At 51.8% G+C, this 141,711-nt stretch overlaps 2 protein-coding genes, 2 long non-coding RNA genes and 1 other non-coding gene across 28 annotated transcripts in view; 2 read left to right on the top strand and 3 right to left on the bottom strand.

Annotated features, from left to right (window-relative positions):
- Nucleotides 1-10,217: 10,217 nt before the first annotated feature.
- SYNE3 (spectrin repeat containing nuclear envelope family member 3) lies at nt 10,218-119,865 on the bottom strand. 21 transcript variants are annotated; one of them, XM_084970127.1, is made up of 20 exons: nt 119,802-119,865; nt 93,233-93,344; nt 92,578-92,670; nt 79,258-79,415; nt 73,584-73,756; nt 71,563-71,872; nt 60,748-60,909; nt 58,643-58,990; nt 54,720-54,856; nt 52,108-52,282; nt 47,770-47,952; nt 46,430-46,573; nt 45,065-45,199; nt 41,516-41,677; nt 41,198-41,370; nt 40,594-40,723; nt 38,893-39,057; nt 33,944-34,093; nt 32,597-32,635; nt 12,757-12,825 (listed from the first exon to the last, which is right to left on the bottom strand). In XM_084970127.1, the coding sequence occupies exons 2-20, from the start codon at nt 93,312-93,314 to the stop codon at nt 12,772-12,774; spliced, it is 2,973 nt and encodes a 990-aa protein (XP_084826253.1). In that variant the 5' UTR covers nt 93,315-93,344; nt 119,802-119,865; the 3' UTR covers nt 12,757-12,771. The 21 variants fall into 21 exon arrangements, 10 of the variants coding, with proteins under 10 accessions (XP_084826260.1, XP_084826259.1, XP_084826253.1 ...); XR_014811331.1 differs by lacking the exons at nt 12,757-12,825; nt 92,578-92,670 and adding exons at nt 14,188-18,432; nt 20,003-21,567 and having other exon boundaries at nt 93,237-93,344; XR_014811324.1 differs by lacking the exons at nt 12,757-12,825; nt 92,578-92,670 and adding exons at nt 14,188-18,432; nt 20,023-21,567.
- Nucleotides 98,756-106,415, top strand: LOC146401905 (uncharacterized). The gene is made up of 2 exons (XR_014811341.1): nt 98,756-103,587; nt 103,887-106,415. It is a non-coding gene; the product is annotated as an uncharacterized LOC146401905 (long non-coding RNA).
- Nucleotides 119,866-134,507: 14,642 nt separating the features above from the next.
- On the bottom strand, nt 134,508-136,761 carry LOC100525590 (uncharacterized). 3 transcript variants are annotated; one of them, XR_014811335.1, is made up of 3 exons: nt 136,687-136,761; nt 136,066-136,278; nt 134,508-134,715 (listed from the first exon to the last, which is right to left on the bottom strand). It is a non-coding gene; the product is annotated as an uncharacterized LOC100525590 (long non-coding RNA). The 3 variants fall into 3 exon arrangements; XR_116071.4 differs by lacking the exon at nt 136,687-136,761 and adding an exon at nt 136,560-136,616; XR_014811336.1 differs by lacking the exon at nt 136,687-136,761 and adding an exon at nt 136,556-136,616.
- LOC146401906 (small Cajal body-specific RNA 13) lies at nt 135,539-135,814 on the bottom strand. Its single transcript, XR_014811720.1, has one exon.
- A 224-nt stretch (nt 136,762-136,985) lies between the features above and the next one.
- GLRX5 (glutaredoxin 5) overlaps nt 136,986-141,711 on the top strand; it is a 10,082-nt gene continuing 5,356 nt past the window's right edge. The window contains exon 1 of one of the 2 annotated variants that reach the window (XR_014811334.1): nt 136,986-139,157. Coding sequence is in view for 1 of the 2 variants with exons in the window: in XM_001928993.7 (XP_001929028.1) it covers nt 137,060-137,345 (286 nt within the window). In the remaining variant the exon portion in view is untranslated. The remainder of the gene's footprint in view (nt 139,158-141,711) is intronic. The other variant, XM_001928993.7, reaches the window with a different exon arrangement.

Raw genomic sequence — 141,711 nt, forward strand, 5'->3', positions numbered from 1 at the left:
CTGCATCATCTCATGGCCGTCTTTTTGTGTGTCCTCAAATTGTCACTTTATAAGGACGCCAGGCACAGTGGATTAAGAGCCCATCCTACCCCAGCGTCAATTTATCCTACTGTCTTCAATGACTCTATTTCCAAAAAAGTCACATTCTGAGGCCCTGAGGGTTAGGACTCCAACACATATTGGGGGGTGTGTGCGTGTGTGCACAATTTAACCCCTAAAAACTCCAACATATATCAGGGTGTGTGTGCATGCGCAGTTTAACCCCCCAAAACCGTTGAGCAGTGAGGCCAGCCTCAAACCCAGGTCTGACCGCAGAGTTCAAGGTTTTTCTGCCCAAGCTGCTGATCACGACAGCTGGCATTTTCGGGTATTGTCTTCAGGCGATGCCTTACTTTTCGCCATTTTAAAATCCCAACAGCTCCACCAGGTGGGCATCGGGTCCATTTCTCAGTGAGGAAGCGAGGGTGGCGAGGTTACATGCTCCGGGTTCCCCGTCTACTTAGGAGCAGAGCTGTGATTTGAGCTGGTTGGCCTGGTGGCCTGGCTCCACTCGGCTGAGATGAAAGGGCACAGTCTAAAGACTGATGGAGTGCCCTGGGGAGCCTGGGTGGATAAAGACCTGGGCTGCCTGCCAATGGTTGGGGAGGGGCTGGCACAGGGGAAAAAAGAAATCTCGAAAGTCTTCCTGGAGGAAGTGACATTTTAACAGAGCCAGAGAATGGATCCGATTCAGCTGCACAGAGATGGCAGGGCAGGGTGTTTTGGACAAGGCAATGGACAGACGTGAGCCCTAAAGGCAAGGAAGTACGTGGGGAGGACAGAGGGGTAGATCGGTCCGGCGGGTCCGGAGCCCCAGGACTCCCAGGGGTATAAAGGGAAGCGGGATGCAAATGGAGCGTCCATGTTGACTCTCCAGGTCCTCCTTGTTAATGGACAGCCACGTCCAAAGCTGCTTTCCACCCAAAGCGGGGAACGGAGTTCCCCTTGGGGATCTGTGGGTTGAGGACCAGATGCTGTCTCTGTGAGGATGTGGGTTTGATCCCTGACCTGGCTCAGTGGGTTAAGGATCCAGCATTGCCACAAGATGTCAGTTGGAAATGTGGCTCGGATCCCATGTTGCTGTGGCAGTGGTGTAGGCCTCAGCTGCAGCTCTGATTCCACCCCTAGTCTGGGACCTTCCATATGCTGCGGGTGTGGCCAAAAAAAAAAAAAAAAAAAAGAAAAGAAAAAGAAAAAGAGCAAAGAAAAGCAGGGAAGATCCCAAGAAGGCAGTGGAATCCCCAACAAACAGAACCAGCCAAGGGGGCCCCTGGGCCGATCCTCCCCAGTACCCACAGCAACCCCACCCAAGCCCAGAAACCAGAGAGCTGTGGTGACACCCACTCGGGCTCCATCGGCAGAAGGCCCAGCCGAGATCCGCTCTAATCCACCCAAGAGAAGAGATTTCCAGTGTGTTTATCCGGTTGCCATGGGTTTGCTTTCTGCGTCAGGCGCTCTGCCTGTCAGACATGACAATTGAATAATATTTTTATTTTTAGGCATGGGTCTTTTCATTGCACTGCCGGGTTCGCCCCCGCACCAGAACTCTGGGGAACTGGGCTCTGGCTGTCTGGGAAGTGAATGGCTGCAGCAGCAAGGGGGGCGGGTGCTGTTCTGTCCGAGCTGGACACTGTGTCCCGGAGGGAGAAGATGTCACCCTGGGGGCCGGCGGCGGGGGTGGTGGTGGGCGGACATCTATTTTGTGCAGAGCCTGGTGACTGCAGCTGGTCTTAGCCAAGATCTGGGAGCAGTGGAGCCAATGTGGCAAGCTTGGCACTGGGTGAGGGGGGAGGGCAGGAGGGCGGGGGGACCCACAGAGTCTGTGGCATGTGATGAGGGTGACAGGGAGCAGGGAGCCATGGGGGCAAGTAGTCAGGATCCGCAGAGAACCATGGGATGCCCAAGGATGCAGGCATTGAGTGAAACCAGAAGGAGCTCTCAGGGGCCTACGTGAAGCGAGGATTCAGAAGTCAGTCCCAGAGTTCCCTGGTGGCTCAGTGGGTTAAGGATCCAGTGTTGTCACTGCTATGGTGAGGGTTCAGTCCCTGGCCTGCAAACTTCCCTTTTTTTTTCTTTTCACAGCTGCACCCACAGCATATGGAAATTCCTGGGCTAGGTGTCTAATCAGAGCTGTAGCCACTGGCCTACGTCTCAGCCACAGAAGCACTAGATCCAAGGCACATCCGTCACCTACACCACAGCTTGCGTCAACACCCGATCCTTAACCCACTGAATGAGGCCAGAGATTGGACCCAAATCCTCACAGACACCACGTCAGGTTCTTTTTCAGCTGCCCTGAGGCATATGGAGTTCCCGGGCCAGGGATCAGACGCCAGCCACAACTGTGACCTTCACTGCAGCTGTGGCAATGTCAGATCCTCTAACCCACAGTGCTGGGCTCGAGCTGGAACCTGCAGAGATGCCACCGATCCCGTGGCACCATAATGGGAACTCCCTATGTTGGGTTCTTAACTGCTAAACGAACACGGGAACTCCTGGCCTGCAAATTTCTGCAAGCTGTGGGCATGCCCCGCCCCTGCCCAAAAAAAGTAGTCAGTTCCTCTTATTAGAGACCAGATATAAGTCAAGCAGAAAGGAGCAGAATTCCTTGACCTGGGCACGGTCAACATTCAGGGCTGGATCCTTCTTCATTGCAGGGGCTGTGCCGTGCACCCCAGGGTGTTTAGCTGCACCCCTGCCCTCCGACCCACTAGATGCCGGTAATACTCATTTTCCGGTTGTGACAACAAAAAATATCTCCAGATAGATATTGTCACATGCTCCCAGGGCAGGGGGGTGGGGCAAAATCGTCTGGGGTTGAGGCTTAGAGGGACCTGGAGACTGAATAGTTGGGGATCAGGGGCCAAAGCCAGATGCTTTATTCCCTGAAACTTGCTGTCTGGGGAGCGATGAGGAGCAGCCAATGGAGTGAAGAAGCCATGCCACCAGCCCTTCTCGCCGTAGATGGTGGGCGCTGTTTTCTCGAAGGGTCTTTCATAGCTAAGAGGTGAGAGTTTTAACATCAGAGCCATTAGTGGTGTCAGGAGATTATGGACAGTTACCCAGCCCATCTCCGTACCTGGAAGGGCTGAGGTTGATGACACAACAGTAAAAGGCTTCCTCTCCTTGGTGCGGGGACAATGGGAAGCTGGTCTTGGGGTGAGGGCACAGCCTCCTTCAGTCTGCAAGGCCGGGGCCTCCGACCCAGCTGCTGTGTTTCTGTTAAGCCAGCTTTGCATTGAATCTGGACTCCAAAATTTTATGCAGAGTAGACACTGTAGATAGTTAAATATTTATGCCTTTATTTAATACCAATTTCCATTTCCGTTAAGAAAGCTGATATCCTCAATCCTCTGACGCTGCTCACCTCTGCCAGGAGCAGGCCCAGCTTCATGTCCAGGGCAGCATCTCTTACTGGTCCCCAGGGGGGACCCCCAGAATGGCCTGGGGCTGTGGGGAGCCAGCCCTTGACCGCAGGGCCGTGTGTGGTGACGGACTGAGAGCCTGTCTTTGATGGTCATGACACTTGGGTTCAAGTTCTGTCTCCACCTCCAACTCACAAGCTTAATTTCTCTGAGCCTCAGGTCCCTTGTCTGTAAAATGGGCGTAAGGATCTCTGCCTTGTGGGGAGGCTATGAAGCTGAAATGAGATAAGGAGGGTTAATGTCTCCCAGATGGCAGGGTGCACAAGAATCCGGGGAGCGAGGGTTAATATGCCGGTTCTCAGGGGCTGAGAAGTAAAACGAAGTTTGGGCTCTGGGGCATTTTTTTTTTTCTTCTTTTTAGGGCCAGACCTGTGGCATATGGAAGTTCGAAGGCTAGGGGTCAAATCAGAGCTGCAGTTGCTGGCCTACCCCACAGTCACTGCCACGATAGATCTGAGCCTCATCTGTGACCTTGCAGCAATGCCAGATCCTTAACCCACTGAGTGAGGCCAGGGATCGAACCTACATCCTCATGGACACTGTGTCAGGTTCTTAACCCACTGAACCACAAACAGGAACTCCACCCTGGGACATTCTGACAAACTTCTAGGTGCTTCTCACCCAAGTGCATCAGTGAAAAACATTGATGTTTAAAAAGGACTTTGTACTGAGTCCAGCACATAATAAGTCCTCAGTAGGTACCACCGGTAGCTGTTGTAATGATTCCTCTGTATCAGTTATCTGTCACAATGAAGGAATGTGATAAACTATTCCCCAAATCTGACTGATCAAAGTGACAAACATTTATATAGTCGGTGAGTATATGGGTCAGCGATTTAGACTGGGTTCAGCTGGGCGATTTCTCTGCTTTTTTTTCTGTCTTTTGTCTTTTTAGGGCCGCACCCTGGCCTTATGGAGGTTCCCTACACCACAGCCACAGCAACACCAGATCTGAGCCACGTCACAGGTCCAAGGTCAGCTGACTGTTAACTGGAACCACGCAGAACCCTGACGATACTGGCTAGCCTGGAGGGTCCCCACGGAGGTGGCAGATGTTCAGGCACCTCCAGACCTCTGCTATGGTCGTGTCTGCTGCCACCCAGTCACCTGGCCAAGTGGAGAACAAAGCATGGGCAGCAGTTCCTAACCTGGGAACCATAGGAGCTGCAGCCACCGGCCTACACCACAGCTCAGAGCAACACCAGATCCTTAACCCACTGAACGAGGCCAGGGATCAAACCTGAGTCCTCATGGATACAGGTTAGGTTTGTTACTGCTGAGCCATGATGGGAACTCCATGCATTGCATTTTTTTTTTTTCTTTTTAGGGCCACACCCACGGCATATGGAGATTCCCAGGCTAGGGGTCTAATTGGAGCTGTAGCGGTGAGCTGTGGTGTAGGTGGAAGACGTGGCTCAGATCTGGTGTCGCCCAGTTACCTGTATCAATCCTTGTCCAATAGGGGTCTTAGGGGTGGGAATGGCCCCTAAGCGTTATGATGTCTTGTCTTTCTCTTTCCTTAGACACTAAGTCACCCTCCCTCTCATCTCTTTTCTCTCAATTGAGGAGAGGGTTAGAGATTAAGGTCCATGGGGGGGAAGGCATATTTCCCATAGTAAACAAGGCCTGTGGGGAAGGCACACTTCCTATAATAAAACAAGCCTGTGGGGAATCACGCTCTGCAGCTCTTGAACCACAATTGTGAATAACAGCCACAGCGAAGGATGCAGGGAAGCCCATGCTCCTACCCTGATGACCCGAGCGAGCTAGTGTTCTGTCTCACTCTGACACTGCGATTCAGTTTCCTATCGCTGCAAGCATCACCAACTACCAGGTACTTGGTGCCCTAAAATAAGACTGATTTACTGTCTTAATAGTTAGCATAATAATCTTACTAAAATTAATAAAAAGTCTGAAAACAGGGCTAAAGTCAAGATGTCAGCAGGGCTGTGTTCCTCCTGGGGGCTGTAGGAGAGAATTGATTCCTTGTTTTTTCTAGTTTCTAGAGGCCATGTGTATTCCTTGGCTTGTGGTCCCCTTCCAGCAACGGGGATAAAGGATGGAGAGATGGATGAATAGGTGGATGGACGGATGGATGGATGGATGGATGGCTGGCTGAATGGGAAAATGGCATCTAGAAAGTCTTTTATCTCCTCTAGGTCCATCTCCAAGGCTGAAACCGTTGCAAAGCCTCTCCTCCCCACCCCCATCCTTAGCGATGCCATTTATTTCTACTGTGTCAGCCTCAGTAGGCTTCCCACTCAGCTTTGTGAGCACCTATTCTCCTTCCAAACCCTCTCAAGAACCAGCCCTCTCCTGTTATGGGAAAATAAGATGCTGTTTAATCACCAGCTATGTCAGTCAAGGAACCTTAAACAAAAAGATTAGTTCTGCTTTTATTTGTCGGTACAATGGAGAGCATGAAATATTTAACAGCATCGTAATGCGGACCAGATGGGAAAGATACTGCCTTTCAGGGCCTCCGCGTCTCTCCCACCTTCCACCAGCAGCCAAAACTAGGCGGCCATTTAGGACAATTTATGGGCTGGAAGGCAGCCAAGGGACTGCTTGCCCAGGGGCCTCTGGTCCCCACCCTGCTCTGATATCCCTGCAGGGATATTCGCTGAAGAGGATCAAGTTACAATCCTCTGAGCACTAGAAACGCACAGTGGATCCGGATGGGAAGCCAGGTTCAAGTCCTCACTGGCTTGAGGCAGTTGTCAGCGTTCAGAGAGTGTTTTTCAGAGAGTGATTATGTCAGGGAGCTTCCACCCCTACACCCCAAAGCTTTCAAATCACTTGAAAAATCAGAGTAGATTTTAACTTCGTTCTGTGCTGTGCAACCTTGGGCAAGTCGATAACCTCTCTGAGCCTGTGTCTTCTGTCACAAAAATGAGAGAGAAGCCAGCTGGAAGAGAAACTTGAGTGAAATAATGTATGTAAAGGCCTGCTGATAGGCACATAGTAGGTGCTCAAATGGGTCTCAAGCCTAGTGGGTAGATGGCCGGGTTTAGAATGGTGGATCCATTGAGAAACGTGTCACACACACATGGTCTGTGGATCTGCATCCCTCAGAGAATTTTGGAAGTGTTTTTTGTGTTTTTTTAACAGCAGAAATTTATTCTCTTCCAGTTCTGGATACTTAAAGTTCAAAATTAAGGTGTGAGCAGGGCCAGGCTCCTTCTGAGGTGCTGGGCAGAATCTTCCTTGCCTTCTTCTAGCTTCTCATGGTAGTGGTTAATCCTTGGCATTTGTTGTAGAAGTTTTATTTATTTTATTTTTGCCTTTGGGGGCCCCACCGGGGGCATGTGGAGGTTCCCAGGTTAGGGGTTGAATCAGAGCCACAGCTGCTGGCCTACACCACAGCCACAGCAACGTGGGATCCGAGCTGTGTCTGCGACCTACACCACAGCTCATGGCAACGCCAGATCCTTAACCCACTGAGCGAGGCCAGGGATCAAACCAGAAACTTCCTGGTTCCTAGTCAGATTCGTCTCTGCTGTGCCACATGGGAACTCCTGTTGTAGAGGTTTTGAACTAAAAGGAATCTTTGGGGCTGTTTCAAACAAAGGATGCAAAGCAAAGGCCTGGGGCCACATGCAGCCACACACAGATTTCCTGGTGGCCTAGGGATCAAGGATCTGATGTCACTGCTGAGGCTCGGGTCACTGCTGTGTGGTGGGGGTTCCTGGCTCAGGAAGTTCCGCGGGCCTCAGGTGCAGCAGAAAAAACCAAAACAAACCAAAAAACAAACCATCAACCTACACACATACACAGTTTGCCCAGGTATTTTTTAAGTATCCGAATTAGCTGCTACTTAATTGTTCTTTAACTTAATTAAAATCAGAAATCTTAAACTGTCAGAGTCAGGAACCCAAAGCTTGCATATCCATCTGGCAGCAACCCGAGAAGCTGCATGCCCCAAAACTTCCTTTAGCGTACTTTTTACATTGTATTGAGCCTCTGACTTCCCATCTGGATTCTGTTTGCACGTGAGTTTATGAGCTCAGATTGAGGGCCATCTCTTTCCTTTCACAGATAAAGAAACTAAGGCCAGGAGTTCCTGCTGTGGTTCAGTGGGTTAAGACCCCGACATAGTGTCCTGGAGGATGTGGGTTCGATCCCTGGCCTTGCTCCATGGGTTAAGGATTCGGGGTAGCCACAAGCTGTGGCTGTGGCGTAGGCTGGCAGCTGCAGCTCTGATTTGACCCCTAGCCTGGGAACTTCTCTATGCCACAGATGCGGCCGTAAAAAGAAAAGAAAACAAGAAATGAAGGCCATGGAACAGAGTGCAAACATAAGCCCCCTCCAACCCCCCACCCCTACTCCCCCTTGGAGTTCTTGGCTTAATTAAACCCTCAGAGTCCTTCTTAACCCAGGGCTTTGGGCAGTCGTTCAAATAACCCAGAAAGAGGTACCTCTGAGTTAAGAGATTTTGTTCTCCAATTCTGCCTTGTTCGAATCCGACTAGGAACCACGAGGTTGCGGGTTCGGTCCCTGCCCTTGCTCAGTGGGTTAACGATCCGGCGTTGCCGTGAGCTGTGGTGTAGGTTGCAGACACGGCTCGGATCCCGCGTTGCTGTGGCTCTGGTGTAGGCTGGTGGCTACAGCTCCGATTCGACCCCTAGCCTGGGAATCTCCATATGCCGCAGGAGCAGCCCAAGAAATAGCAAAAAGACAAAAAAAAAAAAAAAACAAAAAAAACAATTCTGCCTTGTTCACCTGAAGGCCTCGTTCTTTCTTCCGCACCCAATAAACAGCCTGGGGGGTTCGACGCAGTAACTCCTTTGACGTCTACTGTAAGAAGCAGATGAGATCAGGTGGACAAAGGTACCCAAGCAAACTGCGAGTATCCCGCTCTCGTTTCCTCAAGCCTGGCCTGCGAGACCCGTCAAATAAAGGGCTCCCTTTCCAACTTCCCCCAACCCCTGGATAAATTCAGGTTTGACGCACACGTTAAACCGTCGCTGGTGGGAGGTATTTTGTGTTCGGCCCCCCGGGCCTTTGGTCAGGGTCAGACATGCCTTTCAGCAAAAGCATGGTTGTGAGAAGATGTTTCCTTAATTAAATGCAATCTCCTTCTTTATAGCCTCTGCATGACTGCCCCCCTCCCTGACCCCAACAGGCAGGCTTGCGGGTGTTCGGATGCTGGCTCCGCTGGCTCAGGGCCCCCCTGCTCCTGACCTTGCCCGCCAAAGCGCTCATTAACCCGCACAAGAGTGTTTTTCTTTTCAAGCCCATTTTTAAAAAAAAAAGCGCGAGAGAAAAGTCCATTCTCTTTTCCTTACCCAGAGTAATCCTCAAATTATGCGCAATATCCGGAGCAGAGAAGTGGCCCCAGATTGAATTTTCTGGTTTCTTGAAGAGCTGACTTAATCGGGCTGAGAGTCAAGAAGGGCTCCCCCAGGATGTGGCCCAGAGGTGCGGTGGGGCTCCTGGTTAAACGACCAGGAACACAGTCACGGAGAGCAAAGGCCACATTAACTCGTGTCCATGAGGGTCTGGGCACCGGTGGTGTGGTCTACACCTCTGCGTGTGCTGCAGGTCTGCACGTGTATGTATCTGTTTGTGGCGTGTGCGTGCATTGTGTGTGTGTGTGTATGTGTGCCTCTAGGTGTGTGTTTGGTGGGTACGTGGTATGTGCACGCACTGCCTGCAGGTGTGTGTGGCATGCACGTGCGAGTGTGTGCATAGATCAAGGGTGTGTAGCGTGTGTGTCTGTGGGTGTGCACGCGTGCCTGCCTGGCTCAGCGTCCACGTCCCTGGCGTGAAGGATGAATCATGGGCTCCCTCCCGAGGGTCTGGGGCCCTGCCTGGAGCACGGGCCTCTCCACGTGAGCCGGTCCCACGGCGTGACGGTCATAGCATCCTGGACTTCACCCGGTTCTCGCCACGTGTCCCTTGTGATGATGCCAACGAGGGTCTGAGGAGGGTGGATGCTGCTGTGGCCCATCTCCAGAGCAATCCACACCCACACGCCTTGCTTTGTTTTTCCCAGTGATTTTTCATCTTTTATAAAGGTTTATATGTTTATTAGCGTTTATCTGCCATATTCTGTCAATATCTGCTGTACGGCAAAGTGACCCCGTCATGCATAGCTATATCTATACAGCTTCTTTTTCTCACATTATCCTCCACCATGTTCCATCACAGGTGACTAGATACAGTTCCCTGTGCTGCACAGCAGGCAGGGTTTTTTTTCCTTTTTGAAAGACGTACTGAAGTGTAGTTGATTTACGAGGTCGTGATGATTTCAGCACACGGTGAGTCAGTCACCGTGTACACACATCCGTTCTCTTGCAGATTCTTTTCCCACACAGATGATCACGGAATCGTGGGGGAGGGTTCTCTGTGCTCTAGAGCAGGTCCCCGTGGGCCAGTCGGTCCAAAGACCTCCATGTGCCTGTGCCCGTCTCCCACCCCCACCAAACGCCTTACTTGACAGTGAGGGGATCCGAGAGGCAGAGAGGGAAAGTAATTCACCAAGAGTTACAAAGTGAGTTAGTGGCCATCACTGGGGCGGGAAACAATTTCTCCTGATGCCCAGTCCAATGGGCTTTCTTCCTGGTCCTCTCCGGGTCGATGGGGGGGAGGAGGTCCGGGGCCAGCCTGCCAGGGAGCTGTTCTTACAGAAGGACCAGGCTGGGATGCATGTGTATGTGTGAACAGCTCAGATACAAGGAGTGGCTGGGTACGAAGCTGCACAGGTAACACCACGAGTGGGGTTAATAAATGCCTCCCTCCCAGGCCAAATGGAAAGAAAATATTTTAGAACTTTATAGGCTAAGAGGCAAACTTGAAGATGTTACGTAGGTACATATATAACCATTTAAACATAGAACCATTTAAAGAGTTTAAAATCATCATCCCCCCTTGGGCTAGACAAAAACGGGCGCAGCTGAATTTGAGTCCCAGGCTAGCCCCTGTTTTGGTGGAAATGAGCCTCAAAACAGACAGACAAATCTGAATTTATGGAACCAGAAACTGGAGCAAAGACAACAGGGTCAGATCTTGTGGAAGAGAGATGAGAATAGGGAGCAAAGCACTGGCGGGCGGTGTGTGACAAGGTGCAAAACCGTGGTCATAGGAGTTCCCGTCGTGGCGCAGAGGAAATGAATCTGACCAGCATTCATGAGGATGCACGTTTGATCCCTGGCCTTGCTCAGTGGGTTAAGGATCTGGCATTGCTGTGAGCTGTGGTGTAGGTCACAGATGCAGCTTGAATCCCACATTGCTGTGGCTATGGTGTAGGCTAGCAGCTGCAGCTCTGAGTCAACCCCTAGCCTGGGAACCTCCCTGTGCCGCAGGTATGGCCCCAAAAAGACAAAAAACAAAAAAATTAAAAAATAAAAAATAAAATTTGAATTTGGAATACTTTTAGAAAAGTTGCAAGGAGTTCCGGTGTGGCGCAGCAGACACAACTCTGACTAGTATCCGTGAGGTTGTGGGTTCAATCCCTGACCCCCGCTCAGTGGGTTAAGGATCCAGCGTTGCCCTGAGCTGTGGTGTCGGCTGCAGACACAGCTCAGATCTGGCATTGCTGTGGCTGTGGTGTAGGCCGGCAGCTGCAGCTCTGATTCGACCCGTAGCCTGGGAACCTCTATATGCCCTGGTTCGAGGCCCTAAAAACACTGAATAAATAAATAAATAAAACAGAAAAGTTGCAGATATTGCACAAACTTCCCCATACACCCTTCACCTGATCTCTTCTAATGCTGGCGTCTCCCAGCACCATGGGACATTTGCAAAACCGAGGCATCACCACTGGCACGGTTTTATCAGTGCGACTCCAGACGTCATTTGCATCTCATCCAGTTTCAGGCCGATGTCCGTTGCCTGCACCAGGATGCAATCCAGGATACCACGTTGCACTTAGCTTCCTTTTTACAAACCATTTTGCTTTTCTTTCTGTCATCCCATCACCTCATTCCGAAGCAAAAGAGCCTCAATGACTTGCAGATGCTTGAGGATGGGAAACACAGAGCCTCCAAGGGAGAAGTCTGTGTCGGAGGACAATTTGGAACAATTTCCCTTGGGGTCCGTTGGCAGAGCAGCCCTCCTGTTAGAAACTGGCAGCAGAAACTCACAGGGAAGAGCGGGGGAAGCAGGGACCAGGACACACGCCAGAGGGGCAACGGCGGCCCCCAAATCCCAACACTTGTCTCCTTTTGAGGCATCACTGGGGGAAGCAGGGGACAGAGAGGTCGCCGCAGGAGCGGTTGGAAGCAGCCTTGGTGAGAGACAGTGACAGAAAAGGCCAAGGCCAAGTAGCTGAATGACGTTCTCACCAAGGGGGTTCCACGGAAAATGATGAATCTCTCCAATTAAACATGTCACGGCTGGGCTGGGAAGCCACAGATGAAAACAGAGGTAAGATAATTACTTCCATAGCACGGCAGGTTGGGGAGGGGACAGGGGGAGCACAGAGTCATAAAAATGAGTTAATCACCCAGCCAGGAGTGGGAGAAAGAGCTCTATAAAGATTGAGAATCTGTGTGTGTGTGTTTAATGTAACTTTCACAGTGGGCTGGGTTCCCCCAAAAGGTGCAAAATTAAAACGAGGGAAATTGAACCTACTTTTCCCACTGAAATAGCGTTGCAATGCTGAGGTTTCTGACCCAAGGTTTAATGCCTCTGTTATAGAAATAAATGCACACACCATGCTTCCTAACTATAAATGGTGCCTGGCGCACTATTCCGTTATATGAATTGAGGCTTCTTAAAATCAGCGATGCTAGGACCAGTTCCATATTCACCTAAGGGACAGAGGACCCAGCAGGCAAAGCTCTGTCTTCTTTCACAGGATATGTTTTATTTTATTTGGACAACTAATTAGGAGGAAGGGGCCTCTGTGCTCCTGGCCGCACGATCCCAAATGTTTCATCGAGGGCTTGGAGTCTTACCTGGAGACTCAGGGGGTCCCCAGAGAGCCTGGTGGACTCTACCAGTTTTATGCTCTTTATAGTGAACAAGCGTTGTTCTTGCTGGTGTGTGACAGTACAGTCATCTGTCCTTTGTCACAACGGCTGTTCAGCAAGGCTGACCTGTCGACACCAAAGACCCCCTCCCATCAGAAGAGACATTTCCATCTTTTGATCTTTGTCTGCAGAGCTGCGCCACTGAGTCAAGAATTCAGAGAGAGATTTCCACAGTGTCACACACCAGGGGATGTGCCATGGAACCAGACCGCAGATCTAGAACGTTCCAAGTCGTTCTCACTCACAGTTCTGGATGCTGCTTGGGTTAAGGCTGAGGCTAGAGCCTTGTCCTTTCAGCAGCACTTTAGGAATGAGGGGTTACAGACACGTCACTTCCCGCCCGAGCCAGGCTTCTCTCGCCTCCTGAATGGTGAGGATGTTTCCTTAAGATAACAGATTAGAGGAAGTATTACATGCATTATTTTTTAAAATGGCAGATTTTTTAAAAATTTGGGAATAAATTATGCAAGAGGCAAAGTCTTTCTGGTTTTTTCCCTTGTTGTTGGGAGTTTTTTTGGCTGCATCCATGACATGCAGGCGTTCCCAGTCCAGAGACTTCTCATCATGGCTCAGTGGTAGTGAGCCTGACTAGGAACCATGAGGTTGCAAGTTCCATTCCTGGCCTTGCTCAGCAGGTTAAAGATCCTGCATGACTGTGGCTGTGGCTGTGGCTGTGGCGTAAGCCAGCAGCTGCATGCAGTTCCAATTCGACTCCTGGCCTGGGAACCTCCATGTTTCGGGTTTGGCTCTAAAATGAAAAAAAAAAAAAAAGAAAAGAAAAAAGAAAAAGAAGAAGTTCCCAGTCCAGGGATTGAACCTGCACCACAGCGGTGACAATGTGGATTTTTTAACTGCTAGGCTACCGGGGAGCTCCAAAGCCTTTCCGTTCTGTTTTATTTTATTTTATTTTTTTAATTTATATACTTTTGCTTTTTAGGGCCGCACTTTCAGCACATGGAAGTTGCCAGGCTCGGGGTGGAAAGAGCTGCAGCCACAGCGACGGGGGATCCGAGCCACATCTGTGACCTACGCCACAGCTCACGGCAACACCAGATCCTTAGCCCACTGAGCGACACCAGGGATGGAACCCGAGTCGTCATGGATCCTAGTGGCTTTCAGGGCACTGTGGGTGAGGAAACCAGAGCCCCAAACGGAAGGACTCTTTGTTAAACAGGTGCAGTGGGACTTTGACCCAGGGGCTTGGGAGCAAAGTGTGAGAAGGGTCTCCTGTCACCTCCCTGGTGCCTGGATCTGTTCGGGGCCATCTCTCTCCCCAGAATTCATTTTTTTGGAATTTCCAAAATTTGCTTGGCCTGCCGCACAGACACAGTATCTATCCACAGTATCTGCGCGCGCGCGCACACACACACACACACACACACACACACACACACACACACACACACACGCATGCACGCACACACATGCACACACTCCACCATGTCCTTGCCTGGCTCATCCTGCATTAACCAGACCAGGCACATGAGTATCTGCCCCCACCCCTGAGACTCACCCAGGAGGACTGCGGAGATGCTGGCGACATTTTCGAAGATGCTTTGATCCGATGCTCACATCGGACTGGGAGCTGCTATTGCCTTGAGGTCAACCCTCAAAAAATAAACCTCGTTCTGCCCACGAGTCCAAATTTAGCGACTGGTCAGCCTTGGTCAGCTGGCTCTCTCTCCTTACAACCTCTTCAGACAAACCCCTGCACTTCAGAAAAAGAACGTGCAAACCACACAATGTTTCATAGACCAAAATAGAGATTTTTTTATTTCCAAACATAAAGCAGATAACATCTTGGAAAACATAAAGCGAAGAGCAAACATGTCAAACCATCTCTGAAAACACGGCTGCTTCCAACGTGAACAAGAAGAAGGGGAAGGAAACGTCCCGTGACTTTAAAAGGCAGCGTCGAGAGGGTAGTGGACAGGCTGGAGCTCCTCCCTCCCGAGCAGAGACGGCGGGAAGGATGCGCGCGGCCGGTTTTGGACTTGATATGAACCCAGATAACACACACGTGGTCCAAGACAGCCATTTGGCTCCCACTCCGCTTGCCTTCCCAGAAAGCTTGATTTATGCCACACGCGTGTTTCACAATCACAGACACTATGGCGGGAGTGGGATGGTCCCTGTGCCTACTGTTTACATAAAGAACATTTTACACAATGAGGTTAGTACGCTTTTGACACCAAACCCGCAGACATGGCATCGACACGCACTCACACCCACCCACACCCACACCCTCCTCCATGCCCCCCGCCCCCAGGCTCACCCGTGTGTTAACCAGACCAGACCACCTGTGTGTTGCCCCAGGAACAGTGGGTCATGATGCCCTTAGTGTCGCCAGGGCTTTGAGGGAAAGATGGGGTGACTTGGGCTCTGTGGACCTGACTGAAGGTGAAGCAGGAAGGTGGCTGCTGCCTCCACGTGGGGTCCTGGGGAGGCGAGGGGCCCTCTGGTTCCCAAGCCCACCCCCCCACCCCCCGGGGAGAGGAGATGAGAGAAACTAACAAATCCATCAGGCTGACCTGCTTCGGGATGACAGGGCTTATCTCCTCGACTTGAAATGGAGGAGAAGAGTAGTCATTTCTCCAGCGCTGGTGTCCTAAACTTGCCACTTTTCCTGCTTCGGGCACCTTGGGTGCTGAGCAAATTCACTGAACTGTCACTGGTTCCCCTCCCCTTCCTTCCCCCCTCTCTCCTGCCCTCCCTTCTGGGGCACTGGGCATATATATTTTTTACATTAGCCAATCCACTTATTGGTTAAAAATATATTACGCACATCAAGAAACAAGCTATTTCTACCCTCACAATCCTCGCGCTGCCCATGTACACATTCAGATCTTGCCTTCAACGTTTTCTGGAGGAAAACATGGAATAAATATAAATGGAGAAATGAAACGAATAAAAGCTGACACTTCCTCAACCAAGTCCTACAAAATTCGACACAAAGGAGAATGTAGAGCTGTAATTCCTCACTCACATACATTTAGACCATAAGGAGATAGGGAACCATCAAGACTGTTTTAATAAACAGTGGTCGAGAGCAGGGAAATGGACAGGACCCGAGGTGTATTTAACTGCGAGCTGTTAAATGATCAAACCCTGGGTCTTTAGCATATTTGAACATCATTGATTTCTGAAACACACAGACAGACAGAGAGAGAGAGGGAGAGAAAGGGGCAAACCAGCCCTCCACGAGCAGGTCGAGGTCATACGCTGGCCTGAGAAAGAGAGATGCTGGCCTGAGAAAGAGAGATGCTGGCCTGAGAAAGAGAGATGCTGGCCTGAGAAAGAGAGATGCTGGTCTGAGAAAGAGAGATGCTGGCCTGAGAAAGAGAGCACTTGTTTCTGAACCAGCCTGAGGGAGTTTCCAGTTGGCAGAGATCTCAGGGGTCAACAGACCTTCCCTTTGTGTGGGGAACAGCGGTGAGGGGTGGGGTGCGGAAACCAGTTGCTCCTATGAGAGGCATAAAAGCTGGAATCAGGAAATGTCCTGAGGTTCCCAGAGACCCCAGGCTGGTGGTGTCTGTTGTCCACAAGCCCAGGGATGAGAACAAGGGCTGCGCAGCTGTGCTAGCAGGTGGAGATAAGCATGTAGTGTAGGCACACACAGGCAAGCACACACACGCGTGCACAAGAGTGCACACACACACATGCACATATACCACATTCACACAAAACTTACTCTGTCCATTTTTTCCTCACCCATAGAACTTCTAGAACATGTAAGGCCACTACCTCTGGAGAGACAATGCCTCTTTTTTTCCCTCCAGTGAAGGCATCAGAACTGTTCCAGAGGCAGAAGTGTCACAAAGCCGACCCTGTCCTGCACAAGAGGTGGCGCTGCCTATATACAAGGTGGTCTGTTTCTATTTTTTCCAGGGAAGGCAGGCACCTGCCTCTGTCCCCCAGCATGTCGCCTTGGTGGTGCCAGCTCCCTGGGGGACTGGGCACCAGAAAGAATTCCCGCAGACCCCCCACCCAGCTAACCAGCTAACCAGCTGCCAAAGCAGCGGCAGCCTGGGGCCTGCCAGGGAAAGAAAAGAAGCTGGAGGTGAATTTCCGTGGAGACGTCTGGAGCCCATCACCCCTGGGTTCACATCCCAAACTGACCGCTTGCCCACTAGCTGGCTGCTTATGGGCAGGCTGCTAACCTTCCCCGTACTCTGGTTTCAGGGTCTAAAAACAAGGCTGTGATGCCATGCGCTTTGGGAAGGAATCAGGGCCACCTGGTCCGTTCTCAATGTGTTTCTTCCCTCCCATTTCCATCAGGACAGGGCTGCCAACCTTGCTCTGGTTGCTGAGCTCAGAAGTAAGGATTCCTGAAAGCAAGCCCAGGCCCCTTCGGAGAAGCCGTGGTCCCTCTGTATGATTACTCTCCCCTGTCTGCCCAAGGTGGTTGGGTACCAACCTGTTAGCAGCTGTGACGTTACCATGACAACCACTGGAGGATGCGGAATGGGCTGACTGTTCTTTAAGGCTCTGGGTACTCTGCCTTATGATCTGTTTTTAAACCGTAAGCTTTTGTCTTTTTAATTTCCTTTTAAAAATGAATTCCCCCCTTTTCTAATATGACAGACAAGAAGCCTTTCTCTTGCAATTGAAACCAAGGGAGAAATGATGGTTTAAGTCCTTTGAATCTCATCTTCTGCTGGAGGCGCCATGGGCTCTGCTAGCCTAATGCTTTTGAGGCCTCCACGGTCTGCTGAAAAATGGGAGACCAGCCTGGAAAAGCTCAGAGAGACTCTCTTTCCAGGATTTGCACCCAGGAGTAACTCATGTTCCAGAAGAAATTAAAGCAAATATACATTTCCTGGGCTGAATCCAAACACAAGAGTGTTAAAAAATTTATCCTTGGGTCTACACGGTCAGGATGGGATGGGAGGGGGGGAGATGGGGGTGGGAGGGCTGCCCCCGCATATAGTCTGACCAAGAAAGGAACCTGATTTATTTGAAGTCTTGTAAGAAGGTGGGCCTTGTCTGGCTGTGGCACCTTGGGGAGGGGGAGGGACTCTGGGGAGGCAGTGGTGGAAGATCTTTCTCACGCCTCAATGATAAATGCCTCCAAGTTCAGCTGACGGAACATGAGATCAAGACACAGAGGATCAGGATGGCTGCAGCAGAGACATCTAAGTGCCACCCCAATCCTTCCTTCTTGCTAAAAGATGCTCATTTTGTGGGGGGACAAGTTTCCAGACTCCTGGCAGATGGAGAGGAACCATGTGACACAGGTCTGACCAATGAGAGGTCAACACAAGTATCTGGGCAGAGTTTCTGGGAAAGCTGAAAAGTTGAGCCGGTTCACCCAGCCCATTCTCCTTCTTCCAACCTGGAACTCAGATGAAAAATCTGGAGGTAGAGCAAGCATCTTGGGCCATGAGGTAACCACAAGGAAAAGAAAAGAGAGCTGCAGAACCTTGGTCCTGACATTCTAGAGTTGAGAAAATGATGCTAACAACTGCTTGGCTCTTGACCTCTCAGGATAAGGGAAGAGCAATGCCCTGATTTGTTTAAGTCAAGGTTGCGGGGCGGGGGGGTGGCTTCTGACACTTGTGGCTGAATCTAGGGGTTCTGCACCAGACGGAAGTCCACCATCACCTTCTCCAAATATCTAATATTTCAGGCAGCCCTGAAGATGCTAGGGCTAATATCCCCTTTACCAGTGGCTGGCGGGGAGGGGGCAGGGGGCTCCCCCAAGGTCCCCCATCTCTTCACAGCAGAGCTCCCTCTCCACCCTGGTCAGCCTGAGCAGTGTCACTCTGTCACCCACTGGGTGCAGAGATCTACTCCCGCCTCTGGAAGGAACTCCCTGAATTCACCAAGTGAACAGCAGCTGTCGGCACCTCAATTTCCTCACATGTAAAAGGGGTACGAGGTTGGACCAAGATGGTCTGTAAAAACACCGGTCATCGGGAGTTCCCGTCGTGGCGCAGTGGTTAACGAATCCGACTAGAAACCACGAGGTTGCGGGTTCGATCCCTGGCCTCGCTCAGTGGGTTGAGGATCCAGCATTGCCGTGTGCTCTGGTGTAGGTCACAGACGTGGCTCAGATCTGGCGCTGCTGTGGCTGTGGTGTAGGCCGGTGACTACAGCTCCGATTCAACCCCTAGCCTGGGAACCTCCATATGCCACGGGAGCGACCCAAGAAATGGCAAAAAAGACAAAAAAGATAAAAAAAACACCGGTCATGTAGCATGTGCTGCTCCATTTTGCTTTCCCTAAATGCCCTATGTGGTAATTCAGCCTATTTCCTGCCTTCGGGGGTTAGTTCGTGTCTCCCAGTCCTACACTGAGGGAGATGATTGGGGAACCCTAATTTTAGAGTTTTTTTTTTTAAAGGAAGAGGCCAGAATTTTCTGAGGGGGCTGGGATTGGGTACAAGGATGTCAAAGAGGTTTTTCTCACATGACCAATGTGATCGATTGGCAGTAGCTGCCTGGACCGACTTTGAGCGAGGACTGCGAGGTCCACTGGGGCTGGAGCGGGGGCGGGGAAGGGCTCGCCGCGCTCCTCCGGGTCTGCCGCGGAGGCGGTCACGGGCGCGGATGCTGCCTACTTAATGCTGGGCCTGCGCTTCCAGTTCATGGCCTCACCCGCCTCCTCTGCTGCTGAGCCAGCCGGGTGACAATCCTACTGGGGTGAGGGAAGTTGGGGGGAGCCCCTGCTCCATTCGCTGAGTCCCCTTGAGCGTGGGAATTAGGGCATGATCGGGACCTGGGGACACAGGAGGCTCGCTGGGGGTCACTGGCTGCCACCAGTGAGACACTCGGGTAACAGACTTCAAAGGATGCCACAGGCATCTCAGGATTTGGAGCAGACAGGGACCTCTCTGCACCCCCACAGTGCCCCAGGCACAGCCACTCTCGGGGCTCCCTTAGTGGACTCGGCGAGAGACACAGCGAAGGAGGGGGACCAGCAGCTTTTCCATCAGGCCCAGGGCGTTTCTCTCTCCTCTCTGCCCTCTTCCCATCCCCTCTAACTCTCTCTCTATCTCTCTCTCCCTTCCTCTTTTTCTCTCTCTCTCTTCTGCCCCAACTCTCTTACTCTCTCCCCTCCTCTCTCTTTTCCCTTCCTCTGTCTCCGACACACACACACACACACACACACACACACACACGCATGCATAGACATAGACTGGGACTGGGCAGTAATGGTCACACGTCTCACCACCTTCCCTGCTCTGGGGCCACAGAGGAAAAATATACATAGCAAGGTCCCTCTGTGACCCCTTTCTCAAAAGGCACTTTAAAGCTCTTCCAGTTGGCGCTCGGGAAGCTAGAAAATCATAAAAATCATACCTGCCTGCACCCACGTTAAGCAAAAGAGATTACAGTTGAAAAGCACCGTCAGTGGTTGTTATGTCGCAACAGTATTTGCATGAAAGTATGAAAATATCAATTCTTTTTTTAAAAAAAAAAAGTTATGCCAACAAGCTCTATGGCATCATTGTCAACGTTTAAAAAATATACGTAGACACTCCCACCCGGCAGCGCTACACCCGTTCCTTAATCCACTGAGTGAGGCCAGGGATCGAACCCGCATCCTCAGGGATACTAGTCAGGTTCTTAACCGACTGAGAGCCACAAGGAGAGCTCCAGCATTTTTTAAAAAGGAAAACTAGTGTCGATTTGGGGAAAATAAGATCCAGTTATGAAGCACTTAGGAACTGTTGCTAATTCCCTGGGGGGAGGAAGGCAGTTCCAGCCTCAAAGCGCAAGCGGTCTGTGGGCCTGACTGCCACGCCCCGCTCAACAGGGACCTGGGTCCCTTGTGGGTGCACAGGTGAGACATTCTTGGCCCAGAGGACCCACCTCTCTCCAAAGTCCCTTCTGGAGGAGGAGGGACAGACAGGCTCAGCTCCAGGGCGGACCTCTCCTCTCTGCCTTGGACCCTCGAGCCCTGGTCCCTGATGCGGCAGATGCTCCCCTCTGTCCCTTCAACCTGAGTCTTAGATGATGAAAAAAACTCAGCCAAAGAGCGACGGAGGTGACACATCTTGGCGGGCATGTCAGGTGGGTGGTGCACGGACTGCTTACCCTTGGGGATCAAAATCTTAACCATATGATGTCTCTCTGTCACATTCTCCCTGAACAGGGCAAACAACACACGGAGCTCAAGCTAACCACTTCCTGAAGACTCGGCATCCCGACCTTGGACGTTCATCGCTGGTCCGCGCTGTCCGGGCCCCTTGCACTTGATGTCCCCATGTTCTGCGGTGCTTGCTTAGTGCCGGGTCTTCTCTCTGGGGTTCTTTTCCTCCCTAACCTCGCTCTATCACATGCCATTTTTCACTGCTGTCACTCAGCTTGCCCGGGATCCGCACCCTCTCCGCTCTAATCCACGGCATCTAATTCATTGTCAATTTAAAGACGAGACGAGCATGGCTGTTCTCACTGTGCGTAAAGCAAGAGTTACTGGGCTCTGAGTGAGGGCCAGTGTTGTTCTTGCATGCTGACACCTCGGCGGCCTCTTCCAGAACATCTGGGTGGGGAGCTTGCCTCTTGGATGGGAGGAAGTGGCTGGAAAAGCGACATGTTGTTGCTCCTGCTTTCCAGGGCTGACTGCAGACCAAAGCCAAAAGGCTACAAGATCCCACTGGACAAGTACGCTGCTGGGAATCTTCCCAATGACAAATAGAGGTCATATATGAAATTATACAGACTGAGCATGTGCACACAGAGCGTATAAAAATGCTGTGCCTTACCCCCTCATCACACAGGGTACACATTTGGTATAAACAGACTAAGAGGGTATTGTATAAAAGTAACATTCTTTTGAAGACCACAGATACAGTATTTACATGGATGCAGCTCCGCGGGCTCCGCTTGCCCTGTTTCCAGTTTCCCCCGCACCCTCTGGAGGAGCCCCGGGGCTGATGGAAGTTTGGAGAAGAATGTGGCCCGCGTGGTCCGGGGGGGCTAAGTGGGTGGGGGGCCGTTGTAGCGGAGCATGAACCTGAAGGAGCGGGCGAAGTTGTTGGCCAGCGAGCAGCTGCGGTGCTCCTCCCCGACGGGGAGCAGGAAGAGCAGCAGGAGCAGCAGCAGCAGCAGCAGCTGCAGGGGGAGCGCCACGCAGCACACCTTCCGGCAGAAGGCGCCCAGCCCTCGCCCCCGTGGAGTCTGCAGAACCAGAGAGGAGACGTGAGTGGGCTCAGGGGCTCGGCGTGCGAGGGGCAGAGTGACTCTGGCCGGCTCTCCACGCAAGCCTCAGCTTTCCCATCTGTGAAGTGGGACTGACGTCAATTCTGCCAGAAACAAGGATCTCTAGTTTTCTCAAACCCCTCAGGGTGTGAAAGGAAGGGGAACAAGTTACAGGCTTTGTTATCCCATAAATCTCTTCCTGGGTATAAGAGTCCTGGGTGTGAATCTTTTTTTTTTTTTTTTTTTTTTTGTCTTTTCTGAGGCCGCTTCCCACGGCACATGGAGGTTCCCAGGCTAGGGGTCTAATTGGAGCTGCAGCCACCGGCCTCCGCCAGAGCCACAGCATCGTGGGATCTGAGCTGCGTCTGCGACCTACACCACAGCTCACGGCAACGATGGATCCTTCACCCACTGAGCAAGGCCAGGGATTGAACCCGCAACCTCATGGTTCCTAGTCGGATTTGTTACCCACTGCGCCACAACGGGAACGCCCTGGGTGTGAGTCTTAAGAACGTCACTCAACCTCTCTAAACGTTAGGTGTCTCTTTTATAAACAGGGGGAATAATGGTCCCTGCCTGCAACGTTGTCATGAGGATTCAGTGAGACAGAGCCTGGCACATAATTGATACCAAAAGCTGCTGTCATTATTATTGATATGCATCATTAATGCTGTCATCATCCGTGGTGCCTGTGTTTGGTCGAGGAGCCAATGGGGTGAAGCCACTCTCTATAGGATTATGACTGAAGGTCTCAAAGTCAGAATCCTGCCTGGGCAGAACCATACAGCAGCACTGTGGGGCCATGGTTGGCCTCCGATAGCCAGTCCCCTCATCGGCCCCACCACATGCCCCAGTGCAAAGCACCCCCCTCTTTCCATGAAACAGGGGTGCTGGTGGAAAGGGGGGTGCCCCCTCACCCCTTACATAAGACACATTCTTGTGCTTGGGGAACCTGGTGCTAAACCATTTGAAGATGACCTGCTTTTTTTTTTTTTTTTTTTTTTTTTCCTTTTTAGGGTGGAACCTGTGGCATATGGAAGTTCCCAGGCTAGGGGTCAAATCAGAGCTACAGCTCCATCAGCCACATCAATGCAGATCCGAGCCACATCTGCAACCTACACCACAGCTCACGGCAATGTCAGATCCTTTACCCACTGAGCGAGGTCAGGAACTGAACCCACATTCTCATGGATACTAGTTGGTACTGGTGAGCCAGCATGGGAGCTCCAAAGATGACCTACTTCTGGATCAAGGTTTATAAGCAGGAGGGCAGCTCCCTTGCTGCGATCTATTGAAAGTCAGCCCTCCACAAAAGGGTTTGAAAAAATAATAACAAAAGAAAACAAAAATTATTGTCACCGTCTAAATCATGGTCATCATCACCATCATCACCATGATCAGCATCAGCATCAGCACCACCGTGAGCAGCAGCATCATTATCATCACATGACCTTCATCACCATGATCAGCATCAGCACCACCGTGAGCAGCAGCATCATTATCATCACATGACCTTCATCACCATGATCAGCATCAGCACCACCATGAGCAGCAGCGTCATTATCATCACATGACCTTCATCACCATGATCAGCATCAGCACCACCATGAACAGCAGCATCATTATCATCACATGACCTTCATCACCATGATCAGCATCAGCACCACCATGAGCAGCAGCGTCATTATCATCACATGACCTTCATCACCATGATCAGCATCAGCACCACCATGAGCAGCAGCGTCATTATCATCACATGACCTTCATCACCATGGTCAGCATCAGCATCAGCACCACCATGAGCAGCAGCGTCATTATCATCACATGACCTTCATCACCATGATCAGCATCAGCATCATCACCACTGCGAGCAGCAGCATCACCACCATGATCACTAGCATCACTAGCATCATCATGTCCATGTTCATCATCATGTTCTTCACCATCACTTTCTTAATCTCCACCTCCTCTTCCTTGTCCTCCTCCTCCTTGTTCCTCATGACCATCTTCATCATCAACACCCCCAATATCACCTGAAGGTCAGCCTCACAAGTCCAATTTCCTCATGAGCTTCTTTGCTGCAATGTCCACAAAAGAGGCTAAAGGACATTTCCTAAATTCTAGAGGGACTGGCTGGGTTGCAGCTTCATGAGGTCCAAGATCTAGCCACTTAGTAAGGTAGAGGCTCCGCAGTGAAGATGCAGCATGGTTCAGGACAGGGACCTAGCTCTCAGGAACTTGGTCCACTAGGCACCAATGCAAATTCTTTCACACACTAGCTGTATGACTTTGGGCAAGTCAGAAACCTCTCTGAGCCTCAGTTCCCTTCTCTGCTAAATGGGGATAAAACATCCACCCTCATCTGCCAGGTTGTGGTGTGGACTCTAAGCAAAGTACATTTATTCACAGATTAAAAAGTATATGTGCTCTTATTAGTAGTACTATTATTATAGAATATATCTACCAGCTCCCGGAGGAACCAAAAGTTCACCTTCCAGGGCACTGAGTCAAGTGATGATGATGATGACAACAACGACGATACCAATGATGGTGAGGATGATGATGATGAGAATGATGATGTTGAGGATATGATGAGGAGGAGGAGGATGGCAGTGATGATGATGGTGAGGATGATGATGATGGTGAGGATGATGATGGTGAGGATGATGATGGTGAAGATGATGATGATGGTGAGGATGATGATGCTAGTGATGATGGTGATGGTGAGGATAATGATGATGGTGAGGATGATGTTGAGGATATGATGAGGAGGAGGAGGATGGCAGTGATGATGATGGTGAGGATGATGATGCTAGTGATGATGATGATGGTGAGGATGATGATGATGGTGAGGATGATGATGATGGTGAGGATGATGATGATGGTGAGGATGATGATGATGGTGAGGATGATGATGATAGTGATGATGATGGTGAGGATGACGATGCTAGTGATGATGACGATGGTGAGGATGATGATGATGGTGAGGATGATGATGATGGTGAGGATGATGATGATAGTGATGATGGTGAGGATAGTGAGGATGATGATGATGGTGAGGATAATGATGGGGATGATGATGATGGTGAGGATGATGATGATGGTGAGGATAATGATGATGGTGAGGATGATGTTGAGGATATGATGATGAGGAGGAGGATGGCAGTGATGATGATGATGGTGAGGATGATGATGCTAGTGATGATGATGATGGTGAGGATGATGATGATGGTGAGGATGATGATGATGGTGAGGATGATGATGATGGTGAGGATGATGATGATGGTGAGGATGATGATGATAGTGATGATGGTGAGGATAGTGAGGATGATGATGATGGTGAGGATAATGATGGGGATGATGATGATGGTGAGGATGATGATGATGGTGAGGATAATGATGATGGTGAGGATGATGTTGAGGATATGATGATGAGGAGGAGGATGGCAGTGATGATGATGATGGTGAGGATGATGATGCTAGTGATGATGATGATGGTGAGGATGATGATGATGGCAGTGATGATGATGGGGATGATGATGATGATGGTGAGGATGATGATGCTAGTGATGATGGTGAGGATAATGATGGCAGGGATGATGGTGGCAGTGATGGTGGGGATGATAGTGATAGGAAGTGTGCAGGTGTTCCTGGAAAGTTCTGATCTGATCACTTCAGTCTCTCTGCCTCTCCTTCCTGAATCATCTCACCCACTCTCCTGCCCTCTCCTCTAGGTGGATAACACTTGACCCTATGCCTCTAGCTTCGAATGTTCACACTCATCAAAGTCCTTAGATGTGGACTGTGTAAAAACAGACTTCTTTAACCTACACAGTGGAGAATCACTCCTGCCTGCATTTGTTTCAGCAGTGGCTTTAGGATCGGAGCATGATAAAGCCATTTAAACAGCTGAAAGAGCACGAGAGCACAGAAGAGGCAGATCTTCATGCAGCTGCCGGGCTGAGTCAGAGCTGGCTGGTGCGTGCTCCTGCCCACCCACTCGGCTGCCTCGGTCTGTGGGGCTCTAACTTGACTCTTTGACCATTCATTTGACTTCACTCTATTCCACATCTCTGACCCATCCAGAGAGGGCAGACAGTGAGACACCTTGTAGGCTCATCCTGGCCTAGGTTCATGCCCAGCTGAAAACCTGTCTTTAATGGGCTCCCCCGTGAGATCTGGTTCTAAGGGTCCTACTTCTGTTTGCTTCTCCATCCTCAGAGCCAACACTTTGCTTATTTAAGTTAGGAGTTGGGCCTCAACCACGATCCTCTGGGGACAATGTCTCTGACGGTCCAAAGTGTTGACGGGTGGTCTTTTTCAAGGACACCCGCTGCCTGCCCAGGGTCTGTTCGCTTAGAGCTCACATCCTCATTTGAGCCCTGAATTCTAGAATGCTGTTTAAAAAATAATTTTTTTTCTGTTTCTGGGCTGCACCTGCTGTATATGGAAGTTCTCTTGCTAGGGGTCAAATCGGAGCTGCAGCTGCCATCCTACACCGCAGCCACAGCAATGCAAGATCTAAACTGCATCTGCGACCCACGCTGCAGCCCACGGCAACACCAGATCTTTAACCCACTGAGTGAGGCCAGGGTTCGAATCAACATCTTCATGGATCCTAGTTGGTTTTTTGATCCCTGAGCCACGACAGGAACTCCTAAAATGCTCTTTAAAATAGAAGGTACATTTTACTACAATTCTCAAATGATTAGAAAACACCCACATAAGCACACACACAAACACACCCGCACACACAAATAGGCATGAACTCCCTTCTAAGAAGCCAACAAAGAACTTTACACCTCAGCTCTTCCCACATCTGGGAGTTTCTCTGTGCCTCTGTTTCCCCAGAGAAAGTACTACGTGTGTTCTGCCTGATTAGAACTATCCAAAGAGAGAAGGGGCTGCCTCCGGAAGTGATAAGCTCCCCATCCCTTGGGGGGTGGACCAGAGGGCCCACAGCACATGGTGGGTGGGCGGGGGAGGGAACAGGTAATTAAATACCTGAGAGTCCTTCACTATCCCCCACCCTGGACCTGAGGCTCTAGGGTTTTGAGGAGTTCAGGCAAAGTGAGTTTATTGCAGGAATTGTGACTTCATCTTCTGGGTGAGAAGGGATGTGGGGGAAAGAAAAGGTTTGGAGTTCTGGGTTCTAACCTGGTCCTGTCACTTCCTAGCTGTGTGACCTAGGGCAGGTCACTCAGCCTCTCTGAGCTTCAGTGCTTTCGTCTGTTGGGGAAAAGGGAGACTGACAGTTGCCTTCCAGAGTCCTAAGGATAAATGGTGCAGGCTACGCTCAACATGCACAGCTGGTGCTCGGCAAATACTCATTCCTTTCCTCCTCCAGCTGATGGGTACCAGGGCAGATGGGTAGCTCCTCCCAGTCCCTCGAGCTTCCCCCTGCATCCAGATGCCAGGGATCAGATACCATCAACCTCCTCAGCCCCATCACAGAGGAAAACCCGTGCTCCCTAAATGCCATCTCTTGGCCCCTTAAAGGCCCTGCCACGCTCCTGCCACAGGGCCTTTGCACAGGATATCCTGTCTGCTAGAAGACCCATCTTTCTTCAGCACATCTGGTTCGATCCTACTGATCACTCTAATCTCAGATTATAAGTCACTTCCTCAGGGGGCCCTTCCCTGTCTCTAGACCAAAAAAGCTGTATGACACATTCTCAGTAACCCAATACCTTTCCTTTGGGTTACTGATTTTCTTCTTCTTTTTTTTTTTTTTTGGCTGCCCCAGGGTGGTTTATGGAATTCTGAGGCCTGAGATCAAATCCAGGCTGCACCTGCAAGCTACACTGAGGCTGGGGCCTCACAGGATCCTTTAACCTACCAGGCTGGGCTGGGGCTCAAACCTGCATCCTGGGTACTGCAGGGATGCCACAGATCCTGTTGCACCACAGTGGGAACTCCGGGTTACTGACTAAAGTCTGTGTTCCCCTGGCCTCCTTGGAGGCAGGGTCCACATTGGTTTGGTTCATTGCTGTATCCCAGCAATGCTCAAGAAATATTTGTTGAAAGGATAAAATTATGAATAAAAGGCCCATTTCGCTTCCTGGGTATCTGGCCGCCTGCTCTCCTCTTGGTGCCTGTGGTGATCACACAGACGCTCGCTGACCTGTGAGCTGTCTGCTCGGTCCCCCTGGCTCCCCAGAACATCTGGGCTCCAGGCATTAACAAACACAGCGAGCGATCATGCCCCAGCCCTGTGCTCAGCTCCCCCTACCCCCGCCCCCCTGGCCGCTCACAGGCTGTCTGAGCTCCTGGCCAGCTCTGGGAGGTCCCCTGTGCCCATTTCTCAGAGGAAAAAACTGAACCCACAGGACATAACCAGCCCAAGGTCAGAAGGACAGACTCAAATTGCCAGCACAGCTCCACGACCAGGCTCCTTCCATCATCCCACGTGGCGTGTTTTCCCAGCCACAGTGACAAAAGCCTCTGTTGAAGCTGGTCCCACCCTGACCCAGGGCCCCCAGTGTGGAAGTCACGCTGCAACACCACTGGGGCTTTCAGGGTCTTTCCAGGAACTGACTGGGCCTCATTCTCAGCACAAAGATGCTTTCAGGTCAGTGCCAAGAGCTCAGGGTGATGGCCAGGGGCCAGCTTTTCTCTGGCAATTCACGATGGACCACGCCAATGCCCCCCTCAACTCTCACTTGCAACTCGGACAGATGCTGAGCCAGGTGCTGGCTGGCTCCTTCTCCCAGGGTTTCCTCTAGAACCCCCAGCAGGGGGCGGTGTCTGGGGCCGCTCCACTTCCCGGCCTGCTCTGGGAAGTCTCCTGGGTGGGGCCTGCCCACAATGCCTTGCGCACCTTCTTCACTAAGTTCTTGGTGCCAAAGCCCTGAGTTAGAGCCCGAGACGCTCTTCCCAGGAGCATCAGAGGCTGCGGACGGGCTCCCACCCGGGGACAGGATGGCAGCGCCTGGGGTGGGGTGGGGGCTGGGTTCATTTGATCTCCTCACTGGGGCAGCTCTACTTTTCCAGCCCCCTGGTTGGTTTCGGAGAGGCCAGGGCTGGGAGGATCTGAGCTGGCCTACAGGAGGTGGTGTGGTTTGTTGATGGGAAGAATCTTTGGATGAAACAAACGGAGTGGGGGGTGACCTTGTCATTCCTCTATCAAGGTCGGGGCCCTGCCCAGTAGCAGATGTGTGGGTACCAGGCTGCCGTGCCTTCCTTCCCTCGCCCTCGATCCATCCATGATCATTAAATAAACAAACAAACAACAAAAAAAAAAAAAGAAAGAAAAAGAGGGAGAGAAATCTCAGTGTCCCGGGTGATAGAAGGACGTAAACCCCAATCCTCGCTGGAAGAACTAGACTAATAAGACAACCCCGTTCCAGCGATGGGAAAAACTGAGTTTTAAAACCTGTGAAATATGGGCAAGTGCATAAAATGCCACCCTCGGGTCTCTCAGCATCTCGATCCATCGCTCAGGGGCCACAGCAGGGGACCCACGGGAGGACTTCGTTCTCCACCCCCCACCCCCCGCAACTCCAGCGCCTGGCCCTGCCTAGGTCACCCCGGCAAACGCAAACATGGGCAAATCTGTTCCACTACACGGCTGTCTGACGCGGGACCACTTCTATGCCCCAAGGCAGGAATTTCACAGCCCAATGGCAACTTGAAAAGCAATGATATTTCATGCGTCTGAAGGCTGCAGGCAGACGTATCCGGTGGCACTGAGCTGGCAAGTGTGTGGGCAGCTGCAAATTTAATAAATCTTAATTATCCTGTTTATATAAACAAGCAGGCTGAAGGCACTGACGTAGTTGGAACCTTCAGTGGCTCGGTTCGTGGAGAGGAAAAAAAGCGTGGAGAGCCAACTGCTCATAAATAATTAGCTTTAGGGCAGGGATTTTTTTTTTTTTCCCCTTCCCTTCGGACTAAAAATAATATATGGAATGTTTTTAAGTTGGCAAGATTACAGCCTCGGAAGACAGCACCTACTTTCTACCTGCTGGGCCCGCGTGTGTGTGTGTGCAGGTGGGTATGCGTGTGCAGACCCAACATAACGCATATGCATGCGCACACCCCACCTGGCGGAACGCCAGAACCACACCGTCGGGAGGATCCCCCATCCACCCCCGGAAGTGGCTTTACCCCCCGGCTCTGAGAGAGAGAAGCAGGGGCAGTGTCTGCAGATATCTCCAGGGTCCTTATCTTCGTGGCAATTAAGAGCCTGCTTTGCATTAGTTTACAAGGAGAACTTGACTCTTAGTTTGGGGGACCCATATTGTCTTCACTGGAAAACTGTGGTTAAGTGACTCGCCAATGGATCACACACACTAGTGGTGGATCCTGGATTCAAATCCAGAGCATAAAGCAGCGGTGCTCAAAGTCTGGTCCCCGAGCCAGAAGTGGCCGCATCACCTTGGGAACTTACTGGAAATACAGATCCTAGGGCCACCCCAGACCTAAGGCATCTGAAACTCCGGGGGTGGGGACCAGAAACCTGTGCTTAATCAAACTGTCATATTAAAGAGCCCTGGAAGGCCTCTGCATAGTGGCCTCTGGGTGGCTTGCTTCCTCACAGGGGGCTGAGAGCCATTAGCTCAAAAGCCAGCCCCAAACTCAAACTCTCACACCTCCATTTGTTTTCAATCCGAAGAAGCAGATTCTTTTTTTTTCGCTATTTAGAGCCTGCCTGCTTTGCATACCCCCCGAAGCTGTGCCCGACATCTGCCATAGATAAGATCCACCTTGCAGCTGTAAAGACCACAGGCGCCTGCTGTCCTTGGGCACTCTCTGACCAGAGCAACGCCAGCCCAGCTGGGCGTGTGACCCTCTCTCTCCCATGTCCCCCCACCCCATAGGCTCCATAGGCAGCATGTGCCGCCCACCTGGGCAGACCTTCACTCTTGTGCTACATCTCAAGTAGCTAAACCAGTGCTTGGCACAAAGTCGGCACTCGGTACGTATTTGTGGAATGAATGAATGAGACGATACTGAACACGCGGCTGTGAACACTCCACGTTAACCGGCTCTCAGGCCCCCAGGAGCCTGAGTCGTGCTGCAGGGCTGGTATCAGCCAGTCAGGTGTCCCCCTACTCAAAACCACCAGGGCACCCCCAGACATGACTCCCCGCTGGACTCTGGTCTGGGAGCTACAGGCCAGAGAGGGGCTTAAAGTGCGGGAACTGGAGGCAGCCTGGACACCTGGCCCTGGGCCCCCCAAGTGCCACCAGGAGTCGCAGCCTGGGCAGAGTGGGCCACCCTGCCCTTCCTGAGGTTCTCCCCTATTTCTCAAGAGCCCCTTGTTCTTCTAAATGGGGTGGGGGGCGGTGGACCAGGGCTTTCAGCTCTTCTCTAAAGAATGAATGGTAGGAGTTCCCATCATGGCTCAGCGGAAACGAATCTGACTAGCATCCATGGGGATGAAGGGTCGAACCCTGGCCCCATTCAGTGGGTTAAGAATCTGGCTTTGCTGTGGCTGTTGTGTAGGCCATCAGCTACAGTTCCATTCGACCCCTAGCCTGAGAACCTCCATATGCCCTGGGTGTGGCCTTAAAAAGACAAACAAAAACAAAAACAAAAACATGAACAGTAGGAGTTCCCATTGTGGTTCATTGGAACTGAATCTGACTAGGATCCATGAGGGTGTGGGTTTGATCCCTGGCCTCACTCAGTGGATCAGGGATCTGGCATTGCCATGAGCTGTGGTGTAGGTCACAGATGTGGCTCAGATCTGGCATTGCTGTGGCTGTGGTGTAGGCCGGCAGCTGCAGCTTCAACCGGACCCCTAGCCTGGGAAGTCCACATGCTGCACCTGTGGCTCTAAATTAAAAAAGAAAAGAGAATGAATCGTTCACATGAGCTTCAAAATTTGTTCATGGTATAAAGTCAGCATTGACGGTTCCATTTTACAGATGGGGAAAGTAAGCCGCAGGAGTCAAAGCAACTTGCCCAAGACCTCACGGCTGGTGGCTGCGGGGCTCAGAGCACAGCGCTGGCCTCCTGACTCTGGTTCTCCCCCGCCCCCACTCCAGCCCTGGGACACCACTTGTCCTGTAGATGGAGACACGAATACGAGCTGGAGACCAAGAAGTGCGGGTGTACAGAGGCCTTGGGGACCAGACCACAGCACAAGGGGGCTGGAGGCCCCGGGGCTCTTTGGAACAGAGCCTGCCAGAGGCACACGTCGTCAGGAACCAACACTCGGCAGGACAACCAGCGCTCTCTCAGAAAAGGTGGCACTGGGGATTCAGTTTCCACGGGGCTTTTGCAGAAGTGAAGAGAGCCATCGGGCCCCGGGCATGCTTGTTCCAAGGCACAGTGAGGAAGGTAGGCATGGGCTGAGGACTCAGAGGCCAGGGCCCTCTCAGGAGTCCTGTGCCTTCCCTGAATATGTCCCTCCAATCTGGCCATGTCTGGCTTTCCTCATGTATAACACGGCAGCAGTGACACCTCCTGGGTGTCAATGGAACGCCCTAACCACGATTTGGCAGACTCCTGGCACACAGTGAATGATCAACACACAGCATCTAGAGTAATAATTATTATTCCTAATTATTGCTGTGATTACTGCTGCTAGTGTCATTGCTTTGCCCTGCAAGCCCTGCTTGTCACAGAAGGCCGAAGTGGAAACGCTGGCTGGTGGAACACAACGGGCACAGCCACCCCCTCCTCTGTGTCCCCCCTGAGCCTCCTATGCCGTCTACTACTCAGGTGGCCTGGAACCCTCCAGGGTGCCTGGGACAGTCCTGGTTTAGGCCTGTCATCACAGATAATTATTAACAGGGTCCTGGATATTATCCAGGATGCTCTCATCTCCCAGGCCCTGCCACAGCCAAGTACATTTTGTGTGTCCCCGGGAGTCAGGGCCCTGGAGCCCAGGACAGTGCAACCCAGAGCCAATGCCTCATACACCTTCCTTGGACCTCACGGAACCTTCCAGAAAGCCCAGGGGTCCTGCCCCAGCGACGCAGCCCCCCCCCCCCTCCGCCCGCCCCCAGACGCCCTGCCCTCTAGCCGAGCAGAGCAGATGGCAGACGCGCCGTACCTTTTGGAATCCAGTCGGCTCCCCTGGAGAACTCCCCGTCTGTTATTTTAGGGAAGGAGAGGAAACGGGGAAAAAAACGAAGTTAAGTGAGTGAAACTTAAATCCCAGCAGAGCCTGTAATGGAATATTCATTTTGTCAGGGGAGTGTTTCTTTAAAACTCCTGGTCATCTGGACAGGCTGAACCAGCAGGTGATTCAATTTAATGAGCTTTTTAACGCACTTTGGGCCCAGGTGGGATTCCGTCTGGGAAGGCCTGGGCCAAGGCCACGGGCGCGCCGACCTGGCTGGGGCTGGGCTGACACCTAGTGGCTGACTTGGCTGCTTCGGGGCCAGCAAAGCTGGAGCCCCAGAGCTTGCAGCTCCAGGAGGCCACCCCCCACCCACCCACCCTCTCCTCGGGTGAAACCATGTGCCTCAGTGTCCCTATCAGTTTTCAGGCAATAATAACAGCACCTCCTTTATAAAGCTGTAATGAGGACATAGCATTTAATAAAGGCCGTTATTAATGTGGCTGTTACCATTATTTTGTGTGAGACCCAAGGGCCCAAAGGGAGAAGGTCCTTCCTCAGTGTCACGAAGCAGGTTAGTGGAGGAGGGGCCCTAGATTTTAGGGGTCCCAGCGTCCACTCCAGGGTTCCCACCACCGCGCCTCCAACACCAGGGTGTGTCTGAAGCTGGCTTTGCCCCTTACTAGCCCAGTGAACTTGGCTGAGTTTTTAAATTCCTCAGGGTCTCAGCTCCCATCTGCAGGCTGGAGAGGCAATTACTCTGGTCAAGGGCTGCAGGAAGCACTAAATGGCAGTGCTTCCACCACTGACCCACGCAGGCACCAGCAAGTTTTTTTTCTTTGTCTTTTTACAGCTGCACCTGCAGCATATGGAGGTTCCCAGGCTGGGCATTGAATTGGAGCTGCAACTGCCGGCCTACTTCACAGCCACTGCAATACCAGATCCAAGCTGCATCTGCCACCTACACTGCAGCTTGTGACAACACCAGATCTTAAACTCACTGAGTGAGGAGGCCAGGGATCAAACCCTCAGCCTCACAGAGACTATGCCGGGTCCATGACCCGCTGAACCACAACAGGAGCTCCTGGAAACACTAAATGGGACGATACACATGCAGGTTTCAGGTGGGAAGGTAGCAAACCTGTCCTGATTAGCGCTCCTGTCTCTCTGAGTGGCAGGATGGCCAATGACAAATTGCAAGTCAAGTGCCCAGGACCCATGAGGCTCCATGTGCTCTGAGTGTGTCTCAGCCTGGTCTGCAGAGACACAGGGTGGAGTGGATGTGGGCGGAGCTGTGTCTCCCCCGGGGCCTGTTCCCCGTGCATCCTGGGCACCTACCAGCAGGAGGCTGGAGTCCTTGAGTTTGGACTTGTACAGCATCCACCGGTAGCGCAGATCCTCCAGCTCATCCAAAGACCCCCTCGCTGGTCCAAGACGAAGGAGGTTTTCAAAGAGATGCTGACCTTCTGGGACCCGAGCTTCCAGCTCCTAGAGGGAAAAGACAGGCTCGAGGGTAACTTCCAAATGGCCAAGGTGGCCCCACCTGTTGGTCAGGAGGAGCCAGTCAAATGTCACTTAAGAAGCAGCCCACAGGTCACATAAAGTGAGAATCCCTTCCATGCAAATGGAAGCCAAGGCTAGGCAGCTGCTCTCTGGGATGTTAGAGAGTGGACTCCAGTGTGAAAGGGGAGCTGTGGTGTCCACCGCCACGGTCACTTCCAGCTCTGGCAGTCTAGAACCAAGTCCTCCCGTCAGCATCATTACAAAGTTCCCGTTGTGACTCAGCGGTATTGAACCCACCAAGTATCCATGAAGTTGTGGGTTCGATCCCTGGCCTCCGTCAGTGGGTTAAGGATCCGGCATTGCCATGAGCCGTGGTGTAGGTCACAGACATGGCTTGGATCCTGCGTTGCTGTGGCTGTGGTGTAGGTGGGCAGCTGCAGCTCTGATTGGACCCCTAGCCTGGGAACCTCCATATGCCATAGATGCGGCCCTAAAAAGCAAAACAAAACAAAACAAAACAAAACAAAAAACAAAAAAAAAGAGTTACCATCATTATAAAAGCTACTGTTGTTGACCATGTCTCTCTGTTGGCCTTTTTACTCTGGGCAGAGTGATGTTGCGACTGGATGGATTTTTCTATCAAAATACAGTAACTTGTTCCCTAAGATGGCATCGTGGCATCTTGTGTCCTCAGGACTCTTGGGAGGTAGTGATGTGGGGATGCGGGGATGTGGTCTGGGCTCTAAATCTAAGAGCCTGAGCTTAAGTTCTGGCCTGAGGTCCTGGCTCTCTCCCATCCTGCCAGCTTCATGATTCAGGCACACAGCTTAGCTTCTCAGACCCCCCTAGAATAGGGGGTTCCACCCGAGCAAGGGAGCTTCCCCTGGGGAACTAAGTCACCTCTGATGTGCCTCAAGCCGGGTGGTGGTGGCAGGAGATGAAAGGAATGGCTGCATAGGAGGAAGGACACAGGGAGGAAGGACTTTGGCCAACTAGGTAATGGGAATTAAAGCTCTCGCCGAGGACAAAATATTAGAAACATCTTTAAGGCTTCAAAGAGTGAACAAAAGAGTGAGGCCAAACCAGGGAAAGGTTAAGATCCAGAGAAGTAAGCCTGGTGTCCAGACCCACTTTTGCCCGTAGGGCATTTGCCAGTCTGCACCAAGCAGCTGTGAAACACATCAGCCTCGCGGGGCTCGGGAGACAAGGTCAAAGTCTGGACCCTGCAGAGGTGAAGCCTCTGGAGAAGCATCTCCTCTGGCTGACACACCTCAAGGGGAATCAGAAGTCACCTCAGACCTTGTTTGGGGTTGCAGCCCAGCTCTAAGTCATTTCAGGGGTCTAGGAAGCCTCACATTTTGAAATTGGATTCAGTGGTTCCAGAATGATAAAGTCCTGGCTTGCCTGGCCGTCACAAACAGCCCTCTCTGGAGAACAGATTACCCTAAATCTCCAATTACTCTTATACGTATTTGTCAAGGACAAAGTCCAGCACACACTCAAAGCAGCCACACCCAGATACAAGACACCAAGAACAAGAAGAGGCAGACACAATACTTGACATTCCTAAAATGATGTGAGAGGCAATTATTACACACCCTGTGATAACAACTGTGTCTACTGTGTTCAAAGAAGTAAAAGACAAGCCTAGGAGTTCCCGCTGTGGCACAGTAGGTTAAGGACCTGGCATTGCTGCAGCTGTGGTGTAGGTCACAGCTGAGGCTCAGATTGGATCCCCTGCCCAGGAACTTCCCATATGCCCTGGGTGCAGCCGAAAAAAAAAAAAAAATGATAAACCTAAAAATTTCAGCAAGGACCCAGAAGCTATAAAAAATGGCAGAGAAGATTTTTTTAAAAAACCGAGTAGAATTTCTAGAACAGATAAATACAATATGCAAAGTTAAGAACATAGCACATACAATAGCAAATGAGACACAGCTAAATCAAGTGGAAGATTGGCTAGGAAAAAACTACCTAGAAGACAATATGAAAAGATAAGAGGATGAAAAAACATACAAGGCAGGGTAAAGCATGTATGAGAAGAAATAACGTATGTTTATTTAAAAAAAAAATTTTTTTTTCTTTTTAGGGCTGCACCCATGGCATATGGAGGTTCCCAGGCTAGGGGTCCAATCAGAGATGTAGCTGCTGGCCTACACCACAGCCACAGCAACGCCAGATCCGAGCCGTGTCTGCGACCCACACCACAGCTCACGGCAACGCTGGATCCTTAACCCGTTGATCGAGGCTAGGGATTGAACCTGCAACCTCATGGATACCAGCTGGGTTCCTTAACTGCTGAGCCGTGATGGGAGCTCCAAGAAGAAATAACATATGTTTAAATGGCATCTCAAAAGGTGAGAAGAAAGGGAACAAGGCAGAGGCCGTATTTTGACAGAATTTTCCAGAAAGACCCTAGGCCACAGATGCAAGAATCCAGATGCTTGACTCTCAGGCCAGAAAAATAAAAAGAAATCCAAACCTCTAATGTATCATGGTAAAATCACAGACAAATAAGGAAAAAGGGAGGTAGGCTTGGACTTGATTGAGAAAGGCCGCGTGTGATATAAACTTGGCAGGCTCACCCTGTGCTGAAAGGGTTTCCACTGGGGGGAGGACAAAGTCATATTTAGGATTCTGAAGGACCACTCCGGCTATAGCGTGAGCCATTATTGAGATGGGGAGCCAACAGGTAGGAGGCGGGCCAGTGGGAGGCCATTGCCACAATCAAAGTCAAAATGGATAAAAGCCTAGATTAAGACAGTGGTAGTGGGGGAAACAGCCCACGAATATTCAGGAGGTGGAATCAAGAAAGGTTGGCTAGGAGTTCCCGTTGTGGCACAGTGGTTAACGAATCCGACTAGGAACCATGAGGTTGCGGGTTCGATCCCTGCCCTTGCTCAGTGGGTTAACGATCCGGCGTTGCCATGAGCTGTGGTGTAGGTTGCAGACGCGGCTTGGATCCCGCGTTGCTGTGGCTCTGGCTTAGGCCGGTGGCTACAGCTCTGATTCGACCTGGCCTGGAAACCTCCATATGCCGCGGGTGCGGCCCAAGAAATAGCAACAACAACAACGACAAAAAAATAAAAAATAAATAAATAAATAAAAATAAAAAAAAAAAAAAGAAAGGTTGGCTACTAATTAGGTGTGGGAGTTAGACTGTCCCCTCGTAGTAGCTAGATTATTCCCTCAACCTGCCACATCCCCGCCCTTTGCAATGTGATCTTGCAATACTTCCCATCAAGGGGCAGAGTCTATTTTCTCTCCCCTTGAATCTGGGCTGATCTTGTGACTTTCTTTGTCCACCAGGAGGCAGGGGAAGTGACGCTGTGCCAGTCCCTAGTCTAAGACTGAAAAGCACTTTTTAAAAAAAAAGTTTTTTCATTATAGTTGATTTAGAGTGTTTTGTCAATTTCTGCTGGACAGCAAAGTGACCCAGCTATACATAGATATACATTCTTTTTCTCACATTATCCTCCATCATGCTCCATCACAAGTGACTAGACAGAGTTCCCTGGGCTATACAGCAGGATCTCATTGCTTATCCACTCCAAATGCAGTAGTTTGCATCTACGAACCCCAAACTCCCAGTCCACCCCTCCCCCTCCCCCTCCCTCTTGGCAGCTACAAGTCTGTTCTCCACGTCTATGAGTTTTGGGGTTTTTTTTCTTGTACATAGGTTCATTTGTGCTATATAGATTCCAGATACAAGTGACATTGAAAAGGTTTTTGAGGCATTCTCCCACTCCCTCTCTCTGACCCTTCCTCTGCTCCGAGAAGCCCGGGCTGTCGTGCAGGAGGATAAGAGGTGTGTAGTCCAGCTCATCTCAAATAGCCCACCAGCCCCCGGAAGCACAGCCACCCTGCTCACCTACAAACAAAGGAGCCCAGCTAAGGTCAGAAGCACTGCCTGGCTGACCTCAGCCTCAATTACTGAACTTCAGAATCAGGAGCTAAATAAACAGTTGTTCTTTTAAGCTATAAACAGATGGAATGGCTTGTTACACAGCAAGAGTCAAGTGATAAGTGAGTCATGATTAGCGGTGATATTTTCCAAAGTCGGTGAATATAGCAGTAGGCTGCATGGATGGATCAAGGGTTCTTTGAAAATATTTTGGGCAAGTTCCATCGTGGCACAGAGGAAATGAATCCAACTAGGAACCATGAAGTTGCAGGTTCCATCCCTGGCCTCGCTCAGTGGGTTAAGGATCCGGCATTGCCATGAGCTGTGGTGTAGGTCGCAGACACGGTTCAGATCCCATGTTGCTGTGGCTGTGGTGTAGGCCAGCAAAAATAGCTCCGATTAGACCCGTAGCCTGGGAACCTCCATATGCCGCAGGCGCAGCCCTAAAAAAAGACAAAAGACAAAAAAAAAAAAAAAAAAAAATTGGTATGGAGTTCCCTCTGCAGTGCAGTGGGGTAAGAATACAATTGCAGTGGCTCTGGTTGTTTCAGAAGCATGGATTTGACACCCAGCAGCATGGGTTTGACACCCGGCCTGGTGCAGTGGATTAAAGGATCCAGCGTTGCCATAGCTGCGGCATAGGTCGTGGCTGGGGCTTGGATTCAAACGCTGGCCAGGGGAACTTCCATATGCCACAGGTGCAGCTGTAAATAAATAAATAAATAATGAAATATTTGAGTCAAAATATTTAAAAACTATTATTTATGCACAAACCAGGAGAGCTCACCAGCTATGCTCCCTTTCTGGGAGAGCTCCCTGGCAGCAGTCTATCTTTGGGGGCAAAACCCGGGGAAAAGGGGGTCTTTCCTTAGGAACAAACCTGCAACTTTGTTTCTCTGGTCCTCAAGTCCTCGGCGGTGGCAGCTTTCATGGCGATGATTCTAACCAGCTTGGAATTTTCCACCTGCAACCAGAGCTCAAAGTTCCTCAGGAGCTGGGAGAAATCTTCGTGGCTGCCTTCTCCCTCCCGGAGCAGCGGACGTGCCTGCAGGAGCGCAGAGTGCGACCAAAGACTCAGAGCTTCTGCAAACAGCCCCCTGGGCGGAGTCCAACCCAGCAGATGGGTGGGGATGAGGAGGCCCCAGTGGTGATGAGAGGCAGCTGGGGTGGCGGGGTAGGGTGGGTGGGGGAGAGGTGGTGGTGGGGTTTGAGGACTGCACCTCTACTCAATGTGGCCACGGTTAGGGGCCAGGGATGTCCCTCACTGTCATCTCCCTCCCTGGTCTCCTGGAGGCAGCCAGCATCATCCCCTTACAGGATGTCTATAACAGTGGGCAACTTCTGCCACTTCTGCCCCCTCCAGGCTACGCGGCCAGAATGATCTGTCTCAAATGCAAGCCTAGGAGTTCCTGTTGTGGTTCAGCAGAAAAGAATCCGACTAGTATCCATGAGGATGCGGGTGCGATCCCTGGCCTCGCTCAGTGGGTTAAGGATCCGGCGTTGCCATGAGCTGTCGTGTAGGTTGCAGACACGACTTGGATCTGGCGTTGCTGTGGCTGTGGCGAAGGCTAGTGGCTACAGCTCCCATTTGACCCCTAGCCTGGGAACCTCCATGTGCTGCAGGTGCAGCCCTAAAAAGACTAAATACATAAATAAATAAATAAATAAATAAAATGCAAGCCCACTTAGGTGAGCCTCATTCATACACTGTGGCGTCTCACACTCCTGGATGTGGCTCCAGAGTCTCGGGTTCCGGCTCTGCCTGGCTCCGTAGCCCGTGTCACCCGCCCCATCCTCTGAGCCGGAGCCCACAGCCGCGACCCGGCCCCCGTCCGGGTGCTGTCGCCCCCAGGTCTTTGCACACACCCGTCCTCTCCTCTCCTCGACCCCCGCTCAGCCGTGGGCCTCCCCCTGATGGTTCACCTCTTCTGGGAGGGCCGCGTTACCCCGGGACCAGCTCACAGTGCTCAGCCACAGGCCGCCGTGGCACCTACTGCCACGAACCTCCCGTCCCGTAAACCCTGATTCTATTGCCTGTGGTTCCCGGCTCCTTGGTCCTCAAAATGTGCTCTGAGGCCCAGCAGCGGAGATAATGTGGGGCCCTTAACCCACTGAGCCACAATGGGAACTCCCTGATTCTATTCTTTTAAAGCTAGTCAAGGGAAGGGATATATGATACTAGGTAGTTAGGTTAGTTCTTTTTACAAAATACATCGTAGGGCACAAGCAAGTCCCATCTTGGGTGCTTTCCGTTTGCAGTCTGGGGTGGCAGGAAGCTTCCAACCTTGACACCCTCCTCCCTTCAAGGAGAGCATGCAGGATTTCTGTGGGTGAGGCTGGTCTGTCCAAAGGATGGCTTCCCTGTGTGAACTCTGGGTCTGGGGTCTCCGAGACCCTCTGTCCGGTGGCACAGGGAGCCCCAGTACCACAGCCGGGCAAGCTCCCCTGAGATGGGAGGTGGCCCAGTCCTGAGCTGAGCAAGGGGTCCCAGGCAGGGAGGCGACTTTGCTGGAGACACTTTCCAACCATCAACTGACTCGGGACCTGGTCCCTCCCCCGGAAGCCCCACTGGACGACTCACCCGACGGTGATGTCGGGAAATGAGATCGGTGGGGGTGATGAGAAACCCAGTCTTTGGAATGTTGTTGGTGAAAATCATTTTCTTCCCTGAATCCACTTCCGTCCTCTGCAGCTGCTGGTTTCTGACGAGGCTGAGAAGACAAATCAGCCAAGTTCAACATGATGAAGTGATGGGACTCCCAGGTCACGGGAGACGTCCCCCAGGTCACGGGAGAAGTCACAGCGGGAGCTGACTTCTGCTCGGGACAGTCCGTGCCCGTCCTTCAGCTTTGTCGGAACCTCCCAGGGCACCTGCATTTCCAGTTTCCTCCTCGGGACACACGGGACCACCAGTGAGGTGTATAGACCCACTGACACAGGTGAGGCCCAAGTCCGAAGGCGCTGGAGGCTAACTCCCAAGCTGGGACATGTCCCTGCTCCTAGTGCACCTGCTACAATTGCCTGGAGATGCCCGGAGGCACCTGGCACCATACCTGGCACCACGCCTGGCATGCAGCAGAACCCCAGCCAGCCATCTCTTCTGGAGGCACGACTGAGCTCTCCCTGGATGGGAAGGGCAGGGGGGATTGTCTGGGACCAGGCTCAGAGCCAAGAGGTCGTCTTACCTCTGCAGGCTTTCCTCCAGCAGCCTCAGGGCCCCCCACGACTCCGCCAGCTCCGCCAGCTCCTCCTGGACCATGGCGGCCCCCTCCGGAGAGGACTTCTCCATCACCAGCCGCCCGAGGGCTTCGATCAGGGGCAGCTGGGCCTCCTTCTCTGGGAGCTCGGCCAGCAGTCTCTGAAGGACACACGGACACACAGACACAATACGGTGTTAAGGAAGGGGGCCTCTGGTCCCCAGTAGGAGAGCACCAGCCCCCAGACCTGCTTTTGGGGGTGCAGGGAGGGAATCTGCCCCCTGGGGGTGAGAAGAGCCACCTTACCTCGGCCTCAGCCTCTCGGGACTGAGCATCCCACGGGCCCAGGTACCCCCGGTGGGCCTCCAGCTTCTGAGTGAGCACGGCGAGCCAGTGCCGCAGCTCCAGCAGCTGGTGGCTGAAGGTGCAATGCTCCCGTACGCTCTGCTGGCACCTGTCCACGAGGTCCTGCAGCAAGCACAGCCCCAGGGGCCCAGGCTGAGACCTTGGGCCACCCCACCCTGCAGAGCCCCCAGCTCTGCCCAAGCCCAGAGGCACATGGTCCACCAGGACCTCACCCAGCTGGCCCTCCTTTCTGCACAGTGCCAGGAACTTAACCCTGAAAGACCAACTCGGGTATAAAGCGCCTCTCAGAAAGTACCAAGTCTGCACGAGGATGTGGGCAGTGGGAACTCCCGTCCGCACCCAATGGGGTGTAAACTGGTACCACCACGTGGGAAGACTGAGGTTGGCATCTAATAAAACCGGATACAGGCATCCCTATGAATGAACCATTTCACCCCTGGGTGTAAACCAATAGATGCGAACACACCTTCACCAAAAGGCATGCGTGTGCTGTTGCCCACGAGAACTCCAAACTGGAAACGACCCAAGTGCCAACAGTAGTTGGATAAATGCACTATGATACTTGCACGTGATGGACTATTTCGCCACAGCAAGAATGAGCAATCTACATAGAATCTAGTGTGACGCTACGGAAGGATTTACAACCACACGTGGAGACCTAAGAGCTGGACACAAAGTAAAACATTCTGCCTGATTCCATTGAAGTCACATATACAACAGGCAAATTCAATCGATGCTGTGCCAAGTCGAAGGTCAGGGTTACCTTCAGGAGTGGGCAATAACTAGAAGGGGCACGAAGGGAGGTATTTTTCTGTGTCTCAGTGCTGGTAATGCAGACATGTTGTTTTAAAAAACATATCAAGCTGCATACTTAGGTGTTCACTTTTCTGTCTATGATTATGCAGACGCTGGCTGACAGCACTGGATGCCAGGCCCACTTGGAGCTGGAGACTCTCCTGCACTCTCACTGCCACTGTCCTCTCCTATCCCTTGTGCACCAACATTGGACCCAGTGCTTAAATGGCCACTCCCTTGCTTGGTGGGGTACGTACCCCCTGGGGGTTGGGGGGTAGGAATATCACCTGGGCTGAGCTGAGCCGGAAGTGCTTATTAGAACTTATTAGACCTAGGAGTTCCCGTCGTGGCACAGTGGTTAACGAATCCGACCAGGAACCATGAGGTTGCAGGTTCGGTCCCTGCTCTTGCTCAGTGGGTTAACGATCCGGCGTTGCCGTGAGCTGTGGTGTAGGTTGCAGACGCGGCTCGGATCTCACGTTGCTGTAGCTCTGGCGTAGGCCGGAGGCTACAGCTCCGATCTGACCCCTAGCCTGGGAATCTCCATATGCCACGGGAGTGGCCCAAGAAATAGCAAAAAAAAAGACAAAAAAAAAAAGAACTTATTAGACATAAAAAGCACTGAGCACCAACGTAATAAAAGAGAGGCATACTTCTTTGAAAAAGTATTTCAACAATTAATACAGGAGTTTCCATTGTAGATCAGCAGGTCGTATCCATTAGGATTCCTGACTAGTGTCCATTAGGATGCGGGTTCAATCCCTGGCCTCGCTCAGTGGGTTAAGGATCTGGCGTTGCCACAAGCTGCAGTGCAGGTCACAGCTGCGGCTCAGATCTGGCGTTGCTGTGGCTGTGGCGTGGGCCTGCAACTGCTGCTCTGATTTGATCCCAACCCCAGGAACTTCCACACGCTGCAGGTGTGGGCCTAAGAGGGAGAAAAACCAAACCAAACCAACAAAACCAAAATAAAAAACGCCAAAGCAATAACTAAAGAAGTATGAAAGAATTAGAATAGCACCATTTTGCCACCCTTACGATGCTCAGCTAATGCCGTTTCTAATTATTATAACGATCCCTGAGCTCAGCACTTGCGCGTCCGCATGAAAACTGCTGTCTGCTGCTTCTGCGGGCTCTGTGGCCCCTGAGCAAGGGCAGTGACTCCTATTTCCTGACCTCCCGGGCCTCACCCTTGAGACCCCCTCGCTGCTAATTTATGAAATGGAATGAAATGTATTCATCTAGACCTAGGGCCTCGTTCAAGACCAACGACACGGAACGGCCCCACATCCCAGAAGGTCGTCCCCTGTCCTGCCAACATCTGCAAAGGCAGAAACCTGTTTATTGTGACCAGAGCTTAGACTCTGACTCCAGTAATTTCATCACTAGAGGCATTTGTGGCTACTGAGCCCATTCTGACCACCTCCTAATGTCTCTGGCCTTCTTAGAGCGCTTACTTTATTGAAAGGCATTATTTTATTTTTAAACTGAAGTATAGTTGATTTACAATGTTTCACGTGTTCAGCAAAGCAAATCAGTTATCTATTTATCCATCTGTCTATATTCTTTCTTCAGATTCTTTTCTATTAGAGTTGTAATAACAATGCATTATTTTATTATAATTACTCTTCTTTTACTTCTCTTTTTGATGAGACAGACAGCATTATATTAAATTTTAAATTTATGAATTTCAGGATGGCAAAGAGGATGTCAGGAATACTGGTTATTAAAATAGGGCATACAAAAAAAAAAAAAAAGACATTCCCATTGTGTGGCGCTGTGGAAATGAATCCAACCAGCATCCATGAGGATGTGGGTTCGATCCCTGGCCCCGCTCAGTGGGGTCGGGGATCCGGTGTTGCCATCTGCTGTGGCATAGGTCGCAGACACGACTCAGATCTGGTGTTGCTGCGGCTGTGGTGTGGGCCAGCCAGTGGCTACAGCTCCGATTCAACCCCTAGCCTGGGAATGTCCATGCCCTGGTGGGTGTGGTCCTAAAAAGCAATAAATAATTTTTTAAAATAAAAATAAAATAAAATAGGGCATGCAGGATCCGGAAGGGTGGCAAATTCTGCCTTTGATGAGTTTTCTTGAGGCGTGACTGCCTGAGAGCCAGCTTTGCACACCTGGGCCGCTCATTACAAATCAGACCCAGGACTCCATTTGAGTCAGTATTAGGGTGGGGCCTGGAGTGTACATTTCAGCTTGTCCTCAGGCCAAGTCTGAAGGAACCGTCCCTACCACATCCACATCCCACGACCATAGCGGCATCCATCCCGTGCAGACGCCAGAAAAGATCTAGGCGGCCACTAGAGGGCACTGCAGACACAGCCACCAGGACCCACCTTTCCACCTGGTACAGCAAACATGTGATGGGACTCCTGCATGTACAGCCTGGTGGCTCTTTGGCCTCCTGGCACATGCGGAATTGTGTATTTAACATGCCGCTGATTTGTTGTCCCGCCCACTAGAACTTAAACTCCAGGAAAGCAGGAGCCTTGGCTGTCCTGCTCATGCTGCCTGCATCCTTAGGGCCCAGAGCACTGCCTGGCATACAGGAGGCACTCGATAATTGCTGAATGGATGAGGAAGGGAAGAAAAGAAGGGAGGAAGAAGAAGAAGGGTTGGAAGGAACAAAGGATGCAAAGAGGGAGAGTGTCAGATTCCAGGAGCACAGACCCTCGGCCAGCTCCTCACCTCCAGGGACCTGTGCAGGGCCTGGTAGTCGGCAGAAAGCTGGTCCATTTTGTGCTGGTGGTTGGGGTTGTCCTGGATCAGAGACCGCGTGGCCTCCACCTGCGCCCCCAGGTCCAGCCCCTCCTCCTGCAGCCCCTGCAGTAGAGGAAGGAACGAGTGGGGAAGCTGGTGGGGGGAGGGGTGGGGGAGGGGCTCGGAGTGGGAGAAACTACTTGGGAGGGTCCAGGGGTGGCGGGACCCCTCCGCTCCATCCACTGGACCACACGGCTGTCTGTCTGATGGGCCCACTCTCAGGACTGGCGAGAATCTTTAAAATGAGATGAAAATACTCTTGAGACACCACGGAAATAAGCTGCTTAAACCCAGAAGGCGTCTCTGGGGGACAAATTTGCGTCTGGACTCATACTTGAATGGTTATGAATGATCCTATTCCAGCTGTAGTTTTAAAGCCCCAAATGCACCATTTTAAATGTCTTTCAAAGAACACTCCCAGATTATGTATGAACCATGCCTGGATTTTAAAAAGATAACTGTTTGAGTTCCCGCTGTGGCTCAGCAGGTTAAGAACCTGACTAGTATCCATGAGGATGCGGGTTCGATCCCTGGCCTTGCTCAGTGGGTTAAGAATCTGGCTTTGCTATGAGCTGTGGCCTAAGTCTCAGAGGCAACCTGGATCCAGAGTTGCTGTGGCTGTGGCGTAGGCCGGCAGCTGCAGTTCTGATTCAGTCCCTAGCCTGGGAACCTCCATATGCCACGGGTGCAGCCCTAAAAATAAAAAATAAATATATAAAAAGATAATTGCTGTTTCACATACATTTTAAAAATCAGCAAGCTCCTTATCCAGCCAACAATGACTGGTGATGTATAGTTCCTGTGTTTTAAAACAGCTTTTTTTTTTTTTTTTTTGGCTGCGCCCATGACAACTGGAAGTTCCCAGGCCAGAGATCGACCTCATGCCAACATAACCCGCTACACCTCAAGAAAACTCTTAAAGCAGTTATTTTTAATCCCCAAGTTGTTTATTTAACTGAAGGCTAAATTAGGACTCACTAGGAACACCTAGCAAAGCAATGCCGAAAACAAATATCCACGTTAGACTTTGGAACCATAGAGCAGGAAAAGCAGAGCTTATTATTTTATTAGGCTCCAGGATCAGCTGTTTGGAGGTGCTAAAGACCTCGCAGAAGCCGGGAACCAACAGGTACATCTATCAGCAGCGGTTCAGTTTAGCTAAAAGGTCAGATCTCAAGGAAGGTCTAAATTTCTGGCTGGGGCCGGCTCTGCTGGGTACCGTTACCGCAGGGGGCGGGGGCAGCTTCTAGGTGCACCTGAGCAGAGGTGACTCAGGCCCCACAGACCTCTTACCTGCAACCTCGAAAGCTGGGCCTGTTTTCCAGGAAGATCCCGCTGAAGCCCATTCTCGGCCTGGATCCTGATTCGGAGGTCCAAGAGCTTTTTCTGCAGGGGTTCAAAAGCCGCCCCGAAATCTTTGTGCTGAGCGAGCGAGCTCTGCGGGGACAGAACAGGCAGCAGGCTAATCAGCTTTCCTGCAGGGCTCCCTGTGATCCGGACTGGACTGACCTTCACAGACCTGCGGCTCTTTCGCCAGCCTACCCCTGACCGGCTCAGAATCACTCGGGCATCACCTCCTCCAGGAAGCCTTCCTGGAGCCCTCAAGGGGGAGGGATGCCCCTCTTTAGAGTCACCCTGCTGTCCTTACCTAACAGTTGTTCTGCCTCTAGAACAGGGGCTGGCAAACTACATCTAGTACCACACACCCCAAGACCCAGCAGAGGCCTGTGTTTGTAAATAAAGTTTTATTGGCACATAGCCACACTCATGCACTTACAGCGGCTTTCATGCTGCAAGGGTAGAAGCTGCAACAGAGACCATCTGTCCTACAAACCCTAAGATGTTTGCTAAATATTTGCTACATAGGCTGGTTGAGGCCAAGGATGCGACGCTCTTCGTGGGTGCGGGGCCCCTGGTCAGTGTGTTCACAGATCGCTGCCTTCATCAGCCTTATCACCACCAGATGCTCAGCAAACATTTGTTACATAAAGGAATAAACTGGCCACAGTATCCTATGCGACGTCTTTGATTTCCTGTGGCCATTTAGTAGTGTGTCCCTAATAATACTGGCTTCCAGCTCTCTGGGGTTTAAAGTTTGCAAGTGTTTTTCTCTGTACCACCTCCCCCCCCCCCCGCCTTTTTTTTTTTTTTTTTTTTTTTTTTGGCTACACTCAATGGCATACGGAAGTTCTGGGGCCAGAAATCAAGTGTGAGCCATAGCTGTGACCAGAGCTATAGCCAAACTGGATCCTTTAACTCACTGTGCCGGGCCGGAGATCAAACCCATGCCTCAGCAGCAACCCGAGCCACTGCAGAGACAAGGCCAGATCCTTAACCCCCGGTGCACAGCGGTAACTCCTGGCTGCGTCTTCTTATCTGACAGCCCCCAGCTCTCTGCGGGAGACAGTCCGATTTGATCTGTGTAGAAGGGTGTTGGGGGACAGAGGCAGGAGGCAGACAGGCGAGAAGGCGGGGTGATAATCCTACTCAAATTAGAGGGGAGGGGCCTGGGGTTGTGGGGACCAAGAGCTATGGCCAGGGCTATGGCTGCCGGTGGAGCTGGGGTCAGAAGGCACAGCTGGCCCTCTCTGGAAGGCCAGGCCGAGGGCAGAGGGCCAGCCGGCCGTGCTCACCTGCAGTTTGCTCTTCCTCTGAAGGAGACGGTTGTGCAGCAAGTCCCTGTCTCTCACAGAGGTGGCCACCTGCTCCAGGAGGACCGCGGCTCTCTCTTGGCCAAAGACACCGCCCAGCAGGTCTTTCTTCAGCTGCAGTATCGTCAGCTGCTCCTTCAGGCGGGAGCTTTCTGCCAGGGCCGCCTGCGGGCGACAAGGTCTCCGTCAACTGCAGAATACGGGGAAGGGGGAGGCGGGGCCAGAAGTGCACCTGTTCAGGCTGCACCTGCACAGGAGGCTGGGCCTTGGTGCTGGTTTCCAAGGAAGCAGCAAACATAAGGAGAAACAGGCTGGCAGGAATGCGGTGGGAGGCCCCGAAGGTCAGGGTCATTCCGATTCCTCTTTCATCCCCCACATCCCTCTTATGACCAAAGCCCGAGCAAGAATTCTGCCTCCTACGGGTCTCGGAAATCCGTCCCGTCTCCATCCCACCGCCACTGACTGTGACACACCCCCAGCCTTGCTCACCTGGACCCCAGCTGCTCCTGACCGCCTGCTGGAAAGAGCAAGGCCTCTTGACACCCTGACTTTGGATGCTTAGCTTCCAGAACTTTGGATTTTTTTGCCTGTCTTTTGTTTGTTTGTTTTTCCTTTTTAGGGTGGCATGTGTGACATATGGAGGTTCCCAGGCTAAAGGTCAAATCAGAGCGGCAGCTGCCGGCCTACACCACAGCCACAGCAACACTGGATCCGAGACACATGTGTGACCTCAGCTACAGCTCACGGCAACGCTGGATCCTTAGCCCACTGAGTGAGGCCAGGGATCGAACCTGCATCCTCATGGATACTAGCCAAGTTCTAAACCCGCTGAGCCACAACAGGAACTCCCTAGCTTTGAGAATGTTGAGAGAATGAATGTCTGTTGCCAGGTTTGGGTGCTTTGTTACGGCGGCTCGCAGGAATGGGTACACCAGCAATGCCCAGCTTTTGGCTGGATGTTGCAGACCCAGAGGCCGCTCCGAGATTAGATGCCCGAGCTGAGTCAAGAAATGAGAAGGCTGGCAAGTGGCAGCTCCAGCCCGTGAAATCTGTCCTGCCCGGGTGATGCAAGATGCCCTCCCAACCAGCCAACAGTGTTCACATGGGCACAAAGTCCTGGGCCCACGTGTTCCAACCCACTGCTCCATGATGTTCCCAAACAGAGTCCTGGGTCAAGTCCTAGAAAGACAGGAACTCCATCCTGCCTCAGGGAGGCCCTGGTTTGCCTTCTGCCCCAGAAAGGACAGGACGAAACAGAATGGTGACAAGGTAAGGAAAATCAGACAAGTTTTTTGTTTTTGTTTTTCGGGTTTTTTTTTTTTTTGCTTTTTAGAGCCGCACCTGCGGCATATAGAGGTTCCCAGGCTAGGGGTCTAATCGGAGCTACAACTGCCGGCCCACACCACAGCCACAGCAATGTCAGGATCCAAGCTGAGTCTGCAACATACACCACAGCTCACGGCAATGCCGCATCCCTGACCCCCTGAGCGAGGCTGGGGATCAAACCCGCATCCTCATGGATTCTAGTCAGATTCGTTTCCACTGCACCATGAAGGGAACTCCCCAGACAAGATTTTGACAGGAGGTCAAAGCCAGCCCTGTTACTTAATGGCTGTGTGACCTTGAGCCAGTGGCTTCCCCTCTGGGAGACTCGGTTTCCTCAATGGTCAAATGAGAATAATTATTCTGCTGCCCCCCAAAGCTGTTTCCAGGAGGCAAAGTGAAAATGGAGGAGAGCATTAGGTCTGGCCCTAGCTCTGCCTGCCTTGAGCAGCCTGACCTTGAACAAGCACCTTAACTTCTCTCTGGCTCTTCATCAGTAAAATGAGGAAAAGGTAGAAATGGAAACAAAAATCCGTGAACACAGATTTTCAACATGTTAATTATGACCATGAAAACTGGAAACAATCTAGGAGTTCCCTCTGTGGCTCAGTGGACTTGAACCTGACTGGTATCCATGAGGATGCGGGTTCGATCCCTGACTTCACTCAGTGGGTTAAGGATCCAGTGTTGCAGACACGCTCTGATGTTGCTGTGGCTGTAGTGCAGGCCAGCAGCTGTAGCTCCGATTCCACCCCTAGCCTGGGAACCTTGATATGCCACGGGTGCAGCCCTAAAAAGCAAAGACAGCAAGCAAGAAAAGAAGGAAGGCAGGAAAAGAAAAGAAAATTGGAAATGATCTAAACAATCTAATTGCAGATCTTTTAAAAAAATAATGACATGCCCCCCAAACGGAATATTCTGCCACCATTTGAAGTGACAACTTTACTGACTCATTTTAAAAGATGCCAAGAGTTCCCGTCATGGCTCAGTGGTTAACGGACCTGACTAGCAACCATGAGGACGCGGGTTCAATTCCTGGCCTCGCTCAGTGGGTTAAGGATCTGCCATTGCCATGAGCTGTGGTGCAGGTTGCAGAGCAGCTTGGATCTGGTGTTGCTGTGGCTGTGGTGTAGGCAGGCAGCTACAGTTCTGACTCAACCTCTAGCCTGGGAACCTCCATATGCCTCGGGTTTGGCCCTTACAAAAAACAAAAAACAAAAAAAAAAAAAAAAAGGAAAGAAAGAAAAGAAAATTCTCTAAAAGATGCTGAGAAAAAGTTCCTATGTGTCAACTGAAAATATCAGAACATAGAGCTCTATGTCATGAGCCCAACTGCATAAAAACAGTAAGGAATCCATTAAAGCTTCTGCCCACAGGTGACCCTATGTCATGGGATTTTCATCAAATATAAAGGGTATACTTGGGATTATCTGACCTACAACTGAGGTTTGCGCACACATGAAATCCACTCTGGGGAGCCCTGAGGAATATCTCAAAAAGAGAGACCATCATTCTTGGGAGCACAGGGGAGGTGAGCCCACAGCCCCCCGTGGAGGGAAAGATGAGGCCACGGCCTTTAAGAGCCATGGAGACAGAAACCAAACTCTTGTTCCGACACGAACCCCAAGTGGAAAAGCAAGGTTATCTTGAGCTCTTCCACAAAACGGAACCCCAACAAATGGAAGACATTGATGAAGCCTTCTTCTCCAATGAAGCTCAGACCCTCCGGAATGCAGACACTGCTCTGTGGCTGAGTGCTCGCGGGGGAGGGGGGTCCCCCCGGTTATACTAAGCTGGACAGAAAAAGTGATGGAGAAAGCGCCCCAACATGTTAGCAGTGGGTCCTGTGGCTTGTGGGATGGGAAGTGCCTTTTGTTTCCTTCTTTTTTTTTTTTGTCTTTTTAGGGCTGCATCTGTGGCATATGGAGTCTCCCAGGCTAGGGGTCAAATCGGAGCTACAGCTGCCGGCCTACACCACAGCCACAGCAACGTGGGATCTGAGCTGCGTCTGCGACCTACACTGCAGCTTATGGCAACACCGGGTCTTTAACCCACTGAGTGAAGCCAGGGACTGAACTGCATCCTCATAGATACTATGTCGGAACCCACTGAGCCACAATGGGAACTCCTATTTTTCTCTTTCTTATTGTTTAATTCTTTATTCTATAAAACCGTCCTGCCTTTGGCCCATTTGTCAGTTCTCCAAAAGGACTGTTCACTTCCTAAAGTATGAAATAAATTGTCTTCTCTAATCATTTTTTAACACAAAGTTGTGTCTATAATTGGTACAAGCCAGGGGTGGCAATCCCATCATCCTCAGCCAGGGACTAGTCCAGGGATGGTCACGTGACCTGGTCTGGCCAATAAGGTGTAAGGAGAATCTACTGGGGCTTCCGGGATGGAGGGTGTGCCTCCGTGTTGGAAATGGTGGGTAGAGAAAGCCCCTTTGCCCCCACGCCGTTCCTTCCTCAACAAACTCTTGTTTACGTAAAGACGCATGTTTGCAAAAGCGACAGCCAACTTCAGGCCATAAAGGAGCCTGGGTCCTGGATGATACTGCTGAGCTTTCAAGTCAGCTCTTGGACCACCTGAAAGACTCCGTGTCTTAAGCCACCACAGCTCAGGGTTTCTGTCGCTTGTCACATGCGTCCCAGTTGACACACAATAAAGGTGATGCCTGACATCCTGCTGTCAGCACCACTCACGCCTCCACCAGACGAGTGCCTGCTGCGGGATCCTGAAGAGAAGGGGTGTGTGGGGGGGGGTCAGTGCAGAATCCTGGGGTCACACCTTCTACCAAGAACTGATGGGGTGACTTACTTTCGTCGCCAATAACTACAAGTGCTGACATTTCCTGTGCACTTAGAACTCTCCAGGTGGTTCACTGAGCTCTCCCCTGATGGCTGGAGGACCAGTGACCCGCCTCTCCCTGCAGGGGTGACTGACACATCATGCCTGGCAGGTGCCCTCCAGCCCTCTAGACGGAACCCTGGTTACCTCGATCTGCGGCAGGAAGGTGTGGATGGAGGGCGGGTCTGGCAGGCTGGCGGTGACATCCAGGAGCCTCTGGGCCAGAGCCCTCCACAGCTGCAGGTCCTGCAGGGGCCGCTGGAGACGCTGCCACAGCTGCACATCCGCGGCATTGCATAGCCTGCTGGTCTTCGCCTTCAGCCTGCCAGCGCCAGGGAGGAGGAACCCGAGAGAGGGGAGAGAGGGTCAGTCCAGGGGTGAGGCCTTTGCCTGGAGCCCCAGAGAGCCTGGCTCGGGCTGCTCCCAGGGTGGGCACTCTCCTGGTCCACAGGCTGATGGAGTGTCCGGGTCCCCAGAGGCCTACACTTTCCGGATCTAAGGACACTGAACGTAAGCCAGTCTCCAAACAGACTTGCAGCCCAGCTTCCGGACCAGGAAAGTCAAGCCTTGAAGAGGAATTATGGAGACCCCACACTGCCACTGCCTGGCCCCGGCATCTCGCAGAGGCAAACAAAATCCTTTCTTAAGATACCATCCCTTGGAGTTCCCATTGTGGTGCAGCAGAAGAAACGAATCCAGCTAATATCCATGAAGATGCGGGTTCGATCCCTGGCCTTGCTCAGTGGGCTGGGGACCCAGTCACAGAGGCAACTTGGATCCCAGGTTGCTGTGGCTGTGGCTGTGGCTGTGCCCGGCAGCTATAGCTCTGGTTGGATTTGACCCCTAGCTGGGGAACTTCCATATGCCGCGGGTGCAGCCCTAAAAATCAGAAAAGAAAAAAGAAAGAAAGAAAAAGATACCATCACTCCAGGCCCAAATCAATTCTACAAGTAACTTTGCAAATATAGTGTCCATTGCCCAGCCCCGGGAACCCTACTCAGGAACTTGTCATAACCTGTAATGGAAAAGAATCTGAGAAAGAATATGCAGGTATGACTGAATCACTTTGCTGTGTGTCCCAACTAACTCGATCTTGTAAATCAGCTATACTCCAGTTGTCCCCTGTCACAGATAACCAGCGCCTGGCAGCTTCACAAGGGCAACGGGGGCAAGGGAGAGCTCTACCACCCCATCCCACTGCCCACTTTGTGCACAGGTAATTCATCCCCCACCGAAGCCGGCCACCGCCTCAGCATCCCCTGGGGGACCCAGGCCCCTGCTCTGAATGTACAGATGGGGGATGAGAGACACCCGGCAAGGGGAGAGCTCCCTGGATCAAGCAGCGGGGTGAGAGGTATCACAGAGACATGGACAGCTGGGCTGGGTTCTGAGCACCTCTGAGCCTCGGGCAGTAACAATAGTAGCGATTCAAAGGTACACGGTGCTCAATTCCACACAAGGGCGGATATTTGATCTGCTGGTCTTGGCTGAGCTAAGAAGCTGGAGGCCTGGCCTTCAGGAGCGGAGGCCGAGGGGAGGTGGAGGCTGGCTGAAGTCAGGCCCCGGTGCTGACATCAGCACCAGCAGCCGGCTGGGCAGGTGCCGGCCCATTGAAAAGCCGACCCTTGGACCATGACCTAGTGGGCCAGTGGCCCCTGCAAAGCCGCACGGGGAGACTTAATGGCAGTGAGTGTGAGGGCACTTAGCAAGGAAGAAAAGCAAAGTGCTGGCCTCGTTCTGGGAGCAAAATGCAGGATACTGTGAAAAGGGATCAATTCCATCCCTGTAAATCAACTATACTTCAATACAACTTCAAAAAATGAAAAAATGACACTTTTTTTTTTTTTTTGTCTTTTTGCCTTTTCTAGGGCTGCTCCCGTGGCCTATGGAGGTTCCCAGGCTAAGGGTCAAATCAGAGCTATAGACGCCGGCCTACGCCAGAGCCACAGCAATGCGGGATCCAAGCCGCGTCTGCGACCTACACCACAGCTCACGGCAACGCCAGATCCTTAACCCACTGAGTGAGGCCAGGGATCGAACCCGCAACCTCATGGTTCCTAGTCGGGTTCGTTAACCACTGCGCCACAACGGGAACTCCAAAAAAAAAAAGAAATTTTTGCTCTTGTGCACAGGTACAGATACAAGGGTATTCATCACAAAGCAATTTGTGTGAGTTCCTGATGTGGCTCAGTGGTAGTATCCATGAGGACATAGGTTCGATTCCTGGCCCTGCTTAGTGGGTTAAGAATTGGGAGTTGTAAGCTGCAGTATAGGTCATAGCCTCAGCTCGAATCCAGCCAGCAGCTGCAGCTCTAATTAAATCCCTAGCCTGGGAACTTCCATATGCCTTGGGTGAGGCCCTAAAAAGACCAAAACAGAAAAAATCAATTTGAGCAAGGCTTGGCAATAACCCTCCACCAGAGGGAAATAAATAAAAGATGGGGCTTATCAATGGAATGAGATAATGTGCCAGTGTTCAAACAAATTAACTAGATCTATACCATGGATGAATATTAAAAATATAATATTATATGAATCAAGAAGTTGTAGCATAAAAAAATTAAAAATAAAAAAATGTTTAATGAAAAAAAGAAAAGGGATCAGCGCCTGAGCCCAGTGAGGCCCTGGGACGATCCAGCGTTGAGAGGAGAAGAGTTATTTGTTAGCAGGTAGCAGGAGGCACAAGCCTCCTCTGGGGCTGGTGTCAGATGGGCAGAGGCCCCTGAGAGGGGGGTCTGGGATCGGGGCCCACCCAGTACCTCTGGAACTCCTGGATGGTGGCCACCACGCTGTCCGAGAGTGGCTGTGGGTCCTGGGGGAAAGCGATGAGCTTCTTCAGCTGGGCCTGCAGCCTGTCCACCCTCGGCTCCTCCGCGGCCAGAGCCGCCCGTGTCACCTGCAGCGACAGAGCCCATCCCAGGGGGCCGGTGAGGTTCCGTGCCCAGGCGGGCATGTGAGCTCAGCAGGATGAGCATGGCCCGTGGAGGTGGACCAGCCTGGGAGAAAGCTGTCACCCCAGGCGGGTCTGGGACCCCCTGCGCCCCGCCCCTGCTCTCCCCGCCCCCGCTCCCTGACCCCACACAGGATGTTCACTCCAGATGAGCTGGGTTCCCTCTTTATCGTCACCCGCCCCATAGCGAGGCACTGACGGGTACCGAGTACCAGCTCCTAGTCTCACGAATAACTACTATCTAGGAACGGTGACACCATGCTGAGTGCGCTGGAGTCTCATTAATGTAGCCCCACAGAGATCCTGGAAGGGAAGTCTCTGCGTCCCCGTTTTATACACAAGGAAACTCCGGCTAAGCATTTTCTTAAGGTTCCAGAGCTGGGAAGCGGTCACCCTGACATCAGAGCCAGGCCCTCTGGCTCTTAACTGCCTCTTCAGCACCAAAGGGAACACTAATTTAAAAGTGCTCTGTGGGAGTTCCCTTTGTGGCTCAGCGGGTTAAGAACCTAACTAGGATCCATGAGGATGAAGGTTCAATCCCTGGCCCCGCTAAGCAGGTTAAGGATCTGGCGTTGCCATGATGCCCATCCATGGTGTACGCAGTGGATGTGGTTTGGATCTGGCATTGCTGTGGCTGTGGTATAGGCTGGCAGCTATGGCTCCGACTTGACCCCTTGCCTAGGAACTTCCATATGCCACAGCTGAGGCCCACAAAATAAAAGAAACTAACAAAAGAAAGTAAAACAGTGCTTTGTGGATCCCGTTCTTGTTGACAGGCTGAGAGGCTGTCTGCACCCAGCGCCCTGACCGCATCCAGGCACTTTGGAGGCATCCCTTCCCTGCTCTCCGGGGAGGTGGGGAATTTGATCTTGACTTTGACCCTTCCGGGGCCCACACTCCATAGGAGGCAGAGCGGGGAAGTGGAAATTGCCTGGAAACCCACCTCCAGCCCTTCCCAACAGCGCAGCCGGGGGCCAGTCCCTGGTGGCAAAATGGGGGCCCCCGCATTTAACAAGGCTCTGCGTACCAAGCAGAAGCACTTCTTACTACAGAAATGCTGGTTTAAGAACAAAAGTCTGTCTTGCACAGAAACGGATCACAGACATGGAGAGCAGACGTGTGTGTGGTGGTCGAGGGGGACGAGGGACGGAGCGGGAAGCACGGGGAGTTTGGGGTTGGTCGATGCCAACGATTCCATTTGCACTGGATGGGCATAATGGGAAAAATAAAAATCATTAAAGTGAGAGAAAAATGGCTGGGCAACGGGGTCCTGCTGCACAGCACACGGAACTATATTCGATCACTTGTGATAGAACATGATGGAGGATGATACGGAAAAAGAACGGCTATGTGTGTAAGACAGTCACTTTGCTGTGCGGCGGAAACGGGCACAACACTGTAAATCAGCTATACTTCAATTTAAAAAATAGAAAAGGGGAGTTCCTGTCGTGGCGCAGTGGTTAACGAATCCGACTAGGAACCATGAGGTTGCGGGTTCGGTCCCTGCCCTTGCTCAGTGGGTTAACGATCCGGCGTTGCCGTGAGCTGTGGTGTAGGTTGCAGACGCGGCTTGGATCCCGCGTTGCTGTGGCTCTGGCGTAGGCCGGTGGCCACAGCTCCGATTCGACCCCTAGCCTGGGAACCTCCATATGCCGCGGGAGCGGCCCAAGAAATAGCAACAACAACAACAACAACAACAGAAAAAAAAAAAGACAAAAAAAAAAATAAAAAAAAAAAAATAGAAAAGGGAGTTCCTGTTACGGCCCAGTGATAATGACCCCGATGAGTATCCATGAGGATGCGGGATCGATCCCTGGCCTCACTCAGTGGGTTAAGGATCCGGCGTTGCTGTGAGCTGTGGTGTAGGCTGTCGGCTATAGCTTTGATTCGACCCCTAGCCTGGGAACTTCCATATGCTGCAGATGCAGCCCTAAAAAGACAATCAATCAATCAATCAATCAATACATACATAGAAAGGCTAAGAAAAAAATAAAATGTATTTTCACATTACAGAAAAAAACAACCAACAAAACTGTTCAATAAGATCTGGAATTCCCTTTCACTGATTTCCGGTCAGTCCTATCTTGGTCTCTGGGTCGGAACTAACATCTCATTAGAGTGGACAGACAGCAGGGTTTGTGGTCAGTCTCCTGCCTCAGGAAAGCTTTCCTGGAACACAGCCAGGCCCCGTGCAGGTAGCTGCTGGGACAGGGGAGTGTTGGCAGGGCTCTCCAGACCTTGGCCCTAACCCACCCTGAGTCTACACCCTGTGACGTGTGTCTCTCCTGAATGCCTGGTAAAACCGTATAATGTCTGAGTGCTCTTGGCAGATGCTGTTCTAAGCACTTTTCATTTTGTTTTGTTTCTTGTTTGTCTGTTTAGGGCTGTACCCGCGGCATATGGAGGTTCCCAGGCTAGAGGTCGAATCGGAGCTGTACCTGCCAGCCTACACCACAGCCACAACAACGTGGGATCCGCATCTGTGACCTATACCACAGCTCAGGGTAACACTGGATCCGTGACCCACTGAGCGAGGCCAGGGATCGAACCTGCATCCTCATGGATACGCGTCAGATTCATTTCCTCTGAGCCACGACAGGAACTCATCACGGTTTTCTATTTTTTCTAAGCACATTTTGTTGTCACACGCTCATAAGGAATGTGGGAGGTAGATCCTATTAGCATCTCTGCCCATTTCACATTCAGCCGAGGTTAAATAATTCTCGCAAAGCTGGTCAGGTAGTGCGGAGAGGAGCCAGGATTTGCAGCTAAGCAGCCTGATCCAGGCAACCCCGCCCTTCATCTCTGCACCACGCCACCCCGACCTTTGTCCTAAAGGACAAACAATTCCCTTGTGCCAAGTGGATCGCTGCAGGGGAATCTGAGCTCTTACAAGGCTCAGTGCTAAAGAGAGTGTGAGCTTTATTTCTGCTGACACCCAAATATTTCTGCGTGTGGGTCGGATCAGATCCACAGCCACTGGCCTACGCCGCAGCCACAGCAATGCCAGGTCCAAGCCACATCTTCAACTTACACCTCAGCTTGCAGCAACGCCAGATCATTAAACTCACTGAGTGAGGCCAGGGATCGAACCCACATCCTCATGGATACTAGTTGGGTTCCTAACCTGTTGAGCTGCAACTGGAACTCCCCAATCCAACTCTTTTTTTTTTTTTTTTTTTTTTTTTTTTTGCTTTTTGCTTTTATAGGGCCACATGTGCAGCATTTGGAGGTTCCCAGGCTAGGGGTCGAATCAGAGCTTTGCTGCTGATACACTAGAGCCACAGCAACACGGTATCTGAATCTCATCTGTGACCTACACCACAGCTCACAGCAATGCCAGATCCCTAACCCCCTAACCTACTGAGCAAAGCCAGGGATTGAACTCACTTCCTCATGAATACTAGTTGGGTTCATTACTGCTGAGCCACAATGGGAACTCTCAATCCACCTTTTGATTACCCACCATCTCAAGGTATGGTCCTGGGAGTGTTAGGGAGAAAAAAAAAAAAAAATCTCTCCAGGCCTCAATTTCCCAATCCAGAAGATGGGTACAAACACCCCACTTGTCTACAATACTCAGGGAACCTAGATTATCAAAATCCAGGAAAACCAGATCGAGTGTGCTTGAGACTTAGCGTGGTCCTCCCACTACCCGGAGGAGCTCCAAGCTGGATGCGGAGGCACACGCAGCACCTGGACTGGGTCTCGGCTTCTCCGAGCTCTGCTCACCGAGTAGAGTCTCCAGCGGGCCACCAGCTCGTCCTCAGTGCTGGCCTTGGTCTCGGGCTCCAGGTCCTCCTCCGCCAGCCTCTGAAGGTCCTTCCTGAACTCTGCCAGCTCGGCCTCCAGCTGCCTCCTCTGCTGCTCACAGGCTCCGTTGGACTTGAGCAGACCCTGCAGGCGCCCCTCCTCCTCCTCCTGGAGCACACGCAGCTTCTCCAGAACGTTCCGCATCTCCTCCAGTTCTTTGGTGATCTTCTCCGCGCCCAAAGGAGAGGTGTTCTGGATGACGCCCACAGCCTGCTCCTCCAGCCTCTTCAAAGACTCCTTACCCCTGGGAAAATCGCTGGCGATGTCCTAAAGCGGGCGGGGAGCGTGAGGACAAAGAGAAGAAATTTGCTGCATGTCCAGGGCCCCTGGGACCATCACGCCAAACACCAACTCCTAGATTCCTGGGCTAAAGTCAGGAATCCAGCAGTTTCCAAGGAATGAACAGTCTGCCTCTATAACACTGACTCACAGTGCAAGAGGGAACTCCCCAGGTCTTTCATGAGCCATTTGATGAAGTCAGGGGTGGGGCGGGGGCGGGGGGGGGGGGAGTCCCTGTTGGGTGCTTCTCTGTCTTTAACGCTCTCTGACATCTGTTAATCTTCCTTTTTTACAAAGAAGAGGCAGGCAGCCTCTGGCTTGGAGCCAAAGAGAAGGTGATTTCAGGTTAGGGCTATTCTAAGAAAGGTGGCTGTGAATATTCCATGAACAGATACCCGTGTTTCAGAGTTCACTTCATTCCACTTGGCTTCATTCCATCTATGTGTGTGGTCATCTACTAATTGCAAATGAGACAGGTATTCCATGTAAGACAAACATATAAATGTTCTTTTAAAATAAACGCCCTGGGAGTTCCCATCGTGGCGCAGTGGTTAACAAATCCAACTAGGAACCATGAGGTTGCAGGTTCGGTCCCTGTCCTTGCTCTGTGGTTAACGATCCGGCGTTGCTGTGAGCTGTGGTGTAGGTTGCAGACATGGCTAGGATCCTGTGTTGCTGTGGCTCTGGCATAGGCCGGTGGCTGTAGCTCCGATTTGACCCCTAGCCTGGGAACTCCATATGCCGCGGGAGCGGCCCGAGAAATGGCAATAAATAAATAAATAAATAAATAAATAAAATAAAATAAAATAAACTCCTAGCATCATGAGAGAGTAGTGAGCTGTGTATCACTAGCTTAGGAAAAGATCAGCTCGCTTTGCTTTCAGGAAAGACTCATGTTAATAATACCTTTCCCCACTTACTGAAAGAAATCAAAGAGGATTTTCGCTTTTGCAAGAAAAGGTAATTGCTTCCCCACTTTACACTATTTCAGCTCATAAACGTGTTCATTATAAAAACCTTCTCCTTTCGGACAGGGAGACAAAACTTACAAGTCATATAAGGTAATTTGTGGTCATCGGTCACTGTTTTTTTTTTTTTTAAGATAGTTTAAATACAAATATTACATAAATGGTCCAGGTGCTGTACAGCTGTGGCATACATTATAAAGTGGTCCTTGGATTATGGGAGATAACTGACCCACTCACCTGACAGAGGCAGGCAGAAGCTCGATCAAGGTCACAGCAAGTCAGGAAGGCCAGAGTGGCCCCCGCGTCTCCCCGCTGCAGGTCTGGTGCCTGCAGTGGGTCCCTTATTCTCACATACGGACCCTGGGGCCACACAGCTCTTTGTCATTGTGGGGCTGTCCTGGGCCTTAGAGGATGTAAGGCAGCATCTGTGGCCTCCATCCACCCGATGCCAGGAGCATCCCCACCCCCATCTGAAATGTCTCCAGATGTTGCCAAATGTCCCCCTTTTGAGACCCACTGGTCTAGACCAAGCTGCAGTGGCCTTGGGTTTCCAGATGCCTTGAGGGCTCAGAGATTTCCACAAAGCAGAGGTTTTCCCAGGCATTTGACACCAAATCCCACGCTCCTCCCCACACAGGGTCTGGGCCTCGGGGTCGGGGATGTGGGCCTGTCCCAGGGCCTCCCAGCCCCATCCTTTTAAATAAACCCCAACCGAGACCCACCACATGTGAGCACTCCCTCTGCGGACCCCTCTGGCAGAGGCTTGCGGGGCGTTACCTGCAGCGCCGAGAGACGGTCCTTGGTGCTCAGCTGGCTCTTGTGCCCCACGCAGCTGCTCACCCTCTCCACCACTGCCTTCAGCCACAGCTGGAACTCGTCCACGCTTGCCTGGAAATGCGCGTGCTCCTGGGTCACCCGTTCCAGCAGGTGCACTCTGTCCTGTGGGAGGCGAGGTGCGTCACCAGCCATGAAGGTCCCCAGCCTGGGCTGGCCCTGGCCTCCCAGGCCGGACTGTGTGTGTGTGTGTGTGTGTGTGTGTGTGTGTGTGCGCGCAGTGGGTGGAAGATGCAACCAACCCTCAGCACTTTCAAGGAGACGAAGATCCCAGGTGTCCTTTTCCAACTTATTAGCAATTAACCAAGAGGCTCTTGGCTCTGGAGACCAAAGTGTGTCAGCTCTGGGCCTGTCAAGCATACAGCTGGGGTTTTTTCCTGCCATGTCCTGGAAATGGCACTTAGGACGCGGACCTGGTGACAATTCCGCAATACTATCATTTGACCGCTTACCCAGACGCCGGCACTGCTCCAGGAAGTTCAGGTGCACCATTATCCCACTGAAGCCTCCCGCCCAGCCACCGAGTGGCACCATTATGATCCCAGTTTGATAGACGGGGACACCGAGGTGTAGAGCGGTGAGGTGACTAGTCCGAGGTCAACCGGCTAAGGAAGCACCAAGATTTCAAACCCAGGAGACCAAGCTGGGCCGACACAGCTCCGTTCCATTACAGCTGTGTCCACAGGGTGCCAGGAAACGGCAGGCTGCCCCCATCTCCTGAGTGACACGATTTGCTGCAGGAGCTGGAATTGCCCCTATTTTCAGACAATCCCACTGAAGTTTGAAACACACGGGGGCAAGGAGGTGTCCCGAGGGTGGGTGACATTTGGGGAATTAACAGTGTCCCTGCTACAAGCCCTACTGTGTGCCTGGAGATTCTGACTTTCAAAACACATCTCTGATCACAGCACCAGCTCTTTAAACCCTTGCAGGGCTCCCTACTGCTCACAGGCCCAGGTCCAAGCATTGCAGGCCCAGGTCCAAGCATTGCAGCGGTCAAGGATAGGACCCCACAACACAGCTCTGTGGACCATTGGTCAAGATCCTGGGCTTTCGAGGCCTCTGAATCCTGGCTCCCCTCAAGCATTTAATTACACCTCTGTGCCTGAGTCTCCCCATCTGGATGGTGTGGCTGCAAACAGCACCTGCCTCATGGGATTAAATGAGTCAGAGCTCACAACCCTAAACCATTACTAGTAGGTGCTTCATAACTCATAATTGTCACCTGCTGTCCCCTGTGCTCTTGTCACACCCAGTCAAGTGAGCGCGTGCCCACCTGGCAATGCTCATCCCCAGGCCCCACCTCCTCTGAAGCTTTGTCCACAGCCCATAGTTTCATCTATTGCATTGTCACCTGCAGGGACCAAGTGCTCCCTATGGACAAAGGGGCTGATTTCTCAGGGGCGTGCTTCCTGAACGGCTGAAAGTGAGTGAGGGCCAGCGGAGGGGTCTTTCTGAGGAAAGTCAAGAAAAGGGAAAGAGGGGAGTTCCCATTGTGGCTCAGCAGGTTAAGGATCCGACTAGTATCTCTGAGGGTGTGGATTTTTATTGCTGTGGATGTGGCGTAGGTCAGCAGCTGTGGACCCCCAGCCCGGGAACTTCTGTATCCTGCAGGTTCTGCCATAAAAAGGAAAAAAAAAAAAAAGAAAAGGGAAAGAGGGGAGTTTGCTGTTGGCTCAGCGGGTTAAGGATCTGGCATTGTCACTGCAGCAGTTTGGGTCACGGCTTGTGGCATGCGTTTTATCCCTGGCAGGGGAACTTTCAAATGCTGTGAGCATGGCTGAAATAAAAAAACAAATGAGAGGAGTTCCTATTGTGGCACAGCAGAAACAAATCCAACTAGGATCCATGAGGATGCGGATTCAATCCCTGGCCTTGCTCAGTGCACTGCAGATCCAGTATTGCTGTGAGCTGTGGTGTAGGTCACAGACACAGCTCGGATCCCTCTTTGCCATGGCTATGGCGAAGGCCAGCAGCTGCAGCTCCGATTCAACCCCTAGCCTGGGGACTCCCACATGTGGGGTATGGCCCTAAAAAGCCAAAAAAAAAAAAAAGGAAAGTGGTGATTTCCATTTAACAAGCACCTTCTATGTGCCTGGAAATGCACAAGCATTATCTTATTTAGTATCTACGCAAAGATCCCAAACCTCTCCTATTATGCAAATGTCCAAATCGAAGTTGGGAGGTCACTTAACTCTTGCAGGGCCTTACAGACAAGATCTAAACTTGACAAGTTTCAGATGCTAAAATTACTGCTCAGGCCCAGGGAGTGACAGACTGTTGGTGTCACATGGTAGAGGACCTGGGCTTTGCCTGCTACGTGGTTTCTGTTGCAACTTCTCAATCACTTACGTTTTACTTATGTTGTAGCACGTAAGGATTCTTGGGGGAGTTCCCTGGTGGTCTAGTGGTTAGGACTCAGTGCTTTCATACCCATGGCCTGGTTCAATCCCTGGTCTGGAAACTGAGCTTCCCCCATCAAAACGCTGTACCCTGTGGCCAAGAAGAAGAGTTGTATTCCAATAAAATAAATCATGGATACTGAAATTTGAATTTCCTATTATTTTCACATGTCATGAAATATTCTGCTTTTAATTTTTTTCCCTCAATCATTGAAAAACATAAGAACTATGTCTAGTTCGCAGGTCATAAAAAAGCCAGGAGTTGGGCTGGATTGACCCCCATGGGCCGTGGTTTGCTGACCTCAGCTCTCAGCCACGGAGTCAGTCCATGTCCAGGAGGGCCCTGACCTTCTACGAAGCTAAGTCAACACTTCTCAACTGGAAAGGACAGACAGACAGACTCGGAGATGTGATAAACCTCCCTGGCTATTTATACGTGCCCTCCCCTCCCCAGACAAACGCCTCACCAAGTCTACAAGGACTAATTCATTTAAAGCTTTGCAACAACCATTACAAGGAGGAGACCTTATCTCCATTTTTGAGATGGGGAAACCAAGGCACAGGACCCAGACCTGCAGTGAAGAGCCGAGAATCCTCTCGCTCATGGGAGTGAGGCTCCGAGGGTCAACTGCGGGGCACGGCGGACAGAACACGTGAGGCGGCTCGAATCCAGAAAGTGGGCTGAGCGACAGGGACCATCTCCCTCACGTTCCCCTTGCTGGCTCGCCCTCCCCCCCGCAGGATCATTTGCATCCACCAACATCCTCCCCGGAGCTTCCTCCATCCACGGGAAGATTAGCTGGTGAAACAAAGTGGGTCAAGAATAATAAGCAGAGAACAGAGGCTGGGCCCCTGGTTGACACTGATGGTGATTCGTGTGGGAGCGAAGCAAACTCTCCAATGAAAGCGCCGGCTGGCGGCTCCGCGCGTGTGAAGGATGAGGTGCCAGCACTCGGGGAAATCCAGAGTAAATAACAGCCTCCGAGAGCGTGAGCAGGCGCCGGGAGAGGGACGCCGCCCAGCAGGGCAGGCATCCAGCGCGCTCTGTGCCAGGCATAACGCGATCACAGAACGCAGTGCAGCCAGGGGACCACATCGCAGGAGTATGGGTGACGAGTGGGCCAGGGCTCCACCTCCTCGCCTTAGCACAAACAATTAAACGGTCTGTGCTGGCAGAGTTGTCAGGAATGTCAAAACCCAACCAATTAACAAGGGCGGCGTGGGTTTGTGTCTCCGCAAAGGGCTGTGGGAAGGGCTCTGACTCCTGGCCAAGATGCCCGACAAACAACCACGGGAAGCAGGGAAGAGGAAGATGCTATGTGCCTGGCCCTTCAGAACACAGACTCATTAGATGAAAAACAAACAAGCGGGCCCCTCCTACTGGCAACCAGCCCGCTCTATTCTGGACTCTGAATTGCTTTCGGCCGACAGTGTGCTATTGCTCAACCCAGGCCTGGCCATTTGCCCGGCATCAGAATCTCCCTCCAGGCGGTGGCCACAAGGCCCGTCCAGAGGTGGCCCCCACTCTGCTTCTGTGGTCCTGTCCCCGTGGACACCAGAGGCTTTGCTAATTAACATATTGGAAGTCAAAACCGATTTTTTTTTTTTTTTAGGGCCGCACCTGTGGCATATGGAAGTTTCCAGGCTAGGGGTCAAATCAGGGTGGCAGCTAGGCAGGCCCACAGCCATGGCAACGCTGGATCAGAGCCGTGTCTTCAACGTATAGCACAGCTTGCTGCAATGCTGGATCCTTAGGCCACTGAGAAAGGCCAGGGATCGAACTCCCTTGTGGATCCTAGCTGGGTTCTTAACCCACTGAGCCACAACAGGAACTCCCAAAACTGGATCTTTAGAGGTGAAAGTATGGACTTGTTATTAACTAATAGGGGAAGTGATGAACTGGGCTCTCCTTGGTGAAAGCTGAGGTATGACGACATATAACGTTTTCCGCAGGCTGAGGGGCACCCCCCAGGCACTCCCCCCCACCTTCTCCTGCCAAAGCCCTAACCCTCCATGTGATGGAATTTGGAGGCGGGGCCTTTGGGAGGTAATTGGGGTGACATGAGGTCACGAGGGTGGAGGGTCACAATGGGATCAGTACCCCGATAAGGACAGACACCAGACAGCTCTCTGGCCCTTTCTCTTCACTGTGTGGGGACACAGCGAGAAGGCAGCCCTCTGCAAGCCAAGAAGAGGCCTCTCATGGAGAGCCGAGCCGGCTGGCACCCTGAGCTCAAACTTCGAGCCTCCCAGAAGTGTGAGAAATGAGTTTCACCCAGTCTAGGGCATTCTGTCCACTTGGAAAGAGACTAAGACCACAGCCCTGGGCCCTCCCCACCCTGTGAACAGGCCTGGACCTCTAGGGAGGCTTGCAGGGCCCTGGGATATTCCCTGGGGAAGGAGGATTTCAGATGCCTGCCCCAGGGGGGCTTTCTCAGCTGCCTTGAGAGATAAGAGAGCCTTGGACACAAGGCAAGACTTCATCAAATGCACACAGCAGGCGATTGGGAGGCAGGTGGGGGCTACTGGACGTGCAGTGTCCTCCACCTGCTTAGGATGGAGCCCGTGTGTTTGCCTTTCCTCTGGGGCTGGGAGGCCCCGGACGGGGTATGCCCGGGAGGCTCATGCCTAGGGCTCTATCCTAGTTTACTAATCAGGACGCTTGCTAAGGGCAATGTAAAAGTCCCTCTCGGGAGATTCTGTCCTCTGAAGGTCACGGCTCCGTCCAGAATGTGATGGAAGCTATGGCTGTTCTCTCCAGCAAAATGCACATCCACATAACAGTCTGAATAGCACGTCAGAGACTCCAGGGGCCTCCCTTGGCCACTCCCCACCTCCCGCTTCTCCATCTTCTCCAGCCAGCTCTGGGAGAGGCCAGAAAGAGCCCCACGATCGCCACCCCCCATCCCCCAACCCAGAGCTGAGAGGCTCCCTGTGATCCAGCAGAGCTCCCATCCCAGCAGCCAGGAAGAGAAAGCCAAGCCTCTGCAAGCTTTGGTCACCAGCAAAAAGGGCCGAAACGAACTGACTTCTCTCTTAGGGTCCAGTCATCCCGCAAACCCCGGTTTCCACGTGGCGGTCAGAACTGACAGCTCATCTGGCAACTGCAAGGGCTCTGCCAGGGTAGCAGCTTCCCCCCGACAACCATACTCACAGGCAGAGCCCGCATGCTTCTGCCCCCAGGACACTGCCAGCTGGGCTTTGCCTCGGAAAAACCTTGGAGGCAACGTTCCCCCTTATCCAGGGGCTCGAAACCTCCTGTGTACTGCTGCCTCCACTTTTCTTAGCCTGACAGGCAGGAGCTCCGGCAGCCCCCCTCTCCCCATGGGCACAGGTGCAAAGACTCACTCACCCAGGACCTGGGGCACAACCAAGGGCAGAGCCCACGTAGGGAGCCACCTAGAATTTCTGGTGGGCCAGTGGTATCCGATCCTTAGATTATTTTTTTAAGGATAAAGAAGATGTGGTACACATGGAAACAACCTACATGTCCATCGACAGATGATTGGATGAAGAAGATGTGGTACATACACACAATGGAATACTACTCGGCCATAAAAAAGAAGAAACTAATGCCATCTGCAGCAACATGGATAGAACAAGAGACTCATACTAAGTGAAGTCAGTCAGAAAGAGAAAGACAAATACCTTATGATATCACTTACATCTGCAATCTAATATATGACACAAATGAACCTTTCCACAGAAAAGAAAATCATGGACTTGGAGAACAGACTTGTGGTTGCCAAGAGGGAGGGGGAGGGAGTGGGATGGATTGCGAATTTGGGGTTAATAGATGAAAACTATTGCCTTTGGAATGGATAAGCAATAAGATCCTGCTGTGTAGCACTGGGAACCATATCTAGTCACTTATGATGGAGCATGATAATGTGAGAAAAAAGAATGTATACATGTATGTGTGACTGGGAACCTTGCTGTACAGTAGAAAATAGACAACACTGTAAACCAGCTATAGTGGAAAAAACAAAAATCAATATTTACATGAAAAAAGATGTGGTACAGATATGCGATGCAATATTTAGCCATAAAAAAGAATGAAAACATTCTCAGCAACACATATGGACCTAGAGATGACCATGCTAGGTGAAGGAAGTCAGACAAACACATATGATATCACTCACATGTGAAATCTAGTAAAAGTGATACAAAAACTTATAAAACAGAAACAAACAGATTTGTACTTACCTAAGGGGAAACGTCGGGGGGTGGGATAAGTTAGGAAGTTGGGATTAACATATACGCGCACGACTATATGTAAAATAGGTAACTATGGACTTCCCGCTGTGGCACAGCAGAAACAAATCCGACTAGGAACCATGAGGTTGTGGGTTCGATCCCTGGCCTCGCTCAGAGGGTTAAGGATCTGGCGTTGCCGTGAGCTGTGGTGTAGGTCGCAGATTTGGTTCAGATCCTGTGTTGCTGTGGCTGTGGTGCAGGCCGGCAGCTGTAGCTCTGATTTGACCCCTAGCCTGGGAACCTCCATATGTCGCAGGTGTGGCCCTAAAAAGCAAACAACAACAACAACAACAACAACAACAACAACAAAACAAAGATAACTAACAAGGTGTAGTACAGGGAAATCTACTCAATACTCTGTGATAACCTAGCTAGGAAAAGGATCTGAGAAAGAATGGATATATATGTATGTATAACCAAACCACTTTGCTATACACCTGAAACCAACACATTATAAGTCAATTATACTCCAATAAAATCTTTAAAAAATAAAAATAAAAAAAATAAAAAGAGTTCCCGGAGTTCCCGTCGTGGCGCAGTGGTTAACGAATCCGACTAGGAACCATGAGGTTGCGGGTTCGGTCCCTGCCCTTGCTCAGTGGGTTAAAGATCCGGCGTTGCCGTGAGCCGTGGTGTAGGTTGCAGACTTGGCTCGGATCCCGCGTTGCTGTGGCTCTGGCGTAGGCCAGTGGCTTCAGCTCCGATTCGACCCCTAGCTTGGGAACCTCCATATGCCACGGGAGCGGCCCAAAGAAATAGCAAAAAAGACAAAAAAAAAAATAATAAATAAATAAATAAATAAATAAAAAAGGGAGTTCCCGTTGCAGCTCAGAGGTAATGAACCCGACTAGTATCCATGAGGACGGGGGTTCCGTCCCTGGCCTCGCTCAGCAGGTTAAGGATCTGGCATTGCTGTGAGCTGTGGTGTAGGTCACAGCAACTTCAATCCTGTGCTCCTGCGGCTGTGGTGTCTGCCGGCAGTTGCAGCCCTGATTGAACCTCTAGCCTGGGAACTTCCATGTGCCTCAGGGGCAGCCCTAAAAAGACAAAAAGAAAAAAGAAAAAAGGCCCAGTCACACTTTCTCTATTTACCATATAAGAAAACTGGGAGGATCAAATGAGGTCAGACAGGGAGGGACTTAGAAAAGACAGCAGTCGCCCATAGGAGTTGTGCTCTCTAGGATTTTGGGATCTAGGGAGGGGAGGGTCCCTTTTCATTGATGAGCATCTCAGGCGACCATTTCTCACCTGGGTCAGAATTAGTGCTCCCACAGAATTAGCCCTGTCCACACACATGCACGTATGAGGATACACACACACACACACACACACACACACTTTCCATTTCCTGCACCAGGCACTCTCTGCTGATTGACACAAGCACCTGTTTCCTGTAAAGTCACCATAAGGAGGCCAGGGGGCAGGCCCCTCCCCTGCCTGGGTTGGCGGGGCAGGCCGGGAGAAAGAATTGCTGTTAGGCGGACTCTAGACCCTTGGACTTGGTGAGGGCAGCCGACTGGCTACCTCTGCAGGAGCCCAGCTCCTCCCCTCAGCCTGTCCTCAGACCCCGGTGAGCCTCCAAGCTGCAGGGTGGGGTCCTCATTCACTCAGCAAGCTCCCAGCACCTGCTGTGTGTCAGAGGCCCTTGTTGTGGCTATTTATTCTGTTACTGAGAGCGGAAGTCATCCTTTATCTCGGGAACAGGCTCACCAGTCTTCAAAGACCTCACCTGTGAGCTCATTCAGACTTCACAACCTGGCTACAGGTAAGGCGGAGCCGCCCCGAGGCCACACACAGCTGGCAAGCTGCAGAGCCTGGCTGGAACCCAGGTCCCTTCCCATGCACTCGGGAGCCAGCGTTCTCTCCCTGCAGATGGATTCCCAGATCTCTGCTTATTAGAGAATGACCTCCCTTAACTTGGGAGTTCCCTGGTGGCCTAGTGGGTTAAGGATCTGGTGTTGTTACTGCTGTGGCTTGGGTCACTGCTGTGGCTCAAGTTTTAAACCTGGCTGGGGAACTTCTGCGTGCTCAGGGCGTGGCCAAAAAAAGAGAACCGTTTCCCTTTTCTTTTCTTTTTTCTTTTTAGGGCCTCACCTGCAGCATGTGGAAATTCCCAGGCTAGGGGTCAAATCAGAGCTGCAAATGCTAGCCTGCATCACAGCCACAGCAACACCAGGTCCAAGCCACAGCTGTGACCTACACCACAGCTCACGGCAATGCCAGATCCTTAACCCATTGAGATTGAACCTGCATCCTCATGGATACTAGTTGGGTTCTTAACCTGCTGAGTCACAAGGGGAACTCCAAGAACCACTTCTCTTAACCTGAAGGACTCAGGAGGCTTCCAGCTCCAGCAAGATGGAAGGAGACTAGATAGCCTGCCTATCTGTCCACCGCAGTCAGCAGAAATGCTAGATGAAATGATACAAGCATTGCTTAAATGCAGACCCATGCAGACACCAAGGAAAGGGATATTTCATGGACCGGATGCAAAGATGCTACAGAAGGCAGGTTGCTAAACTCAAATGTGTGCTTGACGTCTTCTTGGGTTTAATGCTTCGGTGGGGGGGAGAAGGTAAGACTACTCTGGGCCCAGGGGGGCAGAGACCACGGCAAAAAGGCAGAAATCCTCGGGGGGGCTCCCCCTCTATCAAAGGGTAAACTAGAGAAAAAGCCCTTCCCACCAGCACAATACAGGAAAGCTATGTGTTTCCGCCTGGGCTCTGGCTAAAAAACCAAATGAACAAACAGTCACCTTTCAGAGTCTGGAGCCAGGAGTCTCTTGAATAATTTTGGCTTGGGGTTCAAGTGTAGAAAATCCATTTAATTTAGGAACCCCTAAGACCATCCAGTAACATGGAAATAGGAATCCGAGGGTAAATTCCCCAGGAAATCCTGGCTGAAGCCGACGCAAGGACGCCGAGGCCGGGCTCAGCCATGGGTTCCGCAGATAAAGCCCCTCTCAGGATAAATAAGTCCACAGCTCAGGACCACGAAGCCCTGAGGAAACAATTCACATCAGAAGACCCAAGAGACAGCACCAGGCGTGGAGCCCTGGCTGCCGGAGCGGTCTGATGGCTGCAAAATGTGTGTGCTTAGAATGATTACAGGGAGAATCCGTGTCTGAGTGGGGTACGAAGGTGATGGTACGAAGGTGGGGTATGAAAAGAAGGATGAAGAACAAAATACAAACCCAAACAGAATTTCTTGAAACCACACTGAACTTAAAGTCTCAATGAACTGTTTAAATCCAGGCAAGAATGAGGTGAGAGATGGAGATAAAGGATGGGGAGGGGGATTGGGGGAAGGGCAGGAGGGAGCAAAGGAGGAGGACTAAAGGGCAGGAGTAGGGAGGGAAGGAAGAAGGGGGGGGTGTCAGGTGGAAGCGAACCTCACAGTCCATCAGTCAGTCAACACACACATGCATTAAGTACCCAAACATATCAAGCATGAGCAACCCTGGCCTTATGGCTGGTAGATGACAGGTCAATGGGTGGATGGATATGGAGGGGTAGGTGGATGGGTCGGTGGAAGATGGCTGGATGGGTAGTTATATAATGCTTGGGTGGGTGAAGAGATGGGACAGGTAGGTAGTGAGTGAGTGGGTAGGTGGGTGAAGGGGTAGACGGTGGGTGGGTAGCTGAGAGTGGAGAAACAGATGGGTCCATGGGTGGGTGAAGAGTCCATGGGCGGGTTGATGAGTAGGGGAATGAAGAGATGGATGGGAAGGTGACTAAGCGGTTGGGTAGAGGAGTCAGAGATTTGGTTGGGTTGGTAGGGGAGGGTAGATGAATGAGTGAGTAAACAGATGACGAGGAGGCTGGGGACGGAGAGGAGGCTGGGGACGCGGATGACGGCGTGGTGAGTGGGTAGACAGTGAATGCGAGATGTGGTCATTCACTGGGGAGATGGAGGTGCGAGTGGGTAGATGAATAGGAGGGTGGGGACACGGAAGGAGGGCGGTGGCGAGTGGGTGTTGGGTGGTGGACAGTAGCTCTCACCATGGAGATGGATGGATGAAGGGTAGGGAGCAGATGATGGCCGGATGGGTAGAGAAACGGATGGATGGGTGAAGACAGAGCCCCTCGCCCTCACCCACCTGGGCTTTGGCCTTCACTGCGTCGTACTCAGCCTTCATCCTCTTCTGGGCATCTTCGTCCACACTGGGGTCCCCGATCCTGTTGAGCAGGGAGGCCGCCTCCTCCAGCAGCCGGTCCAGGAGCACGGCCTGGTTGTCCACGTTGTGGAGCAGCACCTGGGCGTGGCTCAGCTGCCACTGCTTCTCCTTCAGGCCCAGCTGCAGCTCCACGGGGGGCTCGAGCGCCACCGTCATCTTCTGGAACCAGCGGTAGAACTCATCCCGGGCCAGCAGGTACTTGCTCCAGTGCAGCCACACCCACTCGATACGGCTGCGCAGAGAGCACGGCCGTAAGCATCCCCCACCTGGCTGGGGTGCCAGGAGACCGTGCCGCTGCCCCCTCCCCAGCCGAGGGGGGCACTATGACGTCCTCTCTGGTCCTCACCCCAGTCCTTCTAGACAAGACCCTCCTGTCTTTGGTAAACAAGCCCCAGGGGGCTAAAGATCAGGGTGGCTCAGCTTCCAGACCTGCTCTGAGGACCACCAGCCTGCTGATGCCCTGAGCCTCTAGGACCCCAAATTCTAGCCCCAAACTCCCATCATTGATGCTCGATGCCCCTTGTCGTTTCTCTCTGGTGTTGGGACTCGGCACACAGCCAGCCTGGGTCTTAGGACAGGGTTGCATGAGCCGTCACGAGAAGACTGCCACAGGGAGTGGCTCATCATTTGCAGAGTGCAATGGTCTGTGGGCTTGTCCCTGCTCTGTGGGGACTGAGGGCTGGGGGCCTGTGCCTGGGTTCCAGGCCGGCCTCCTTGCCTGCCTCAGTTTCCCCATCTGCATGTAACACAGAGATGGCCCTCTTCATCCAGCCAACTTCAAGCCAGTCTATTTGGAATTCCAAGCCAAAGAGTTTGCCGAGTAGAAAGCCACCAGGCCACTCAACAATCTGGTTCTCTAAAGATGGAAAGAATGGAGTTCCCGTTATGGCTCAGAGGGTTACAAACTCGACTGGTATCCCTGAGGATGTGGGCTTGATCCCTGGCCTTGCTCAGTGGGTTAAGGATCTGGGTGTTGCTGGGGCTGTGGCACAGGCCCACAGCAGCAGCTCTGATTCAACCCCTAGCCTGGGAACTTCCATATGCTGCAGATGCAGCCCTAAAACCAAAAAAAAGAAAGAAAGAAAGAAAGAAAGAAAAATGGAACGGGGAGTTCCCGTCGTGGCGCAGTGGTTAACGAATCCGACTAGGAACCATGAGGTTGCGGGTTCGATCCCTGCCCTTGCTCAGTGGGTTAACGATCCGGCGTTGCCGTGAGCTGTGGTGTAGGTTGCAGACGTGGCTCGGATCCCACGTTGCTGTGGCTCTGGCGTAGGCCGGTGGCTACAGCTCCGATTCAACCCCTAGCCTGGGAACCTCCATATGCCGCAGGAGCGGCCCAAGAAATAGCAACAACAACAACAACAACAAAAAGACAAAAAAGACCAAAAAAAAAAAAAAAGAAAAAAGAAAAATGGAACGGATGCCACAGCTCTCCCCGCCATCCACCTGACAACCTTCAAAAAACACCTGATTATACCCATTGTCCAGATGAGGTGCCTGAGGCTCAGAGAGGTCAAGTAACTTTCCTAAGGCCACGCAGCAAGGAACCAGCAGAGAAGAGGCAATCCTAGGTCAGTCTAAGCCCCCGCCCCTCCTGGCTCCCTGGTACAAGCAGAGACTCTGGACGAAAGTGCTGGCAAGGCAACGGGCCTTCTTACGCCAGACCCATTCAGCCGTTCTGCTGGTGGATGCGCACAGGGCGAGTCTCCCAAGAATCAATTGTTGGCAAAACACGATGGGCTCCCACTGTATCATCCTCATTAAGCTTGACTGTAATGAGAACGCAGCAGGCAGGGCTGGCCCATAGCCCAAGAACATCCTGTTCTGAGCAATCCCAGGCTGGAGAAACGTCCCGAAGGCAGAGGCCCCAGGCCAGCGCGGTGGCAGGCATGGAGTCAGCAGCCGCGGCAGACGGAGCCTGGCCAGGTCCCAGGCCGCCCTACCTGTGACAGTGGGTCATGTAAGTGACCGTCTCCTCCCACTGGGCCTTGACGTCCCTCAGCCGGGCCAGGATCTGGGGCTTCTGGTCCTCATGGCAGCGCGCCAGCAGGGCTTCGGCCGCCCGCAGCACCACGTCCACCTTCACGCGGCCCTCTGGCTCCAGTTGGCATATTTTCTGTCGTGAACACAAAAGCCAGTTTCCGGGGATGAGACAGCAGCAAACAGGCAGAGCCTGGGGAGGACTGTGGCAGGCCGTGGCATTGCCATAACCAGCAGTGTAGGTCACAGATGCAGCATGGATCTGGCATGGCTGTGGCTGCGGCAGTGGCATAGGTCAGTGGCTGCAGCTCTGATTCAACCCCCAGCCTGGGAACTTCCATGTGCTACAAGAGCGGCTATTAAAAAAAAACAAAAAAAGACCAAGTCCTAGGGAATGCGGCATATCGCTGACCACAGAGGGGGGGCCTGGAAACCAGTTAGGAAGCAGACTGGCTGAGGCCCCAAGTGTGGAGCCGAGGAGGAGTCTGGGAGCCAGAGGGCAAAGAGACACAACGCTGGGACCTGGGAGGCCAGCGCTTGGAGGCCCGGGGCACGGGCTGGGAAAGCCCCAGGCCGATGTCCCTGAGTTGAAACCATGAGAGACAATCCTCTCTCCTGGGCAGCGCTGCCAGCGTGCCCTGCATGTCGCCAAGTGTGCAGTAAGTCCTCAGTCCTCCCCTCCTGCACGGCAGCGACTAGCACTTTCCCTCGGGAGCAAAGCTAAGCCTCAGCGGACATGGGACGCCCTCTCCAGGTGCCACGGCATAGTGGGGATTTGAACCCAGGCTTGCGGCCCGGGACTCCAAGCTTTCAGCCTCTGTGAGTCCTGCTGCCCTGGAGCAACGCTCTCTCCAGCCTCCCCGCACAGAAAGCTTCCACCTCTGGAAGGGACCCTGAGCCCCCGCAGCCCCTTGGCACACCCAGGCCAGGGGCTTTTCCTGCATGTCATAGCTGGCACATGAGATGGCAGGGGGACACGGGACTTTTTCCCAGGCACACAGCTATTCAGCTTCAGAGGTGGATGGAAACTCTGGAAAATAAGCCCTCAGAAACGTGCATCGCTGTCGAGGTGGAAGGACCTTAAAGGAGACACCAGACCCCACCCCCCGGGGCGGGGGTACCCCAGACCCGCAGGTGGAAGGGATAGTAGCTGCTCCCTTTCACCAGATAGCAGGAGGGAAGTTTTTTCTTTTCTTTTCTTTTTCGGCCGTTCCCGTGTCAGGGATCAGATCCAAAGTGCTGTGGCCATGCCGGATCCTTGAACCCACTGTGCCAAACAGGGATTGAACCTGCACCCTGGCACTGCAGAGATGCCACGATCCTGTGGTGCCACAGCAGGATCTCCAGGAAATGTTTTCTTATTGTCGAATTGATTATGAAGCATCAAAGCCCACAGGAAGCTAGCGTGCTGAGCCCCGTGGGCCAGCAGGGTGGTGGGCACCCAGGCAGGGCGCTCTCTACCCAGGCTCCAAGCCAAGCCCTTGAGGACTCACTTGATGGAAGTCCTCTCTCAGCTTCCAGGGCTGGTTCACCTTGGCCTCGATAACAGCTCTTCTTAAGGACCACCCTGGCCTTGGCCTAAGACAGACCCGCCGCGAGGGGGTAAGGAGCTGCCAGCAATTAACACCCTAAAACAGCAACTGTCCTGCTGTACAGGGCTGTGATGACCCCAGGCAGAGAAGTCAGGAGCTGGGAGTGGGGAGGGAGTCAGGAAAGACACATGGACAAGGGGGCGTTCCATTTCACGTGCACACCCAGACCTGAACCAAAGGGCATTCCAAATAGAGGCAACAGGAGTTCCCGTCGTGGCGCAGTGGAAACGAATCCGACTAGGAACCATGAGGTTGCGGGTTCGATCCCAGGCCTCGCTCAGTGGGTTAAGGATCAGGCATTGCCGGGAGCTATGGTGTAGGTCGCAGATGTGGCTGGGATCCTATGTGGCTGTGCTGTGGTGTAGACCAGCAGCTATAGCTCCGATTTGACCCCTAGCCTGGGAACTTCCATATGCCGCGGATGCAGCCCTACAAAGCAAAATAAAAAATAAACAAATTAACAAATAGAGGCAAGAGCATGCACAAAGGCTTGGTGAGAGAAAATCTCTGAGGTTTTCTGCCCACAGGAGAGGATGTGGCCCCGGAGGTGCGATGGGGAGGAAGCCGAGGCTGGAGAGCAGGGGCGCATAGATGGACAGCGGAGGACTTGCAATGCCAGCTGAAGCTCTAGGTTTTCTCTGGGGGCCACTGGGGAGCCATGGAAGATTTTAGAGGAGGAGAATAACGAGACCCATGTTAGGGACGCGCGTCATCCTCGAGCCTGTGGCTGCTGGATTACAGGCATACTTGTCCCCATAATGCCCTGCACCTGAGCCTAGGGTGTGCCTCACCCCCTTCACTGCCCGGACAAGGTCAGTTCCTGGAACTCTGGCCCGTCCCTGTGTCTAGGGATCCATTTCACTATTGAAAAGTGAGGACAATACCCCACAGTCCACAGCGCTTTTGTGAAATTATTATTATTATTATTATTTTTGTCTTTTCTTGGGTCGCACCCAAGGCATATGGAGGTTCCCAGGCTAGGGGTCTAATCAGAGCTGCAGCTGCCAGCCTACACCAGAGCCACAGCAACGTGGGATCTGAGCCGAGTCTGCGACCTATACCACAGCTCACAGCAACGCCGGATCCTCAACCCACTGAGCGAGGCCAGGAATCGAACCCACAACCTCATGGTTCCTAGTCGGATTCGTTAACCACTGTGCAAGGACAGAAGCATGAAAGCTGCTAGTGCAGCCTTGAGAACATAATAGGTGCTGAATGACCGTCGGATCTCTCCTCCCAGGGACCGGCAGAGGCTTGGTAAATGACTATTGGTGACAACAATAATGACAATGGGACAAAGGTCATCTGACAGCCGGAGGGGCTTCCGCTGTCAACTCCTCTCCCTGCCGGCCTTGCCCCTTCCCTTCAACTCGGACCTTCCAAATCTCCAACCCGTCATCCCCTCTGTTACAGAAGAGGGGTTCAACCTCCTTGGCTTGAGCTTCCAGGCTGTCACCTGTGACCCTTGCCCACCTTTCTGGCCCTGTCCCCTGCTTCTGCCTCAAGGTCAATGGTACCCCAACACCAACCTCGTTGGGGGACCCCAGTGCTACCCCCATACTCACTTTGTCGGGATGTCCACCTCCAGTGCCCTTCCTATGCTGTTCCTTCTCCCTCCCCGTCCCCCTAGCACCCCCTCAAGCTGGCTAACTCATCATTCAAACCTCAGTAGTGAAGTCACTTGTTCCCAGAGGCTTCTGATCCCTTAGGCTGGGGCACGTGACCTCCTTGGGGCTCCCAGACAGCCCCGGTTCTCCGCTCACTTCACTCCCCAGATGAGCAGCCTCTGACTGGGCCACTCAAGAGCAGCCCCGGCTCCTTTCTGCCGTGACGGGCCCCTGGGCAGGGCTCTAACCAGCGGCATCAAGCATCATGGTTGTTATAACAGACAAGTGGTCCCGGCTGGGACGAGCTCGGACGGCGCCGCACCAGGAGGGAGGCCGAGTGGGGATGGGGGACGTCTCCCCCTGGGGGATGCGGGCCTGCCCTCACCTACCTGGGAGGGGGACCCCGAGGGCAGGGACCAGGCACCATCACCTGACTTCCCAAGGCCCAGGTTCAAGGCCGGGCACAGGGGAGGCGGATGGAAAATACGACTTAAATGGAGGGGCTCAGACCCACAGGGTCCGGCCAATAAAGCACTGAGGACTATCTGAGGGCAAATGCGATGGGCAGGAAATGCCAGAAAACACTGGAGGGGAGTGGGGGTGGGCGGGGGGAAGGGACCAGAGAGGCCGCTATGGTCACTGCCAATGCGGGTCATTTATATCAGCCGTACAAGCTGCACAGGGCTTTCCCTGCCCCAGCACCCATCGGCAACAAAGCCACCCCTTACTGAGCACCTGCTGTGGGCCCCAGACCCCTCAAGTCAGCACCCTGAGAAAATCAGCATCACCAGCTCTAGAAGGGAAGCGAATGGAGAGCCAGCAAGGTCATAGGGCCAGAAAGCAGCAGAGCTGGGATTTGAACCCAGGACATCCAGACTCCAAAGCCTGTCCTCTCTCCAGTCCAGTGAGTGGTTCTACTGAATGGAATGTCGAAGAAACTGGAACACCCCGTTCCCTGACCCTGGCAGGCGCATTTTACAGAAGCACACTATGTTTCAGGGAAGCAGAAAGCTCATCTGATAGGAGTCAGGAGACTGGAATTGCTGGGTGGAATCTCCTACTCAGAGACCTTTTCAACTTGGAGAGGTCACGGGGCCGATCCAAGCCACAGTCTCCCCATTTCAAATGCAGAGCCTGGGTCCCCCTTCAAAATGTTTAAACCATTACCCCAAAAGGTGATATGCATTCTTAATGCTAACTGTCCACTCCCCAAAGAGCAGTAGTCTTGTCTTATCTGTCTTGTCTTTCTTTCTTCTTTCTCTCTTTCTCTCTTCCTTCCTTCGTTTTTTTTTGTTGTTTGTTTTTTTGTTTTTTTTGTTTTTTTTTTTGTCTTTTTAGGGACACACTCTCAGCATATGGAGGTTCCCAGGCTAGGCATCGAATTGGAGCTACACCTGCCAGCCTACACCACAGCCATAGCAACGCTGGATCCTTAACCCAATGAGCGAGGCCAGGGATCGAACCCGCATCCTTATGGATACTAGTCAGGTTCGTTAACCAGTGAGCCATGACAGGAACTCCAACATTTTCAATAAAATTAAAAAAAAAAAATGACAAAACAGCTCAAAAAAAAAAAAAAAAAGAATGAACAAAAGAGAGAAAAGAAAACACACAGGGAAGTGGCTTTGGGGTCAGCTCTGTTTCCAGCCTGTCAGGGGCTCAGCTTGTGCAGTGGGGGGTAAGCCCCCCCTTAAAGTAAAGCAAGGTGATTGCTAGGTGATAAATCAGAATCGTGGACTGTCCTAATAGATGTGACTCTAGAGACATGAAGTCAATTGCTTTACCTACAGACGGGACACTGAGGCCCAGAGAGGGACAGGGATGTGGCCAAGGTCACACAGCACTTTAGCATCAGCATGGAGACTATAAGCCAGGTCTCTGACTCTCAGTCCAGTGCTCTCCCCGCCTTGCCCCTGGCCTGGAACCAATGCCCTCGGATGGGGGCACCACGAGGCTGGGCCAGGCACTTCCAGTCAGGGTAGCACCGCATGCTCTGAGCCTCTGCCTTTCGCCAGATGGCGGGTAGAGCCAGAGTCCAGTCCTGGAAAAGCCAAGGCAGGGACCTCAGCCACAGAGAAGCAGAGAAGGGGCAGGAAGCAGGGCCTGGGCGGGCTGGGGGTGGGGACCCACCTGTCTGCTGGTCTCGTCTGACTCTGATGGAGAGTCAGAGGGCGCGTTCTAGATCCTTAGTATGAAAATGCGGTCCTAGGACCGGCAGCAAATGGCCTTGTCGTGAGCGAGTCAGAAATGTCCCATCTCTGGTCCACCCCCCCCCCCCCCCCGCCCCGGATCAGAATCTGCATTTAAACCTGAGATTCAAACACATCCAATTTTGGGAAACACTGGTCCAATCCACTTAACAGTTAGGAAACTTGAGGCCTGAGAGGAAGGGACACGGCCAAGGCCATGGGGCATCCAAGGCCGCAGCCTCTGCATACCTCGGTCTCCCGCAGTCTGGCCTCCAGGGCTTCGCGGGGTCCCTGGGTGTTGTCATTGACCTGCAGCCGCTCCTGCACAGCCTTCATCCACTCCCGGGCATCCTCCACGCTCCTGTCGAAGCCCTCCTGGGGCTGCTGAGTCATGGCACCTGCGGGGGCTGAAGACAGGACCACATGAGACCAGGTAGATAGTGGAGCATGGCGGGGAGGGACTGAGAGAGGCCCCAGGCCCGCTGATGGGGCTGCGAGGGTGGGGAAGCCTGAGAAGTCCAGCCCCACCCCCAAAACCCGCCTGATGCTCAGATGTTCCGTGACACAGCCAGAGGCGATTGTGTTTGTCAGAGAGCCAAAGGACTGGGAATGGGCAGAGAAGGAAAACAGGTCTGCCCTCTGCAGGGGCTGAGCAGGGAGAGCCGGCCCGGGGTGCTGGCTTGGCCAAGGTTCACCTTGTCTCAGCTTCCCTGCTCCCCTCCAATACTACCTTGGCACACGGGGGCAGCTCTCTTCTGTGTCTTTGGTTTGCAATCTCTCCAAAAGCGGTTCCTAAGACACACACAATCTGAGATGTCTCTGACAGGTACACAATCTTGATCTGAATGGATCAAAAAGCCTCAACTTAAGACAATTTTTTTTAGGGCCACACCCATGGGCATATAGAGGTTCCCAGGCTAGGGGTCAAATCGGAGCCACAGCTGCTGGCCACAGCCACAGCCATGCCAGGTCCCAGCTGCATCTCTGACCACATACCACAGCTCATGGCAATGCCAGACCCTTAACCCACCAACCCAAGCCAGGGATCGAACCTGCATCCTCTTGGGTACCAGTTGGATTTGTTTCCCCTGCGCCACAGCGGACACTCCAAGAAACACAATTTTTGGCCATCAGCCTGGCTGACACCAGCCCCTGAACTTCACCTAAAGTTAGTCCCATCTCAGGCTGGGGACAGTCCTGCCAGCCTGGTGTCTTGTCACTACTTCTCCACCAACTGGGGTCCACGGCCATTACTGCTAAGCGTTCCCACTGAACTACGCGCCGCCTGCCTCCTGCAGCCAATAGCAATCAACTGACTTGGCTTCTGCGATGGGACCACCTGCTTCCTGGCACAGGTGCCCCAGCTAAACCAAGCCCTTTGCTCCCTCGCCCCCTCCTCCCTCACCCTTACCTTCTAGCTGCAGGTGCAAAGTCTCAGGTTTTCTCCTGTAACTTTCTTAAAATCCTCTTAAGCCCAGGAAAAACTCTTCTGTGTTTCAGTTCTAGTTGTCTGCTTATGGCAACTATAACTGACTTTGGATTAAAGTTATTTATATCTGCATCTTAAGTGAAGGGATTGCGTCTGGCTTAGCCTCCAATCTCCCATAATGCCTTGCACAGGGTAAGCCCTCCACCAATACCGAAATAGCCCAGAATTGGTATAAAGTTTCATGCACCCCAAGCACAGCCTTGGTTAAAATGGCAAAACAAAACAAAACCAGAACCTGGGAGTTCCCTTGTGGTGCACCAGGTTAAGAATCTGGTGTTGTCACTGCAGCAGCTCGGGTTGCTGCTATGGTACAGGTTTGAACCCTGGCCCACGAACTTTCATATGATGCAAGTACAACCAAAAAAAAAAAAAAATGCCCCAATTAAAACAACAAAACAAAACTAAAACCCAGAGATGCCCAATAATAAGAAATTAGTTAAGAATCAGGAGTTCCCGTCGTGGAGCAGTGGTTAACGAATCCGACTAGGAACCATGAGGTTGCGGGTTCGGTCCCTGCCCTTGCTCAGTGGGTTAAGGATCTGGCGTTGCCGTGAGCTATGGTATAGGTTGCAGATGCAGCTCGGATCCTGCGTTGCTGTGGCTCTGGCGTAGGCTGGTGGCTACAGCTCAGGATTTGACCCCTAGCCTGGGAACCTCTATATGCTGTGGGAGTGGCCCAAGAAATAGCAAAAAGACAAAAAAAAAAAAAAAAAAAAAAAAAAAAAGAACCACACACACTTGCACTTGGGAATATCATGCAGCCAACAAAAAGGGTTGAGAGGAATTTGTGATGTGCTTAGACCATAAAGATAATACCGAAAATGCAACAAAATTTACATTTAGTAGTCACAGCTCTATAGCTAATAAAAACAAAACACAAATGACCACAAAAAAACTACAATCCTCGAAAAAGGCTGGGAAGTCTTGCCACTGCGATGCCCAAGTGATTGAGCTGGAGAGAGGGGTGTGGACAGGTGGCTGGAGCACCACCCCTGTGACCTCGGGCCTCTCTTTTCCTGGCATGATACCCTTGGAGTCCCCTTGGTTAAGGACCATTGTCTGGTTAATGAAATCACAGTTGGAGTTATTTCTGTTTCCTTCTTTTTCCTCTTAGACACTTTGTGAATTTCCCAGAAAGGGCAATCATCACTTAAAAAAACAAAACAAAACAAAAAACAGAAAAAAACCAACCAATTTCTTAACATTGGCTGAATCTTTTGTTGGCCTTTCTTTCTCAGTCCTCAGGTGGGAATCTGGGCCACCCTCTCACCTCCCCAGGCCCCACCCAGGACAGCTCTGCCCTCAGAATGTAGGACTTCGGGGTAAGAATGTCACCAGCAAGAGGAAGGGGCTGGGTGACCCAGGGTGGGCTTCTCTCTGAGACCCGGGCTTGCAGCTCAGAGCTCAGGCTCCCAGCGCGCTGTTTTCCTTCCAGAGCTGTTTTGATGGTCCCTGAAGCTACGCCTCCTGCCTTTGAATGCTTTGTTTGAAAAGCACATGAGCATTTGCAAGCGTTTAAATTGATTCCTTGTGGCTTTAATTTCTTGTCTAGTGTGTGACTTGACTGGTTTCCAAAAGCTCGGCTTTTATTTTTTAACAAAACCATGAATGGGAGGAGCAGAAACCAGCGCGCAGGGTTGCAGATGACAGGACGCCGAAGCTCTAAGCACCACAAGGCAGCGAGCTTGCGGAGAACCTTCTTCCAGCTGGCAGTGCCCAGGGCCTGGGTTTTGGACCCAGAGGTATGTTGATGGAACACTGGAGTCCAGCGGGGCAGGGCGCGACTCGGGAGGGCTTCAGACCCACGGGTCGGCCTCGGTTCGGGGACCTCTAACCTCAGAGCTGGGGTCACTAACTGTGAGCTCGGCGACGGGGGGCTCTTGGCTGGTTCTGCCAAACCACTTCTTTCCCATTCACTGAAACACACAGGAATGAAGCTCGGCCTCATGCTACAACCACAGTGGCAAATAAGCAGATACCACCCCTGTCTTAAAAACCTCCTAGAAGAGTTCCCATTGTGGCCCAGCATTAACAAAATCCACTAGTATCCAGGAGGTCTCAGGTTCGATCCCTGGCCTCGCGTAGCAGGTTAAGGATCCGGCGTTGCTGTGAGTGTTGTGTAGGTTGCAGACTAGCTCAGATTTGGTGTGGCTGTGGCTGGGGTGTAGGCCGGCAGCTGCAGCTCCAATTCGACCCCTAGTCTGGGAGCTTCCATATGCCACAGGGGGGACCCTAAAAAGACCAAAAAAAAAAAAAAAAAAAAAAGAAAACAGAAAGAAAGGAGCTCCTAAAGCAAAGCTGCCCAACAAACATGTGTATGGGCTGCAGGTGGAGGCGCTGCAGGCCAGAATGGGGGTGTTTGAGAGGAGGGGATGGTTGCTTAGCTTTTCCCGTGGATCCCCTCCAAACAAAGGCTTTAAATGCAGAGAGTGAGGTGTGAGGACTGCAAAGGACACGAATCCCATTAAAACACAGGCATCGCTGCAAGAGAGGGGACATGTGTGTACAGGACAACTCAGTCTCCGTGTCGTGCACTAGACATCATCGTATTCTTGTAAATCAACTAAATTTCAATAAAACTTTAAAGAACAACAACAAAAAATAGGTATCAACACACGAAAAATCAAACTCATGCTACACACACACACTTCCTCATGAACACAAGAAATCACAAGATCTAACAGCAATGGGACTCACAACTACCAGAATTTTGAAACAGTGACGGGCATAAGCCACATTTCATGGTATTTAAATGGCAAGGTGACATAAAATGTATGTGACATGGAGTTCCTGTCTTGGCTCAGGGGAAATGAATCCGACTAGCATCCGTCTGGATGCAGGTTTCAATCCCAAATTGCTGTGGCTCTGTCGTAGGCCAGTGGCTATAGCTCTGATTTGACCTGGGAACCTCTTTATGCCATGGGTGCAGCCCTAAAAAGACCAAAAAAAAAAAAAATGTATGTGACAAACTTATAGCCACTGCCAATGGCAGAGAGGGCTTGGTTTTGGTTTTGGTTTGCAAAACTGAAGAAATTGACATCAGTTAGAGGTTGGTAGCAACCCTATCTGAAGCCCCCTGTCAGTCCCTGGACCTGGATAAGAATCCTGTATTGAGCCTCAAACAGTCAAAGGAAAGGAGAGTCTGTTTCCTTACACGAGTTTAAAAGCTTAAAGTTAGGGAACTATATCCAGTCACTTGTGATAGAACATGACAGAGGCTGTGAGAAAAAGAATATATGTGTACACGTGGGAGTTCCCTTCACGGCTCAGTGGTTAACGAATCCGACTAGGAACCATGAGGTTGCGGGTTCGATCCCTGGCCTTGCTCAGTGGGTTAAGGATCCGGCATTGCCATGAGCTGTGATGTAGGTCATAGATGCAGCTCAGATCTGGTGTGGCTGTGGCTGTGGCGTAGGTCAGAGGCTACAACTCCGATTAGACCCCTAGCCTGGGAACTTCCATATGCTGCAGGTGCTTGCCCCCCCCTCCAAAAAAGCAGCTCAAGAAAAGCCCACTCACAATCGGCTCATGGACCAGGAAGACACCCCCCTTAGCATCCCTTGCCAGGAGCCTCGTGGGCTTCCCTCTGTGTCCTCAGTGCCTCCAGGAGCCCTCTGGCCCTTTTCCCATCCCTCCTCCAGGCAGCCGAGGGGGCTTTCTAAACACAAGTCGAGCCGGCCGCAGCCCTACTGACAAGGCCTGTGGTGGCACAGTCTCCTGACTGGCCCCTAAGCCCCATCATGACTCTGTTTCCAGCCTCGCATTCCCCTGCACCGCCTCACACCCAGTCCCACGGCAGACACACAGCTCTTAGCACGCAGCCCCATCTCTGATGCAGCCAAGACCGCGACCTCTGTCCCTCTCTGCAAGAACTGAGCCCCTCCCCAGAGCATCTGTGACCACCAAGTCCATTTTCTGGGCAGGCCCGCCTCCCCTCTTCTGCCTTTCCACTGCTGCACCCAGGGCTGGTGAGTCAGGTCACCAGCCCTTCATTAATGCCCATGGAAGGAACGAATAAGCCAAGGACACAACCTGCAGTGTGGGGTCGAGCCAGGTGGGCAGCCTTCCCCAGTGTGGCAGGGAAAGTAGGAGACAGAGCCCCGGGCTTGGAATCTGCACATTCACTCTGAGCATGAGCCTCTGCCCCGCCCCCCATCCCCGGCCTCAGTTTCCCCATCTGCACACGGTGAGTGTTGAACAGAGGGTCTCTCAGGGCCTTTGAGGTTGTGACTTGAGAGGGTCCTCAGTACTGAGATATCTGAGAGCCCTACCAGTCCCAGCCCCAAGCTGGGCCTAGGGACCTGCCTCTGCCCTCAGACTATCAGCCTAGCCCAGGCCCTGGCCCCCTTCTCTCCCCACGGTGCCCTCCTGGGCCAGCTCAGAGCAGCCCTTCCCGCATCGCGGCCCCCCGCAAGGCAGACTGGGATCGGTGGCCCCCCAGACCCCATGTAAGCCCCAAATGAGAGGGTCCTGGGAGGTTTTAGATCAGCAGGAGGTGTACTTCTTTTGCAAAGGGTGGAGGAATAAATAGCTTTAGACTTTATAGGCCACATACCATCTCTGCTGCATATTCTTTTAAAATTTTACAGCCCTTAAAGGGGTTCCCTGGTTTCTCAGTGGGTTAAGAACCCAGCTAGTATCCAAGGGGATGTGGGTTTGACTCCGGGCCTCGTTCAGTGGGTTAAGGATCTGGAGTTGCTGCCAACGGTGGTGTAGGTTTCGGATGTAGCTCAGCTCTGGCATTGCTGTGGCTATGGCATAGGCCTGTGGCTTTGGCTCCAATTCGACCCCCTAGCCTGAGAACTTCTATATGCCACAGGTGTGGGCCTCAAAAGAAAAAAAAAAAGGATCCAGCATTGTCACTGCTGTGGCTTGGGTTTGATCCCTGGCCTGAGAATTTCCCCGTGTATGTGTGCAGCCAAAATAATAATAATAATAAGATCAATGTCACATTCACTGACCGTACTGAAACAGACCGCTAGTCGGGTGTGGCCTATGGGCTGTAGTTAATTGGCCCCAGTTTTAGATGGTCCAAGCCTACAACCAGCACTGCAGGGCACGGTGGCCAGCAGGCAAGGCTCGCTGTCTAAGTGACCCACAGACATGGGTCCTGGATTGGATGGCCGTTGAGGCCAGAAGGACCTATAACTGGTGGTCTAGGATCCACTATTCACTAGCTGTGTGACACCTGGCCAGTCACTTAACATCTCTGAGTCTCTACCTCCTCTGGAAACAGGCTGTCTTCGTCCGTTTGGGCGCCCATAATAAAATATCACAGGCTGGGTGGGCTTATAAGTGGCAGAAATTTCCTTCTCACAGTTCTGGAGGCTGGGGGTTGAGATCCGGGTGCCAACATGGTCAGATGACCCTTTTCCTGATTGCAGATTTCTCATTGTATTTTTTTTCCTTTTCTTTCTTTTTAGGGCCACCCTTGCAGCATATGGAAGTTCCCAGCCTATGCCACAGCCATAGCAATGATCCGAGCCATGTCTGCAACCTACACTGTAGCTTATGGCCATGCCAGATCCTTAACCTACTGAGCAAGGCCAGGGATCGAACTCGAGTCTTCTTGGATACTAGTCAGGTTGTTACTAGTCCTCTCCTTGTATCTTCGCGTGGAGGAAGGGGTTAGGAAGCCCTGGGGGGTGTCCTTAATCTCATTCACGAGTGCTCTGCCCTCGTGTTCGAATCACCTCCCAAACGCCCTAACTCCTAACAGCATCACAGTGGGACTCAGGATTCCAGCATGTGAATGTGGGGTTGGGGGGCGGGACATAAGCTCAGCCACAGCACGGGAACGACACCTAGACGACCAATGAGAAACCTCCCACCCGGCACCCGGAACACACTCCACACTTGGAAGCAGTGCTTTTTTAACCCAAAATCCTCTGGTGTCAGGAGGAGGACTTTCCTTCCTAGGAACCTGCATCCAGATAGTGGCTCTTGCCCCGTCCCCAGGCTGGGTTTGGCGTAGGAATAGGAGTTATGGGCTGGAGACTAAGGCATCTGAGCGTCTCAACAGCTTTATTCTCTGAGGATTCAGGTGGACCAGGTAGGGCTCTGGCCAGTGGGGCTCCGTGTTCAGTGAGGGGGGCCAAAGAGAGCTTTGAGAGAGGGGAGCACAGGCTGAGTTGGGGGGGCTTTGCATACTGAGGGTACCGGGGAGGTTCTGGACACACTTGGGGGATGGGGAGGCTGGAGCAGAGGATGGGGTAGGCAACAGGGGGAGCCAGGGTGGGCAGTAAGAGCCAGATCAGAGCCCCAGAGCCACGTCCAGGAGGCTGGAAGGGTCCCAATCGGTAGCCAATATGGGCTCAGGTGGCAGTGTGATAAGACTGTTTCTGAGACTCAGCCCAGTTGCCCTGGCTGGGATTTGTGCAGAATGGAAGGCCTTGCTGGTGGGGGGGGTGGGGGGGTGGAGGGGTGCGGGGGGGGGGTCAGTCCAGAGACTGAGTTTGCAGCTACATGAAGGCAGGACCATGAAGGGAGGCTGTGGGAACGGGCGTGGCCAGCCTGCCCCTCTGGGTCAGAGGTGGGTATTCAGTGGCAAGTTTGTTTGTCCATTGGTTGAAATGGACATAGGATTTAAAAAATGGAAGGATTAAAAAAACGCAACTACGATTTTTGTTTTGTTTTTGTTTTTGCTTTTTAGGGCCGTACTTGTGGCATATGGAAGTTCTCAGGCTAGGGGCTGAATCGGAGCTGCAGCTGCCAGCCTATGCCATGGCCACAGCCACGTGAGATCTGAGCCTTGTCTGCAATCTACATCACAGCTCACAGCAACGCTGGATCCCTAACCCACTGAGGAGGGCCAGGGATTGACCCTACATCCTCATGGATCCTAGTTGGATTCGTTTCTGCTGTGCCATAACGGGAACTTCCTGGAACTACACGTTTCCCAAACATTTTGGGAAAGAAAAAAAAAAGTGCCCAGGCATTCTTTTAAAATCTGTTTCCATTTCCAGCTTCTTGGGAAGCAGCCCTGGGGTGTGGCGGTGGGCAGCAAGGGAACAGGGCTCCGGGTGTGTCTCTGGACTATTCCCAAGGAACCAGAGAAAGGATGTAGGCCCTTTCTGGCTCTGGCTGGCCCTGGTCGGCCGGGGGAGACACTTAGAAAGGAAACAGCCTTGGTTTTCAGCCTCCTGTGTGGTTATCGCAAATGACAGCTGGAAGAGAAGTGATCTTTTTTCGCTGATGACAGACTAGCTGGGTCAGGACAAACGTAGGAGGAAAGAAGCAGACTCGAGAGGGAGCATGTGCTCCGATGGGTCCCGGGTCCAAAGCCCGCAGCCTGGAGACTGACATGCCCACGGGAAGCAGACAAAACCCGTGGGCACAGAGGGGACATAGCTTCCCCAGAAATGGACTGTGAGGCTGCCCTGGGGGGAGGCCCAGAAGCTTCCAGAATCTGAGCTCCAGGCCTGAGCCACGGCATCAAAAGGGGAGAGTTAGAGTCCTAGGGACAGCTCAGGGTAAAATGCCATAAAGAAGTGTGCAGTGGACAGAGGGGACTAGGAAACATGACACAAAGTTTAAAAAAAAAAAGGCGGAGTTCCCGTCGTGGCACAGTGGTTAACAAATCCGACTAGGAACCATGAGGTTTCGGGTTCGGTCCCTGCCCTTGCTCAGTGGGTTAACGATCCGGCGTTGCCATGAGCTGTGGTGTAGGTTGCAGACGCGGCTCGGATCCCGCGTTGCTGTGGCTGTGGCGTAGGCCGGTGGCTACAGCTCCGATTCGACCCCTAGCCTGGGAACCTCCATATGCCGCAGGAGCGGCCCAAGAAATAGCAACAACAACAACAACAAAAAGAAAAAAAAAAAAAAAAAAGGCAGCAAGCAGCCAGGGAAGGGGACTGACATTCCCACAAGGATGAAAGGCCTATGTCACACTAAGCACGTGTCTACAGGTTACCCATTCTGGGCATCCTCTACCTGAAAGGCAGCAGAGCTCAGGTAGCAGGAACCCCCCTCTTCGGGCTGAGAGCTGTGGCTGATGAGCGGGGCAGTGGGGGAGACATGTGGGGGGACTTCAGAAGAGCTTCCTCCACCCCCCCCCCAGCACCTTCCTCTTAGAATCTGAGGGGACTTGTCGGGCACCTGCTCAGGATGAGTCGCCCCAGGTGCTCAGTAGTCAGGGCCACCATCACCATCCCCAGTTGCAGACAAGACCACTGAGGCAGAGCTCCCGTTGTGGCTCAGTGGGTTAAGAGTCTGACTAGTATCTGAGAGGATGTGGTTAAGGAGCTGGTGTTGCCACGAGCTGTGGTGTAGGTCAAAGACACGGCTTGGATCCTGCGTGGATGTGGCTGTGGTGTAGGCTGGCAGCTATAGCTCCGAATTGACCCCTGGCCCGGAAACTTCCATATGCCGTATGTGCGGCCCTACAAAGACAAACAAACAAACAAACAAACAAACAAAAACCCAAAGACCACTGAGGCTGGAGTAACCTGTTCAGGGCATGGGGCCACTCTGGGGTTGGAACCTTGTTCTGCTGGATTCCAAAGCCGGCATGCCCATCTCACTGGACCACACTGCCTCCAAAGCCGAGTCCGACTCCACTGCACGTGGGTGCATCTGGCAGAACTACTCAGTGATTCTAACTGGACGGGTCCACGCAGGCAGAGTGAATCCACTCCAAGTCCAACGGCGAACCAGAGGGACCCAGCTCCACGTGGGCGAAGGAGCAGAGAAGCTGCCAGGAGACTAAAGGGGGCACAGAGATCAGACACTTCGACCCTGAGGCTGGACGGAGCAAAGGAGGAGGCGATGGGAGCCTCTGAGCAGCACAAGCTGGAGCCCCGAAGGAGGCACAACCCCTGCCGGGCGAAGAGGCTGTCGCTGGAGAAATCCCAGGGCCAGCAGAGGGGATCCTGGGTGATGCAGCCCGCAGGGGCTGACCCTCCTGTGACCCAGGGGACAGGACGGAAGGAGGACCACACAGACTGCCCATCTGGAGTTGGCAACAGACACCAGGGCTGTCTTTGCTCCGGGAAGTCTGAGCAATGGGCCAAGCTGCAACTTGGTCTGGTGGGGGAAGGAGGGGGTGCCAGCCTTGCAGGACAGAGGACAAGGTACTGGCACCAACAAAAGTGCCTGACACTGACCACCTGCCCGGTCAGCCTCCAGTGGAAGCAACCCCCCCCCTGGGGGCTGTGGGACTAGAGCCCTCCGCCTCCTCCCTCCTTGCTGGGCCTTCGAGGCTGCAGCTGCAGGGTGGAGTCCCTGCTGCTTGGCTCTGCAGGGCCACTGATGGGGGCAGATACTCCATAAGGAGCAGGCTGGGACAGCCTCCTGCCTCAGGCCCTCCAGCACCACCACGGCAGTTAAAATAATTCTCTGGGATGGTGCAAATACCATGTGCTATTTGGTGATTCACGTGCTCCAAGAATTCTGCCTGGGATCTAACCAAGTCCCATTAGGGGACATGCCTAAAACATGAAAACAAACCCCTCGCTAGCAAAGGGAGGGGCCAAGTCGGGTTGGCAGTGACCTCCGTGGGGCATTATCACACACCTAGTCCCATTTTACAGAGATGGAAACTGAGACTCAGTGAAGCGAAGAGCCTGCCAGAAAGTGGTGGATCCAGGATTGACAAATTGTCACAGCCCACATGTATCTGACATTCTGTACGTACCTGACCCTGTGATGAAGGACTTACAACTATAACTCATTTATCCTAGAAAGACCAATGAGACACTGATCCCTGCTTTATAGCTGAGAAAACAGGACCAATGATACTAAGAATACTGACCAAAATCAGACGGATTTAAGTATCAGGTAGTTTTTTGTTTGTTTCTTTTCGGTTTTTTCTTACGGCCACATCTGTGATACATGGAAGCTCCCGGTCTAGGCGTGGAATCGGAGCGTCCAGCCTACACCACAGCCACAGCAACACTGGATCTGATCCACATCTGGGACCTACGCTGCAGCTGCGGCAACGCCAGATCCTTAACCCACTGAGAGAGGCAAGGGATCAAACCCACATCCTCACGGACACTATGTTGGGCCCTTAACCTACTGAGCCACAAGAGGAACTCCCAGAGCTTTTTTTCTCAAACACCACAGTGCCACCTGACTTCTGTGCCCCTGCCTGTGCCCCCCAGAGCCCCACTGAGAGAGGTCCCCTTGATGTGGGAACCTGGGGCAGCCGTCTTCGGCGAGCATCCAAGCTCCAGAAAGGTGGCTGCAGGCTGTAAATCTGGGCCTCAGCCCAAGAATAGAAAATTGGAGACGATGAACTGAGGCCCCAGCTTCCAGGAGCCTCAGTCCAACAGTGTCCAGCTATTCTGGCCCTGTGCCAACCCAGCTGCCCCCCAGGGAATTTTGCTCTGGAGCCCAGAAGCCTTCAAGATCCAGACACCAGTAAACCCCAGCTCCCACGGCAGGCCCCTGTGAGCAGTTACAGCTCCGTGCCCCTGCTCCGCCAACCTGGCTGGGGGGAACCCCGCCACAAACTGACCCAGCACCCTGGCACAGGGTACATCCCCTTTCCTGTGACATGCTTGCCTTTCCTGTGACTCATTTGTGCCCCGCCACACACAGTTTCCACCCTGCTCGTTCCCACTGCACTCATACACCCAGACAGAATTTCAGGAACTGAGCCGGCAGCTGGTTTTAATCCCAAAGCCTATTCCAAGTGCATTCTGGGAACATTCTTGTTCACTTATTAACTGCAGACAATGTTGCAAAGGGGCCTGGCTCAGAGCATCTTCAAGCACTAGGAGAACCCTGGGTGATTCTCTCTTCTCTGGCATTCACAAGAGGGTGGTTCTGAGGGCAAAGTGTGTCAAAAGCAGGGACCAAAAAGCCCATCAGCATCTTAATAGGTCATTGGACCAGGAACCCTCAAACTATCTTATTTAATCTTACAACCACCCTCTAAGGTAGCTGAATCTAGAGTTGGGGACAATTATTGGCTTTCATCCCATCAGAGGTAACCACAGGCTTGAAGAGATTAAGGGACCAAACCAAAGCCACCCAGACTGCAGGGCGCCCCAGCCCACTTGTTAGTCCACAGGCTTGTAAGTGTGTAAACAAGAAACCCCACCTAGTACCAGTGTTGTGGGGTCCACTTTACAATTCCAGCCACAAAAGGGACAGGGCGTGACTTCTTTCAAGACAAGTGCCCTGAGAGTGACTCTCAAATAGCTCTGCCATCACTGAAAAATTTGTACTTGGTAGTGAAAACCCACTGCTCTCTGGCTGCCTCACTGCTTTCCCCAGAGAGCTGACTATAAAACAGCATTTCTGGTTCAAGGGGATCCACGGCATCTTGGGAGCCTCTGAGACAAGGGGTTCGATTCCCGCTCCAGCCCAACACAGTGGGTTAGGGATCCAGCATTTCCGCAGCTGCAGATTAGGTCACTAAGGTGGCTCCGACCTGATCTCTGGCCTGGGAGCCCCATAGGCCGCGGGGCAGCCAGAAAAATGACAAAAAAAAAAAAAAAAATTAACTGAACCAATAGTCTCCATCAAAAGGCTCAATGTGGAAGACGCTAGATTTCCTCCCTGGAAAGACGAGGATTTGTATTCAGGAAACGCTGGCTTTTTTTTTTTTTTTTTTTTTTTTTTGTCTTTTTGCTATTTCTTTGTCCGCTCCCGCGGCATATGGAGGTTCCCAGGCTAGGGGTCTAATCAGAGCTGTGGCCACCAGTCTACGCCAGAGCCACAGCAACGAAGGATCCGAGCCAAGTCTGCAACCTACACCACGGCTCACGGCAACGCCGGATCGTCAACCCACTGAGCAAGGGCAGGGATCGAACCCTCAACCTCATGGTTCCTAGTCGGATTCGTTAACCACTGCGCCATGACGGGAACTCCCGGAAACGCTGGCTTTTTTTGCAAAGCACAGCCAGGTATGAATGCCTTGGGAGAAGGGAGGATACACGGGACAACTAGGAGAGAATGAGGGGTGGGACGCAGGTACGGGAGGAGAAGGCCAACTGCTCCACGGAACAGGCATCCCTGAGGCAGGGCAGGTGTCTCCATGGGGTGGGGCCTCAACTCCTCGGGCCCAAATGTGATTGGTTCAAGCTGCCAGGAGGGCAGCCAATCAGAGGCCACAAAGGGGGAGGGCGCACTGCAGGAGTCCTGAGGCGCTTCCTTCCTGGAGTCCCAGCGGGCTGCTGGCAGGGTGGCCAGATTGGAGGTAGGGGAGAGGGACTGGCCGTCAGCTGTGAGTCAGAGAGCAGTGGGCAGGGCCTCAGGGGACTCGTCCAGGCCTGGCTGGTGGACCGCGGGTGTGAAGCTGGGCAGGCCAATCAACAATGCCCAGCCGACCTGATCCAGAAACTGTAGGTCCCTGTTGGTTTTTCCCACTGCGGGTCGTGGCCCAAGCCCACCCCTCGGCAGTGGAAACACCAGCCACACTCCCAAACTCCTTGTAGATGAAATCTGCAAGGTTCCGGTCCCCACCAGAGAGAATTCCATTTGTCTGCTCCAGCCTCCAAGACCCCTCCTTGGCCAATGAGGTAGAACTTCCAGGATGGGATGTTGGCCCCTTGTCCCTGTGTCTCCCCTCCTCTTCCTTCCCCAGTGACCCATGGCAGCATCGTCTGTGACAGCATGATAGTGGCAGATGTCCCCACGCCTCGCCCTCCAGGCCTCTCTCTTATTGGCTCTGAAAATCAGAGGCACATGCCAGGCCCCCAGCCCTTCACATTTTCTCTTCAGGTAGGTATCTTCCCCAGAGGGGTGATCCAGCAGTCACCCCTGAACCCACCAGACCGCCCCTACCTGCCTCAGCAACTCCCATGAAACCAGCACCTCCTCCCTGGACTGACAGCACCTCCGCCCAAGCAGCAGGTTCAACCACCATGACCACGCACACCTCCTGTGGCCTTTGCACCTGAAAAACGTATGAACACACCTTTTTTAAAAGAAAATTATGGCTACACAACAATATATTTTCAGAACCCTTATGATCAGGAAGGACTTCAGAAAGGGGTGCTTTCTACGAGGTAGAAATGTCTTTCAATTCAAAAGCACTTCATCATGGAGCTTCCGTCATGGCTCAGTGGTTAATGAACCCAACTAGTATCCTAGTTCGATTCCTGGCCTTGATCAGTGGGTTAAGGATCCGGTGTTGCCATGAGGGTGTGGGTCACAGATGTGGCTCGGATCCTGCATTGCTATGGCTGTGGTATAGGCTGGCAGCTGCAGTTCCGATTGGACTCCTAGCCTGGGAACCTCCATATGCCATGGGTGCAGCCCTAAAAAGACAAAAAAAAAAAAGCACTGCATCAAAATATAGGGGTGGAGTTCCCATTGTGGCACAGGGGTTAAAGACCTAGTGTTGCCTCAGCGGTGGCATAGGTCACAGCTGCAGCTTGAATTCGACCCCTGGCCTGAGAACTTCCATATGCTGTGGGTTTGGCCAAATATGTGTGTGGGTATGTGTACACACACACACATATATATGCTTTGATTTAATTACATGACAAATTTCAAAACTCCTCCCAGAAGTCCTAGTCCCTAGAGAAATCTTCCTCATATCCCAGTCTGAGAAACCCTGGCCTGGAGGATGAGCCCAGCATTCCTTGGTGACCGTCAAGGACGAGGCTCCCATCTAACCTCCCAGCCCTGACTCACCAGGGTGGTCCCCATGTGCCAACTGTACCACACTGCAAAGTGTCTAGAAGCTTAGGGTCTGAGTGCTGCCTCCCCGGCTCAGTTCCACCTGGTAGGTCCCCCTCCCCCCCCACCTCCTTCTAGACTCTTCCCTGTTCTTTGGAGATTCAGTTCACAGCCAGCCACTCAGAAGGAAAACCTTTCCAGCTTCCTCCTCTACCCCCAAAGAAATGACCTCTCCCACCCTTGGGTCCCCAAGGGCCCTGGGCCACTTACTGCATATTCCCTAAACCCTCCGGATTTTCCCAGGTTCTCTTCCCAACAACCCTAGGACATAGGTACTATTATCAGTTTCCTCTCAGGAGAAAACTGGGGTTTAGGAGGCGAGGCAAAGTGAGTAGCCACGGATCCCGAGGTTTGACCTCCCTGTTCATGGTTTACTGTTAAACAGTATGTTTGCACAAGCAAATTCTCTGAAAAGGGCAGTGTCAGCTTCAGCGTATTGATTGGAGAGGGGGTGGCCTTTATTTTCAGTGGCTTTATTGGGGGTCCAAATTGATAAACAATAAACACATTTCAACTGCACAATTTGATGTTTTAACATATACACCCCTAGAGCCATCACCCCAATCAAGATAACATACCCATCACCCCAAAAGTTTTCTGATCCCATTTCTAATCCCTCCCTCCTACCCACACCTGCCCTAGTTAAACTCTGATGTGCTTATTGTCACTTATTGTCACTTGCATTTTCTGGAGGTTTCTACATAAATGGGATAATATGGTGTGTGTGTGTATTTTTTTTTTTTTTTTGGTGGGGTCCTGGCTTCTGTCACACAACATAATTACTTTGAGACTCACCCATGTCATTGCCTGAATAAATGGTTTATCCCTTTTCGTTGCTGAGTAACATTCCATAGCACGTGGAGGCCAGTGGTTGGTCATCCACGGTCATCCACTCACCTGCTGATGGGCAGTTTTTGGCTATTAGAAACCAAGCTTCTGGAGTTCCTGTAGTGGTTCAGCGGAAATGAATCTGACTAGTATCCATGAGGACACAGGTTCGATCCCTGGCCTCGCTCAGTGGGTTAAGGATCTGACGTTGCCGTGAGCTATGGTGTAGGCCAGCAGCTACAGCTCCAAATCGACCCCTAGCCTGGGAACCTCCATATGCCACAAGTGTGGCCCTAAAAAGCATAAAAAGAAAAAAAAAACTGCTCTAAACACTAATCTATAGACATAGATGCTTTATTTCTCTTGCAAAAATACCTAGGAGTGGAGTGGCTGGATCAGATGGTAGGTGTATGTTTACATTTTTAAGAAACTGCCAAACCGAAGCAGCCACACCTCTTTTCATTCTGACCAGCAATGGGTGAGCATTCCCATTCCCGCAGACCCCACTGTGGTCAGCCTTTTTAATGTTTTCCCTCCGCATTTGTACTTTAGGACAATTACTAGATGGCACTCAGCCCTCGCCAGGCACCTCCTCCTTTAGGGCTACGGGTGTTGCCCAGCATTGAGCCTGTTGGGCTGGAGACTAAGGGAGCAAGGAGCTGAGTGATGGCAAGACACTGGGCCAATAGGAACCTACTCCACTTTCAAGGGCACTGCCAGCAGACTCCTGGAACCAACAGTCAAGAGTGTGTAAAAACAGGAGTTCCTGTCGCGGCTCAGCAGTTAACAAATCTGACTAGCATCCCTGAGGATGCAGGTTCAATCCCTGGCCTTGCTCTGGGGGTTAAGAATCTGGTGTTGCCATGAGCCATAGTGTAGGTCACAGACATGGCTCGAATCCTGCACTGCTGTGGCTGTGGTGTAGGCCAGCAGGTACAGCTCCAATTAGACCTCTAGCCTGGGAACCTCCATATGCCATAGGTGCGGCCCTAAAAAGAAAAAAAAAAAAAAGAGTGGGTAAAAACAGATAAACCAAAGGAGTCCCTGACACGTGGGTGGAGCTCTCTGAGCTCCCAAAGAGTGGTTCCATGAGGCCCTTAGGCCATGCTCCTGCAGGGTCCTGGTTCAAAGGGGGCCTGGATATCTGCTCAACAACTTGTGTGGCTGCTGCCAGGTCTCCTAGCATCAGGAAAGGAAATCAACAATTCTGAGTCAGCAGTTGCCATGGAGCCCTCAGACGGCTCCTCTCATTTGAGTGTGAACTGCATCCGGACTGGTCCTTGCCCGTTGTGATCACTGCTAGCTTGATCAAGGTACCCGGGACAGGTACTGACACATAGCAGGTGCTCGCAAACAGAAAGACTCATATTTTCCCCCAATGGCACTTTGTAGGTACTTTATACTTGTTAGTCCTATTCTTTTTTTTTTTTAAGTTTTTATTTTAAAATTTTTATTTTAGTTGAGTCACAATAGTTCTGTTCTCTTTTATGAAAAGGAAGACGTGTGGAGCCAGAAAGAGCATCTCTCTAGCCTTATTTGGCCCTTGATACACACATGCTGCAGGTGCAGGGAAACTTGAGAAAGGCGGGGGTGGGGGCGGGGAGGGTTGACATCAGCACAGACTCTGTTAACCCCCAAAGCAGAGCCTTCCTTCAGGCAGAGGGTTGGGGCCAGAGCGGGCCCCAGAATGTGCTGAAGGAGGATGGATGCCAGTGCAGACTCTGCTATGAACCGGCTCCCAAACTCCAATCTCCTTGGTCCAGTGAGAGCAAGAATTACCACCTGACTTGCATGGCCTCTGAGATGGAGGGGCCTTACATTAGAAGGTTGTTTTGAAGAGAAGGGGCACATCTGATTCACCTCCAGACTTTTTTTTTTTTTCTTTAAACAGAATCACTGTCAGGAAGCCCTACCTCATTCAAATGCACAGAACTGCAAAGATCCCCCGGCAACCTAACGGCTAATTGCATCATGTTACAACGTGTAATAGCCATGGGCTATAATAACCAATTGTGGAGCAGCCCTAACACACTGGAGTGAATGCTACACTCCTCCGAGCTACAATTCCAACCTGTAATAACCAGAGACCTTCACAAGAGCCTGTTCTTTGTGCCAGGCTATCCTCTAAAGCACTTCATAGTGCTTTAGAAACAAATACCCTGGGCAGGGGAGTTGCCTGATGGTCTGGTGGTTAAGACTCGGTGCTTTTACTGCTGCAGCCCGGGTTCAATCCGTGGCCTGGGCACTGAGATCCCACATCAAGTCGCAGCAGGCCATGGCCAAGAAAAACGAAAAAAAGAGAGAGAGACACAAATATCCTACCAGGTGGGTGTTATAGTCAGCCTCGTATTATCGAGAAGGAAGCAAAACACAGAGAGGTTAAGTAACTTTGCCCAAAGAATGCAAAGCTGGGGTGGAATGCGGACCGGCTGGCTCCAGAGCCCTCCCTTCATGCACGGTGTTTTACCTGGAGACAGGTGATGAGCAGCCACCTGGTCAGCACATTAGGGCTGGTTGGATGTGAGTCAGAAAGCTGGTGCTGGATGGCAGATGCAAGAGCTGTCAGTTCTCTGCGGGGGCTCGACTATGCAGCTCAATGTACCATCCTCTCAATACCACCCAGAGCAAGGGTTCATATCTGGGCCAGGCCTGTGGTCCTATCAGCAAAGCTGAGTCTTGCCATCCGCCCCCTTGCACCTGCAGCCCTTGGTAGCCAGGGCCACCCAGCACACCCCAACGGACTCCATGATTGTTGCTGATGTGTTTGTCTTGCCATTAGACTGTTGCTCTCAAGGGCAGGGGCTGTGTCTCATCTGCTCTTTTACCCAGGCCTGGAGCCAGCTGGCCTGGAGAAGGACGGCAGCGAGGCTACAACATAGGTGAACTTTGAAAATACGATGCTAAGTGAAAGAAGCCAATCACAAAGGACCACGTTTTATATGATTCTGCTTAAATGGAACATGTAGAACAGGCAGATCTGTAGAGACGGAAAGTAAATCTATTGAGGTGGCCTAGGAGTGGGGGGTGGGGGGCAGGGGCCGTGGGAGGATCGGGCATCGTGCAGGCTCTGGGGGCAGTAATTAAAATGTGCTAAACATGATTGTGGTCTTTGAAAAACTTACGGTTTCCAAAGGAGATAGTTTGGGGGAAGGGGGACACGCTGGGGTTGTGGGATGGAAATCCTATAAAACTGGATTGTGATGATCAGTGTTCCACTGTAAATGTAATACATTCGTTGAGTAATAAAAAAAGTTATGGGTAGGAGTTCCCGTCGTGGCGCAGTGGTTAACGAATCCGACTAGGAACCATGAGGTTGCGGGTTCGGTCCCTGCCCTTGCTCAGTGGGTTAACGATCCGGCGTTGCCGTGAGCTGTGGTGTAGGTTGCAGACGCGGCTCGGATCCCACGTTGCTGTGGCTCTGGCGTAGGCCGGTGGCTACAACTCCGATTCGACCCCTAGCCTGGGAACCTCCATATGCCGTGGGAGCGGCCCAAGAAATAGCAAAAAGACAAAAAAAAAAAAAAAAAAAAAAAAAAAAGTTATGGGTAGTTATAACAACATGAAAAAGTAAAAAATGTCATTGTACAACTATAAATGTAATACATTCATTGAGTAATAAAAAATAATAAAATAAAATAAAATATGAAAAAAATTTAAATGAAAAATTTTATTGAAGGAAAAAAAGAGAAAAAAAGAAAAATGATGGTGGTGATGTTTGTGCAACCCTGTGAATACACTAAAAGGCATTTTGAGTTGTACACTTTCAACAGGTGAACTGTATATTGTGACTTATATCTCAATAGAGCTATTTTTTAAAAAAAGAAACAAAATCCCCAAACCAAGAGAGTCATTCATACAGACCTATAGAAACAGCCATCCCTGTGAGAAACAAACACTCCCCCTGAGAAGCTCAGCACTTCATTTCAACCGCACTTGCTAAGTTAATTGTAAAATTATTTTTTACACTTGAGCAACAGGCCGTAATATTCATTTCCATTTCCCAGATGAGGACACGGAGATGGGGGAGTTTCGTGCTATGCCCAAGGTCCAAGTAGTTAAGAGATAAGGAGTCAAGTCCAAGACCATTGGACTTTTAACATCTGGACCTGCCCAGGGCTGAGCCAGGTGCAGGCTGCGGGCTATGAAGACGGTCTGTGTGGCCACAGACCCTGACTGAGGCTGTTACGTGCGCATACGGAGCAGCACAGGAGAAGCTCTCGGAACCTTGAGAATTGAGCAATGATTCTAATTAGGGATCCAACGAGAGGTTCAGGGCCAAGGTTAACAGGCTGGCTGAGACGTGCAGGGTGAGCAGGGTCTGGATAAGAAGACAAGAGGGAAAGGGCATAAGAAGCTGCTGGACCAGCAGGCACAAAAGCTGACAGGTGGACAAGAGCAAGGCCAAGTTCAGGCTGCAGCCTGGGCTTGGGAATCGTTAAAGGAAACTGTGTCAGAGAGGCAAGAGGGGAGCCTGAGCAGCACAGGATTCAAAGGGGCGTGTTGACTTAACTCTGTGGGTGCCGGGGAGCCAGCGGGGGTCTGTGAGCAAGGGAGTGGCATGTCCTGGTCAATGACAGCCCCACAAGCAAAGAGGGCAGTGTCTGACCAATTGTCTGGAACTAACACGGAGCTGTAAAGGCTTCAAGCGACCTGGCACCTTTGCTCATAGAACGCCTTGTAAAGTGCTATTTAATCCCAAGGCATCCTTTTTATTGGAAACCTGCACTTCAACAAACAAACCAGAGTTCACATCCAGGGAGTTTTCTCAACAGCTGACTAAACATGCAGCCTCCATTCCTCCCCACAGTGTCTGCACTCGCAGCTGTGCCCCGCCGCGCATGGCGCCAACGATTGGTGGGTAAGGAGGGTTCTGCCGGCTCCTACCCTGTCCCCACCCCCATCATCTGTGATGCTAGTAGATTGCCCTGGGTGGGAGTCATGGTCATCATGAGTCTTGACCTTTAGCTGTCAAAAGAGGCCCCTGCGGGTTGGGAAAATGTCACCCAAAGTTCCCATGTAGGAGGCTACCTGCTGTGTGGCAGGTGCTGGGCAGGTGTGGTTCATTCATTATCCACCAACCATCAAGGCAGGAGCGACGCTGCCACCTTACAGATGGGGAAAATGAAGCTCAGAGGAGCCGGCTCTCCTGCCCAGGTCAGACAGCTACTGTCTAAGCAAGCCCAGGACTGTCTGGTTCCAGCGCCCGTGCCATGCTGCAGAACTGCAGCTAAATGAGGAAGTGAGTCAGGAAAGCAAAAGGAGGGGGTTCCTTTTTGAGTCAGAACAGGATGTCCCATCCCACACCCGATTGATGTACCCCAGGCCAGGCCTCTGCAGGGAGTGCGCCTGAAATGGGGGACCAGCCGAGAGACAAGCCCAGCACGGGGTGACTACGTGGGCCTGGTGACGCCAGGCCTCTCGAGGTACGGCTTGAAATGAATCAGGCCACATGGGGACACCAAGCCCAGCTGCGGGGCCCTGGCCCGGGGTTTCCAGGAACTGACAGCTGAGAAAAACCCAGTTCAGTCTCATTTCTGTGTCTCTCTCTCACCATCACCCACCAGGCCAGGCGAAGATGAAGGATGTGCCTTCCGTGGACCTGAGGGAACAGGCCCGTCTCATCTTCTGAGAGGCAGCTACCGGCCTACGCCACAGCCACAGCAATGCCAGATCTGAGCCGCATCTGCGACCCACACCACAGCTCAAGGCAAGCCCAGATCCTTAACCCGCTGAGAGATGCCAGGGATCAAACCCACATCCTCATGGATACTAGTTGGGTGTGTTATCGCTGAGCCACGAAGGGAAGTCCCATCCCATCTTCTAACCTGGAACCACGCCGACTTCCCTCTGCTGCAGGGCTTGGGAGACGCTTATTTCATTTAATGACAAATCTTGTTTCCGTGCCCACTCTACACCAGACGCTGTGGTCCCAGAGGTGAACAGAACCGACCAGATCCCATGCCCTTGGCTGACCTGACAGCTCAGGCTCCCTTTCCTCTGCTGGAAGATGGACACAGCATCCAGCGTCTATTCAACACCCCTGCTCTCCCTCCCACCCCCAATCTCTACACTGCATCATCTCTCGACCTGAGACCCTCTGAAATCCCCCATGTGCAGCACTCGCTAAATTCATTTTTCAAAATGTCCCTGTGAGCCAGGGACATGAACCTGCCCCCCTACCCCCCACCGACAATGTGTGGGACCCCTGGGTTGGGCTTCGAGGAGCTCCATGAGCTCCCTGAAATCTCGTGCAGCATTTTGTGTGTACGCGTGCTCCTCTGGGGAGGCCTGTAGGTCGCATCTGGTTCCCAAAGCCCCCCTGACCAGGGCTACACGAAACCCATGTCGTGAATGATGCACATTTCTCATCGTGAACGACCCAGAATAGCCCCTGGGATGGAGGCCACCAATCACCCTGCACCATTTCCCTTTTGCTGGACAGTTATGTCACATTTCGGTTGTTGTTTTTCTCAATCCCACTAGAACATTTGCAAATGTATCACTGATTTACAATCGGCGCAAGCTCCGTCTCCCGCCGGCTGCAAAGCAGAGGCCCTGATGGACGCTTGTTATTATTCCGCCTAAATGGTATTTTTCTGACCAAGAGACATCCTTTTTCTCTTTAGCATCAGCAGCTGGCCTTCTTTTCAGGGCTGTTTTCCACAAAGAAACCAAGTGTGTGGTCACGTGGCCTAGCTGCTGGGCTTGTAAACCAGAGACCAACCAAATCTGGGTGCTGTGGGCGGTCGGTCAGGCCGGGCTGGGCTGGGCAGGGCGGGACTCACTCCTGGTGAGTCACTGTGCTGGACGCCCATCCGCAGGCACACGCAGTCACAGCCACAAAGGCCTGCCTCTTCTAGGATTCTTCCCAACAGCTGCTCAGAGCACACGGACCCTGGAGCCAGCCAGGCGAGCAGACTCAGATGTAACTTGGCTGCTGAAAAACCAGGCAGCCTTTGCCAAGGGAAACGAACGCCTCTGACTTCTCTTTCTGTAAAATGGGAGTAATAATAGTAATAGTACAGTAACAATAGTAATAATAGCAATGTAGTAACATACTACACTATTTTACTATTACTCTATTACTGTTCACTCTTACTATATTACTATTGTACTCTTACTAGTAAAGCAATCTGATCTAAGTAGGTTACATTGCTAGATGGTGCTGGTAAGCAGTCGGCGTTATCTCAGGGTTTTACATAAATATAAATTTGCACGTGACGTTCTACTGAGAAAAAAAAATGCCATTTAACTGTGCAGCAAAAAGGAAATGGTTAAGGTAAGTTGGTGACATCCATTCCGTAGACTCTCCTTGGCCATTTACACCAAGAAACAGGATATTCACACTATGGAATAATGCTGTGTCTGCAGGGAAAAAAGATCACGCTGTACACTCCTTCCAAGTGTCAAGAAATAGAGACACACTGGGCTCATGAGAAGAAATAGAATCACCCTAAGTGTCCACACGCAGAGGAACAGATAAAGAAGATGTGGTATACACACACACACACACACACACACACACACCCCGCACAAACACTGTTATATACTCAGCCATAAAAAGAGGGAAATAATGCTATTTGCAGCAACATGAAGTGAAGAAAGTCAGATGATATCACTTACATGTGGGATCTAAAATATGATACAAATGAACTTATTTACAAAACAGAAAAGATGCACAAACATAGAAAATGAATTTACAGTTACCAAAACGGGAAGGGGTGCGGGGAGGGGTAATTTAGAAGTTTGGAATTTGTAGAAACAAATCACTAAACATAAAATAGAGAAAAACAAAGACCTACTAGTATATAGCACAGGGAACTATATTCAATATCTCGTAATAAACTATAATGGAAAAGAACATGAAAAAGAACATAGAGAGATAATGCCTAATTCACCTTGCTGTACACCAGAAACTAAAACAACACTGAAAATCAACTATACTCCAATTACAAAAAAAAATGATCATGCGCAAAACTCTTTGCCCTCTAGACCAGGGGTTGACACTTTTTTCCGGAATGAGTCAGATAGTAAATATTTTAGGTTTGGCACGCCCACTGGTGCCTGTCACAGCTCTTCAAATCTGCAGTTGTAGCGCGAAGACAGCCATAGCCAGTATGTAAATGATGAGCCTGGCAGTGTTCCAGGAAAAGCTTGTTTACAAAATTGTGTGGCGTTTTGGACAGCGGGCTGCAGCTGCCAATCTGTGCTGTGAAAACTACAAAAACTGGGTCAAAAAAGATAAAGATTGAAAGGAACATTGGAAAAAGTAAAAAGTTTTCTTAGAGCATTGGAATCACATATATTTTTCTTTTCTTTTCTTTTCTTTTCTTTTCTTTTCCTTTCTTTTCCTTTCTTTTCTTTTCTTTTTAGGGCTGTACCTACAGCACACGGAAGCTCCCAGGCTAGAGGTTGAATCAGCATTGCAGCTGCCAGCTGACATCACAGACACAGCAAAGCAGGATCAGAGCCATGTCTGTGACCTCCACCGCAGCTTATGGCAACACAGGATCCTTAACCCACTGAGCAAGGCCAAGGATCAAACCCGCATCCTCATGGATACTAGTCAGGCTCTTAACCCACTAAGCCACAGTGGGAACTCCCATAGGTACATTTCTTAAATGTCAGTTTCTTTTTTTCTTTTCTTTTTTTTTTTTTTTGTCTTTTTGTCTTTTTGCTATTTCTTGGGCCGCTCCCGCGGCATATGGAGGTTCCCAAGCTAAGGGTCCAATCGGAGCTGCAGCCACCGGCCTACGCCAGAGCCACAACAACGCTGGATCCGAGCCGTGTCTGCAACCTACACCACAGCTCACGGCAACGCCGGATCGTTAACCCACTGAGCAAGGGCAGGGACCGAACCCGCAACCTCACGGTTCCTAGTCGGATTCGTTAACCACTGCGCCACAATGGGAACTCCAAATGTCAGTTTCTTTAAGGTGGTAGTGGCAATTAACAAAAAAATTAGAGGACTTTAAAGCTGCATACATTCCAATAACAAATGAAGAGATTTCACAGTTCCATTAGATTTTAAAATTAGGAAGCCCAGCTTTCACATTACGCTCTAAAGAAAAGGTAGTCTGTGAAGTATAGCCAGTGTGGGACTGAATCTGGCTTCTCCATCGAATAGCTATGTGACCCTGAGCAAGTGTATTAACCTCTCTGTTCCTCAGTTTCCTTGTTTGTAAAGTGAGGATACCAATGGCACCAAGAAGCATGCAAGGGCCTGGCAGGGAGCCTGGCGTACACCAGGCCCTCGATACAAAGACGGGCCTCTCAGACCCACCGAAGCCAGATCTTGCCGACCCAGGGTCTGTGTCATGGCTGGAATAAGACAGAGTAGAAAACCCAGCACACTTTACTTCCCAGCTTAAAAAAAAAAAAAAAAGCGCTCCCGTGGTTTTCAGGTTTGGTTTATCTAAGGACACAGAACAAGTCGAACCCTACTCTTATTAAATAAATGAACCCCAGCAGTGAGAACAGTCTAAGGCAGGCAGAGTTTGTTCCAAATGGGAGTGTGGGGAGCAAGTGAGTTTCCAGCGCTGTGCTTGCTGAACCGATGGGGAGACCCACGGCCCCGCAGAGCCAAATCCACGCCCGGGTCCAGGGTCGCAGGCACCAGAGAGCTTCAACTTGCCTCCGGTCTCGCAGGAGGCAGAGACCAGAGTTCTCTCTCTTTGGCAGAAAGGGGCAGTTAGGTTCAGAGTCAAAGGTCCATCTGACTCAATCCCTCCACAGCTCCATGGCCTGCCCCTGAGAAAGTCCACAAAGCGTACTGGGGCAGTGGCCGTCCTTCTCCACCCACCTCTGCAGGTTTACCTCCCACCTCTTCCCACCTCTTCTTCCTGAGCCAGACCTCCCCAGGGCTCCCAGTACACACCAAGTGGCTTCTCCCCTCAATGCTCTTCTTTGCCTGCCTGCATTCACTCATCAGTGCTAGCATCACCGCCTCCAGGAAGTCCTCCAGGATTTTTCAGGGGGTAATGGCTAGGAACCAACATTTTTAAGCACCTACTAGGTGTCAGTTCCTGTATTAGGTGCTTACACACACTACCTCATTGAGGTCTCCCTTTTCCAATTAAAATAGAAATGATTGCCTTCTCTTTTTTTCCTGTCTTTTAGGGCTGTACCCATAGCATATAAAGATTCTCAGGCTAGGGGTCAAATCAGAGCAGTAGCCGCTGGCCTATACCACAGCCACAGCAACTGGGGATCCGAGCCGCTTCTGTGATCTACACCACAGCTTGCGGCAATGCCGGATTCCTAACCCACTGAGCGAGGCCAGAGATCGAACCTGTGTCCTCATGGATACTAGTCAGATTTGTTTCCACTGAGCCACGAAGGGAACTCCGGCCTTCTTTTTATAGGTGAAGAAGTCAAGGTCCAAAGTGGTTACGTGACCTGCCTGAGGTCACACGGAAGGTAATCCTGCTGACTTGTCTCCCAAGAGTCCCCCGGCCGAGTCCAAGGGGCGCCCCCGGCAGAGTCCAAGGGGCGCAAAACCATCTCCCTTCTGCCAAAGCTGCAAGTAGCGTCCACCGAGCTACCCAAGAGCCCATCCTCTGAGTCACAGAAGGCCCTGCCTTGTATCTGGAGGCCTCAGAGCACCCCTAAGGCCTCCCCCCTGGAGCCTTCGCCTCCTTGGAGTCCAAGGTCAATGGTTAACAGGCCGTGTAGATTATAATTAGCACATGCCCGTTCCTGCCAGGGCTTCGAGACGCCAGGTTTACGATGTGCCTGTGTGAAGCCAAGGGCACCGGCCTGGGGACTGACTTGTTCCTGGCTCTCCAGGGGTGGCAACATGACGGTGTCACCAGCAGGGGTGAGCCATGTCCTTTACAGATGCAGAGGTGCCTCCCCGAGCCCCCTGGGCCTCAGCACCAGGGGCCACCTGCATTCAGGCAGCAAAGAGAAGCCGTGTGGGGCTCTGGGGAGCAGCATGTTTTCTGGGCACAGGGCACCTGGCCCTGCTGGATGCTACCCCATCCCTCCCCAAAGGGCCTGTGTCTGGGGGTGAGCTCCCCATCAGTCACAGTGGACAATACCCCACTGTTGCGTGCAGCCTGGAAGCTGACCAAGCACTGTCACCCTCCTTCTCCCCCTTGACCTAATGGCAGGGGGGCGTATCCCTTTCCCCCTGGAGGGACCTGGGCTCCCCAGCCATCACTTAGGGGAGCCCGAGCCCTCCTGCTACTGCCTGGCAAGGTCACCCACCCACTGGGGGAGAGGGGCAGCCAGCACGTGAGCCCCATTCTTTGCAATCTGGTCCCAGGGGGCCAGGGGCGCAGACACACCCTGGGCCTCCCACACCAGGCACCAACACCACGTGACCTTCAAAAATGTGTTTTCTGCCTTCTCTTGCACAATACTGGCTTTAATGGATTTCCTCGCAGGGACTTTGCACGACAGGCAAATGCCACCCTCCCCGAGTTGGCCACACTCAACAGCGGGGCTGCCACCACCCAGGGGAAGGTATGTGCTGGCTGCGTCCAGGGGAAGGGAGCCACATGTGCTGGGCCTGAATCACTTCCCCTCCAGGGAGCTGTGGCCTCCGCCTCGGCCTGCCAGCACCTGGCAAGGACTCGGACGCCTGCCTTCTCCTTTGCATCGCCTTCAGCACACTGGACCTTCGGATTCGGTCTGTTGACTTATTGCTTGTTCATTGGATCTAGATGCTTCTAGAACCGTTTAGAATGTAAGTTCTATCAGAGCAAAGATTTTGTTAGTCATATCCACTGCTCCTGCCCCTGTGCCTAGGACAGTGCCTAGCCTGCAGCAGGCCCTCGGCCAGAAGTTGGCAAGTGAATGACTCTTTGCTCTATGCAGTCAGCGCCATTCATCTGCTCAAGAAAGCTGTACAGCACCTCCAGGCGCCAAGGGCAGCAGAGCAAATACTAAGCTGGGACCTTCCCTGGAGGGGGTCACCGCTGGGGGCAGGGGGCAGAAGCATGAACAGAGCAAGCCCGTCAAGGAGTTAAGGTTTGGCTCAGAGGGGACACATGTGGTCAGGGACTGTCAAGGCAGGGAAGGGCATGTAGGAGAGGGAACAGCATGTGCAAAGTAGCAAAGCATGAACCAGCACCTGAGTAATTTGGCAGAGGCCCTCACCCCTCATTCCTTCATCCTCCAGCGTTTACTAAATGTTCTGTGCTTGGGGACAGGCAGGAGCTGGCCCGAGGATAGGGTGGTTTCTGCCATCCTGTGCTCACAGACTTGGGGGACAGCAGAGTCACGGATTCTTCATGCAATCAAGTCTGAGGGGGCACTGAGCCTCAAGGGGCCCCCTCTTTCAGGTCCATCATGACCCAGCCTGCCCAGTGCCACAGCCGGGGTGGCAGGACTCTGCCTGACTAGGGTGACCAACTGGTCCCGATTTGCCTGGGGCTTTCCCATTTTAGCCCCCAAATCCCACGTCCCAGGAGACCCCTTCATCTTGGTCACACTTACTTCCACCTTCTCTCCCCTCTGCACAACCCTCCCTGCCTTCTGATCCCCCCACCACCACCCAATCTCTGAGCCACTCACCTGCGGGGCTGGGCTTCCAGGAGCCCTCTGTGTCAGGGGGCAGGGAGGGGGGCAGCTTTTTCTCAGGTAACAGAGAGGGAGACGCTCCAGGTTATAAAGGGCACAGTGATGGGTGAGTCTACAGGCTGTGTGCCCTCCCTTCTCTGATAAAGTCTTCGGACAAGCACAGGGGCTGCAGCAAACATGGGCTCAGCCCACTGTCCCAGCTGGCAATCAGCCATGGAAGCTGCGCAGGCTCTCGATCCCTTGTCTGAGCTTTATCTCCCGAGGCCTCCCCGAGCCAAGGTCAGGCTTCCTCCCCAGCCTCCCTTTGTGCATTCAGAGCAGGCCCCTTGCAGGCCACCAACAGGTGCGGGCTGGGCTCAAGCAGCAGGCAGCCAATGGTGACCTTTTCATTTCCATGGGACAGAGAGAAAACCAGGCATAAAACTGGGCAGGAACTCACTACTTATTTCCCAAGACCCTCATGATTCCATTCTTCAAAAGCAGCAGCCTTGAATCCTGTCTTCTAGAACCTTCCTCACTAGCCCTGGAGAGACTCACACCACAGATGCTCTCTCCCAAGAGGACTCAGAAAGTCTTGCCTGGGTGTCTGTTTTCAGGCTGAGGCTCCTAATTCAGAACTCCAGGCAAGGCAACCAAGTTCCTGCTAAGATAGTCACAGAAACCTCTCAGCCTGATACCTCCCCAAGGTGCCGAGGGCTGTGAGGTCCCCCAGATATTGCTGGTGTCCCTCCGAATCTGAGCCTGGCTTTTAAGGGAAAGATGCGGAGCTCCCTGGTGGTCTAGTGGTTAAGGATCCAGCATTGTCACTGCAGTGGCATGGGTTCGATCCATCGTCTGAGAACTTCTGCATGCTGCAGGCACAGCCAAATAAATAAATAAATAAAGCGGAAGATGCTAATGATTAAGTTACCTCCCTCCCCAAGTCCCCAGAGAAACTGGATTTCTTCTCCACTCTTGCCACCTGCAAGAGCATCGACTAGAAAAGGCGAGGTCTTTTATCACGGTCTTCTAACTCTACCATTTATTATTAGCTTGTGTCCTTGGACAAGCTTGGTAATTTCTCTGGGTTGCCTTCTCCATAAAATGCTAGATAAGATCTACTGTGCAGGGCTGCTGGACAAAGGGAGAAGGCATCTCCAGCCACCTGTACCCTTGAACTCCATGGAAGTGAGAGGGAACGACTAATAACCCTCAGGAAGGGTGTGCTGTGTGCCAGGTCTGACTTAAGTTTCGCATTGCTTATTTCAATGACACGGTCAATTACTGCCTCTACAGATAAACAAAATGAGGCTCAGAGAAGCTAAATCCCTGTCCAAGGTTCCCCAGCCAGCCCAGAACCAGTGTTCTCCCCAGTTTCCGCCCCTCTTCACCACCAGACCCAACATTTGCTGATAAGTGAACTAAGTAATGAACACCAGGCTTTCTTTGAAACAGCAGGCACAAGATTGAGAACTGTCTCAGAACTCTATTTTTTTGGCCGCACCCACAGCATGTGTCAGTTTCCAGGTCAGGGATCAAACCCGCACCACGGCAGTAACCAGAGTCACAGCAGTGACAACGCCGGATCCTTAACCCACTGAGCCACCAGGGAACTCCAGAATTCCATTTTTAAGAGCCAACATGATTAAAACAGTGTCACGTCTGCAAGGCTTACCCTCCACCACAGAGAACACGCTGGAACAGGGGGCCGCAAAACCACAGTCCCCTGCCTGTTTCTGCACAGCTCTCTAACTAAGAGTGATGTTTACATTTTTAAATGGTTGGAACAACTCAAAAGAAGAGTTATCTTTCATGACAGGTGAACATTACACGAAAGACAAATTCCACTGTCCCCAAGTAGTTTTATCGGAACATAGGCAGCCCATTCATTTCCAGAGTCTACAGCTGCTTTCTGGGTACAACGGGAGAAATGAATGACAGAGACAGAGACCATATGGCCCCTGAAACCAAGAATATTTGCCATCTGTCCCTTTACAGAAGAAGTTTGCTGACCTCTGTTCTATCAGCTCAAGGGAAACAGCTCATCCCAGCCCTACCTATCAGCACAGCATTCTTCCAGGTCTGGGAATCCAGAAGATTCCCTACTATTCTTTCAGCAAAAGCACGCAGTCCCTGATATCCAGAATGGGCTGGCCAGGCCACGTTTTCTAAAGGCTGAGAGCTGTGGAGTTCCCATTGTGGCTCATTGGTAATGAACCTGACTAGTATGCATGAAGACATGGGTTGGATCCCTGGCTTTGCTCAGTGGGCTAAGGTTCTGGTGTTGCCGTGAGCTGTGGTGTACGTCACAGACCTGGCTCAGACCTGGCGTTGCTGTGTCTATGGCTGTGGTGTAGGCTGGCAGCTGTAGCTCTGATTGGACCCCTAGCCTGGGAACCTCCATATGCCGCAGGTGCGGCCCTAATAAGACAAAATAAATCATTAAAGGCTGAGAACTGTGTCTTCATCAGGGTTTTTCCTCTGGAGTCCCCCTTCCTTAGAGACACAGGTGGTGGCTGCCATTAAGCTTTTTTAAGATACTGAAACCCCCACCAGGTGGAAAAAGTGAACTCTATGATGAGCAGATGTTAGCCACGACATAGCTGCCACAATTCTGGGAACGGAGTTCAAGAAAATGGGAACAAATGGACCCTGGAACTAAAGATTAACTGTACTTACAGCAACCAAGATGGTGCTGCCCAGGCCATCACAGGGCTGATTTCAAGATGGCTGTTGGCGCTGTCTGTGCTGTTCAGCACAGAAGCACCCCAACCCCAGCCCAGGCACACCTGAAACTCCCCTTTAAAAGCTCCTGCCCCTGCAGAAGATCTAAACAGACAATTCTCTGATGAAGACATACAGATGGCCAAAAAACACATGAAAAGATGTTCAGCGTCACTCATCATTAGAGAAATGCACATCAAAACCACCATGAGGTACCACCTACACCAGCCAGAACGGCCATCATCAAAAAGTCTACAAACAATAAGTGCCGGAGAGGGTGTGGAGAAAAGGGAACCCCATTACACTGTTGGTAGGAATGTAAATTGGTGCAACCACTGTGGAAAACAGTATGGAGATTCCTCAGAAAACTAAAACTATAGCTACCATTTGACCCAGCAATCCCACTCCTGGGCATCTATCCAGGGAAAACTACGACTCGCAAAGACACATGTACTCCACTGTTCACTGCAGCACTATATGCAATAGCCAAGACATGGAAACAACCTAAATGTCCATCAACAGAGGAGTGGATCAAGAAGATGTGGTACATATACATAATGGAATATTACTCAGCCATCAAAAGGAAAGAAATACGGGCATTTGCAGCAACATGGATGGACCTAGAAATTATCATGCTAAGTGAAGTCAGTCAGACAATGAGACACCAACATCAAATGCTATCACTTACATGTGGAATCTAAAAAAAGGACATGATGAACTTCTTTGCAGAACAGATGCTGACTCACAGATTTTCAAAAACTTATGGTTTCCAAAGGAGACAGGTTGGGGGTGGGGGGATGCGCTGAGGGTTTGGGATGGAAATGCTGTAAAATTTGGTTGTGATGATTGTTGTACACCTATAAATGTAATAAAATTCATTTAGTAATTGAAAAAAAAAAAAGGCAGGGAGTTCCCGTCGTGGCGCAGTAGTTAACAAACCCGACTAGGAATCATGAGGTTGTGGGTTCGATCCCTGGGCTTGCTCAGTGGGTTAAGGATCCAGCATTGCCATGAGCTGTGGTGTAGGTTGCAGATGCAGCTTGGATCCCGTGTTGCTGTGGCTCTGGCGTAGGCCAGCGGCTACAGCTCCGATTGGACCCCTAGCCTGGGAACCCCCATATGTCATAGGAGCAGCCCTAGAAAGGGCAAAAAAAAAAAAAAAAAAAGACAAAAAAAGAAGGCAGATGGGCAAATTAGGAAAATACCAAATCTTCTGGCATCTTGATCTTGGACTTCCTAGCCTCCAAAAATGTGAGAAGTAAATGTTTGTTTCTTAAGCAAAAAAAAAAAAGTCTAAGATCTAACTGTTCTTTGCACAGGGAGACAGGTGACACCTTGGTCTGTGGGCTAAACTAGCAATTAACAACCCCTTCTTTCCAGGCTCTCCCAGCGGGGGCTTGAGGTTTATGACACGTGTTCACACATCCCCAGTGGGGGGAGGAGGTTAGTGCGTGTCCCCCACTTTACAGAGAAGGGAACCGAAGTCCAGAAAGACGAAGTTAAAGGGTGCTTCCTGGGGCCCCTTACAGCATCCTGAGCTTTGCTGTCTCTAAGCCATCATGCCTGGGATGGGACAGTCTATGTAAAGCACCCAAATCCCCCACCAGACTCCCCCCACTCAAAGCAGGGACAGGACAAGTCCAGCTCAGTCAGCCCTGTCGAAGGAATACAGTTGCCCAAGGAGTGAAGCTTTCAGCGCGGAAGGACCCAGATCCCAGCCGCAAACATGTGCTGCTATGGCTCTGGCAGCAAATCGGCTCCAGCCAGGAGCTGCTTCCTGCAGGAACAAGTGGGGCGGGGCGGGGGGGGCCTCCCCTCCTCATCAGGGGAGCACACCCACAAGCAGAGACCCAAGCCTTCAAGTGGCTTTTACCCCGAAGGCAGCGGGAACCAGAGACATTACACGGTGGAATTTTTAAAGAATCCATTTTCTAAAATTATTTCCGAGCAAAGTTGAGCACGAAAGCAACAAACAGATAAACAGGCAAATTATGGAAACCAGCTCCATCACTGACCGATGCCGGGTAAAGGAATTTACCCTGGCAACCCCAGCTGGCTCATGCCCAACCTACAACGCCGGCTTGTGGTCACTAAGCTCTCGATGAGCAAGCCGCAGGTGGGGCTCCTTGGGTCTAAAGTGGAAAAGGGTGTGGGCAGGGCAGGGCCCTCTGGCCACACAGAGAGGGTTTCCTTTGAGGACTGACCTGTAAGAGCTTTCGGGGGCTGCAGAGAAAGAACTAGAAGCCTGGTATGGAGACCTGAGTGCTTGGTCCGGCTCAGGGCACTCGCCGCACTGAAGGCGGAGGCAGGCTGCTGGTTACCTGCATGAACTCTGTTCAGGACACCCGAGTTCAGTTCCTCACTCCGCGGTTAACTAGCTGAGGACAGGTTTGCTAACCTCACTGTAAATGGAAGTAACAGAGCCCATGTCACCGAGTCGCTGTGAGGATAAAGGGAGGAAAGGCAGGGAGCCTTCAGGACCTTCGGGAGAGATGCTAGCTGACATGGTACCCAAGGAATCTTCCATGGCAGCCCGATCTGGCAGTGTAGACACTGATACATTCCTTTGCTCATCCATTCATTCCTTCACGCTGTAAATACAGGTTGAGCAGCTCCTAGGGCCAGGATGCTCTGGGGACAGGGAAAGAAATCTCACCCTCATGGAGTTTGTGTTCTAGCCGGAGATGAGTGATACAGTCAATGGTAAATAACTCAGATAAGCTCAGGTGAGGATAGGTGCTAGAGGGACAATGAGACGGGGAGATAGGACAGGGCGTGGTGGCCGGGTGGGGGCTTGGGGCTTAATCCTTAGAGCAAGGAGGAGCCAGATAAGCGGGAAAGGACCAGCCTAAGTGACCTGGCCCCTCCTGGTGGGGGACATGTGCAGACAAGAGCAGCCAGACTGAAGGTCACCAAACACCTACAGTGAGGCTGAGGTTCTGGGAGGAGAGGAAACATCCAGACTTCCAGGCACCTTAGAGATCTCCTAATTCCAACCTCCCATTTTAAAGGGCAGGAAAAGGAGACCGGCCGGCGGGGCGAAGGTCAAATGAGTCTGTGGAACGAAGCAAGGGCTCCTCCCGTCATTGTCGAAAGGCCATCTCTTTGCACCAAGAGGCTACTCCAGTGAGTCAGCCTGCTACGTTATTTTCGCAAATGTCACTCGGGAGGGGCTCAGCCCTTTCCAGATCTCAAATAAGACTTTTGACCTAGAGTTCAGCCAGAGACAGAAGCCCACCCTGTTCCATCCGAGCTGTGCTGATGACGGGGGGACTAACCCAGTAACCCAGCCCAGCCCCCCCCATCTTCCTCGAGCAACCACCCCAGATTGTGTTACACCCCAGACTTTTAGGGAAGGTTGTTGGAGGGGAATGGGTACTGACACTGTCTCAGGTCCCGGATGGGCTCCAAGTCACCTAAGAGACTTGGGCCAGTCTTTTCTGTCTGTGCAGACTCAGTTTACCCCAAAGGTAAAATGACAGGCTCCAATGAGAGCATCTCTGCAGCTCCAATTCGACCCCTAGCCCGGGAACGTCCATATGCTGAAGGTGCAACCATTAAAAAAAAAAAAAAAAAAAAAAAAGGAAGAAATATTTTGGAGTGATGGTTGGTTCTCACATTCTCTTACTCTCCTCTTCAACCACCATTCCAAAATATTTTTCTTACTTTTTCTTTAACAGCTGCACCTGCGGCATATGGAGGTTCCCAGGCTAGGGGTCGAATCAGAGCTGCAGATGCCATCCTATACCACAGCACACAGCCACACCAGATCCAAGCTGCCTCTGTGCCCTACACTGCAGATGTGGCAACAGCGGATCCTGAACCCACTGAGCGAGGCCAGGGATCGAACCTGCATCCTCATGGATACTAGTTGGGGTCTTAACCTACAGAGCCACGAGGGGAACTCCCAAACTCTTGAACATTGCACACACCATCTCTCCAGGCACATACAGCAAGGGCCTGTTTCCTAGTCCCTGAAGGCTCCCTTACTTGTGTAAAATTCTCTCTCACTGGGTCCACCCATCAGCTCGGCCCTATGGGGAGGTATCACCAGCCCCATCAGACAAATGAAGCAGGTTCACAGTACTGCCTCTGGCCCCGGGCCACAGAGCAGGGCTGCCCCTGGCCCCAGGCCCCCAACACCCAACTGAGCATGTGCACAGGGGCACAATGGCTCCCTCCCTCCGTGCCCACCGAGCCTGAGAAAACCACCGCCTGAAGTGACAGTCCTGGGACACCCACCCTTTGGGTCCTGTTGGATGGGAAGACAGCTTTGCAGAGGATAGGACACCTTTGATTTGGGCAAAGGGAAGGTGGCCAGGAGTCAGAGTGAGCCCTGCAGGCACCAGGGCCAAAAATGGGCTGGGCTTACCCCCATTCTCAGTGCCCTGCAGTCCTTGTCACCAACAAAGCAAGCCCCGTGGAGAGGGGGGAAGCCTGGCGCTTAGAGCCTTCAGCATTCAGAGCTTCCAGGATGTGACAGCCCACCAGGCTGGGCCACCACGGGCTTGGCTTCTGGGGAGGGAAGGCTGTGCCCACACACCGCACACTTAAGACAGTTGTCGTCTCTCAGTTCTCCCTCTGGGTGAAACTCCTGGCCCACCACTTACGCGCCATGGGATTTGGGGCGAGATGGTTAACCCCTCTGAACCTGTTGCCCCATCTAAAAATGAAATGGGGAGCACCGCATCCATGACACTAGCTTGCTTTGCTAACTTATAAATCTATCGAGCATGCCCTGCGGAGGAGGAGGAGTCAGAGGAGACCCAGGAGGGCTTCCAGGAGGAAGGGAGGGTCTAGGTACTGCTTGTCTATCTCCTTTGACGATGCTTCTATCGTGCAAGTTGTAGTTCCCTTCTCCTTTTTTTTTTTTTTTTCATTTTGGCCACACCCACCACATGAGGAAGTTCCTGGGCAGGGGATCAAACCCATGCCACAGCTGTAACCAGAGCCACAGCAGTGACAACCCAGATCCTCACCTCCCTGCGCCACCAGGGAACTCCCTCTTCTGATTTTTTTAAAAAATTAAAATGATTCCATTTAGTCTCAGGGGTACTACTACTTCCCCGCCTGTTCCGAGGAAGAGGGAGCCCGGCCCTTGCAATTGTAGTAGCACAGGTGTGGTGGGCGGTGTCCTCAGAGTCACACAGGTGTGGCGGCACAGGGCAGACAGTTTTCTCTAACTCTGCACGTCATGTTTCCTCGGCTGTAAAACCACAGGATTGGTCCAGGGGACCTGGGATTCCTCCCAGCTCAGACAGGTCCATATTCTCTGATTCAGAAGCATAAATCATGAGGCCAGGACTTTAAAAAATCCTGTTGGTAATCTGAGATGGTAGCGTGTGAAAGTCATTTTCTCATTGTATGACTTCAGAAGAGGGAGAAGACTTCTCTTGAATGAGAAACCACGTGTCTGTTATACAACAGGATTTGCGTTTGTTTTATTTTTTAAATCCAGCCAGATTAGCATTTGAATCTGTGGGAAGAGTGTGATTTTCTAAGAGAGCTTTGTGAGCATGCTCTGTATGATCTTCCAATTGTATTAGTACGTCAGAGTTAATGTGTCCATATGATGGGATGCACATTGTATTACATTATACATATTATATTTATGTGTTATATACATTGGACATATACGTATTTCTTATTTGTAAGAAATGAAGTATAAAAGTATCTTAGGAGTTCCCTGGTGGCTCAGCGAGTTCAGCATCCAGTGTTGTCATTTCACTGCTGTGGCGCAGGTTTGATCCCTGGCCTGACGACTTTCACATGCCACGGGAGAGGCCAAAAAACACCAATTTTTTTTTTTTCTTTTTTGGCCGCCCCAAGGTATATGGAGTTCCCAGGTGAGGGATCAGATGGAAGCCACGACTATAACCTACACAGCAGCTGTGGCAACCCTGGATCCTAAACCCACGGAGTGAGGCCAGGGATCAAATCCGCATCCTCAGAGACACTATGTTGGGTTCTTAACCTACTGAGTCACAATGGGAGCTCCAATGCTGGATCCTTTAAAGCACCATGCCAGGCGGGGATAGAACCTGCATCCTGGCGCTGCAGAGGTGCCACTGATCCCATTACGCCACAGTGGGAACTAAAAACTCTTTTTAAATGATGCCCATGGAGCCTATGACCCCACAGAGAGTGCAGCAGGCTGATCCTATACCCTCTCACTTAGCAAAGATAACCACCCTGATTTTGCATTATCGTTCCCTTGGTTTTTTTTTTTTTTTTAAACCTGCTCAAATTTGTGAACCAGGATCTATGTCTGGAGGTGTGCATGAAACATACCTGTACTTGCAATTTACAAGGTGACCTCCCTTGCAGCGCCGCCCCCCTCCCCATCCCCCAACCCCAGCCATGACCCTCTGAATCCCAATCTCCTCTCCCCAAAACCTGAGATGATACTGGACTTTTACGTAAGGTAATCACCTTCTTGCTTTTTGCCATCATTTTATATCTCAGGTGCATATCACTAAACAACGCGCTGTTCCTGCGCTTGTGTTTTTGAGCTTCCTCATTTCCTGAGCGGCTCTCTGCCTTCCCCCTGAGTCTTTCAAAGTATTTCAGGGAAGGTGGGATTCCCTTTGCCAAATCTGGAGCCTAGAAATCCAGGCAAGAGGTGGTGCAGGCCACACTACATTGTCACAATTACACTAGGAGGACTGGTAATGAGAAAAACCATGCTGGCGCCTCTTTCTGGTGTGGCCCCGCCCCATGCTGGGTGTTCTGCTGAGCACTGTCCCTCGATCAGTCACAGCAACCCTCCAGGGAGGTGCGGGGCCTCTAAACTCTGTTTTAGAGATGACAAAGTCGGGGCTTCAGCTTCCTAGCTGCTCATTCCCAGAGGTTTCATCTCTAAGACTTTCTTTCTTTTTTCTTTTTACAGCCACAGCCACGGCATATGGAAGTTCCCGAACTAGGGGTCGCATTGGAGCTGCAGCTACCAGCCTACACCTCAGCAATCCCGGATCCGAGCCGCGTGTGCAACCTATGCCACAGCTTGTAGCAACGTCGGGTCCTTAACCCACTAAGGACCCAACGTCAGGTCCCCCATCCCTAAGTCCTGAAGCCAAGATTTCTTAAGGGGTGGGCACGTCCCCGACTCCCAGGTTCCTCTCCTGGTGACACAGTTGGGCTACTTTTAGATGTTAAAGGGGGAAAATATGCTTGGACTCCACTTCTTCCAGCCAATGCCGACATCTAATGATGACTGGGTCCTGCCTCACCAGTACCGTTCTCCTGATAATTAACATATAACGCGGTCCCTGAGTCGTCTGAGAGGCTCTGTAGAGGCATGAAGAGCATTGTCAAATGCCGTGGGTCCATGTCCTAACTCCACGACTCCCGGCCTCTGAATTGCTCTCCTCCATTGTACCCAGGCCGACAGTGGCAGCCTTGCCTAAGGTCACCTAGGAGGTGAGAGACAGGGGATGCTCCACCGCAGGCCCCTCTCAAAAATCTCTCCCCTGGGGTCAAGGACCAGCCTTCAGTCCCAGAAAGAGCCCAGAGCGAGAGGATGCAAAGCCACCCACCACTTGACAGGCATGGGGACATCAAGGCTGGGGGCGGGGAGGCGGAACTGAGAGGGAGGACACTCAGGTGTCCCAACCAGACCCCGTCACCCCAAACTGTGACAGCTGCTCCCACATGCGGAGCCTGACACCACACAGAGTGCGGTTCATGGGCCGTCCCACGTCATTCTCAGGGCAAGTCCTAGGGTCATCGCCTTTCCGGGGGAAGGAAACTGAAGCTCTGAAAGGCGAAGTGACTTTTCCTTGGTCTCACAGCTGGGAAAAGGCTGTATGGCACGGCTGGTCTGACCTGGCCACCCCCATCTCTAACGGCTGAGCAACACTGGAGGGCCCCATGCCTGCTGGACTCCCGGGGGCTCCAGGGTGCTTTGGAGGTTGTGCTGGAACTGCCCACTCCAGCCTCCCCAGAATGGAGGTCACCCCACCATCAAGCCAAGGTCCCCCAACAGCCCTACCCCATCACAAGGCAGAGTGGCCACCCAGGCAGGACATGTCGGAGGCTGCAGGAGAATGTGGTTGGTTCCCATGGAGACAGAAGGGAACTGCAACTTCCCCCTGAAGAGTGCCTCAGGGGTAGAGGCCAGCGCGCATCCTGGGGCAGAAACCTGAGCCACCAGCAAATCCTCAAGTCCCCTCCCCAGGACCCCTAGCAAGAGAGGAATGAGTTCCTAAAATAAGCCTCCCTGGCCCACACCCACTCCAGCTGCCCTCTGAGGGGCCTCTCAGCCATAAAGGACGCCCCGGGGCCAGCAGGCTTGGCACAGCTGTGGCGTCTGCCCCAGCGCGGTCCCGCCTGCGGAATGTGCAGACCCACACGTGTCCGAGGGCCCGCTGGGGCACAGTTTCAGGAAACAGTGCAAAACAGCCTGTAGGCACAGCCCTCTGCCTCCCCGCTCCTGACCCCTGATAGCGGTTGGCAGTCCCAGCGGAGCAGGAGGCACGGCTGGACCCTTCAGGAGTCAAGTTCAGTTCTTGGCTGTGTGGCTCTGGGCAAAACACTCCCTCTCTCTGGACCTGTTTCCCCGCTGCTGCGGATGAAGGAGGCTGTCCTGTCAAGCTCAGAAGGGCAGCGATTTTGCGACATGCTCCCTTCTCCCCACTGTCCCCTCTTTCCCTCGTTCATGTGAGATGAGGGATGCCCGCTGGACGCATCAGGCTCCCCGACTGGCAGCCCTTGGCTGTATCCTTCACTAGTGCCATGAGGAAGCTGGGAGAGGGCCCAGGGCAGCCTTGGGCCAGAGCTTCAGGGCCAAAGTAGTAAAATCGTAACATTCGTTATCACCCAGCCCAGTGGAGTCCCCTGTCTTAAGAGCCCTGAAGCGGAGGTCAGTGGGTTTTGAGAGCACTCACTGCTCCTGGGTTGACCAACGGCCAGGTCCACCAGGTCCACTGTTTGCAGCCAAGTTCTGAAGTTTGTAAGGGGAGTCAGCATCCATATGGGGCCCCCTCAGGCCCCGCAGGAGATTTTCGGCCTCACCACCACGACCTTTAGAGACGTGGATGAGGCTCAGAGAGGGCGAGAAGCTTGCCCAAGGCTGCACAGCCAGAGACGGGTTCTAAATGAAACTGACGCTGCCTGCGGATGCGACTTCCTCTTGCTACAGAGAGCTCTGAGCCCTCAGGCACTACGGAGCAAGCTCGTGGTCGCCAGGAGGGGGTACTCCTGCCGGTGTTTACTGCCCCAGCCGGGGACACGCGGCGGCGCTAGCCCGCATGACTGGTCCGCTCGTCCCAAGAGGAGGCAGAGCGAAGACTCGAGGCGGTGCCCGTTAGGGACGCGCTGCCCGGGGCTTATGGGCTTTTTCTTGGGGACTGTACCCGCCGGGCTGGGGAGCGGAAAGGCTCGGGGATTTTGCACACTGCAAGGAACTGTTGGGTTTAAACTAAAAATACCCGCCCGCCCGCAGCTGTCACTCCAGGGCCCCCGCCCCCGGCGCGCCTCCCCAGGTCCCCTTGACTTTCGGCGACTCCGATCCCCAGGGGACGTGCCAGGGCTGGGCGGGGGACTGAGGACCCGACCCTCCCAGCCCCCGGCCCGGCCACCCAGCCCCGGCACCCAGCCCCGAGCCACTTACCCGGCCGGGAGCGTGCGGGAGCGCGGCGCCGCGGGCAGTGCTGGCCGAGCCGCCCTCCTCCTCCCTGCGTCCCGGGCGGCTCCGGAGCGGGGCGGGGCCGGGGCGGGGCCCGGACACTCGCCCCCGCCCCGCCCAGTCCCCTCCGGACCCGCCGCGGGAGCCGCCCCGGGCCCCGCCACCTCGGCGGGTGGGAGAAGGACGATCCTGGCTCTGCCCTCTTGGCAAAGGGCCGAGGAGCCCGGCCTCAGCCCGGTGGGCACCCCATCGCGGACCCCCTCCCCCGGGGCAGGGGGGGAGCGCTGTCGTGGGGGCTCCGCACCCTCACCCCTGTCACCCCTGGCCCCGGGCCCACAACTGCCCTCTCCGCTCAGTAGCTTCCCCGAGCCTCGGCACCCCCCCCCGCGCCTGCCTCGGCCCGGGTCTCATCCTCGGGGATGGCACGGAGCTGCCTCTACTCAGGGGGAAGTTGGATCTGGGGAGTTCCTCTGTGTGTCCCGCCTTGGGGAGGGGGCTAGGGGCCTGGAGGGTCTTGCCCTCTCAGAGCCCAAGTGGGGACAAAAGAAGGGGCACCCTTCCCGGAGGCGCGAAATCCAAGGAGGAAGTGACACCTATCAGCCAGCCTGAGAGTGGAGGCGCCCCATCCGGCCCCTCCCACCCCACAGTCCCCGGAGCCACCACGCAAGGCATCTTCAGGCCCCAGGCTCGGATGGGAGATCCCCAGGATGCCAAGCGGAGGACATGGGGGCGGAGGGTGAGTCACGAGGAATGTGGATCCCACCTATAATCAACCGCCCACCAACCCAAGGGCCAAGAATGTGCCTGCCCTCCTCGTCCCCGCGCACCCCGCCCCCCAGCGGACACTTCCTCCCACGCGTCCTCAACCCCTGATCGGGGGATTCCACCAACTCTTTAACCTTACAGCTGAAAATTTAAATGTGAGCTGCCTCTGCCTTTGTCCTCCCAGCCCATTCAGGCCTTGGACTACCCGCCACCACAGCGCTGAGCTTTGCCCGCGTAATTACAGGTTTGCATGATCGGTTCCGCCTCCTTTGGATGGGGCTGGGAGCCTCACGAAGGCTACAACTTGCAGAACTCTGTACCACGTGGACTCCGCTCTTCACAATTTAGCTGTGGTTACGCCCATTTTGCAGATAAGGAGTGAAGTAGCTGCTCCAAATCTCCAGCAACCCGGAGGGTGCTTTCCTCTTTGGTTCCTTAGTGAGGCTGGCAGTTTGATGAATAAATCAGCATAGAAATTAGTGTCCAAAGAGAGATTAAATTAGGAGTGCCTGTTGTGGCGCAGTGGAAACGAATCTGGCTAGTATCCAAGAGGATGGCCCTGGCCTTGCTCATTGCATGAACTGTGGTGTGGGCGGCAGACTCAGCTCCGATCTCGCATTGCTGTGGCTGTGGTGTAAACTGGCAGCCATAGCTCCGATTCATATTCAGCCCCCTAGCCTGGGAACTTCCCTATGCAGCAGGTGCGGCCCTTAAAAAAAAAGAGACCAAAAAAAAAAAAATGAGATATTAAATTGTAAAATAGGACCACGTAGTAATTGTCTGTGTGTGTGTGTGTGTGTGTGTGTGTGTGTGTTTTCCATACTGGGAGCAAGGTAGAAGGATACCAAAGCTTAGAATTAACACTGTGGGTAGACCTAGCCTGGGTTAAAGAGCTCAGTGTCAGCCACACCTCCTAACTTGAACCAATTTAGTAAGTTATAATTATTCACAGATGCAGAGGTGATACACAAAAGGGCCTCTTTCATCCTTGCCTTTGGATTGTTCTAGGTGTCCAGTTATATTTCTCATTATCATCCTGACTCTAGCAGGGGTACTGCTGCAGGCTTTGGGGTTACAACCGTTTAGCTGAGGGTACGTACGGACAGCCATCAACAATGACGATAATTCCGGGCATTTGGAGAATGCACTTTGCTTCTCCAAATGTCTGCCTGAGTATCTCCTCTTAAATCTCTGCAGCGATGCTCCAGGTAGTTAACAACAGTTTGAGTTCTCTTATGACCGGAAATTAAAGCAGCAACAGGTCAGGTGGCTTGCAGGTCAGGTGACTTGCAGGAGCGTCACACCTGCTGGCCTGTCTCCTGAGAGGCTGGAGGCTCTCAAGTCAGTCTTCTGCAGTGAGAGATGGTTTGTTTGGTGCAGTGGGGCGTGAAGAGCTCACGCTCAGGTGCCAAACTGCCCAAGCTTTTGACTTTCAGCTCATCGCTCATTTCCTCTTCTGTTAAATGGGTCTAATAACAGTGACGTCTCTTGAATGGTTTTGTGCCTGGTATTGTGAGCACCCAGCTCATGTGAACTGTTCTGGGGCTAGTCGGCCTGGCTAAGAGCTCCCTTGCACACAGTCCTTCAGTCCTGTATCACAGATGTCCTGAGCACCTACTATGTGCTAGAGCCCCCCCCCCCCAGAGGTCACAGGGCAATGATCCTGTGCCCAAGGGGCTGAAGCCTGTGGTGCAGAGATGGACTGTTCCTCTCTCTACAGAGCACCAGTCATCACTGAGACCCCCAATCCCAGACCCAGCTCTGCTGCTTGACTGAGGGAACTTCGGCAAGCCGTGTAACCTCTTAACACCTTGATTTTCTCATCTATTAAATGGGGAGAGCAATAATATTTCATAAGTGAGACTACATGGGATAAAAATATTTTATCAACTGCAAAATACCACGCAGATATTATTAGTTTTCTTGTCATTACCAGCTTGAGCTTTACAGGGCAGAGTACTTTTCAAAACACACTCCCATTGCTTCCCCTAAGCCTGACATAAAAAACAGGACCTGGAGTTCCCCTCGTGTTGCAGCAGAAACAAATCCGACTAGGAACCATGAGGTTTTGGGTTCGATGCCTGGCTTCACTCAGTGGGTCAAGGATCTGGCGTTGCCATGATCTGTGGTGTAGGTTGAAGATGTGGCTCGGATCCTGCGTTGCTGTGGCTGTGGTGTAGGCCGGCAGCTGTAGCTCTGATTAGACCCCTAGCCTGGGAATCTCCACATGCCACGGGTATGGCTCTAAAAAGCAAAAAAAATTAAAAATAAATAACAATAAAAGTAACGGCTTTAAAAAGCAAAAAACAAAAAAGAAGGACCTTACTTTTTTTTCTGTTTTTTTGTGGGTTTTTTTTTTTTTTTTTTTGTCCTTTTCTTTTTGTCTTTTTAAGGCAGCACCCGTGGCATATGGAGGTTCCCAGGCTAGGGGTCAAACTGGAGCTGTAGCTGCCGGCCTACACCACAGCCACAGCAGCACTGGATATGAGCTGTGTCTGCAGCCTACAAGGCAGCTCACGGCAGCACCAGATCCTTAACCCACTGAGCAAGGCCAGGGATCGAACCTGCATCCTCTTGGATACTAGTTGGGTTCTTAACCTACTGAGCTACAATGGGAACTGCAGGACCTTATTTTTCATTAATTATGTGGCAGCCGTTTGCAACTCCAACCTAGTTCACATGGAAGGGAAGAGAGTTGAATAAGCAATGCAGGAGGAAGGGGGAGTTTGTCCCGAGGGAGGCTACGAAAACTTCAGTTCGTTTTCAGCGATGCCCACTGCTACAGAAAGGAGTGGAAATGAAAGCTTATCCAGAAAGAAAGTTCTGGCAAAGGAAGCCGGGAGAGCCCCTCTGTCATCTCTGGAACTGAGCACAGGAAACACCCCCCCACCGCGCGCCTCCCTTTCAGAAGTGGCCCAGAGAGGGAACCACAAGGAGGCCCTAAAATGATGCCATTTGGAAATTCTGACTCATTTGGCAGTGGGGGTTGTTTGCTCAACGTCCAAAACGTCTCCCAAAGAGGGAAATTTGTATGTTCTTTCCCCACGTCTCTTCCCAGGGCAGCATCTCCATCACCCTGGGGGGAAGCAGGGGCCAGTTCTATCAGCCTGCAGAAGTACGGCTTCACGTCTGTTTCATGCCTGGGCCAGCTCGCTTCAACGATGATCCTGTGCGAGTCTTATTTGTATGATTTTTAGTTGTTGGTCTGTGTGTTCAGTCTCTGCAGAAAGATCCCAGCAAAAGCTGGAATGCCTCTTCTGGCTTATCCACTCCCATCCCTGCGTGTGAATGGGTAAACTGAGGCCAGGGGGCAGGAAGGAGGGACCCTGCCCAGGGTCCCAGGAATGGTAATTGGTGTTCTGGAAATTGATCTTCCCATTTCTCCATCCCTCGCCTGGCTTTCGCCTTAGGGATGACTTACATGAGTGCTAATGGCTAAGCGCAGATGCAAAGCTTGCACTGGGGTTGCCGTTTTCCGGGCGGCCTCATCGGAGCTGTCCTGATCTGGGCGTGGAGGGCTGGTTCTCACCTCGACTCTGCTCTCAGCTGCTGCTTTCTTTGTTTCCTCTTTTGCCAGTCCTCAGGGTGTTTAGTCTGTCCTTTGACCCTCTGGTCCTACTGTGAGCTCGGAGGGTGAGGGATCCACCAGCCCGCTTGGTTAAGGGCTCTGGAGTCGGTCGCCTTCTCCCCGGGGCAGCTGCCGCCCAGTAACTGAGCAGAGGCACCCCCTCTGGATGGCAGAGGCACCCCTGCTGGATGGCAGAGTCCTGTCAAGCACCAGGCATGGGAACTGGAGTGATTCGGGCTAGTCCTGTAGATGCACGAACTGTGCTGCTTTTAGTAAATTGAAATATAACACGTGTGGGAAGCGCAGAACTGGAGCCTGGGGTGACTGGGATCTAGCCCTCATTAGTGCTGCTGATGAGCTGTGGAACTGTGGGTCACTTCTGAGTCTCTGAATCTGTAAAATGAGAAAATTGGAAAAGGCCGACTCTATGTTACCCTCCCAGTTACCGCTCCCCATCCAATAAAACGCTACGCGAATTTGGCAGTGTTCAATAATAACATCATTTAGCATGACTAAACCCTACTGTGGGCGTTCCCACTGTGGCTCAGGGGGTTAAGAGCCAGACTAGTATCCATGAGGATGTGGGTTCGATCCCTGGCCTCACTTGGGGGGTTAAGGATCCGGTGTTGCTTTGGCTGTGGCGTAGGACGGCAGCTGCAGCTCACACTCAACCCCTAGCCTGGGAACTTCCATATGCTGCAGGCGCAGCCCTAAAAAAACCCACAAACAAACAAACAAACAAGGAACACTATTGTGACTATACTGCAGGAAGTAAGTACAAACAGAAATAAAAATGTTAAGGTACCATCAACAAACTTAAATAAAATCCTTTAAAAGAGCCTTGTTGTATTTCTCCATCTACTGTCTCTGCTTCTGCTTAAGGAGCAGCCTTAGTGTTTTTTTTTTTTTAAATTACATGAGGTAGTTGTAGATTACGTAGTTGTAATAAGTCACTCGGAGAGATCCCTGGACCTTTGACCCGGTTTCCTCCAATGGTCACGTCTTGCACAAGTAGCTAGGGCAATGTCACAACTAGGATATTGACACTGTTGCCATCAGATACAGAACATCTCCAAACCCCCGCCCCCGCTTGCCGCTCCCTCCTGCTGCTCCTCCCTCCTGCCCTCACCCCCTCCTTAACCCCTGACACCAATTAACCTGCTCTCATTTCTATAATGTTGCCATTTCAAGGCTGTTATATATATGAATGGAATCATAAAGTGTGTCACCTTTGGGGACTGGCTATTTTCACTCAGTATTGTTCACTGGTGATTCATGCAGGTCGTTGCTGTATCAGGAGTTGATACTTCTTTATTGCTGAGTAGTTTTCCATAGTGTAGATAGGTCATAGTTTATCTAACCATTTACCTGGTGAAGGACGTCAAGGTTGTTTCCAGTTTGGGGCTATTTATTTCTATTTAAAAAAAATTTTTTTAAATTTTTTTCACCCTTCTCTTTATTTTTTACTTTATTATTGTTTAGCAGTTTTTATTACTCAATGAATTTATTGTTGTACAACGATCATCACCATCCAGTTTTATAGGATTTCCCTCCCACACCCCCAGTGCATCCCCCCTATTTATTTTTATTTTTATGGCCACGCCTCTGGTGTATGGAAGTTCCTGCCCAGTGTCGAATCGGGACTGCAGCTGCAGCCTATGCCACAGCCACAGCAACACCGGATCCGAGTTGCATCTGCCACCCACTCCACAGCTTATGGCCACAGCAGCTCCTTAACCCACTAAGCCAGTCCAGGGATTGGACCCGCATCCTCACGGAGACAATGTTAAGTCCTTAACCTGCTGAGCCACAACGGGAACTCCTGGGGCTTTGAATAAATTGGCTGTAAACATTTAGTACAGGTTTCCGTGTCAATGAAAGTCTTCACACGTTAGGTGTTAACTGCTAGTTACAGTACCCCTATACTAACCAGCACCAGATGTTTTTGATATTTATTTATAGGGATGAACACACTTTGAGGATGTTGAAATGTCTAGTAAGTTGCCCAGGACCAGGCTGTGAATTGTGGAAATCCAACAGAAGCAAATCATGTCGTTCCTGCCATCGGGAATTTACATTTGAAATAACAAGACAGCACTCCATGTCATCGGATGCTAGACTGCTCAGTGTAGAATTGGCTCTTGGAGGAATCCAGAAACTGGGGAGAAGAGTGAGGGCTGCAGGGCTTGGGAGGAGCTGTTGTGGATAAGATGAGATGTGAGTTACATCCTGAATGATGGAGAAGAATAATGATATTTAACATTTATTAAGGGGTTACTTTATGCCAAGCACAGTCCTAAGCTTTACCTATAGTAACACATGTAGTCCTCATCAGAGAAGCTGTTATTATCTAATGTTACAAATAAGGGAACAGAGAGGACAATGACTACCTATCATCACACAGCTCTCATGTGACTGCCCTGAGGGCACTCTGGTTTCAGCCCTCACTCGTATGTATGCATGTATGTATGCCTGTATGTATTCATTCATTCTTTTTAGGACCGCATCTGCAGCATATGTAAATTACCAGGCTAGGGGTCAAATTGGAGCTGTAGCGGCCGGACTAAGCCACAGCCACAGCAACTTGGGATCTAAGCCGTGTCTGCGACCTTCATCACAGCTCATGGCAATGCTGGATCCTTAACCCACTGAGTAAGACCAGGGATCGAACCCACGTTCTCATGAATCCTAGTTGGGTTTGCTGCTGCTAAGCCACGGTAGGAACTCCTGAGTCTTCACTCTCAATCACTGAGCATTCTGTCACCCTGGTAACAATAACGGAGGACCATCTTCTGGTTGTGATTAAATTCCCATCTGTTTCTTAGGTTATATTTTTACGCGGAGGCTCCCTGAATCCCACATGTTACCAGCTCTGGCTTCATGAATGCGATGAATTCCTTATGGGTCAAGGTTATTGTTGAGAAATTAAAGTACTCTGCAGAGAACAGCACCAGCCTTAGTAACAGGTGAGATGTCTGTGTGTAACGTGGGTACTGAAAGAGGAAAAGGACTGGCCTGGAAGTCTGTCTTGTGTGTGTGTGTGTACCAGTGTGTGTGTGTAAACAGCAGGGCTCAGCCCCTTGCGTATGCTGATTGCCTGTGCATGCAGTCAGGAAAACATCAGAGGTGCAGCTTTATAGGTACTGCGAAACACGCAGGGCTGGCTGAGCCCGATTCGGATCATAACTGTGGTTTTGTCTTCTCCGAACCGCTCTGTACCGGGAAAGTCACAGCTTCGCTCCGCGGTTTCCTTGGTTGCTGAACACGTGTGATGTGCGATTACTCTTCTGTCAGGACGTGATGGCTACTCAGCCTTCCAGCTTCATTGCTTTGGCTTAAACTACAGCAGACTAGGAACTTGGCTTGTTTGTTTGATTTTGTTTTGAAACCTAAATGCAGCCTTGATAACGTCAGTGTTGCCAGACTTGGTGGAGGAGGCGGGGCAGAGTGAAAAACTCCTGGGACGGAAATCTGACCTCTGACGTGGTACCTCCCAGGCTCTGCATTCGCCCCCCCTCCCACGGCTGGGCGGGGCGGGGCGGGACGGGGGCGGGGGGGGGGCGGCATCTCCCCACCTGTGTCCCCACATCTGGAAAAAAGGGGCCAGGTCATGCCCTGACCTCCTGTAGGAGCTGTTGTGAGGATCACAGAGAATAAGGACCGACCACGAGAATGTTCGGTGCACACGTGCGCTGTTATGGGAAATGCGATCCTCCAGGGACCGTGCTTGCCAACGAAAGTGCATGACGGAGACCCACTCAGGAAAAGGCTGTGGGTAAGGCAGAGGTCTCTGCTCAGGAGGAAGAGCAATCTTTTCTTGTTTCTGCTCCCTGGAGGCATGTTTTCGCAGTGTTCTCTCCTTGCTTTCGGTCGGCTCGGCTGTTCTCAACATGTGATAATCTTAGAAGGGCAGCGTGATAGGCAGTGCGCCCAGAAAGGCGAGGGGAATGGGGAAGCCTCTGATCCTCGCCAGCAGACACTCAGAGGCCAGGCTGAGTGAGGGCAGCGGGACCCAGAAGGGCTTTTCTTGTCCCCACCTCCCATCACCATGCACACTGCCCGCTGGACTCTGCTCAGGGGAAGCCCACTCTTGGGGTGCAACTGGCCCCGCCCACTACTGGAGTGACAGCAGCTTGTGTCAAACAGGTCAGACCTGCTGCAGCGCCAGATCTTTTAACCCGCTGCACCAGGTGGGGGGTCGAACCTGCACCTCCGCAGCGACCTGAGCTGCTGCAGTCTGATTCTTAACCCACGGCACCACAGCAGGAACCCCTGAAACCTGTTGCTCCACAGTTCTTGACGGCTCTGAGATATTTCCCCAGCAGAAAAGGCCATGTGACTGCAGGAGCCTCTTTCCATCAAACCTTAGAATCTTGTTGCAAACAACTGGCACCAGACACATGCTTTCCAAACAGACTGCCGCAAGCCTTGCACTGCAAGAGCCCTGGCACCTGGCCTGGAATCGTAAAGAACTTTAATCTTCAGTTTCTTCTTTGATGCTGTTGAGTTAGAGTGCAGAGAAAAACCTCAAGTGCCACCAGATGCGCCTCCTGGCTTTTCAAAAGCCATACTCAACAGATATTAGCAGCCCCCATAAACAGGCAGCACGTACTTCCTGTGTCCTTGGGTATTTAAAAGGTCCTTGCTGGCACTACGCCAGCGGGATTAGGCTTCTGCAATCAAGGCTGTTTCACCATCCAGGCTGAAATGTTTGATTTTGTCACTGATGAATCTGGGCAAAGGACTGGACCCTGTGTACTCAGTTCACAGACTCTCAGGTGGCCTAAAACACAGGTGCACACACACACACACAGAGCAGCCAAAAGGAGTTCCCTTGTGGTGTATCAGATTAAGGATCTGGTGGGGGTTTCTGTCGTGGTGCAGCAGAAACAAATCCGACTAGGAACCATGAGGTTGTGGGTTTGATCCCTGGCATCGCCTGGATCTGGTGCTGCCATAAGCTGTGGTGTAGGTCGCAGATGTGGCTCACATCCCAAGTTGCTGTGGTGTAGACTGGCAGCTATAGCTCTGATTAGACCCCTAGCCTGGGAACCTCCACATGCCATAGGCGCGGCCCTAAAAAAGCAAAAAAAAAAGGGATCTGGTATTGTCACTGCAGCAGTCTGGGTAGCTGCTACAGCACAGGTTTGATCTCTGGGCTGGGCACGTCCACATGCCACAAGCGTGGCAGAAAAAAATTTAAATTAAACTGAATTAATTAACAGCAGAAGGCACTTTATAAATGCACTGGCCTGGCTCCTTCATGTTCCAGAGATGAAGAGAGGGTCAGAGAGCTGCCAAAGGTCAGGAAATGCCCGATGGCTTCAGCCCACAGCCAGTTACCCCCACTGCCAAACCCAGGGGACACTTGGGCTCCTAACAGCCCCGCCGGGGCCCCTCTCCTGGAGGCGCTTGCTGGTCCCCCTGCCTCCTTTCCAGTCTTCATGCCTGTCCTTCCTGAGCTGCATTCGGCCCCCAGCTTCCTTGCTCCGCCTGCCCAAGTCTCCTTGCTCATCAGGCCCAGATGTGCAGGAGCAAAGTCATCTGGAGCCCTCCCCCGCATGTTTCAGATATGACCTACTGATTTAGACAGATGCCCTTCAGACTCCTCAGACTCAGAATGACTGCAAGGAATAGGTGACTCGCTCCTTCAATCCTCCTGCCTCGCCTGTGGTCTCGGCATCAGCAAGCATGCGCCCCAGCTGCTAAGCCAGAAACGGAGGGGGAGCCTGAGTCCCGCCCTCTTCTCTCCGGTCCCCTGCCCACATGGGCCGGTCACCTGATGCTGTCCGTCCTACCCTCAAAGTATCAAATGTGCATGCCCTTTGCATTGGTGCCCTTCACTCACGGGACACAGGCCAGAGCCCTGGCGTGGCATTTGACACGGTCTCCTGGCTGGCCTCCCCCTCCCCCGCCCCCATCAGTGCCACCTCCAATTCATCAACGTGCCTACCAGGCCCAACGCTCAGGAACTCTGCAGCTTCTGGGGACCTTCTCTCATGCTGAGGATGAAATCCTACAGCCCTCGGCTGCATTCACTTGTCTGTGTTTCTATTAGACAAACACCCTGGGAGTTCCTGTCATGGCTCAGCAGAAACAAATCCGACTAGCATCCATGAGGACACAAGTTCGATCCCTGGCCTCGCTCAGTGGGCTAAAGATCCGGCCATGCCATGAGCTGTGGTGTAGGTCCCAGACACAGCTCTGATCCTATGTTGCTGTGGCTGTGGTAAAGGCCAGCAGCTACAGCTCCGATTTCACCCCTAGCCCGGGAACCTCCATATGCCACGGGTGTGGCCATTTAAAGAAAAAAAAGGAAAGAAAAAGAAAAACACTCCGTCTCACCCCCTCCCCCCGCCCCAGGATGCCTGGGCCTTTGTGCCTCTGCAGTGTTGTTTCCTCTCCCTGGAATGTCCTTCCCTTTTATTTATTTATTTTTTTTTCTTTTTAAAAATTAAAAAAAATTTTTTGGTTTTTAGGGCTGCACCCACGGCATATGGAGATTCCCAGGCTAGGGGTGAAATTGGAGCTGTAGCCACCAGCCTTCGCCACAACCACAGCACCATAGGATCCGAGCCGAGTCTGCGACCTACACCACAGCTCACGGCAACACTGGATCCTTAACCCACTGAGCAAGCCCAGGGATCGAACCCGCAACCTCATGGTTCCTAATTGGATTTGTTAACCACTGCACCACGATGGAAACTCCTAGGCCAATAGAGTTCACCACCTAAATTTATTAACTGTTTCTAAGGTGCTCATCATGCATTAATATGAGCTACATGACAGGAGTGAAATAAAACCCTGCTTATCGGACATAATGAGGGAAAAAAGTATTCCTCGGAAGTTTATTTTTTAACATAACCCACTTCGGCCGTATTTTGGTTGGCAATCTAATAACACTGACTTCTTAACCCAAGCACGTGGAATATCATTTCCTTTTCTTGGTGACTGGGAATTGTTACACAGGGTTCTAGGGCTCACAGAGTTGTGACCTGTGAGAGCTCTTCGCTACTGCTCACGTCAAATGCTCCCAGAATGCAGCTCTAAAAAGAAAAAAAGAAAAATCCCAGAATATCTGCTTCACAATTTTTAAAATCTCCTACTAACCTGTTAGTCATTGCGTCGTCCTGCTTTTCTGTTGGCCTTTTAAACTTATTGCTTCTAATATGTTTTCTAATATTAGTAAACTAAGCAAGGAAACCATTCCCTAAAGTAAGAACAGGCCTTGGGTGGGAACTGAGTCTCCCTAGAATCCGGCCAGCCGATTCCTTCCCAGGCCCTGAATGCAGGGACAGGACAACACTGACTGGCTCTAGGTGCCCCTGCTTCCTAAGTAAGATGGACGAGCGCCCCCTACCTACCTCACGGGGTAAGGCGGACTCCTTAGGAAATACTCCAAGTTTCTCAAAAGACCTAAGATTTTGAAAGGTTTTTGTTTTTGTTTTTGTTTTTGTTTTTTTTTTTTTTGGCTTTTTAGGGCTACCGCCCTACACCACAGCCACAGCCACAAGGGATCCAAGCCTTTGACCTAGGCAGCAGCGTGGGGCAACACCGGAACCTTTAACCCACTCAACGAGGCCAGGGACAGAACCCGCATCCTCATGAATACTAGTCTGGTTCTTAACCCGCTGAGCCACAATGAGAACTCCTGACAGTGAGATTTTAAAAAATGCTTGTGAAGGTAATAAAACTTAGGAACCCAAAGTGCTCAGATCTGTCAAAAAGATACTATCACCAAAGAGGGAGTGAACAGAGGATTTAATTTAGGGACTAAAATGCCTGAGAACTCTTATTCTGGGGTTAATGCAGGTTTAAAATGAATTATTCGAGTACACATGCATGGCAATATTCCGGGGGTAAACATGTGGGAGCAGGGGAATAGAGCAGAGAGGGATTCATCTCCACTCCACAGCTGTTGTACAAAGACATCTTGAAAGAGGCGTTTTGCAGATATTACAAGTACAGTTTTCATAAATTCAGGAAGGGGAAGAAGTGAGGGGTGGAAAATTCCAAGGAAAATCCCAGAGATATCCTAACTATTTAGTGATGCTTAGGACTGGAAGCCTGGCCCCACACCTCTACATTCGAAATCCCCGAGCAGAACCAGCTCTGGTGTGGCAGCCAGCCTTTTCCTAAATTCTTCTTCGGGACTGCATGTTTACCTGCAGCTCCCACAGTCTGTTCTAGACTGAACTAACCGAAGTTAGAGTGTATCATTTGGCTTCCTCTTGCGCGGGAGAGCAGGACCTTTGTGATAGAGTGGAAGGGGGCCCAAAGGAGGCCTCCCTCCCGGCCTCTAGGCTGAGCCCACGTGATGAGAGTAGGGGATTAGCAGAACTGAGGCCACTCCCGTGGCTGGAGAAGTATTTATAAAACCAGCTGTCTTGGCGGAGAGAGGTAGCAGAGATCCCACAGCCATTTCTATCTTTGCATTACGGACTAGCAAAAAGTCTCTCAATTCTCTCCAAGGGCTGGGCGTTGCCTTGTTCTCTCCGTTACATCATTTTTAGGGACTCAAGTTGACTCCAGGGTCGCAGTGATGCCCTAAAATTACTGAGTAGCTATGGGCATCATGGAGAAAGGTCTCAGGTTCCAGCTCAGGTTGATGGAAATCTGGGTTTCAAAGACTATTTTAGCTCAGGAATGTTTGGCGGCTCAACCCCTCCTGCAACCCAAGCAGCCGCTTTTCTCTTAAAATGACACTTACCCAGTGCTCTGGCCAGCTAGGACCCAGACATCTCTGGGGGTGCGTCCCCATGTACATTAGCCACACCCACTTGTCAGAACCCAGCATGGGAGTTCCTTCGCAGCTCAGTGAGTTATGAACCCGACTCGTCCCCTTGAGGATGTAGGTTCAATCCCTGGCCTCACTCAGTGGGTTAAGGATCCAATGTTGCTGAAAGCAGGGGCTTAGGTCATGGATGCAGCTCCGATCCAGTGTTGCTACGGCTGTGGTATAGGCAGGCAGCTGCAGCTCCAATTCAACCCCCAGCCTGGGTGTGCCACAGGTGTGGCCCTAAAAAGAAAGAAATAAACAAACAAAAAAACAAAAACAAAACACAGCATGGATTTTGGGGCTAAAGCTAGGGTATGAAAACACGGACCAGCTGAGGGTTCGAGTAAGGCTCAACAACCCGCTCTCTTCGTTTAGGGCTGATACATAGGAGGAAACAATCTCAAATGCCCAAGGCCTCGACTATGGGTTCCATGGTGAATTTGCTTTTGGAGGAGTGGGTAGAAAGGAGAAATTTTTCTAAATATAGTGAAGCTGTCTCTATAAATAAACAGAGGGAAGAAAAACATTTTTAGAATGTCCCAGTCAGCATGTGTACATGGGATGATTTGTTTGGAGTCTAACTACATTTTATGATCCAAGTCTCAGGATTCTCATAGATTTCTGTGTACTTCCCACCCCCACCTCCCCATCAATGTCCTCATGAGAGAGGTCACAACTTTTGTTACACTTCTGCTATAGTTTCTAATGAGAAGACTCAAACCTCACATGCCAAATCATCTACCTGAGTTGGGCGCTTTGAGAGAAATATTTTGTACTGTTTCCTTGATTCTTTAAATCGCTGATGTTTGGTGCCAATACTTGATGAGTGGTTTTTTAAATCAAAGACAGAAAGGAGTATGTTCAACATTTGACATTTTTGGTTGTTTTATTAAAACCTTAAATTTAGGTCTGTTGTTTCTATTTGGGGGGTTTAGATACCTGAGCTGCTTTCCTGGCCTTGATCAAGGTGTCAAAGCCATCTCACTTAGCTCCTTGAAAGGGCCCTGAGATGCCGTCCACATCCCTGCATTCCAGACAAACGTACTATACTTGACTGTACACAGCAACTCTACTGTCGGTTTGGACAACACAGCCTTTGATTCTCTGGCCCAATGATCATGCTTAAACTTTAATGACGGCCGTATCCTCAATTTAACAAAATGTCTAATAATACTTGCATGACTCCCCATGACTAGCTTAAAGGATCTAGCCCAAGACTAGCTCTACAACTCTGGATCCTCAGATTTTTTTGTCCTTTTGCCTTTTCTAGGGCTACACCACAGCATATGGAGGTTCCCAGGCTAGTGGTTCAGTCAGAGCTGTAGCCACCGGCCTATACCACAGCCCACAGCAACACCAGATCTGAGCCGCATCTGCGACCTACACCACAGCTCATGGCAATGCTGGATCCTCAACCCACTGAGCAAGGCCTCATGGTTCCTAGTTGGATTCGTTAACCACTGAGCCACCACGGGAACTCCTGGATCCTCAGATCTTAAGCTTGCAAATACTCTTCCCTATTCCAGTTGACACAAGAGCAGAATTAAACAGTTTAGGGTAGGCAATAAACAATTCAGGCTTTCAAGAACAAATTGTCAATATTTATTTTTTAAAAAATTACTATATAATACAAGTAAAAGCGTGGTGATTTTGCAAATAATATAGTTTCTGCTGTTAAGAGCACCAGATACCAGACTTCTGAAATAAGCGTTAAGCTTCAGCATCACATCACTTCCTGTATATTTCTGTTCAGGTTTGTTCCTCTGATTTACCTGGAATCCAGGAATCTGGGGGATGAAAAAACAATAGGATTCTTTAAGAAGCTGATCAATTTTGGGTCCTACATTGGAAAACTACTACACATCAGTAACACTGATGGGGATAAAATACGTATGTCACCGAGGAGCACTTCTGAGTAACGTCTTCAGTTTATTTTCAGTTTACTGGACTCGAGTTTCCTGCTAAATGCGTATTTGGAGAACTCACTGGCTGAGAGCACATGTACTAATTTTCCGATGTTTAAATGGGAGTGCCTCCGAAGCAGATCACCTCCAGCAACAACTTATAAACTACTTTAAATTAAAAAAAAATAATGTGAGGGGCGGGGGAGGGATGGAGTGGGAATTTGAGATTAGCAGCTGCTAACTAGTATGCATAGAATGGATAAACAACAAGGTCCTGCTATATAGCACAGGCAACTCTATTCAATATCCTGTGATAAGCCATAATGGAAAAGAATATATATGTATAAATGAATCACTTTGATGTACAGCAGAAATTAACACAACATTGTAGATCAACTACATTTCAGTAACAAAAAAAAAAAAAATTTTTTTTTTTTTTTTTTGGTCTTTTTAGGGCCGAATCCGCAGTATATGGAGGTTCCAGGCTAGGGATAGAATCCTAGCTGTAGCCCCTGGCCTACACCACAGCCACAGCAACACCAGATCCGAGCTGGTCTGCGACCTACACCACAGCTCTCATGGCAACCGGGATTCCTTAGCCCACTGAGCAAGGCCAGGGATCAAACCTGCGTCGTCATGGATGCTAGGGCGATTCGTTTCCGCTTAGTCACAACAGAAACTCCTAAAATAATTTTTAAAAAAAGTAACTTGTAGCAGTACTTAGTGTCCAACAGAAACCACTCCATCTGTTAAACAATATCTGACTGCAAAAAGCTGCTCTTACTGTCGGTTGATAGATAACGGCACTGGCACAGCCATTATCACCGTGGCAACAGTACCCAGGAACTATCAGAGGAAAATTGCACATCGTACTGCTGGCTCTTGAGCAGTTATGCCTCAGCTTCCTCTGAGTCTGCTTTCTCTGCAAGTCTGGTGTGCTCTAGGGTACCACCAACCCTGGGCGGCTCCAAGACTACAGATCACTTGGCGATGTCGCTGAGCCCCGCTCTCCCGGGAATCGTTCTTTCCACCAATATGTGCACCCGCCACGTTCCAAGCACTGTTCTACGTACTGAGAATACAGCAGTGAATGAAGTCGAGGGTCCGGGAGAGAAGTCAACAAACAAGTTAGCAAACACGTGTCAAGGTGTAATAAGCACAATGGAGACTAGAGAAAGCAGTGGGTCTAAGGAAACTGCCTTTCCCTCCTCTGCACCCCACATTGCTTTGTACCTGCTTCTCATTTCTCAAGCTTTGGGCACAGGTCTCTCTGGAGGTCCCGCACCGGCCCCGTGCCTTGCACGCCACAGCTGCGCAGAAAACGTCTGTCGAACGAGCCAATTCCCTTCTTAGCTCCCGGTTCAACAAACCCTTCCTGGGCCCAGGCCCAGGGGCTTAAGTAGGCCGGAAAGTCAGCGAAGCCCCGATCACACAGACGAGAGCGCTCTACAGTGTTTTAAAATAAAAGCTGTTTTAGTGAAGTAATCGCGGCCCATGGGCGGAAACCAGGCCTCCGCTCTCACATGGGCGGCGGGACCGCGAGAGGCTCCGAGGCACAGGGCCAGGTCGGACGCGGTAGCCCTCGGCAGGCCTGGCCGCCAGAGCCCGGCTTGGTCCACGCTCCCGCCGCGAACGGCTGCGGCATTACAGACGCTCCGGGCCGCTCTCCTAGACCCAGACCTACTCCAGCGCCGCTACCACCCTTACGGCAAGAACCACGGACCTACCAACCGCGCTGCCGTAGCAACGCAACCAGCCAGACACTGCACCGGAACCGGAACCTCCATCTGGCAGTGACCCCCCTTCCCCGACATCCTCGGAACGGCGAAACCCCGCCCAGTGCGTCCCACTCACCCGGAGTATCCCAGCAGGCCCGCCGGCCCTTGGTGGCGAAGTCGTCTTCCCGCTGGTTTCGCCTCTGCTAGTCTCAAGCGTGACCTTGATGGACATGCACTCTCTCCAATCAACTGATAGAGAGGTTGCCGACCGCCAATGGTAAGGCGTCAAGCTAAGGACCTCCTCCAAGCTATAGGGGCGGGACAAGTAATATGATTGGTAGAATCCAGTAATTGCCGGCCAGCGTTGTCCAATCACGCAGAGCTATTCGGAGCCGGTCCAATGAGGGTCTCCGGGGGACGGAGCGGGCCGCCGCTGGCCAGGCCCCAGCGAGGCTCCTGCTGTCTAACTCAGGTCCCGAGCTGTCCAGGGCTCCGGCGAGCGTACGGGGATGAGCGCGTCCCTGGGCCGGGCGGCGGCGGCTCTGCTCCGCTGGGGGCGCGGCGTAGGCGGTGGTCTGTGGGTCCCGGGCGTGCGGGCGGCGAGCTCGGGCGGGAGCGGCTCAGCGGAGCATCTGGACACGCTGGTGAAGAAGGACAAGGTGGTGGTCTTCCTCAAGGGGACGCCAGAGCAGCCCCAGTGTGGCTTCAGCAACGCCGTGGTGCAGATCCTGCGGCTGCACGGCGTCCGCGACTACGCGGCCTACAACGTGCTGGACGACCCCCAGCTCCGGCAAGGTCAGGGCCGGCGGGGGCGGGGCTGGGGGGGCGACGGGCCTCTCTGCGGGGAGGAGGGTCTCTCCGCCAAGGTCTCTGCGGAGGTTCAAACGGGGTTAGGGCGCGGGCTTCCACTCCGCGTTGGAGGGTCTGGAGTGGGGGCGTGATCACCTTGAACCGGGTCTTGAGGATCTGGGGCCCTGGGCCAACCTGGGCAGTGGGGTAAGTCCTTACTTAGCTGTTCCCCCGAACCTCACTCTGAGCAGAAATAGGCATTCGGGGGCGTTCTCTGGGGCTGAGTCCAAGTATCGTGGTCAGCAGCCTCACTCCTCGCTCTGCAGAGCTGGGAAGATGGGACAAAGAGGGATACAGGGGGAACCACTAAGGGGACACTTTGAAGGCGTGACCTGTCTCGTGGATAAGTGTCCTGTTGATGGTGGAGGGAGGGCCGAGGTTGAGGCCAAGTGGGTCGGAGGCTGGTCTGCTGTGCCTCGAGGCTCGCGGTGTCAGGGACCGGCCACTGTTGTTGCTGCAAGGAGGGGCTTGATACAGCTTTTGGACTGGTCTTAGCCGGGTTCTGGCGTTGTGGGTGAAAAAGATAGGAAATTCGTTTTTAGGTACTCGAGATGGGGGAAAGCTGGGGGCTAGGGCTTGGAGAGGCTTGTAGGGATGGGATGGAGGGATGACTTTTGGGCCCCGGCTAACTCAGGTTTGGGAGCTCCTGGAGCCCAGGGCCAGGCAGATGGAGGAGGGTCTGGGCCTTTTCCCTGGGCCCTGGGGCAAGGTGGAGGGCCTTGGCAGCTAATTAGCGTCTTTCCTGTTGAACTCCAAGCTAAGACCCTTCCCTGCAGTCTTCTGTTTATCTGAGTGAAGGCGGAGAAAGAGGAAGAGGCCGGAACCCCTGGGTCTGCCCTTGGCTAGGGTTGATGGTGTTGCTGGAGAAATGGGGAGACGATGCTTGTACCCTCCGAAGGGTGGCCTTTACGTTAGACTTTCAGTGTCTGACTTCCAGCATCGCCCTCGTATCAGGCTTTTGACAGTGTTCTGGAGGGAGTTTGAGGGCACCAGGTTCTCTGGTGTTCTACAAGGAGAATTCTGCTTTTGAAGTTGTCAATCGTAGACACTCCGACATCAAGGAGCCAGGCCGGTGTCACGGAGAGGCTTTGGGCTAGAGTCCTTCTGCGGCCAGTCAGCCACAGAGCAAGTCACACACGTGCATTTTCCTTCTCAGTAGCAGGAGGATGATGAAACCACACTTGACAACGTTTTTGCGAGGGAAAAAGAGAAAGAAAAACTTTTTCGAAAGTGCCTGTCATCTTTCCTGGCACACAGAAGACACCCATTAAATGGTCTCTGTTTTATTATTAGCACTTTATGTTTTGAAAAGTTCCCCCCCACCCAGGTTATCTGATCCTTAGAGAGCTCTTGGTTTTGGTGGATGGAAAAGAGGAGCGGAGAAGGCAGCTTAGCGTTCCCAGGTATATGTCATTACAGTGTATTGTGCTTATGATCCTCTGTCTTCTTGAAATGCTCCCAGTTGCGGGGTTTTTTTTCAAAGACAGGGTGAGCTGCAGTCTTCAGCTGGCACTGGCGTTCCTGCTTGAAAGATTAGATAGGAGAAACTGCTCTGCAATCTCCCTGCCGGGACCATGCCTGAGGCCCCTTGCAAAAAGTTGTGTTGTTGATATTTTGCTGACAGTAAAGTCTTGAGTGTCTTTGGTGTGTGAATTGCCATTCTGATTCACAGACCCAGAGATGGTCTGACTTTATCATACACCTGAAACATTGTCAGTCAACTACCCTTCACTTTAGAAAGGTTAAAAAATACACCCAGTATGAGGTTGCGGGTTCGGTCCCTGGCCTTGCTCAGTGGGTTACCCATCCGGCGTTGCCGTGAGCTGTGGTGTAGGTTGCAGACGCGGCTCGGATCCCGCGTTGCTGTGGCTCTGGCGTAGGCCGGTGGCTACAGCTCCGATTCGACCCCTAGCCTGGGAACCTCCATATGCCGAGGCAGCGGCCGAAGAAATAGCAAAAAAAAAGACAAAAAAAAAAAAAAAAATACAGCCAGAGATGGGCTATGCTGGAATATGGGCAGTAAACTGAAAATAGGGGCAGGAATGGAGGAGTGTTTACTGAGAGCACTTGGGCGTCTGGCTTCTGGTCTTCTGTTCTTAAGCATTCAAGCAACAGACTTTAATCCTCAAATTTCTTGACCGCTGAGTTGCTCAGATTGTTCCTTTGCTTAGTACACGTGTTGCACATAAACTGAACCTAACACTAGTCTTCGTTGCTTAGAAAGTGTACATTGGTGTACGTATTAACCTCCAGACTGGGGCGGGGTGGTGTAAGCGTGTGACCGCAGAAGGGGCTGGTTTAGCCAGGGTGAGGCTTTCAACCATTAGGATGCCTCACCTTGCCCTCTGGGCCGTGGAGACCAGCAGGCTGTCTGATGCTTGCTCTTGCCAACTAAAGATATGTCCTTGTGCCTTTCCCAACCCAAGGTCACTTCTAGTAACAGGAGAGGCGTGTCTGCAAAATCAGCCTTTCCTGTTTTCTTGTGCCAGGGGAGGCTGAGCTCTACAAAGGGCCCAAGTCAGCGGAAGACCCGCTGACACCATCTCCTAGTTGTGGGTGCTGGGTTCGAGGTGTGTGATGCGGAGGGGTCTCAGCCTGAGATCGCAGAACAAAGGTGACTGCGAGGCCGCTTCGTGTGTTTCGGCCTTCCTTGAGTTTTTTGGATTTTTTTTTTTCTTTTTTGAAAAATCCGAGGAGGTCCCGTTGTGGCTCAGCGGTAAGCAAGCCCGACTAGTATCCATGAGGACGCAGGTTCAGTCTCTGGCCTCCGATCAGTGGGTTAAAGGATCCGGTGTTGCCATGCGTTGTGGTGTAGGTCGCAGATGCGACTCGGATCTGACATTGTTGTGGCTGTGGTGTAGGCCGGCTGTTGCAGCTCTGCTTTGACCCCCAGCCTGGGAACTTCCATAAGCCAAACGTGCAGCCCTAAAAAGCAAACAAAACAAAACAAAAATATGGAGCACACACAGAAGCCAGAAGCGGAAGGGACAGGGTCCCGGTGGCTGGATGTCACTATATCCCGCTCCCCTCTTTACAAATAATTAGCCCTAACCCTAACCTTTATTTTCAGTTGCAAAAGTTACACCTGCTCATTGAAGAAACTTGGAAAACACTGAAAATATGAAGAAAATGAAAGTACCTGTAATTCCATATACATCCATAAACCATTATTAACATTCGGATTTAGTTTCTAACAGTCTTTTGGTTTTTTGTTCAGCAGCGTTGCCATCACGTGTAGCTGTATGTAGCATTTTGCCCTCCTGAGAGCCGGGAGCGTGTCTTCTGTGACTCCCTGAACGCCGTGTGTATTGCTTATGCAAAGCAAGTTCTCACTTGAGTGTTTTAAATGAATAACTGCTTTTTTGTTTATCATTTTCTCATAAACTCTCCTGTGCTCTTAAAAATACTATACACTCCTGGAGTTCCTGCTGTGGCTCCGTAATAGCGAACCTGACTAGTATCCATGAGAACTCGGGTTCGATCCCTGGCTTCACTCAGTGGGTCAGGGATCCGGCATTGCATGAGCTGTGGTGTAGATTGAAGACGTGGCTCAGATCTGGCATTGCTGTGGCTGTGGTGTAGGCCGGCAACTGTAGCTCTGATTGGAGCCCTAGCCTGGGAACTTCCATGTGCCCTGGGAGCAGCCCTAAAAAAAAAAAAAAACCACCCTCGAATTTCTTCCTACTTAGGTCACCATTGTCTTCTTTGCATCACGAGTAGTATCTGTTGAATGAATAATTGTCGTCATTCAACCATGGTTGAATAGTTATTTAGCACTTGAAAATATGCCCCCTGGATGCAGACTTCAGCCCTCCGTGTGCTAGTCTGGTGACATTGGTTAAGTTATTTAATCTCTTTTAGCATTTTTTTCGTCTGTAAAGTAGGGGTAATTACGCATACTTTGTCGGATCTTTGTAAAGATGAAACGTGACTAGATAGGTAAAACGTTTAGAGTATGAAACCCAGGAGCCCTTGCTCAGGGAGTGTGGTATTTTGATTACCGCCTGGCATACTCCATGGGCGCTTTTCCTGCATTCTTTCCCTCTGCTCTCCCAGCTGCAGATCTCGTGAAAAGTATTCCTGTGGAGGAGTTCCCGTCTTGGCGCAGTGGAAATGAATCCAACTAAGAACCATGAGGTTGTGGGTTCGATCCCTGCCCTCACGCAGTGGGTCAAGGATCCAGCGTGGCTGTGAGCTGTGGTGTAGGTCGCAGATGAGGTTCGGATCTGGCGCTGCTATGGCTGTGGTGTAGGCCGGCAGCTGCAGCTCCTATTAGACCCCTAGGCTGGGAACCTCCAAATGCCACAGACGC

The sequence above is a fragment of the Sus scrofa genome, chromosome 7 (genome assembly GCF_054392235.1).
Source record: "Sus scrofa isolate SSC_HxYL_T2T_F1_AM1 chromosome 7, Sscrofa_HxYL_maternal_Yorkshire_Landrace_v2.0, whole genome shotgun sequence".
NCBI classification, from domain to species: Eukaryota; Metazoa; Chordata; class Mammalia; order Artiodactyla; family Suidae; genus Sus; species Sus scrofa.

Coding starts and splice junctions, on each gene's coding strand:
- SYNE3 (XM_084970125.1), bottom strand. CDS start 93,314: ATGGTGGTTGAACCTGCTGCTTGGGCGGAGGTGCTGTCAGTCCAGGGA. Junction 41,371..41,515: donor CCCGAGAGGCTGAGGCCGAG/GTAAGGTGGCTC, acceptor TGTGTCCTTCAG/AGACTGCTGGCCGAGCTCCC. Junction 21,568..32,596: donor AGCCGACTGGATTCCAAAAG/GTACGGCGCGTC, acceptor CTGGTTCTGCAG/ACTCCACGGGGGCGAGGGCT.